The sequence below is a fragment of the Macaca fascicularis genome, chromosome 5, assembly GCF_037993035.2.
Source record: "Macaca fascicularis isolate 582-1 chromosome 5, T2T-MFA8v1.1".
Classification (NCBI taxonomy): domain Eukaryota; kingdom Metazoa; phylum Chordata; class Mammalia; order Primates; family Cercopithecidae; genus Macaca; species Macaca fascicularis.
In genome coordinates this window covers 104,395,619-104,539,797 of record NC_088379.1, presented here as the reverse complement: position 1 = coordinate 104,539,797, position 144,179 = coordinate 104,395,619, and the positions used below count along the sequence as shown (strand labels likewise).

Here is a 144,179-nt window from a genome sequence, read left to right as displayed (position 1 = left end):
GAACATGGTGAGCATATTCAGGGAGGTAATGAAAGACAAGAGTTGTTAAAAAATGAAAAGATTACATAAGTGTCTGTAAACAATTATTCTTCATTATAAGAATCAATAACAAGGATGGCATCAGTGCAAGGCTGGACAGGCAGTTGCTAGGCAGATGTACTCACAGAAATATTTTTTGTGTACTGTTGTGATGGTTTTGTGCAAGGTTGTGGTTTTTGCAGTCTTTTTTGATAGTTTTAATCAGGTATACAAGCGTGACAACCCTCCCTTTGTGGCCTTCTCTGGCTCCATATTTCAGGATTTGACACAAGTGACTCCTTTTTGATCCTGACAACTTTCATATGTCCCCCTTTTGATCAAAATCTTTTTCTACAAGCATTGCTGATCAGTTATCCCATAGTTAGGGTTTTTTTGTTTTGTTTTGTTTTTTGTTTTTTCCTACTTTTAAAAAAAGTAGGCCAGGTGTGGTGGCTCACGCCTGTAATCCCAGCACTTTGAAAGGCCAAGGCAGGCAGATCACTTGAGCTCAGAAGTCCGAGACTAGCCTGGCCAACATGGTGAAATCCTGTCTCTACTAAAAATACAAAAATTAGCCGGACATGGTGGTGCATGCCTGTAGTCTCAGCTACTCGGGTGGCTGAGGCAAAAGAATCGCTTGAACCCGGGAGGCAGAGGTTGCCATGAGCCAAGATTGCACCATTGCACTCCGGCCTGGGTGACAGAGTGAGACTGTCTTTAAAAAAAAAAAAGTATAAACAGTGTCTTGATATGTTTCCCAGGCTGGAGTGTCTGTTCATAGGCTCAGTCACTGTGCACTATAGCCTTGAACTGGGCTGAAGTGATCCTCTTGCTTCAGCCTCCTGAGTAACTGGGACTGGAGGCAAATGCCATCACACCCAGCTATGGAGTTAGGTTTTGATTGTCCCTCATTACCAAGACTTATGTGTCCCAGGTTCTTGTCTAGTCCTACATTGGAGGGAGTGACTCATGACTAAGAGTGGCAAAACGTTTTTAGCAAGGGAGGTTTGGAGGAAGTGACTCTCGGGCTAAATCCGTCGGGAGTCCATTGTTAAGTTTTTGTGTGTTCCATAAGTGTTGTCTATCCTCTCAAATTGTTGGACCGGCATTATTCTGCAAAGAGTTGTATATCTGCAGAAATGTGACAGGCAACAGGTACAAAGTTAAAAAGGAAAACACTAAGTAAAATTAATAGTAATATGATAATCCCAGTTTGCATAATGTTTTTAAGCCATGAGCCTATGCTTAAAGGCTACCAATTGAATAAATCAAATGGCCATGGGAAATTGGATGAGACCCTGGTTTGTTTTTTGTTGCTGCTGTTGTTGTTTGTTTGTTTTTTGAGACTGAGTCTCATTCTGTTGCCCAGGCTGGAGTGCAGTGGCACAATCTTGGCTCACTGCAACCTCCGCCTCCTGGGATAAAGTGACTCTCCTGACTCAGCCTCCTGAGTAGCTGGGATTACAGGTGCATGCCATCACGCCCAGTGAATTTTTGTATTTTTAGTAGACATGGTGTTTCACCATGTTGGCTAGGCTGGTCTTGAACTCCTGAGCTCAAGTGATCCATCCGCCTCAGTCTCCCAAAGTGCTGAGATTACAGGTGTGAGCCACCGCACCCGGCCATATGAGATCTGCTGTAACCATGGCTTCGCTTCTTATTTTGTGTATTTGGGTCTCAATGTCCCCAGAAGAATTTGTCCTGGTACAGCATGTAGTGTTAGTGTTGATACAGATATCTCTGTTTAGCTAGTAGGTAGCAATCCTGTTAGTTTGCATTCCATGGCTTGGTTAAATTAAAGCAGAGAGAGCTAGTTCAAAATTATTAGCATAATATGAACAGAAAGTTGTATTAGGGATGTTGCCAAAGTTATCCATTAACTAAAGGATTTCTTAGATCAGGTTCTGTCAAGTTACATGCAATAGCTACTAATTGTGAAATTTCCATTACACCTGTCAAAGACAGAAGGTAGGCATAAGCAAAGCAAAAATTAATAGGGATAAGAGTCATTATGATGGAGAATCTTATTCCATTGTCTTGGGAAATCCCATCCACAGTATGAAACTGTCAAATTCATATCCTGGTTTCAGTGTGAATGTTTCTGGTCATGGCACTGGGTGGTCCAGTGAACTTTTGGGGAAGCCCTTACATTAGGCATGAGATTTGTCCCTTAAAAGTTATTCGGTGTTATCTTATAAGGCCTGAAAAACAGAGCAGTTCCTTTTTTTTTTTTTTTTTTTTTGATACAGAGTCTTGCTCTGTCACCAGGCTGGAATACAGTGGCTCAATCTCGGTTCACTACAATCTCCGCCTCCTGGGTTCAAGTGATTCTCCTGCCTCAGCCTCCCAAGTAGCTAGGACTACAGGCACATGCCACCACGCCTGGCTATTTTTTGTATTTTTAGTAGAGACGGGGTTTCACCATGTTGGCCAGGAAGGTCTCGATCTCTTGACCTCATGATCCACCCGCCTCGGCCTCCCAAAGTGCTGGGATTACAGGTATGAGCCATCGCACCTGGCTAAAACAGGACAGTTCTTAAACTTAGTTGAATAGTTGTAGCCAGATATTGGTGGGAATGAGGTGAATTCAGGATCTAATCTAGTCTATAAGCAGATATCAAAAACTCAAAACACTGCACAGGGCTACAATTTTGTTTTTCAATTTAAACAGAGGTCAACCATGACACAGGGCTACAATCTAGTCACAGGTGTATTATAGCTTTTTTAAAAAACAAACAAACAACAACAAAGAAAAACACATAACTTTCTTTCCAGCCATCCCAATTTCTACTAAAAACAATCACAAAAAGACAAAATTATTTATAAAATAATTTAGTGTCATCAATATTGGTATGATCTTTTACAGAAGTGCAGCAAGAATAGTTATTTTTCACACAGAAATTTCATTTCTTTTCTTTTTTAGTTTTGTTTTGTTTTGTTTTGTTTGGAGTCAAGGTCTCACTCTATCACCCAGGCTAGAGTGCAGTGGCATGATCTCAGCTCACTGCAGTCTCGGCCTCCCAGGCTTAAGCAATCCTACCAGCTCAGTGTCCCAAGTAGCTGGACCTACAGGCATGTGCCACCATGGCCGGCTAATTTTAGCATTTTTGTAGAGATAGGTTTCACCATGTTGTCCAGGCTGGTCCCAGACTCATGGCCTCCAGTGATACGCCAACCTCAGCCTCCCAAAGTTCTAGGATTACAGGCACGAGCCACTGCGCCTGGCAGAAATATCATATTTAAAAACTATTTGAGGCTGGGAAGCCAAACCGAAAGGGACTTCAGATTTACTTCAGTGTAAATTTTTTTTAATTTTTTTATCAATCAGATTTGTTTCCTTAAATCTCTGTCGCCCAGGCTGGGGTGCAGTGGTGCCATCTTGGCTCACTACAAGGTTCAAGCGATTCTCCTGCCTCAGCCTCCCAAGCAGCTGGGATTAGAAACACGGGCCACCATGCCCGGATAATTTTTGTATTTTTAGTAGAGATGGGGTTTCACTATGTTGGCGAGGCTGGTTTTGATCTTCTGACCTCGTGATCCGCCTGCCCCCAAAGTGCTGAGATTACAGGCGTGAGCCACCACACCTAGCCTAAATTATTTAAATATGACATCCCAGTCAAAATCTTGCTAGTAAAGCCAACATTTTCAATTGTATCCTGTTACAAAGAGAGCAGATCTTATTGAACTTATGCAAACTATTTTATTTAATTTATCATTTATTTGTTTATTTATTTATTTTTTGAGACAGAGTTTCACTTTGTTGCCCAGGCTGGAGTGCAATGGTGCTATCTCAGCTCACTGCAACCTCCGCCTCCCAGTTCAAGCGATTCTCCTGCCTCAGCCTCCGGAGTAGCTGGGATTGCAGAGGCCCACCACCACACCCAGCTAATTTTTGTATTTTTAGTAGAGACAGGGTTTTACCACATTGGCCAGGCTGGTCTGGAACGCCTGATGCCAGGTGATCCACTTGCTTCGGCCTCCCAAAGTGCTGGGATTACAGGCGTGAGCCACCATGGCTGGCCAAAACTATTGATTTTTAAAAATTTAAACTAAAATACAAATAGTTTCCGAATTTTTAAGGACTCAAGTAGGAAGAAAAAGTAAATTCTTCCAGTTTTATTTACAAATGTATGCATTATCAAATTTCGATAAACTATAACTAGTTATGAGAAAAAGTTTCCTTAAATCTAGAAAACAAAACATTTAAGTAAAAAGCCAACAATGTTTCAAATAAAAGTTATAAAAACGTTATCCTTTTCAGCTACACAATCTCATGTAATTAATTTTTGTTTTACTTGGTCTTGATGAGCAGTTTCATGAACTCATCAGTTTCTTCATTAGAATTCTGTAAATTTTTACTAGAACCATTGATTTTAAAATTATCAGAAACCTGTATTCAAGAGCATTTGCTAGAGTCTTTCCATGAATCTGATTGCAGATGCTTTTATTTTTTGTTTATTTTATTTTATTTTAAATAGAGACAGGGTCTTGTCATATCGCTCAGGTTGATCTTGAACCTGTAGCCACAAGTGATCCTCCTGTCTCAGCCTCCCAAAGTGCTGGCATTACAGGCATAAGCCACCATACCCAGGCTGAATGCAGATGCTTTTAGTGAAAAATCAAAACTGTGGATGACAGAGACTTTCAATAACCATGGTGAAAAATCTAATGAAAGTTTAGCAATTGACAAGGAAATTCAGTTATTTCTATTTCATATATCATTTTAAGATAACCAGAATCATGGCTGACAGCAACACATCAGGATCATCAGACTTTCAGAAATTTTACATAATCTTTGGAACAGTCACAGTGTTAATATATAGAATATCAATATCATATTCATATAAATATAACTTTAACAAAGATTTAACATCGTTTATTTGACAATGCTTCCCATATAATTTAATACATCTAACAAGCCTAATTATTAACATTTCTACCAGAGAGAAATACATTCTTGGAGGCTCTCCAGAGGTCCAAGTGGAAAAATCTCAAAGTTAATTGTAGGTCAAGAAAACTTAATTTAGAAGTTTGATACTGAGGAAGCCTGCCAAAGATGTCAAAAGGTTTAAAACATCTGATCAAAATGGGATTATGTGTCATTGTGAAATAATAGTCATTCACTTAACCAGAGTGGTAATTAAAATATTTCAAAAGCAAATACAGAATATTACATAGATGCAAAATAAAAACAAAAACAAAATAAAACAAAGGAACTTTAACTCTTTTAAAGCTCAGTTTTCCTACATAATAAAAAAACCTAATAAAAACAATATGATACACAGGAAATTATCTTGATAAAACACCAAATCTTTGTTTCCTAGGCCAATTACCAAAGCATAAAGAAAAACCTCCTGCGTTGTGATTGCTTTTCTTTATGGGAAGCACATTCAGATAACCTGGAAGTCAGATTTGATATAAAGGTACTTGAATTCAGTCAGACACTGGAAGAGTGTATGTCCAAGGTTATGAGTGTACACTGCCTCATAGAAGTAGACAAGAAAACCAGTCCCTTGAGCACAGAGAATATATGGCTCTTAGAAAAAGCAAAAGCATGTGAATTTCCTGATTACATGGAACATTCCAGATACATCAAGAAAAGTCAAGAGCACAGAATCTAGTTATATTGGAGGAAAGCATTGCTCTCCTAGGCCTTCAAGACAAACATATTCAGTGTCAGGTCACAACAGCAGAGTTAGGACTGGAGAAAAAAAGTTACAATAGCTGACAAAAAAGGCAAGAGTCATCACCCCAGCCAAACAAAAAGAGTACTTTCTCAAGGAGAAAAAGAGAAGAAACAGAAGGTAATGATGCCTGACCCGCAAATCACATGCAGTGAGATGTAGCAAAATTTGAACTTCTGAGATATGAATCTGAAAAGCTTCCAAAGAAAAATTCTATTTTGAGAAATTAAATTACTATTCTAAATGAAGAAGATAGCATTTTTAACCTGGAATTACGGAAATTAAATGGAGACTATAAAACAGAAAAAAGCTTAGTTTAAAAGATGGTTAAAAACTTGAAACAGATTTCAGAATTAGAAATCAAAACCTCTTACAAATTGTATGAAGAGCAGATCAATACTCCAAAAAAAGTTGTTCTAACATAGGGAACTAAAATTTCAGTTTTGTATCCATAACATATTTGTATATATGTATACATATGTAGCCATTTTTATTTAATAATACATATAATTAAATCTAAATATTTAGAAATATTTATAAATAATTACCTTCTAATTTTAGCCAACTTCATCACTTCTCAGCCTTTTTGCTGAAACCAAGTGTAATTTTAGCCAACTTGATCACACACAAAATTTCTTTCATAAGAGTCATCTTTCAAAAAAATCTGTGACCTACTCAGACCTTTGGTTTTGTCCTATTTATAGTTGCTCTTTCTTTAACAACCAGTCATTTTACTTTAGGACAAAATTTACTTTTTTTCTTTTGATTTTGACCACTTGAGATTCTCTCTCATACCAAAAAAAAAAAAAAAAAACCTCTTCTCTTTTTAACCTCCCTTTCCAAAAATACATCTTTATACCTATAACTTTCTATGCAAGCCTGTCTTCTACCTATTGGTTGCTTTCTGTCTTGCTGCTATCTTCTTTCTAAATTTACTTTTAAAATAACCTTAAATAACCTCTGAATTTAGACAAAACTACTCTTTTCTTTTAAAAAATTCTCATCTTCAAAATTTTTCTCATCAAAAAAACACCTTAATTTCTTGCACATCTTGCATGCAGAATCACATATGGTAATTAGAATTATTAACTCTCAGTAACCCTAATTTCTAGTGAAAGCCCAGGAAGCAAGCAAACTCGGAACTATCTGACATACATCAACCTCCTATGAATATGTATTTCATAATCTGTAGAAACACGTGCTTTCTCATAAAACAATTTTCCAATGTGAAACAGAACGTATTTATTAATAAGCCCAAATACCTTTTCTCTTTCTTTGAAACTTAAGAAGCCAAAAGTAGGCCAGGTGTGGTGCTTCATGCCTATAATCCTAGCACTTGGGGAGGCTGAGGTGAGAGGACCTCTTGAGCCCAGGAGTTCACGACAAGCCTGGGCAACATACAGAGACCCCATCTCTACAAAAAAAAAAAAAAAAAATCAAAGGCCAGGCGTTGGTGGCTCACGCCTATAATCCCAGCACTTTGGGAGGCCAAGACAGGCAGATCACGTGAGGTCAAGAGTCTGAGAGCAGCCTGACCAGCATGGAGAAACCCCATCTCTACTAAAAACACAAATTTATCTGGGTGTGGTGGCACATGCCTGTAATTCCAGCTACTCGGGAGGCTAGGCAGGAGAATCGCTTGAACCTGGGAGGCAAAGGTTGCAGTGAGCCGAGATTGCACCATTGCACTCCAGCCTGGGCAACAAAAGTGCAACTCCAGCTCAAAAAAAAAATCAAAAAATTAGCTGGGCATGGTGGTTCACACCTGTAGTCCTAGCTACTGAGAGGCTAGGCTGGGAGGATCTGCTCGAGCCTGGGAGGTAGAGGTTGCAGTGAGCTGTAATCATGCATTCCAGCCTGGGTGAGAGTGAGATCCTGTCTCAAAAAAAAAAAAAAAAAAAAAAAAGCCAGGCACAGTGGCTCATGCCTGTAATCCCAGCATTTTGGGATGCCAAGGCAGGTGGATCACCTGAGGTCAGGAGTTCGAGACAAGCCTAGCCAACATGGTGAAACGCTGTCTCCACTAAAAATACAAAAATCAGCCGGGCGTGGTGGCAGGCACCTGTAATCTCAGCTTCTTGGAAGGCTGAGGCAGGAGAATCGCTTGAACCTGGGAGGCGGAGGTTTCAGTGAGCTGAGATTTTGCCATTGCACTCTAGCCTGGGGGACAAGAGCAAAACTTTGTCTCAAAAAAGAAAATAAAAAGTCAAAAGTAAATTAATTTGAATCTATGTTCAGTAATTAATGTTTTTATATTTTATCTTATTTGGCTATGACCTAGACATTTAATGAATAACTATTACTTATTTAACATAACTTTAAGATCTCAAATTATATGAAAAGTTCATTTATAAATGCTTATTCCCTTTTCATTTACCTAATTTATTTTTTTTAAATTATGCCTAGATTACTTATGAAAACAGATATTACACAGAGCTAATCATTATTTCAAGTTACCTTTCTGTTAGCCATTTTTACAGCATGTGAATGCTAGATGTTCACCTAAAGTAAGAACCTTAAAGTTAAGTATATGGATATTTTATCGATAACTTAGAAGATACAGCTGTTTTCACTAAAGTAATAATATTAAACTAGTCTTATTCATCAAAAAGTTGCACAAAAATAGGCTAGGCATGATGGTTCATGTCTGTAATCCTGACACTTTGGGAGGCTAAGGTGGAAGGATCACTTGAGCCTAGGAGTTTGAGACTAGCCTGGGCAACATAGTGAAACCCTGTCTCTATAAAAAAATTGAAAAGAAAAAAAAGTCCGATCTATTTGCGAGGCTGAGGTGAGAAGATTGCTTGAGTCTGAGAGGTTGAGGCTGCAATGACTCATGATCATGTCACTGCACTCCAGAGTGGGAAACAGAGCAAGATCCTGTCTTTAAAAAAAAAAAAGGAAGGCCGGGTGTGGTGGCTCATGCCTGTAATCCCAGCACTTTTGGAGGCTGAGGCGGGAGGATCACCTGAGGTCGGGAGTTCGAGACCAGTCTGACCAACATGGTGAAACCCCATCTCTACTAAAAATACAAAATTAGCTGGGCGTGATGGCGCTTGCCTGTAATCCCAGTTACTCAGAAGGCTGAGGCAGGAAAATCACTTGAACCTGGGAGACAGAGGTTGCAGTGAGCAGAGATTGCACTATTGCACTCCAGCCTGGACAATAAGAGCAAAACTCTGTCTCAAAAAAAAAAAAAAGGTGTCATAAACTGTATTAGTCAGGGTTCCCTAGAGGGATAGACTAATAGGATACATATATATACATATATATGTTTATAGATATATAGGGGGGTTTATTAAGTATTAACTTACATGATCACAAGGTCCAACAATAAGCTGTCTGCAAGCTTGAGGAGCAAGGAAACCCAGTCCAAGTCTCAAAACTGAAGAACTTGGAGTCCAATGTTCAAGGACAAGAAGCATCCAGCATGGGAGAAAGATGTAGGCTGGGAGGCTAGACCAGTCTCTCCTTTTCATGTTTTTCTGCCTGCTTTATATTAGCTGGCAGCTGATTAGATGGTGCCCACCAGATTAAGGATGGATCTGCCTTCCCCAGGCCACTGACTCAAATGTTTATCTCTTTTGGTAACACCCTCACAGACACACCCAGGATCAATACATTGTATCCTTCAATCCAATCAAGTTGGCACTCGGTATTAACCATCACACAAAGATCATTTTGCTTTTAAGGCTGGAATTATAGTTTTATGACCTTTGTGTTGAGTCCCGACACTTTAAAACAGCTAGAACAAATATAAAATTGTCTGAACAATAAATGCAGGCAAAAATATATGCTCACAATTCTAAAAACATTTGTATTTTACTGACAAATTTAAAACCAGCTTATCTATCAAAGATTCACTTAAGTCACATAAACGAAAAGGCATTTGGGTTAATTACTCCATATTTCAACAGTTTTAGATATAATTTTACATGAGTACCCATTTATCTCTAGCCAATCTAAATGGGATTCTTTTAGGGATTTCTGGTCAATTATGCCAGATTTTACCATGTAGACACAACATGTAACATGCATAAACACATATGTTAACAAAGATCTTAATAGCTTTCACTTTGAAATGTGTTCATAAGACTGTACAATATAGTAACATAAATTCATTGGTTGGATCTAAGTTACATCCCCATAGCAGTCGGTAAAAAGAAAAAATTCTCTTACCTTTTTTTTTTAAAGCCTCAAATTTAGTGGTTAGTTTCTCAAGTGTTTTTACATTTCAGCTAGGACTCACTGAATTGTATAATGGCTGCTGAGGCATGCAAAAAAAAAAAAAAAAAAAAAAAGAACTCACCAGAAAATACACGAGGTAAATTTTATAGAAATCAGAAGAGTATACTCTCCAGAAAGATAAAATGTCTTTGTACCAGAAAGGATTTGTCAGAAAAATATGTATTTTCTAGTCTGAAGAGCGATACAAGGTCCTTTATTAAGGCAGCCATTATCCAAAACAAATCCCAAATAAAGTCAAAAGAACTCACCAAAATGAGGGAGTTCAAGAACCTGAGAGGAGATTCACCATGACAGAAAAGGTGAGCTGTAGGATTGGAGAGCTCAAAGGGGTCAATGTGGGAACTTCACGTGATTCCAGGGTCACCGATCCATCAAGGCGAGCTCACTTTGGTCCCACTTCTCAACACCAGATTATGTCAACCTAAATAACAGGCAGAGAGAGACTCTATAAAAGAAAATAATGGTTTTGGGGATTGAGCATTGCAATGAGAATACAGGGAGCATGTTCTGGGAGGTAAAAAGGTTTTTCAAGGAAAAACGAGGGGGATTACATAACTATTTTGAAACAATTATCTTTGACTACAGAGACCAATAACAAGGATGGTGTCGGTCCAAGGCTGGACATGCAGTTGCTCAGCACATGTGCTCACAGAAGTATTTTTATTTTTCACAGAAGTATTTTTTGTGTGTGAGCTTGAAGTAGCCTCTGTGTAAGGTCGTGGTTTTTGCTGTCTTTCGTGACAGTTCTTGTTATCAGGCATACATGTGTGAGAACCCTCCTTTCAAGGCCTTCCATTTGCCAGGGTTTCACACAAATGATTCCATTTTCATTCTGACAAGTTTTATCATATAAACTGAGATTACATTGCGTGTAATATTTCATGAAATCACCAAAGCACAAAAACTTTGATAACTGGTTTGGTACAGTGGCTCAAGCCTGTAATCTCAGCACTTTGGGAGGCTGAGGCGGACAGATTACCTGAGGTCAGTTCAAAACCAGCCTGGCCAACAAGGTGAAACCTCGTCTCTACTAAAAATACAAAAATTAGTCAGGCATGGCGGCCCATGCCTATAATCCCAGCTACTTGGGAGGCTGAGGCAGAAGAATGTCTTGAACCCGGGAGGCGAAGGTTGCAGTGAGCCAAAATCGCGCCACTGCACTCCAGCCTGGGCGGCAGAGCGAGAGTCCGTCTCAAAGGTTGATAATATATTAATCAGAGTATGAGGCACTAGGCACTATCATATGCTGATAATGAGAATGTTAATTCAATCTCTGCCCAGGATGTTTTATAATATCTATGAAAATCACATATGCACACCTAATAATTTGTCTTTTTTTTTTTTTTTTGAGACAGCGTCTCACTCTGTCACCCAGGCTGGAATGCAGTGGCATGATCTCGGCTCACTGCAATCTCCTCCTCCCAGGTTCAAGTGATTCTCCTGCCTCAGCCTCCTGAGTAGCTGGGATTACAGGTGTAAGCCATCACGTCCAGCTAACTTTCTTATGTTTTTAGTAGAGACGGGGTTTCACCATGTAAGCCAGGCTGGTCTGGAACTCCTGAGCTCAAGAGATCCACCTGCCTCGGGCTTCTAAAGTGTCAGGATTACAGGCATGAGCCATGGCGCCCATCCTAATAATTCCTCTTCTCAAGTCTATTCCAATGAGTTGTGTATAATGGAAAGTTATGGAACCATTCTTTGCATTAGAAAAAATGTTTTTGTTTTTGTTTTTTTAAAAAGAAAACACACACAGAAAAGACTCCAAGATACTGGTTAGATGAATTATTCCTCATCTATGAAATGAAATAATTTGCAGTCAATGAAAAGAATTAGGCAACTTTCTATATACTTATATGAAAGTATCACCTACAAATATGTAAAAATAAGTAACACAAAGCATATACAGTATACTCCCATTTGAGCATGTGTATTTTTTTTTTTATAGTACATACATATATACTCAAAAATAAGTGGCAGTACGGAGATAAGATTGTTTTAGGTGCATGCAGGGAAATCATCAGCTCAATAATTAAGGAGTAAAATTTATTCTATCTCCTACTTTACATTCCTTATTTCTCCATTTCCCCCTCCATGTTGACTGCAGCCAGTTTAAGTATTCACATAAAAACAACTTCTCTCAAGAAAACGCTCTTACTTCCAGTCTACTTTCTCAGGATTGTAGAAACCTTCCCAGAAGCCCTCTAGTGGACAAAACTTTAACACCATACCTTGGCCTGTTTTTGGAGACCAATGAAAAAGCAACAGGATTGCCACAAATAGTTCAGACCAGTAGTTCTCCACCTGAGATGATTTCACTGTCTAGGAGTCACTTGGCAATATCTGGAGATATTTTTAGTTGTCACACCTTAGAGAAAGGGTGCACTAGCATTTAAAGGATAGAAGCCAGGGATACTGCTAAACATCTCACAATACATAAAACAACCTCCACAACTAAGAATTACCTGACCCTAAATGTCAACAGTATGGTGACTTCTGACTTAGACTAATCATTGTGAGAGATTCTTGTTGCGAAGTCATCCACCATGACCACTACGATAACCTTGACTTGCATAAAGTCAAGTGTCTGCATTCACCCTTTCAGTTATGACTCCTTCTAATTTTCCACCCACGTCACGTGCCTCCAATAATGGTGTAAGGGGAACCATGAGGCAAGTCCCAGTAGAACCACATGGTTAGAGTGAGAAGGAATAGGTCCCCAAAAGATAAGAATTGCAATTATTACAAAAAGAAAGCTGAATTATAGATCTATAGATGTCCACTATACTAAGACAGTGAGAATGAAGAGGAGAGAGAATATTTGAGAACATAAAAATATGGCCAGGTGTGGTGGCTCACATCTGTAATCCCAGCACTTTGGGAGACTGAAGCAGGTGGATCATTTGAGGTCAGGAGTTCAAGACCATCCTGGGCAACATGGTGAAACCCTGTCTCTAATAAAAATACAAAAATTAGCTGGCATGGTGGGGTGTGCCTGTAGTCCTAGCTATTCAGGAGGCTGAGGCACAATAACCGCTTTAACTCAAGAGGCAGAGGTTGCAGTGAGCCAAGATTGAGCCACTGCACTCCAGCCTGGGCAAGAGAGGGAGACTCAGTCTTAAAAAGAAAAAATAATAATAATTGCTAAACATTGCTGATTTACTGGATGTGGAGGATGAAAGAGTGACCATCATTGGAGAGATGATGACAAGATTTTAGGAAAAGAGTGACTGGAAGATGATTTTATCATTAACAAGGATAAAGAATTCAGGAAAAGAAACATATTTGGTGAGGTAGAAGAGAGATTAGTACTATTTTTAGACTTCACTTACCTTCATCAGCATTCATCTGGGAGCAATTATCAGGATTAATTTTATAAGGTTGTCCTTGAGATTGTTTGTTTATTTATTTATTTATTTATTTGTTTCAAAAAATTGAGACACGGTCTCATCATGTTGCCCAGGCTGGTATCAAACTCCTGGGCTCAAGTCGTCTTCCTCCCTCGACATGCCAGAGTGCTGAGACTACAGGCGTGAGTCACCACACCTGTCCTGTTCTTGAGTTTTATAACCTGTTCAATAATGACAAGTGTCACTAACTTTCTTAGTCTGATATAGGGAGATACTTAGCCCATGAGTCAGCTACCATATTTGTATATCTAGGGCCCTGAGTAGTGCAGGCAACACACAGCCAAATCTTTCTGGACTTTCCTTTTCAATGTGACAGGGAGACTACCACCAATTTCCTTTCCTCTGTTAAAGCACTTTTTTAGTTCAGGCAGAGTATATTGCAACCACACAGTTTTACATTCCTTGGTGAAAATCACAATCCAATTGTTCTTCCCTAAAATTACACCTTAGTTATATTTATTTGATTTTGGTACTTTCCACTCATTATTGGGGAAGTAGTTTATGTTGTTGCATTCCTTTGAATTAATTAAAAAGCCTAGAAACTTACCAGTCCAAGAGGACTGTCCTAATTCTAAGCCCCTTAGCTGCTGAAGAGAGAATTAGAGAAGTGGACCAGTCTACCAGCAGCCCTAGTTTGCAATTATGCTTTTGTCCATACATTTACGTAACTAAAAGCAGCCACTACTGTGATTCTTCTCAGAATAAAAACATACTAAGGGGAAATTCTGTCTCCACTTAAAGTAGCAGCTGATAGTTTCTAAATTTGTTAAAACAAATATCAAGTTCTACATACCTAGACAACACATTTCACTTACTCGTTCAGTTCACATCTTGCATCATGCCTTGCTTTTAGCTCTGTGAACCACTTAAGTTTACTCACTGCCTTGCAATTTTTGTTATTGTTATGTAAATTATTGGCTACAGCTCTATCTCAAGAGACTGGGCCTTAGAAATATTTTAACTATCCCCAGCCAACTTTCTCTTGTCTCAGATTCCTCTAATACCTTATTTTTCTTTCTTATTTATTTAGACTAAAATGCACTTTGTAATTTCATATCAGTACCTTACCAATTTTTTTTCTTTCTTTTTCTTTCTTTCTTTCTTCTTCCTTCCTTCCTCTTTCTCTTTCTTCTTTCTTTTTCTTTCTTTCCTCCCTTCCTTCCTCCCTCCCTCCCTCTTCCCTTCCCTTCTTCTCCTTCCTTCCTTCCTTCCTTTCTTTCTTTCTTTCTTTCCTCCCTTCCTTCCTCCCTCCCTCCCTCTTCCCTTCCCTTCTTCTCCTTCCTTCCTTCCTTCCTTCCTCTCTTTCTCTCTTTCTCTCTTTCTTTCTTTCGAAGTAGAGTCTTGCTCTGTCACCAGGCTGGAGTGCAGTGACGCTATCTCAGCCTACTGCAACCTCCGCCTCCTGGGTTCAAGCAATTCTCCTGCCTCAGTCTCCCAAGTAGCTCAGACTACAGGCGCACGCCACCAAGCCCAGCTAATTTTTGTATTTTTAGTAGAGACAGGGTTTCACCATGTTGGCCAGAATGGTCTTGTTGGATATAAAAATGTTCTGGAAATAAATGCTTGGTGCCGCAAAGTGAAGCAAGCACTCAGACAAAAGTTGTCTCAGCAGGGCAATTTACTTCTGAAGAAGGGTGCCACTTGTGTCAATCAAGATCACAAGAGCACAGAGAATAAAGGAGACCAGGGGGTTTTTATATTCTTAATGCAATCCCTACCTCTTTGTCCCTCCCCGATGGGCTGGGGTCAGACTGCACAATTTGAGCTGACCCAATTGGCTACTTGCAAATATTTTTCTAAATATGGAAGGGAAGGGGGATGTGAGGCACAGTGGTGAAGCATGTGAGACTGTTTGAGACGAGCAGTTTCGGGAGAACAATGGGTGCAGGTAGCCAAGGGAAAAGATGTGAGTTATTGATTAGAGCTGATGGGAAGGGGGTAGGCTGTTTTACAGTAACTAGGGGCAAGGAGGAACAGGAAAGTTGAGTTTGAGAAGAAAGGACAAGGATGTTAGCAAGCTAAACCTTTGAGGAGAAGCTCAAAGAAATTCATTGTATCTTACAGTCTGGATCTCCTGACCTTGTGATCCACCCGCCTCGGCCTCCCAAAATCCTGGGATTACAGGTGTGAGCCACCACGCCTGGCCAGTACCTTACCAATTTCATCAGCCTGGATGTTATTTCTCTTACAGATAGTTTTCTCCCAGAGAGTAAAACAGCTATTCCCTCTTCATTTCAAATCTACAAAATCAGTGACCACTACATTCTACAGAGTCTGTGTGGTTTTCATTATAGAAGACACATCCATTGGTTTCCAAGTAGTTGACTCTTAAACGATGTGTGAGTTAGCGGTGCTGAGCCCCCCACACAATTGAAAATTCACATATAACTATTTTTAAATTTTTTTAAAATTTAAAACACTTTTTTTTTGAGACAGTGTCTTGCTCTGTTGCTCAGGCTGGAGTGCACTGGCATGATCTCAGCTCACTGCAACCTCCGCCTCCTGGGTTAAAGCGATTCTCGTGCCTCAGGCTCCCAAGTACCTGGGATTAAGGGTCCATGACACCATGCCCAGCTAATTTTTGTATTTTTAGTAAAGACAGGGTTTTGCCATGTTGGCCAGGCTGGTCTCGAACTCCTGGATGTGATCCACCCACCTTGGTCTCCCAAAGTGCTGGGATTATCGGCATGAGATGCCCTGTTGAAAATTCACATATAACTTTTGACTCCCCCAAAACTTAACTATTCACAGCCTACTGTTGACCAGAAGCCTTACCAATAACATAGTCTATCTATTAACACACATATTTTATGCATTCATGACATACCTTTTTCTTAATTTTTTCAGTATTTCTACGCTATGCAGTTTGTGAGTTTTTTCAAATTGTTCTAAATCTCCAAAAAATTTTGCAATATATTTATATTTAAAAAGTCCATGTGTAAATGTGCCCACATAGTTCAAATACATGTTGTTCAAGGGTAAACTGTATGTAATAGTGTCCTATTAATGTCGCTTAAAACACGTTTAAGGAATTTTGGATCTTCCATTTTTATTTGCTTTTCATGTATTACCTGAACCCCATATATCCTCACTCAAACAGGAAGGCTAGGATAGTACTTCAGGCTCTGGATAGCAATGTCAAGTCAAACCTGAGTCCGACAGTATTAGAACTGCTTGGGTGTTCCCCTTTACAAAGTATACAATTACACAAGTAAACAGCCAGAGATCATTTTGGGGGAAGAACTGGGGAATCATTAACTCCGTTGCTTGCCACAGTTCCTTTCTTCTGGCACCTAACTTCTTTAATCAATGGATTTTGGGTCTAAAAATTGGCTCAGGTCCAGGAACTTGGCAGGAGATTGTGATGTTTTATTGGTACAACTGCGTATGGCCTCCTTATCATCCATCATTTATTTTTATTTTTTTAAGAGGCTGGGGCTCACCATGCTGCCCAGGTTGGGGGGCTCAGGCAATCCTGCCTTGGCTTCCCAAAATGCTGGGATTACAGATGTGAGTCACTTCACCTGGCCCTTATTTTTATTTATTTATATTTTTTCATAGTACAAATTGAATAGTACCCTTCTTGGCTACCCATCTGTATTGCACCTAGAGACTCCATGTTCTATTAACCATTTCCATAACTCTTCCATATGGGACAGGCCCCTTGGCTACTACATACTTTTCAAAATTACATCAGTATTCTTATCAGTCCTTATTTGTTTGTTTTGAGACAGAGTCTCACTCTGTCGCCTAGACTGGAGTGCACTGGCACAATCTCGGCTTACTGCAATCTCTGCCTCCCAGGTTTAAGTGATTCTCCTGCCTCAGTCTCCTGAATAGCTGGGACTACAGGTGCACGCCACCATGCATGGATAATTTTTGCATTTTTAGTAGAGATGGGGTTTCTCCACGTTGGCCGGCTAGTCTCAAAACGCCAGAGCTCAAGTGATACACCCTCCTCAGCCTCACAGTGTTGGGATTACAGGTGTAAGCCACCACACCCAGCCCTTATCAATCCTTATTGATTCAAAGATTAACAACTAGAGAATCTAGGTGAAGGGTTTCTAAGTGTTTGTTGTATTGTTTCACATTTTTTGTAGATTTCAACATTTCCAAAATAACAGGTAATGCAACAAAGGTAAAGGTTGTGAATAAGTAAATATTGAAACTAGCAACAAGAATCATTAACAATACATTCTTAATTCCTTTAACACCCAACACTGATAAGTTGGCTGTGACATCTTATGCTGATACCACACTTTTGGAGAGCAACATGAATTCCATTATGTATAAACAGTCATAACTATATATCCTATAAACTAATTCTATTGATGAAAAATTATCCTGAGGAAATCATCTAAATAGGAAAACACATTTCTCATAAATGTATGCATTAGAACATTATAATAACATAAGACGGAAATTACCTGAATATGTAACCATTTGGAGCTGATTAAGGGAACTGTGATATATCTACTCAGTAGAATATTCTGAAGCCACTAATGTTACCAATGATGATGTGATGCACCAGGAAGAATATTATTTTTGTACTATTTGTCAAAATGACTGAAGAAACTGGCAAAATATGAATATTGATTTTATGATTTTTATTTTAGATAAAACTACTATTATATTTCATGATTTCATTATTTGTATTACGGTGCTGTAAGAAAACGTCTTTATTCATAGGAGTTACATGTTGAAGTATTTAGAGGTAAAGGATCATCTTGCCTGCAACTTCCTCGCAAATGGTTCAGAAGTAATGAGATCAAGAGAGGCAATGCAACAAATTAATAATTGGTGAATTTAGAAGGGCTTAGAAGAAGAGTTACTATTACAAGTATTCTGTAAGTTTAAAATTTTTCCAAAAAAAAAGTTTAAAAACTGTTATCCCATCTATAGGGAATGTCCAAAATATTTGCAATAAGATGTCATGCGGAAAAAATGTAGAATTCAAAATTGTTTGTGCAGGCTGGGGGTGACTCATGCATATAACCTCAGAGTTTTAGGAGGCCGAAGCCAGAGGATCTCTTGAGCCCAGGAGTTTGAGACTAGCCTGGGCAACATAACAAGATCTTTTCTCTACAAAAAATAAAAAAAAAAAATAGCCAGGCATGGTGGCACATGTTTGTAGTCTTAACTACCATTCAGGAGGCTGAGGTGGGAGGATTGCTTGAGCCCCAGAGTTAGAGGCTGCAGTAAGCCAGGATTGTGCCATTGCCCTCCAGCCTAGTAGTAGAGGAAGACCCTGTCTCTAAACAAACAAACAAAAACTCTTTGCACCCCATAATTGTAAAAGCATAAAGTGTTGGCACATGGATATATTAGAATAGAAGAGGTTTCCCTTAAAAATTTTTTTTCTTTACTTTTTCTTTTTATTGATTTTCTTTTAAAAATCAAGGTGCTGGCCGGGCGCGGTGGCTCATGTCTGTAATCCCAGCACTTTGGGAGGCTGAGGCGAGTGGATCATGAGGTAGGGAGATTGAAACCATTCTGGCTAACACAGTGAAACCCCGTCTCTACTAAAAATACAAAAAATTAGCCAGGCGTGGTGGCAGGCGCCTGTAGTCCCAGCTACTCATGAGGCTGAGGCAGGAGAATGGCGTGAACCTGGGAGGCGGAGCTTGCAGTGAGCCTAGATAGTGCCACTGCATTCCAGCCTGGGTGACAGAGCGAGACTCTGTCTCAAAAACAACAACAACAACAACAACAAAAAAAAACCAAGGTGCCTTATTAGGCAGTAGGTAGTGCTTCAGTCTCATAAAAATCACCAAGGAAAGAGTAAACAAAAAACTAACTAGAATAATAAAATAATTTTTTACATTCCAATTTTGCTCCAATCTTTTAATTTTCAAGATTCCTTGGTCATGTTTGAGTACATCCCATGTTTTTAAGCAATGTCCTGAGTAGGTAATGGGAATTGGTATCTCTCAAACTGTAACATTAAAATAAGGGTTCGCAGTGGCTCACGCCTGTAATCCCAGCACTTTGGGAGGCCGAGGAAGGTGGATCACGAAGTCAGGAGTTCGAGACCAGGCTGGCCATTTGTACTAAAAATACAAAAATTAGCCGGGCATGGTGGTGCACGCCTGTAGTCCAAGCTACTCAGTAGGCTGAGGCAGGAGTATTGCTTGAACCCAGGAGGCGGAGTGAGCCGAGATTGCACCACTGCACTCCAGCTTAGGCGACAGAGTGACACTTCGTCTCAAAAAAAAAAAAAAAAGAAAAAAGTGTTTAAATGAAGCATTAATCATTAATGCAGGTCAAATATTTCAGTAAGCAAGTTTCAGTAGTTCATAACAATTAAAAAGAAATCTGTTAAATGCTAGTATCTGAATTTTATAAAAATAAGTAAATTTATTATTGATGGCAACTAAATGATATCTATAGTTTTTATCATTCAATAGATTCTATCCATTCACTATACTTTTCTGGGTTGTCCTACAGCAAGTACATGTTTTTAACGGTGTCTGTCTTTTGTGCAGTTCCTGTAAGTTTGCTATTAAAATACATTAAGGCTGAGCATGGTGGCTCACACCTGTAATACCAGCACTTTTAGGGGCTGAGGAAGGAGAATCACTTGAGGGCAGGAGTTTGACACCAGCCTGGACAATATAGCGAGGCCTCGTCTCTACGAAAACAATTTAAAAATTAGACAGGTGTGGTGGCACATGCCTTGTAGCCCCAGCTACTTGGAAAGCTGAGGTGGGAAGATCTTTTCAACCCATGAGTACAATGCTGCAGTGAGTTATGATCATGCCACTGCACTCCAACCTGGGTGACAGAGCAAGACCCCATTTAAACTATATTTTAAAAGAGTTCCTAATTCACAGGTCTCCAGTGATATAGTTAGAGTACAAAGAGAGGCTCATGGCAATTCCTGGGGAAGGATGGTCAGTTACCCAGACAATACCTATAGGATAGCATTTCCTCAGAGAATCATCACAGTCTCAGGACTCAGAGAAAATCCAGTCCAGAGGGGTATCTTTCCCTTAGCCAAACTCATAGAGGGTAATTATGACAAGCCAACAAAGCAGAAAACCGAATACCATTTTTAAAATGGACTCTGAGCAATGTAACTATTGTGGTCTGGATAGTTATATTTTCTGATCAGCCCTACATGTAAACCAATATGGGAAGATATGTTTATCATATGGTTGCTTGATGAATCTGGAAGTCAAACAAGGTGAATTAGTCGTACGGTTTGTGTCCTCAAGCAACCAACCCCAACAAAGTCCAATGGACCAGAGATTCATATTTTTGTGCCAAGGCACCCTGTCCCTGGGACAATGCTGGAGATGGATTACCAAATATTGTCATTCTAGGTTGTTCTTTTATAGATGTCAAGCAGTCAACTCCCACCTATTAACATATTTCTTTGTTTGAGACACGGTCTTGCTTTCTTACCCAGGGTGGAGTGCAGTGGCACGATCATAGCTCATTGCAGCTTTGATCTCCTGGGATGGCGCAATCCTCCCATCTCAGCCTCCCAGGTAACTAGGACTATAGACATGTGCCACCATGCCTGGCTAATTGCTTTTTTTTTTTTTTGTAGAGACGATGTCTCACCATGTTGCCCAGGCTCATCCTGAACTCCTGGCTTCAAGTTATCTTCCAGCCTCAGCCTCCCAAAGTGCTGGCATTACAGGTATAAGACACCATACCCAGCCTTGAGTTATTTTTAAAGACTGTTGATTTATCCCATATATTTTATTTTTTCAGAATTTCAGTTTTATAAGATAAATTCCTTTTGATAAGTATCTTGTTGTTGGCTCAACATACTACCTACATAAATTTTTCACATACTTTGCAGATTATTTCTTTCTGTTTCAATGATCTTTCTTATTATAGGGTCCAATTACCATCTAGTTAATAATATATAGTGGTTAAGAGCTCCAACGATAGAATTGTGTTTTTGTGAAAGTTATTTAAGTTTTTTAAGCTTCAGTTTCCTTATCTGAAAAATAAGTATATCTACCTCAAAATATTGTTTTGAAGATACAATGAGGTACTATAAGTGCATGTAAATGACTTAACACAGCAACTAGCATATAGTAATTTTCCTACTAGTTCCATTATTAGTTCTGAGACTAATCTTTAAAAAAAATTACATTTGGCCAGGTGCCTGGTAGCTCACGCCTGTAATCCCAGCACTTTGGGAGGCCGAGGCAGGCAGAACACCTGAGGTCAGGAGTTCGAGACCAGCCTGGCCAACATAGTGAAACCCTGTCTCTACTAAAAATACAAAAGTTAGCCAGGTGTGGTGGCACACACCTGTAGTCCCAGCTATTTGGGAGGCTGAGGCAGGAGGATGGCTTGAACTCAGGAGGCAGAGGTTGCAGTGAGCCAAGATCGTGCCACTGCACTCCAGCCTGGGCAACAGAGTGAGACTCCATCTCAGGGGAAAAGAAAAAAATTACGTTTGAGTTTTCCCCAAATATTTTATCGCAATCTATCTACAAATCATCAATGAGCTAATATTTTAGTAGTAGAGGCAATCAACAACTAATTAAATAATGTTTAACAGCAAGTTTAGAGTTAGGGTTATGAACTGGCCTAAAGAAAACCAAAGCAGAGTAAGGGGATAAAGAGTAATGGAAACAGTAATTTAGATAGGGTAATCAAGGAAGTCCTCCTTCAGGAGATCAGATTGGAACAGAGGCCTGGATGAAATGAGGGAAGGAAGTATGTGACTCTCCCATTCATTATGTGAATGTGTGCTGGCTGTGGTGCTTGCTAACTGCATCCTTTTGGTTCTTAGTCACACTTCTTTATATGGGTACTGAACTATTTATAATTCTATGACTTAGTACACCAACCAGATTTTACAGTCAGGGAAGGAAGTGCCTGTACTTCCTGTGTCCTTTGAATATCCTCCACTGGTTACATAGTTCCCATTACTAACTTAGTGCTTATTGGATGGTTTCTGGTCAGTTTTGTAAATGAACTTGGAATTACAAGTCCTTTGAAGAGCAATAAAGAATAATGGAGAATAAATAGAGAAATAAAACATACAATTTCAGCTCTGTATATTTAAGATTGGCAAAAACAAAACAAAACAATCACATACATGCATATATAAAAACCTAATCGTTAAATCTTTGACATGGTAGAATCTCAAATAGGCAAAGACACATTAATGGCCATAAAACACATGCAACAAAGTATATACAAAAATGGAGATTTTCCTGAAACTCTGTGCTTGAAAAAAATAAAGAAAAATTGTTAAAAACTATTTAAAAATGGAAATAAACTAAATCATAAAGAATAGAGCATCCATAAGTATTGTAAAAGTATGAGTCTTGATTGACAAGAGGGAGTTTTTTGGTCAACAGAAAACTTAATAAAAATGGAAACTGTTGTTTAAAAAAAGTTTTAAGAACATCACTAGCTTTCAATCCTATAGATATTTCCTTGCTAATCTCATTGATTTTCTTCTGTTATATAACAGCTTCGTGAAAATAGGACATCTGGCCAGGAATGGTGGCTCATGCCTGCAATCCCAGCACTTTGGGAGGCCCAGGTAGGGGGACCGCTTGAGCCCCGGAGTTTGTGACCAGCCTGGGGAACATAGCTAGACCCCCTGTCTCTGCAAAAAAATAAAAAAATTAGCTAGCCATGGTGGCCCATGCCTAGCTATTTGGGAAGCTAAGGTGGGAGGATCCCTTGAATCAAGAAGGTCAAGGCTGCAGTCCAGCCTGGGTAACAGAGCAACACCAAGAAAGAAAAGAAAGAAAGAAAGAAAGAAAGAAAGAAAGAAAGAAAGAAAGAAAGAAAGAAAGAAAGAAAGAAAGAAAGAAAGAAAGAAAGAAAGAAAGAAAGAAAGAGAGAGAAAAGAAGAAAGAAAGAAAGAAAGAAAGAAAGAAAGAAAGAAAGAAAGAAAGAAAGAGGGAGAGAGAGAAAGAGAGAAAGAAAGAAAGAAAGAGAAAGAAAAGAAGGAAGGAAGGAAGGAAGGAAGGAGGAAAGGAGGGAGGGAGGGCAGGAGGGAGGGGGAGGGGAGGCAAGGGGGAGGGGGAGGAGAGGTGAGGGGAGGGAAAAGGAAGGGAAGAAGAAAATAGGACACCTATGCTGTCTTTTTCTCTTCAAAGAAGGTAACCTGACACCACTTTTAACCAGCAGAAGATAACAATGCGATCAACGGCATTGTTTTGGATAGTCTAAGTAGCAATAGATAGTCTCTGTAAGTAGAAATCCACTTATTTGTTTATTATTATTATATTTCTTTTGGAGATGGAGTCTCGCTGTATCACCTAGGCTGGAGTGCAGTGGCAGGATCTCAGCTCACTGCAACCTCCATCTCCCAGGTTCAAGTGATTCTCCTGCCTCAGCCTGCTGAGTAGCTGAGATTACAGGCGTGTGCCACCATGCTTGACTGATTTTTGTATTTTTAGTAGAGACAGGGTTTCACCATGTTGGTCAGGCTGGTCTCGAACTCCTCAGGTGATCCTCTTGCCTCGGCCCCCCAAAGTGCTGGGATTACAGGCGTGAGCCACTACCCCTGGCCTGTTAATTCTATCTACTTTAAAACCTAGTAGAGCTAAGCCCACTAGACAAAAGCTTTCATTAATTACTTCTGATATTCAGGTAAACCAAAACATATGAACAGGCAATGACTTTGAGTTCTTATACAGCCTCAATTATGTGTTAGTCAACTCAAGTATCCATTATGTACTCAATAATAGGTATGACACAGCTCTGGACCTCAGTAACACTATAAGCAGACAGGCACAGGCAGCCTGCACATACTCCTTTTCCTGGTGTCAACATTATTTAAAAGCATGGGAAATAATGAGACATTGTCTTCTTCATTAGAACCTTGGGAATCTGCTAGATTTCTTCATCTCTATTTGTTGTATTAGTAGCCAAACTGTGCAAAAACATGGTCTTGAGAAATGATAGCACAGTATCTTAGAGGGAAAGGAAATGTAGGATGTCAGTGTGGGGACAAATTTCTGATTGCCAGTGACGGTTGTGAGCATAACAATAATTTCATGAATATTAAATCCTCTGTTGATGGCAGCTGCAGTTGTAAACGAAAAAAAAAAGGTCCTGATCATTTAAAACCACACTGGTGTACATCATAATCAAAGTAAACATAAGAAAAAAATTTAAACTTTGCTAAAAAAAAAAACCAACAAAAAAAAGAAGCAGCAGCTGATCTTTAGGAAGGCACGCGGTTGCTTATTATGAATCATTTCTAGAGTCCAGTGCATTTTCAAAGCCGGTTACAGTCATTACAAAGTACACCCTTGTGAGGTAAGTGTATCATCACCTTTGTTTCATAAATAAAAAAGCTGAGGCACCGAACCACTAAGTCACTCGCCTAAGGAGAATGAGTCAACGTCAAGAGGCATAGCTGACCCGGCCTAACGACTCCAGACTATCAGTCCAGGGCTTAGTCAGCGGGGCCCGGAGTGGCTTCCCTGGCTGGCACCTGGACTTAGGCTATTTCTGTGCACGTTAAAGCAGAATATTGGAACGGTTGCGCAGAACTTCCAAGTAATTTTTACTGCCACCCAAGATTTAGCCCTGAGGTCTTAATCTCAGGATTTGGGACAGTAAAAGCTGTCGTCCCCTCTCCCTCATCCAGCCGGTGGCAAGCGGGTACTGCGAGCGGTTCCGTCCGTCCCCTTTCGCAGAAATGGCAACGAATGACCACCAGCATTAGCGGAGTCAGGGGACGTGGGAGGGTTGATTGCCTAAACGACTCTGCATCGCCGCCTCTTTTTGAAACTAAGAGAAAATGGTGGGAGGTCAAAAGAAAACTAAATAAACACACAGGCAACTTGTCCTGGGACCTCAACTAAGCAAATGAAGCCTTATTGTGTGTGCTGAGCCTGCAGTTCCCAACCTTCCGGGGAAGATGGGAGGACAGGGCGACAAAGGGCACAGTAGGCATGCCTGGCAGTAAGTGTGACCGCAGCTATCCAGGAGGAAGAGCAGAGGACTGAAACCACCCTCCAGCAAGCGAGCGTCCGCCGCGTTGAGAACCGCGCACCCTACCCATCAGCCACGTGACCGGTCCTTTTTAAAAAAAATTTGCCTTAAAAAAAAAAAAAAGGTGGGGGAGAGACTCCACTTCCCAGAAGCCTCTCGTTACCCACGCAGCCGCAGTCTTGCGCAGGCGCCGCCAGGGCCAAACGGACACGTCCGTCACGTGGTCAGTAGCTGGCCAATCCGGTTTGAATCTCATTTTTTTCCTCTTACCCCCCCTTCTGGAGCGGTTGTGCGATCAGATCGATCTAAGATGGCGACTGTCGAACCGGTGAGTATTGCCTTTGGCCCCCACCCCCACGGGTCCCCGCGCTCCGTCCCCCTTCTAACTGGGGGACTCCGCGGGACTGCGTTCCCGGCGCGCACTCTACCCCTTGCCGCCCCCTCCCCCTCATGTTGGACCTGACCTCCCGCGGACAAGTGGGGACGTCCCGGAGGCTGGCCGAGGCGGCGTGTAGCGCACACTTTCTGGTGGGGGCCCGAGAACTGGGGGAGCGGTGTGGGGGAGGGGCGGCGTGGCGCCTCCTGCGGAGCCGCGAGGTGTCTACAGGGTGGAGGGTAGCTGGGGTTCTGGGCTAGTTGTGTGGGGATGGTGTCTTCGTGATGGGAAGGCGCGGGGCCGGCTCCCAGCGAGCACTGGGATCCGCAGGCAGGGTGGGCGGCGAGCCGGCCTGGAGTGAGATGGAGGAGGGAGCCCTGGGGCAGTCTTTCTCTCCCTCCAGAGCCCCAGCCCCGGGGCTCGGGTGCGGGGCGCGCGCACGTCTTCCTTAGACCGGTGGACTGTGGAGCTGGTGGGCGAGTGTTGCCGGAGGGTGGGTTAGGCGGGAGTGGTTCCGCGGCACGCGCGGAGGAGCTTCGACCTCGCTTAGAGGAGTTGAGAGGGGCGAGCGCCTGTTAATCCAACGCGCCGGAGTGTTGCCGGTGTTTGCGCCAGGGGAGGCGAGAAAGGTTGGGGTGGGAAAGAACACTCGAGTGTCACGGTGAAGCTCTCCAAGTAGAATGAGGGATAGTGGTGGTGAGAAGGGGTATCACATTGTCCTCGCCCCTCCATGCTTGGGACTGGGCTGTCATGGAGGAGGGAAGGGGGAGGAGCGAGGCCTACAGATCGCTGTAGCCGGTCGGCTTGCCGGCCGGACCTGCTGCATTTCACACGCGCCGGTCTTCCATTCATTCATCCTTTCCGCGCAGTGCGCACGCCTCTGAGAATGCGAATGGGGCCAGATCCCTCTGTTCTTCCGAGTCTTTATCGCCTGGAAGATTTCTGAGACGCAGTTCATTGGAAATAGAAACTTTTACATTTACTTTTCCATTTGATTTTTTTTTTCTCTATGCTACAGGCTTTCCTTTCGATTTAGGCACCATTTTAAACTTAACTGAAGCAAGCTGGTCCCAGGGTAGGTTTGTAGTTAATCTTTAAGCAGAGGGTATATTTTTTCATAATTTGAGTTTGCCAGGACTGGCTCACTGAAACTTCTGGGCTTTGTTGCCTTTTTAGAAATGACACAGCTAAGTGAAGATATCTTGGGTGCATAATGGAGTTTATTAGCAATCAGTAAACCTTTCACACTCTGGAACCATCTCTAGACTTTGGTTGCCAGATACTTTTGTGTATCTTTTCATGGTAGCTTGTGGTTTCGCTAATGGTTTACCAGTTTGCTTTGACTTTTAAAGATTTTTTTTTTTTTTTTTTTGAGATGGAGTCTTGCTCTGTCGCCCAGACTGGAGTGCAGTGGCGTGATCTCGGCTCACTGCAACCTCCGCCTCCCGGGTTCAAGCTATTCTCCTGCTTCAGCTTCCTGAGTAGCTGAATCCGGATTACAGGCGCGCGCCACCTTGCCCGGCTAATTTTTGTATTTTTAGTAGAGACGGGGTTCCACCATGTTAGCCAGGCTGGTCTCAAACTCCTGACCTCAAGTGATCCTCCCACCTCGGCCTCCCAAAGTGCTGGGATTACAGGCGTGAGCCACCGCGCCCGGCATTTTTAAAGACTTTAGTGAAACAATTTCAAAAACTCTTATAGACTACACAAAGGCTTATTTTTCATTGCGTTGGTGTAAACTATCCTTACCTTTTAGTCAGAATTCAAGGCAGCGTTTCTGCTTGCTTACTTGCTTGCTTTTTTATTGGCACCAGTTTTCATTTATGTTCCTGGGAATTAGATTGAAAAACTCTTAAGTTGTTGCTACAGATAACTGACTTTAGAACATTAATGTTACATAACACTAATGAAGGATAGGTATGTAAAATATAAATTTTAAACCCCTTTGACAGGTTCTGATGTCCACTTTTGTCTAGATCTGTTCCTACCCCACTATACTAGTGTCAGTAAAAAGCATTACATCTGGTAATGGGGCAAGGCTACAAGACTGTAAACTATAAAATAATAAGGAATGCTGTGAAGTTTCTGTCACATTTAGGTCCCTTGAGTTTTGCAGAGTTTATGCAGTTTTGTTTCAGGAGCACAGAACAGAACTGCAAAGTGATGAAGGACTATATTTTGAGTTAGTAAATATTAATAGCTCCTGATATATCCAGGGTGTTGTACCAAGTGTTCTTTAGGATACAAAGTTATACAAGATGTGAGTCTATACCTTGTTGAATGTAAACCCTTAAGGAACTTAATTCCTAGGGATGTGGTCAGTGATACAGTATTTGTTCTGGTGCAGACTTTGGGAGATTTGGATGTTACCTTTAAATTTGGGGAGTAGGGGAACCTAAAAACAAAGTGTGCGAAGGTGGAAACCAAAGTATTTTGAGAATATATAAGAGTATCGAAGTGTTTATTTTTAGTGAGAAATGAATTTTTTTTTTTTTTTTTTTTTTTTTTTTTTTTTTGAGACTGAGTTTTGCTCTTGTTGCCCAGGCTGGAGTGTAATGGCGCTATCTTGGCTCACCGCAGCCTCCGCCTCTTGGGTTCAAGCAATTCTCCGGCCTCAGCCTCCCAAGTAGCTGGGATTACAGGCATGTGCCACCACGCCTGGCTAATTTTGTACTTTTAGTAGAGACGAGGTTTCTCTATGTTGGTAAGGCTAGTCTTCAACTCCCAACCTTGGGTAATCTGCCTGTCTTGGCCTCCCAAAGTGCTGGGATTACAGGCGTGAGCTACTGCGCTCGGCCTGAAAAATTTTAGTACTTTTAATATACCCTTTTCCACAGGTTAGTTATGTAGAATTATTTTCAACAGTCGGATTTGGTGTGTGGAGGGTGGAGGGTCTTGCTCTGTTGCTGGGGCTGGAGTGCAGTGGTGCGATCATAGCTCACTGCAGCCTCACACTCCTGGGCTCAAGAGATGCTCCCATCTCAGCCTCTCGTGTAGCAGGCACTACAGGCGCGGGCCACCACGCCCGGATAATTTTTAAACTTTTTGTAGAGATGGAATCTCGCAATGGTTACCCAGGCTGGTCTCAAACTCCTGGACTCAAGTGATCCTCCCACCTTGGCCTCTCAATGTGTTGAGTTACAGGCGTGAGCCACCAAGCCTGGCCTGGATTTTTTTTTGAAGCAACTGATTAGGATTGGATTGTGCTTGAGATACCCCTCCTGAAGGCTGTGAAAGTCATGTTTTTTCTTACTTCAGCTAGCTTGTGAGCTTCCATAATGCTTTTCTGCTGTGCATAATCATAAACACTTAAAAAGAGCCAAGGGATTTTCCTGCTTATCCCATCATTCGTAGGTATCTGGATGATTTTTTTCTATGGACATTGCATAAAATAGAATTTTCAGTTTGATATTATTGTGTGGTTTTCTCTTTGTATGAGTTCAGTTACATGAAGATGTGGCCCACAAATATTAAATTTGTTGAGAAGCTTGAAAGGGAAAATTAAGGGAAACATTTTACCTCTTAACAGATAATTTGGCAAAAATTTGAACATTAGGACAAACAATACTCTGCTGTTACTCTGTTGGCATTTGAATTGTGGCTGGGTCAAAATTAGGTTTAATATTAGTCTGTGAAAATGGCAAGGCCATCTTACCTCCAGTGGGTCGTGTTTCTTTGTAGCTTTATCTTCATTCTACATCCTTCATTATTAGAATTTAAAAAGTTTTTTTGACTTATTGTTTTTGAGGTAAGAGATTAATTTTGGTTTCTTTAGCTTAATTGAAGGTATATAATTTTACTTGTTTTTACATTGTAGCTCTTGAATTTTTTAAAACCACACTAATTTTGTAAGTGAATCAACTTGGACAATCAGCTGATCTAATGCTTCCTTTTTTATACTTTGGAAACATGCTCTGTGCTACATAGTTTATTAATAAGAGTAAATAAGGCTTAAATACATGTTGACAAATATATGTTGTGCTATATAATTCATATTAATGAACTATTGAATGCCAACCAGACTGTGCAAATTAGCGGGCTTTTTGCTTAATGAAAGAAACCATTATATCAAAGTTTCTCGATAATCCACGTAAATTTGGCGCTGGTGTTCATATTCCAGATTTCTTCAATTAAAAGAAAAAACTGTAATCTCAGCACTTTGGGAGGCCAAGGCAGGCGGGGATCACTTGAGGTCAGGTGTTCAAGACCAGCCTGGCCAACATGGTGAAACCCTGTCTCTACTAAAAATACAAAAATTAGCCAGGCGTGGTGGCAGGCGCCTGTAAACCCAGCTACTGGAGAGGCCGAGGCAGGAGAATCACTTGAACCTGGAGGCGGAGGTTGCAGTGAGCTGAGATGGTGCCACTGTACTCCAGCCTGGGCGACAGAGCAAGACTCCATCAAAAAGAAAAACAAACAAATTTCATACTTCATTTTATAATCTGAGTTAATGAGCATGATTATTAGACTTAGAGAAATTCGGTGTGGACACACGGTTTACACACAGAAGTGGCACAAGGGATAATATGCAAAATGAATTATGTAAGTTTACTCTAATTTGGACAGAAAACTGTAGGGAAAAAACATTTAAGTAAAATACTGTTTAATTTACGTAAGAATATGGGCCGGGTGCGGTGGCTCACACCTGTAATCCCAGCCCTGTGGGAGGCCGAGGCAAAATCACCAGGTCAGTAGTTCGAGACCAGCCTGATCAACATGGTGAAACCCCATCTCTACTAAAAATACAAAACTTAGCTGGGCGTGGTGATGCATGCCTGTAATCCCAGCTACTCAGGATGCTGAGGCAGAAGTGCTTGAACTCGGGAGGCGGAGGTTGTGAGCTGAGATTGCGCCACTGCACTCCAACCTGAGTGACAGAGTAAGACTCTGTCTCAAAAAAAAAAAAAAAGGTTTCGTTAATCTATTAGTACTGTTGAGTTGCACCATCTTAGTCATAGAGACTTTTTGGAGAAGTGGAAATGAGCATGGGTTGTAGTCTTATTTTAATATCTGAGTGATCTTGAAGACTGAAATTTCTAAGTCAGCTGAAAGTTGGAATAAGATATCTTAGTTATTTTGATATTTTTTTTGTTGTTGTTGTTGTTGTTGTTTTTGAGATGGAGTTTGGCTCTTCTTGCCCAGGCTGGAGTGCAATGGCACAATCTCAGCTCACTACAACCTCCGCCTCCTGGGTTCAAGCAAGGAGGTACCTCAGCCTCCCTAGTAGCTGGGATTACAGGCATGTACCACCACGCCCGGCCATTTTGTATTTTTAGTGGAGATGGGGTTTCTCCATGTTGGTCAGGCTGGTCTTGAACTCCCTGCCTCAGGTGATCAGACTTCGTTGGCCTCCCAGAGTGTTGGGATTACAAGCTTGAGCCACCACGCCCGGTTGATTTCAATTTTTTTTTTTTTTTTTTCTTGAGACGGAGCCTTGCTCTGTCACCTAGGCTGGAGTGCAGTGGCGCAATCTTGGCTCACTGCAAGCTCTACCTGCTGGGTTCACGCCATTCTCCTGCCTCGGCCTCCCGAGTAGCTGGGACTACAGGCGCCTGCCACTATGCACGGCTGATTTTTTTGTATTTTTAGTAGAGATGGGGTTTCACCATGTTAGCCAGGATGGTCCCAATCTCCTGATCTCGTGATCCGCCTGTCTCGGCCTCCCACAGTGCTGGAATTACAGGCTTGAGCCACCGCGACCGGCCCGATTTAGATTTTTAAATGCATTATTCAAAGGTGACAGTTTGTCAACTGTAAGGGACTAAAGTTGACATTCCATGAATGTCTTACATTCATGTATATCCATGGATTTACATACTATTTTCCCTCTTTTCTAGGAAATTCACATCGCTGCTTTTAAATTATTAATCCTTAGCCATTAGCAAGAAATGCAAAGTCTGTGACTCACAATCCTCAGATGTTCTTCTGACTCCTGTCCCTACCATAAAATCACTAGTGTTCCTTCAAAAGTCCCTAATCGTGTTTCCAGAAAAAGAAAGAGGCTGGGCTTGGTGGCTCATATCTGAGGCTTTGAGAGATGAAGGCAGGAGGATCACTTGAGCCCGGAGACCAGCCTGACCAACATGGCAAGACCCTGTCTCTCCAAAAAATTAAAAAATTAGCTGGATGTGGTGGTGTGCCCCTGTGTCCTAGCCACTCAGGAGGCTAAAATGGGAGGATCCCTTGAGCTTGGGAGGTCAAAGCTGCAGTGAGCTGTTATCACACCACTGCACTCCAACCTGGGTGACAGAAAGAGACCCTATCTCACCAAAAAGAAAAATGAAAGGATTCTTGTGTATGTGTGTGTGTGTGTCTAAAACACTAATAGTCATTTCTGGGCACTTCGAGAACCTGAGAATGTGGTCAGAAATATAAGTGTTGTTGTTGTTTTTTTTTCCTTTCCCCAGTTGGAATTTTTGATATATTATTCCATAGAAACAATAGGAAAATGGGCCGGGCGTGGTGGCTCACACTTGTAATCCCAGCACTTTGGGAGGCCAAGGTGGGCAGATCACCTGAGGTCGGGAATTCGAGACCAGCCTGACCAGCATGGAGAAACCCTGTCTCTACTTTAAAAAATTACAAAATTAGCCGGGTATGGTGGCACATGCCTGTAATCCCAGCTTCTCGGAAGGCTGAGGCAGAAGAATCGCTTGAACCTGGGAGGTGGAGGTTGCCGTGAGCCAAGATCTGCTATTGCACTCCAGCCTGGGCAAGAAGAGGGAAACTCCGTCTCAAAAAAAAAAAGAAAAAGAAACAATAGGAAAATGAAGTTTAGTCATACTATATTCAGTAAGTTTCTGTGGAATCATTAAAAATCTAGCCAGCATTGGATTTATAGGGATGTGGAATTAAGGGTATGGATTTATAGTTGTAAACAACCAATTAAAAATAAATTCTTATAAACATACCTTGTTTGTAACAGCTATTTTTAATGCAGAAAGATCGTTATTTGTAATTGCTACACATAGCACTTATTCTGTGTTAAGTACCACACTAAATGCTTTACCATATATTAACTCATTTAATTCTTAACAGTACAGATAAAGTCATTATGTGACTAACTTGCTCCAAGTGGTGGGGTGGAGTTTAAACTAACGCAGCCGAAGTGCAGAGTGTATGTTCTTAACCATTGCACTGTCTTTCCAGTAGGCATGTAATGTGCTTTGCTTGAGTGACTTCAGAAGGGGAGATGAGTTTTGATAAGCTTACTATGTGTTTTGCTACAGCTATAAAATAAAATGTGTGGACATTTATTTTTAGGCCCCGTTATATTGCAGTGTTAGATAACAAAAACACATAATCTTGAGGACTAAACCAAGCAATTGCACCAATCGTATTTTAGTAACTGATTGAAAACTTTGTGGATAGATTTCTAAAGAAAGTGGGTGGACACTTACTTTCTCCTCCTTTCTAATTTGATTTCCGGCATTTGCTAGTTTGTATGATTTCCCAGTTAAAATATTTTGCTAGTGAAAAAAGTTTGAGTACATTTTTTTTTTTTTTGAGACGGAGTCTCACTCTGTCGCTCAGGCTGGAGTGCAGTGGCGCGATCTCGGCTCACTGCAAGCTCCGCCCCCCGGCTTCACGCCATTCTCCTGCCTCAGCCTCCCGAGTAGCTGGGACTATAGGCACCCACCACCACGCCCAGCTCATTTTTTTTTGTATTTTTAGTAGAGAAGGGGTTTCACCATGTTAGACAGGATGGTCTCGATCTCCTGACCTCGTGATCCACCCATCTCGGCCTCCCAAAGTGCTGGGATTACAGGCGTGAGCCACGGTGCCCTGCCGTTTTAGTACATTTTTTAAAGTTTGTGGATTTTGGATTTATTCTAGACTCAACTACCTTAGTACTTTTAGTAATTTTGGTGGTAGGTCTGGCAAAGGGTAAAACAGTTGTTTTGAAAAAGTTTAAGCTAAAATGTGCACATACATGTTTCTTTGTGTGTTTTAAGCTTGTTACTACAAAATGTTATACAGAATTAATTGTAATATTTTTTTCTGTGCTCTGCTCATTACTGTCATTGTAATCTCTACCGAAAATATAAAAATTAGCCAAGCGTGGTCGTGGGTGCCTGTAGTCCGAGCAACTCGTGAGGCTGAGGAAAGAGAATGGCTTGAACCTGGGAGGTGGAGGTTGCAGTGAGCCGAGATGGTGCCATTGCACTCCAGCCTGGGCAACAAGAGTGAAACTCCGTCTCAAAAAAAAAAAAAAAAAAAAAGAATGTTTTAGCATGTATTACATAAAATACATAGGTTTACAAAGGAAACCAATTATGCTGAAGTACAAGGATTGAATTAGCATGAATCATATTAAGGACATTATCTGGCACAGGCTAAGTTCTGTTTAATGTGAAAAACCTATCTCCTGTCTGTCTTCCCCAGCTACCTCATTCCCCTTTCCAAATTGCCCAGTTAACAGTTTTTTGAGGATTCTACTAGAAAAAGGCTGTCCAGGAGAATTTTCTGAGATAATGGAAAGGGTCTTTTTTACTGTCCAATACAGTAGCCACTAGATGGTAATTGAGCATTTGGATATTGTGGCTTGTGCCACCAAGGAAATACGTTTTAAACTTTATTTAATATTAATAATTAACCACCTGTAGGTAATAACCACCAAATTGTGCAGTATGGTCTCAGAATCTAGAAATTCTGGCCAGGCATGGTGGCTCACGCCTGTAATCTCAGCACGTTGGGAGGCCGTGGTAATTGGATCACTTGAGGTCAGGAGTTTGAGACCAGCCTGGCCAGCATGGTGAAACCCCATCTCTATTAAAAATACAAAAATTTGCTGGGTGTGGTGGCACGTGCTTTATTCCCAGCTCCTTAGGAGGCTGAGATAGGAGAATTGCTTGAACCTGGGAGGCGGAGGTTGCAGTGAGCCAAGATTGCGCCACTGCATTCCAGCCTGGGTGATAGAGCAAGACTCCATCTCAAAAAAAAAAAGAAAGAATCCAGAAATTCTGGTGTGTGCAAACGTATGTATGCATATTGTATTTAGTTCAACTTTATAAGGTGTAACTGTGTATGTCTAATTTGGTTAGATACATTATTCTATCCTAGAAAAGCTGCTTGTTGCTTTGTATTTTAATCTTTCAAGGACAGTTATTTACTCTTGTATAGAATTAGAATTGTTCTGTGGGTTAATTTTTTTTTTTTTTTGCTAGTCTTTTTTTTGTTTTTGTTTTTGTTTTGAGATGGAGTCTCACTCTGTTGTCAGGCTGGAGTACAGTGGCATGATCTTGGCTCACTGCAACCTCCACCTCCCAGGTTCAGATGACTCCTGCCTCAGCCTCCCAAGTAGCTGGGACTACAGGCGTGTGCCACCACTGCCAACTAATTTTTGTATTTTTAGTAGAGACAGCATTTCACCATGTTGGCCAGGATAGTCTTGATCTCTTGACCTCATGATCTACCTGCCTCAGCCTCCCAAAGTGCTGGGATCACAGGCAAGAGCCACCACATCCGACCTTTTTGCTAGTTTTTTAAATGTGTGTGTAAATAGGCAGTACTTTACGTTGTTCAAAACTCAAGTCTTATGCAATAGTACACAGTCTCCTCAATTTGATTTCTGTCCAGGCAGATGACCTAGAGACAACCAGCATTGTCAGTTGTTTAACTTTATTTAATAGAGATTTGTGCATATACAGCAAATATGTATATTTGTAAAAAGTAAATAGTAGCCAGCTATGTGCACTTTTCTGGCACATTGTGTTTTTTCACTTAATATGTCTTGTAGAGCATTACATATCAACACATAACGTTTTCACTTCTTTTTTCTGATGGTATATATTATACTATATGGTTTTAACATAATTATTTCTATATTAATATTTAGGTCATTTCCAACCATTTACTATTTCAAACATTACTGGGATGAATGAACTTCTCCCTGTATCATTCCATACATGAGATAGTATATCTATAAAGTAGATGTTTTGACAACAAATTGAAAAATTTTAGACTCTGTTGGTCAGATAAAACACTTTTGCAACTATAGTTGGTTTCCCAGCTACAATTTTTTTTTTAGAACTTCTCCCTTGTTCAAAATAATGAAATGTTTATATGTAAAAAACGAAGTATAAAATAGGTATGTAAGTTTTCTTGTATCTTTTTTTTTTCCCCCGAAACGGAGCTTTGCTTTTGCCCAGGCTGGAGTACAATGACGTGATCACAGCTCACTGCAACCTCTGCCTCCTGGGTTCAAGCAATTCTCCTGCTTCAGCTTCCCGAGGAGCTGGATTACAGGTGCCCGCCACCACGTCCAGCTAATTTTTTGTGTTTTTAGTAGAGACAGGGTTTCATCATGTTGGCCAGGCTGGTCTCGAACTCCTGATCTCAGGTAATCCACCCGCTTTGGCCTCCCAAAGTGCTGGGATTACAGGTGTGAGCCACCACGCCTGGCAAAAAAAAATTTTTTTTGAGCCAGGGTCTCACTGTTGCCCAGACTGGAGTGCAGTGGCATGTTCTCTGCTCACTGCAACCTCCACCTCCCAGGTTGAAGCGATCCTCCTGCCTCAACCTCCCAAGTAGCTAGGAATAGAGGTGTGCGCCACCACGCCCAGCTGATTTTTGCATTTTTAGTAATGATGGAGTTTCATCGTGTTGACCAGGCTGGTCTCAAAACTCCTGGGCTCAAGCAGTCCTACTGCCTTGGCGTCTTAAAGTGCTGTGATTACAGGTGTGAGCCATCACACCTGCCAGGTTTTAGAATAGTAAACTGAAGACCTGTGTACCATGACCTAGGACATCATAGCAGCATTTCAACTTTTTTTAATACTCCGTGATCACATTATTGTATCTTTGGCCCCTCCTCCATCTTCTTTTCCGATTTTTGAGTCAAGCATTCCCTTGTTTTTTGTTTTTTTCTACACTAATCTCCCATATATGTATCTTTCACCTATGTGTTTAGTTTTGAAAAAACTAAAAAGCTAGATGTCTAAGGGAAAGATAGTATTGCCACTGTTGATGAAGGCTCATAAAAAATGATAATCTGAACACAGTTTCTGGTTTATAGTTTGGCTTCAGCTTCCTAGAATTTCTACTAGAGCCCTTTTTGGGGAAACCAGTGGGCATGATCATGAACATGTCCTGGGAAACATACGATTTATAGTTGTTATCTGGTGAGGCTGTTTTGCGGGCCAGGCAAAGAATCTTCAGTAAGAGAGTAGTCTTTGGGAATATGCTGCTCTGTATCTTGTTTTAAGATTGAATTAAAGCTGAACTCTTCTGATGTAAAGAAAGTTATCTAATATGGTTAGCAGGACATAAAAGAGAGAAGTGGAACTTCATGAACACATGGTCAAACAGAGATAATAGTCTGGGCTGGACACTTGAGCATTTGGGTTTTGTGTGTGTGTGTGTGTGTGTGTGTGTGTGTGTGTGTGTGTGTGTGTGTGTGTGTTTAGAAAAGGTAGAATAATAGGCATTTTAATCGTAACAGCCATTAAATCACATTGCTCCAATCACATTCACCTGAATCACACTGCTCCAGTCTGGACTGTTGCCCTTTATATATGGTAAACATTTGTCTTCTCTGGATCTCCTTTTACTATGTTCCTGATTCTTTCATTTGACTTTTGTGTTCCACCCTTCCATTTGCTGTGCCCTTTATCTTCCTGTTATTTGGTTTCTTGTCTCACTTGGGTGGGCCACATCCCCAGCAGTTTTTTGAGAAAAAGTACATAGTAAAAAAATGTTTGAAACCTTGAATATTAAGTGTCATACCTGTAGTTTGGCTGGACATAGAATTCTTCAGGATTCTGAAGTCATGTTTCATGGACTTCTGTTGTAGCTACTGATGAGTCTGAAATTATTCTGGTAGCTAAAAATTACTTTTTAGTGTGATCTGTTCATCTCTCACCCTTCCTAGAATTTGTAGACTCTTTCTTGTCCCTATTTCACAATGATATACCTTAGATAAGTTTGTTTTCATCATTGTACTGTGTACTTATTGGGCGTGTTTTTTTTTTTTGGAGACGGAGTCTCGCTCAGTCGCCCAGGCTGGAGTGCAGTGGCGCGATGATCTCAGCTCACTGCAAGCTCCGCCTCTGGGTTCACGCCATTCTCCTGCCTCAGCCTCCCAAGTAGCTGGGACTACAGGCGCCCGCCGCCACGCCCGGCTGATTTTTTGCATTTTTAGTAGAGACGGGGTTTCACCGTGTTAGCCAGGATGGTCTCGATCTCCTGACCTCGTGATCTGCCCGCCTTGGCCTCCCAAAGTGCTGGGATTACAGGCGTGAGCCACCGCGCCTGGCCTTATTGGGTGTTTTAAAATGGCAACTCATGTCCATCATTTCTCATAGGTTTATTAGTGATTCTCCTCTCTTTTCTCTTTGAAACAGTTGCTCATATATTAGATCTCTTGGATTAGTTCTCTGGAAAATTTCATTTATTTTTCAACCTTCATTTTAAATTTCCATTCATTTTGAAATTCCAGTTATTTATTTTCTCCCTCCTGTCCTCCTTCCTTTTTTTTTTTTTTTTTTGTCCTCTGAATGTTCATTTTTATAGCTTCCTATAATTGTTATATACATGCAAAATCTTAACTTATTCCTTTGAGTATGTAGACATGTGTTTTTGAGACAGAGCCTTACTCTGTTGCCCAGGCTGGAGTGCAGTGGCACCATCTTGGCTCACTGCAACCTCTGCCTCCTAGGTTCAAGTGATTATCCCACCTCAGCCTAGCTGGGATTACAGGCGCCAACCACTATACCCAGCTAATTTTTATGTTTTTAGTAGAGACGAGTTTTCACTGTGTTGGCCAGGCTGGTCTCAAACTCCTGACCTCAGGGAATCTGCCCGCCTTGGCCTCCCAAAGTGCTGGGATTACAGGCCTGAGCAGAAGCAAAGTTTTAAAAAGGAAGAGCAAAGGCGAATGGGGAACTTACCATATCATGAAGAAAAACATTGTTAAAAGTAATGGCTGGGCGCAGTGACTCTATAATAGTAGCACTTTGGGAGGCTGAGGCAGGTGGATCACCTGAGGTCAGGAGTTCGAGATCAGCCTGACCAACATGGCGAAAACCCATCTCTACTAAAAATACAAAAAAATTAGCTGGACGTGGTGGTGGGTGCCTGTAATCCCAGCTACTTGGGAGGCTGAGGCAGGAGAATTGCTTGAACCCGGAAAGTGGAGGTTGCAGTGAGCCAAGATTGCGCCATTGCACTTCAGCCTGGGTGACAGAGCAAGATGCTGTCTAAAAAAAGAAAAAAGAAATTTACAAAAATATGATATTCACGTAGGAAGGGATGGGCAGATTATTGGAATACACTGAGCCATCCAGGAGTAGTTTCAGATGTTTATTTGGGCTTTAATATAACTTTGTTATAATACATTTGGAATATTTAGATCAGTGTGAAAAAAATAATCTGTAATCTCAACAACTAAGTGTTCTCTGAAAGTGAACTTTTTTTTTTTTTTTTTAAACCATATCCCTCTTCGTACCTTTTCGTTTTTCCCTTTAAATACTTAATTTTCAGCTGGGTGCAGTAGCTCATGCCTGAAACCTCAATACTTTGGGAGGCTGAGGTGGGTGAATTGCGTAAGCCCGGGAATTCAAGACTAACTTAGGCAACATGGTGAAACCCTGTCTCTACTAAAAATATTAATACAAAAAACTAGCCAGGTGTGGTGGCATGCACCTGTAGTCCCAGCTACTCAGGAGGCTTGGGCGGGAGGATTGATTGAGCCCTGGAGGTCGAGACTGCAGTGAGCTGTGATTGTGCCACAGCACTGCAGCCTGGGTATCAGAGCGAGACCCTGTCTCAAAAACTAACTACTTAATTTTCTTAGAGCAGTTTTAGGTTCAGAGCAAAATTGAGCAGAAATTACAGTTCCTGTAACTTACTCCTTGCCCCTGTGCAGGAACAGCTTTCCCACTGTCAACATCCTGCAACAGAATGGCACATTTGTTAGAATTGATGAACCTAAATTGACATTATTGTCACCCAAAGTTCATACTTTACATTAGGGTTCACTCTTCATGTTGTACATTCTGTGGGTTTTGTCAAATGTATAATGACATATATCTATGATTATAATATCGTACAGAATAATTTACTGCCCTAAAAATCCTCTCTGTTCTGCTTGTTTATACCCTTCCCACCAACCACTGATCTTTTTGTCTTTTCCAGAATATCACAGAGTTACAATCATACAGTACGTAGCCTTTTCAGCTTAGCTTCTTTCACTTAGTAATATGCATTTAAGTTCCTTCTATGTCTTTTTATGGCTTGATAACTCATTTTATTTTAGCACTCAGTAATGTTTCATTTTCTGGATGTACTACAGTTTATTTAGGACTTCTTAATATAGGTCAAAAGCACAAAAATAGTGCTTCTTTTTTCTTTTCTTTTCTTTTTTTTTTTTTTTTGAGACAGAGTCTTGCTCTGTTGCCAGGCTGGAGTGTAGTGGCGTGGTCTCGGCTCACTGCAGCCTCCTCCTCCTGGGTTCCAGCGATTGTCCCGCCTCAGCCTCCAGATACCTGGGATTACAGGCACATGCCACCACGCCTGGCTAATTTTTGTATTTTTAGTAGAGATGGGTTTCACCATGTTGGCCAGGCTGGTCTTAAACTCCTGACCTCATGATCCGCCCACCTGGGCCTCTCAAAGTGCTGGGATTACAGGCATGAACCACCACGCCTGGCCTTTTTTTTTTTTTTTTTTTTTTTTTTTTTTTTTTTTTAAGTGCTCATTTTTATATGGTTCTGTAATCTGCTTTTCTCCACATTTGTATTACTTTTAAAGTAATTCTTACAAACATGTTTAGTGCTTACATTATAAATGCCATGGTTTATCTATTACCTTTTGGGTATATCTGTTGATAGATGTATTGTCTCTTAGAAGTCTAATTACTAGGTTAAATAATATAGATCTTTTTATTTTAATTTTACTGTTTTTCTATTTTCCCATTTAGCTTTGACTTGGAACTCAGTAGATCCTTTTAGGTTTGGAAGCTTGATAGTTTATTAACTTAAACTAAGTAAATAGAAGGTTGTATTCCACTCTGTAATCCTGGGGACATAAGAAACTGACTATACCTGGTTTTGTAAATTTTTTTAAGGCATATATTTCTTCAAAATATTTTCTTTTGAAAGGTGATTTTAAAACCTTAGTACATAAAAAGGCAGACGTGGTGGCTCACGCCTGTAATCCTAGCAATTTCGAAGGCTGAGGCAGGAGGATCACTTGAGGCCAAGAGTTTGAGACCAGGCTGAGCAATATAGTGAGACCTGTCTCTAAAAATTTTCTGGGCATGCCTGTAGTCCCAGCTATTCAGGAGCATCTCTTGAGCCTAGGAGTTTGAGACTGCAGTGAGCTATGATTGCATCCCTGCACTCCAGCCTAAGTTAACAGTGATACCCTCCTCTGAAGGCAAAAAAAAAAGAAAAAGAAAAAGAAAAAAAATCTGTTGGATAAGAAGTTGTTACAGAAAACAAAATGACCTTATTAAAGCTACAGTTTAAATTGAAATTATAACCTTTAACTTTTAAAAATGAACACATGTAATTTATTTATTTTTTTTTTTTGATACGGAGTTTTGCTCTGTTGCCCAGGCTGGAATGCAGTGACACTACCTTGGCTCACTGCAACCTCTGCCTCCCAGGTTCAAGCAATTCTCCTGAGTCAGCCTCCCGAGTAGCTGGGATTATGGGCACGTGCCACTATACCTGGCTAATTTTTGTATTTTTAGTAGAGACAGGGTTTCACCATGTTGGACCAGGCTGGTCTCGACCACCTGACCTCAGGCGATCCACCCATCTCAGCTTCCCAAAGTGCTGGGATTACAGGTGTGAGCCACTGCGCCCGGCCAAACACATAGAATTTTAACAGTAACTGCTCATTTGTTTGAACTGTGACATGTAAAGATAGATTTAAAAAAAAAAAAAACTAGAATTTAATTAGTATCATGAAATTTTAGTTATGTTTTCTAAGTTTTAAAATGTATAAACATTTAAATAGCAGTTAAATTCTTTAAAAGATTTGCGTTTCAAATACTTCCTATAAAGCTTTAAGGAATAATTGAAATGGAAAATACCGTGTTACTGCAGTCAACAGTTTTGTGCACTGGTCCTAATGCCATTTTAATGTTGATATATTTTGAATCATTTTTTACTTTTGTATAATGTTCAACGTATGTAAATTTTTCTTTGTTTTCTTTCTTTTTTTTTTGTTTTTGAGATGGAGTCTCGCTCTTTCACCATTCTGGAGTGCAATGGTGCGATCTCGGCTCACTGAAACCTCTGACTCCCTGGTTCAAGCGATTCTCCTGCCTCAGCCTCCTGAGTAGCTGGGATTACAGGCATGCACCACCAGGCCCAGCTAATTTTTGTATTTTTTAGTAGAGGCTGGGTTTCACCATGTTGTCCAGGATGGTCTCGATCTCCTGATCTCATGATCTGCCTGCGTCAGCCTCCCAAAGTGTTGGGATTACAGGCATGAGCCACCGTGCCTGGCCGTACGTAAATTTTTCTTTTTCTTTTTTCTTTCTTTTTTTTTTTGAGACGGAGTTTTGCTCTTGTTGCCCAGGCTGGAGTGCAGTGGCGCGATCTCAGCTCACTGCAACTTCCCTCTCCCGGGTTCAAGTGCTTCTCCTGCTTCAGCCTCCTGAGTAACTGGTGTTACAGGCATGCGCCACCACGCCTGGCTAATTTTGTATTTTGGGTAGAGATGTGATTTCACCAAGTTGGTCAGGTGGGTCTTGAACTCCTGACCTCGTGATCCACCTGCCTCTGCCTCCCAAAGTGCTGGAATTATATGCATGAGCCACCGCACCCAGCCTGTAAATTTTTCTAGTTATTTTAAATTATGAATCTTCTGGTAGCCTTTGGTTTAAATAGTACTGACATTTAAATTTTATCATTAGCCTTATCATCCTAGTTCACACATCTGTTATTTCTTGTGTCTGTGTTATCACCTCCCCAAACCCAAACTGAATTTGTGATGTTGGCTTAAGCTGCATAATATGTGCAAAGTAATATGATCAGTAGGTACATATTAGTGCTCCCTTAAGAATGTTCATTTAAAAAATTTATTTTAAAATGTTAAAAGGTGCCCACAAGTCTTTCTTTTTTCTTTTCTTTTTCTTTTTTTTTTGAGACAATGTTTCACTCTCGTTGCCCAGGCTGGAGTGCAATGGCTTGATCTCAGCTCACCGCAACCTCTGCCTCCCAGGTTGTAGTGATTCTCCTGCCTCCACCTCCCGAGTAGCTGGGATTACAGGCATACGCGCCACCACGCCCGGCTAATTTTGTATTTTTAGTAGAGACAGGGTTTCTCCATGTTGGTCAGGCTGGTCTGGAACTCCCAACCTCAGGTGCTCCACCCGCCTCGGCCTCCCAAAGTGCTGGGATTACAGGCGTGAGCCACCACGCCTGGCCTCCTTCAACTCTTTCTAGTAGTTAAGAATGTGCTGGGCACGGTGGCTCACACCTGTAATCCCAACACTTGGAGAGGCTAAGGTGGGTGGATCACGAGGTCAGGAGTTCAAGACCAGTCTGACGGAGATGGTAAAACCCCATCTCTACTAAAAATACAAAAATTAGCCAGGCGTTGTGGCGGGCGCCTGTAATCCCAGCTACTCGGGAGGCTGAGGCAGGAGAATCACTACAACCAGGAGACGGAAGTTGCAGTGAGCCGAGATCGTGCCACTGCACTCCAGCCTGGGCAACAGGGCAAGACTCCATCTCAAAGGGTTAAAAAAAAAAAAAAAAAAAGGATGCATCCAAGTTTTAGGCTGGGCGCGGTGGTTTATTCCTGTAATCCCAGCACTTTAGGAGGCCGAGGCGGGTGGATCACTTGAGGTCAGGAGGAGTTCAAGACCAGCCTGGCCAACGTGGTTGAAACCACATCTCTACTAAAAATACAAAAAAATGAGCCAGGTGTGGTGGTGCATGCCTGTAGTCCCAGCTACTCGTGAGGCTGAGGCAAGAGAACTGCTTGAACACAGGAGGCGGAGGTTACAGTGAGCCGAGATCATGCCACTGCACTCCAGCCTGTGTGACAGAGTGAGAATCTGTCTCAAAAAAAAAGAATCTATCCAAGTTTAAAAATTGTTTATTTGAAGATCAGAAATGCAAGTGTGAACTGTTGGGATTTTTTTTTAATTAATATGTTTAAGTATAGTTTGCTGAATATCCAGAAATATATAGCTCAGCAAACTTAATCATCTCGATTCACTCATGAGTTTAGTGCTACTTATTAATTTTGATCAAGTAATTAGGTTATTATTTAAATAAACAGCTATTGAATTTTTATAGTATTTTTGGACACTGCACAATTTGTACACATCATCACAACTCTTTTCTTTAGTAATCCAGCTACCAGTGATTTTTTGTTATTGTTTAGATGCCATTTTATATTAATTGAAAAGCACTTTAAGAAGTACTGTCTTTTGAATCATAATTGATACATGATGTCTCAGGGTCTTTTACAAGAAAAAATTTTTTCCATGTGAGCAGTGTTTTAATGTTGAAAGATTTGTATTTTGCTAAATCTCCATGTGTTGTTTTTTTACTTCAACTTTCTAGGTTAAGGGAGGAGTACAAAAGTCATAGTTTTGATCCTTTATTACAGGTAAGGAAGACCTGCAAAATCCACAGCCACATTTTCATGAGTGATGCCATATTAGCTGGTATTCCTTTACTATAAATATATGTTTCAAAGCTAAAACCAAAACAGTTTAATAGAGGCAACTTTTCAGTGTTTTACCAAATTTTTTATTCCTTACAAGACAGGTGGTAAGACTATAGTTGTTCTTGTGTACTAGTTAATTAATTACACTAATTTACATATGGGAGGGTGCTGTGAGGAAATGCATGGTTTCTTGAAAAGAACTGGGGACTGACAGCCACCTCCTCCATGGTTACCCTGGCTCTTTGTCCCACCCTTCTCATGGTGCTTGAGGGACCATGGCTAATCCTGGCCTGAGACAAATTAAGACTACTGTGGTGAAGCAGTTGGTCAAAAAAAAAGTGATGCATGAAAAAGAAGCAAAACAACAAGAAGAAAAGAAAAAAAATGAAAGCTAAAGATGGTGAAAATTATGCCATTAAAAAGCAGGCAGAAATTCTGCAAGAATCCCAGGTGATAAGCTCTGATTGCCAGCACAGGTTGGAAGCTGCATAGTTCTTTGGCGGATGTTAGAAAGTGAAAAAGACTTGAAAAAGGCTGAGGAATATAAAGAACATTTAGTACTGGATTCAGTAAAGTTAGAAGCCTGAAACTTTTCTGTACGGAATGTTTTTTGCATTAAATCATGGGGTCCAGTTTACATTTCATTATTTTTGACCACTGCTGTGTGTTCAAGTGTGAAAACGTGATTCTTTTTATGTGATTGTATACATTTCTTTGCCTGATTTAATATGTCAAATGAAGGACAAAACTGAGAACTGAGTGGATACTACAAAGGAACAGAAAAGTATGAAGTCTGTTTACATATTTCTATTAAATAATGTTCTCATTAAAGTTATTTGTACACATAAAAGAGGTTTTTACTTACACTTACCTGTATATGTGAGATATTTGACCAATGGGTATTTAGGGTCCTGTTGTGCATAATAATACAAACTCACTATATAGTTGCTTTTTTTTCCTGGTGGTGGATTTTTTTGTGTGTCTGGGAGGAGGGTGAGTTGTACCATTCATGCCTCTTTTACTAGTGTACTGGCAGTGACGTGCATTGGCAAGATGAGCAAAGGTGTTGAGCCTGAGGCTGTAGAGCAGAGCACGGTGTATATTATAGACTTATGTTGCCTAGAAAGAGAATCTTTGTAACCATATAATTTATTATTCAGTCCTGGCCACCTTTGGGAGTGAATGAGAGTTCTATTAACAATTATACTGAAACAACAAACAGGTAGAACCTAGGACATGTGGTGTTCTTAGCCGTAAACCCTGGTAGTCCTGGATTTAAATGACATGTTTACTTTTCCAGGACTTCAGATTTGTCTGAAGAGTGGAGAGAATAATGGTTGTTTCACAGGATCATGAATATTGACTAGATTGAGATGATTTATAGTATGTTGAGGTAGTATGTATGCAAATAATGTAGCACATGGCCTGGTAGTCGCTGCTTAGTAAATGTTACCTATCAAGTAAAAACTCATAGTTTGGATGAGGTGTGAGCTTTTCAAAATCATAAAGCACCACCCTTTTCTGTTCTTACTGTGTCTATCTATCCTTCTGCTCATTATTTCATACCTTTATTTAATATAGTGCCTTCAGTTTACTAGAATGTTGTATTAGTACCTTGTAGAAATAATTGCAGCTGTCTTTGAAATATGTAGCATTTACATTTCTAGTATGGACACAGCTGGTCTTTCCAGTTTAGCTACAGAAAGTGAAGGAAGGGGGAATATAAGGAAGCGCTACTGAATATGGGTCACCAGTCATGTTGTTACCCATTATTTGATGCTATAGCATTGACTGAACACATTTATTTTGTGTCATCAGGAAGGGGGAGAGTGTTGGTATCACAATTATTTAGGTGTGGTAATAGTCATCTGGGTAGTTATTTCTAAGTTAATCACGAGTTCTTTCTCTTTCCATATCCCCACTTACTGTGTATATGATTGGGGGTGTGGGGGAAGGTCTGGTGTAAGGATTTGAGGATAGATAGAAATTATTGAGCCAGGACAAAAATTTAGAGAGCATACCCTAGGTAGTTTAGGTTTCTACTACCTCTTCAGTATATTACTGGGATATGAATGTTAGTGATTTATCTTCTATTGTTCTTGAAATTTCCTCATCTTAAAATTTAAAGGACTAGCCGAACTTCTTCTAGAGTTTGAAGTCTAGTTCAGCATGCCACATTTACTCAGCTCTTACCTTTCTGAACTCTTATGTTAATGTCATCTCAAGTACTGATTGCTAATGGTAACTGACAGTTATTGATCACTTAAGTGCCAGACTCTTGGATTGTTGATTAAAACCTACACAGCACTTTTTACAAGGGAAGAAACTGATCCTTACAGGGGTTTTAAGGGCTTGCCCTGCATCACTTAAATAATCCCTGTTGTTCTCTGAAAATTTTCTCCTATCATACTCATCTTAAGACTTAAAGGACTCATCAAATTGGGGTTAGAGGTGGATCCAGACTGTGTTGTTGAGATACCCATTTTACAATATGGCTCCTAGTGCACCAGGGATTGGTAAACCTGGGATTTCTTTTTCTGTTATCAGAGGAAAACTGTGGTAGTGAAGTCAGAGCCTGGTATACAGATACCTGGTATATATATAGATGGTATGTGAATAAATGTGCCTGATACATAATTTCTTTCTTCCTCTAGCCCCTTTTTTTGTGCTTTATTTTGATGCTTGATTTCAATGTCCTTTATGCTATTCCTTGGTAATAAATAGTTCAGCTCAATGCTACATTTTAGCCATTCATGAGGCCAAAGATATGATGCCTTCAGTACAGAAAAGCGGAAATATGGTATCTGGGAGTACCTTTAAAAGTAGGAAAAGTAGGTTTCTTCACTTGAATGTTACTTTAAAATGACTTTATATTGCATTAATCGTTATTGTTCTGGGAGGAATACCTATATCTACATATATCAGAAAAAATTTAGGAAGGAGGAAAGTGATAAATATAATGTAAAAAATTTTTTTTCTTTCTAAAACAAATCATATAAAACAATTCAGCATAGTGTCTGGCCATACAGTTTGCTCTGAATAAAAATTTGCAGAATGGCAAGCCAGGTAACCGCTTAAAATTTTTAGCTACTTTATAAAAAGCAATCCTTATTTTGCATTTCCCATGTACCAGACAGTTTAAATGCTTTTGTTTTTTAATTCATTTAATCCCCATGGTGATCCTAGGAGATAAATGTCACAATGCCCATTTTAAGATGAGGAAATTGAGGCCACAAAAGTTACTTGCTCTGAATTTACAGCTGTGAATGGCAGAGCTGGGATTCCAACATGGGGAACGTGGCTCTAGAGGGTGTGATCTGAAGCAGTGCATCTCATATTCTGACGACAAACTGGTTTGTGTTTGTTTTTAAATTTTCATTTAATTTAATTTTTTAGAGACAGAGTCTTACTCTGTCAGCCAGGCTGGAGTGCAGTGGTGCTGTCTTAGCTCACTGCAGTCTTTGAACTCCTGGGCTCAAGTGGTGCTCCTCTTTTGGCCTCCTGGGCTCAAGAGATCCTCCTGCTTTGGCCTCCCGAGGTGTTGGGATTACAGGGGTGAGCCACCATGCCTGGCCTTTTCTTTTTTTTAAATTTCTAATATAATACTTTTGTAAAATTATAAAGATGAAGACATGCATACAAAATGTAAGCCTGAATTTGATTAGTTTCAGCAGATAAAAAATTGTCAAATTGCTACAAATTTCCGAAGTGTTTACTTTGCATTTCTATACTTAACCTCACTGTCAACCATAACCAGTTTGTGGACCAGTAGTAGTAGTCTGTGGACTATACCTTGAGTTATTGGTTCAAACCATTAACGAGTGCCTAGGGGGACTACTGATTATTACATACTTCAAATAAGGTGTTGGGTGATTTGTCTTAACCCGGAAAAAAATTTTTTGGAAGTTCCTGTGAGTAAATATTTGTTGAATGAAGGTAATGGAGTACACAAATGGGGTGTTCTGAGGGGGAAGGCTCATCATTATTTTTAGAAGAAATGGTTTATATGTGTATTTGGGTTGAGAATTGCTGAGAAATCTTGAATGTTCCAAACCGTGGAAAAGCGCATCATGGTTTTGAAATTTAAGCAATGTAGACTTGAACATGATGAGGAGAATCTAAAGTTTAGTTAGATTTATTGAAAACATCACAGAATGATGCTAGATCTGGGAAATATTTACCTCTATAATATTAGGATTGTCCCATAAGATTAATATTATACCTGTGCTAGTTTTTGCAGAATGTAGTAAAAAGCTACCTGACATTCTTTGCAGCCAATTGTTAGACTTTTCTTGCCCTTGCTTGCTTTTTTTCTTCACTTTCAACTTTCTCTTGTTGCTATGACAGTTTATTCAGCCCTGGGTTTGCTAAATTACAATACTGAACATTTTTATTTGAAGCTGATAAACTGAGCAAATCTTAAACCAGGTTTAATACTTTGCTGTCAAATTGGTTATCTTTTTCTGTTCCCTTACTTGCCATTTGTATTTAATCTCTTTGACCTTCTAGTTAATGGCTTTCATTGCCCCCAAGATGAAAGCTTCACTTTTAGCCTGACCTCTGAGGCCTTTAACAATCTCACTCCAACCTACCATTCTAGCTCTGGTTTCACGAACCCTCTCTTTCAGCCACATTGGTTACTACCTGGATGAACACAGCACCATCCCATGGCCTCGCTCTTACTCCCTATTCTGCCCACCTAAAATGTGTTACACAATGCTTTTTCAAGGGAAGATTGCCTATTTTAGGTTAAAAATGTGTTTGATTACTTTGAGATTAGCCATAATCTGCTAAATTAGTCTTTACTTTTTTGTCCAGATAGTTTATAAACCTAGAAATGTTAGTCATTTAATTTTTTTCCTTTTAATTCCTCAGTAGAACCTGAGATTGGTCATTTAGAATGTAATTTCCAGTGAAATTTGCTCATTGAGAAAACACCAGCCTAAGAGAGTAGAGAGAGGAATATGGTAGGATTTTGCAGTAGAGTTTTGTTTTTAAACTGAATGCAAACTTAAAACTATTTAATGTCTATAGGAAGCAACCTTAAAAATAAGGTTATATATCTTAAAATAGAACTTGTTTCTTGAACTGTTTTTTAGTTCCCATATAGATCATACGAAAAGAAGACTGTCTATGCCCAATAAAAATTTTTATGGTATTTCACATCATTTGTTTGAAAATCTAATATGTTTATATAATTAAAAGTGAAGACTAAAGATTTTAAATTAGTATACTTACTGATTCATACATACACGCACATTTCAAAATGTGTAGCTCCTTTTTTAAGTTGTTGGAAAAGTACAAAATTATGTGTCCTTTTTTGTTTTGTTTTGTTTTGTTTTGAAACGGAGTTTTGCTCTTGTTGCCCAGGCAGGAGTGCAGTGGCACGATCTCTGATCACTGCAATTTCTGCCTCCTGGGTTCAAGCAATTCTCTTGCTTCAGCCTCCCGAGTAGCTGGAATTACAGGCACATGCCACTGTGCCCAGCTAATTTTTGCATTTTTAGTAGAGATAGGGTTTCACCATGTTGGCCAGGCTGGTCTTGAACTCCTGACCTTAGGTGATCCACCTGCCTCGGCCTCCCAAAGTGCTGGGTTTACAACACTGAGCCACCGTGCCTGGCCAATTATGTGTTCTTAATATGAAGACTAGTATCAGTTACTTACAGTGCGACTTTTATTTTAATTCAAAATAACACTTTTAAAATTCTAGAAACTGGATATGTTTTTCCTGAGTGATAACTTGCTTTTAATTCCTATATGTCCAAAGATTTGATGCCATCTTAGTCTTTCATCATTTTCCCAATAATGAAAAGAATGGAATAACATAAAAGAAGGGAAAGTACTACATTATTTTGGACACCTTAAACTTGTAATTAGTCATATTGTAACTCACTGTTTATGTGCTGCTGAGGTGAAAGGTTTAAATAAGTGTTGTGAATGGTTTATAGTGAGGATTTTGAGCTTGTGAATAAATATAAGAGAATTTACAGTGCTATTTAACTTTGAGAGGAAGAATATCTTTTACTGGCATATTCAACATTGAAAACCCCTGTATGCCTAACCTTGTGGTAGGACCATCATTATGTGAAACCCCAAAACATATTATAATCATTACTCCTTTAAACTGTTAATGGTCGTTTATATAAGATATTTACCTTTTCAAGTGCTTGTCATTCTTTTTGCATCTCCATCTGGGATCTTTTTTCTGCAGGCTGAAGACTTTTCTTTGGTATTCCTTTTTGGATCTGAGAGAGAGAGAGGGTTGTTTCTTTTTCTTTCTTCCACTTTCTTCACTGGGTCTCACTGTATTGCTGAAGCTGTTTTCAAACTCCTGGACTCAAGCAGTCCTCTCGCCTTGGCCTCTCAAAGTGCTGGAGTCAGACATAAGTCCCTGTACCCATTCTACTTATGTTTCACAAATACTGTGCAGTCTCTAGTTTTGGCTCAGCTGTTCTTGTTCTCTGTTAGGCCAACCAGAGTTACACTCTGAAAGTGCCAGTTTAGAAGTTAGCCAAAAACCTGTGAGGGATTTTTACATATATTGAGGAGCCCACTTCTCATCTACAGCAGTTTTTCTCTGGTACCCTGTCCCCTAAAGCCTACCTGCCTGCCAGTCTCTCATTGTTTTCATTGAGACTCCCACTGTCTGCCTGGAAACCCATCATTAATTTTAAGCTAGTGGGATAGGAAATGGCATTCAGTAATTATCATCTGTTTGAACACTTAAATTTACTGGTAAGTAAATGTTGATAAAAATGTTTGGTTTTAAGGCATTAATTACTGTATGTCAATTTTCAGGCCTTAACCATTCTATGTAAACATTTAAATTTATTCAGTTAAGTAATGAAGTCAATAAGTTCCTATTGGGTTAAGTACTGTGATTACTGAGTGAGATCAAGACAGGGTCTCTGTTCTGGGTGACTTTATAGGCTAATAGAAATTCTTATACATGTCATATGTTGATAAGAAAAAACATATCCGTTAGGAGGCTGAGGTGGGAGGATCGCTTGAGCTCAAGAGTTTGAGACCAGCCTGGCCAACATGGTAAGACTTTGTCTATACTAAAAATAAAAAAGAATTAGCCAGGTATCGTGGTGCCTATCTGTAGTCCCAGTTACCCTTGAGACTGAGGCAAGGTGGTGCCTATCTGTAGTCCCAGTTACCCTTGAGACTGAGGCAAGAAGATTGCTTGAGCCAGGGAAATTGAGGCTGCAGTGAACTATGATTACCCACTGCACTCCAGTCTGGATAACAGAGTGAGACCCCATCTCTAAGAAACATAAAATACAGGAAAACCCATATTCTTTCAAATAAATATTTACCACCTTTCTGCTCTCTGAGGTCTTTTAGATAATAAATATTCGAGTTACATATCTTATTATGTTAACATAGATCTCTATTGTTTGCTGCTTCAGTCTGATTTCTAAACACTTGTTGCATTGCCCTTTTTTTGGTATCAGTCTTTGTCCTAGTGCCTTTCTTTGGCTTTTTTCTTTTGTTGACAATTTATGATAGTATGAAGAGGTACATGGAAGAATGTGGTGAACACCTATTTTAAATTACTGTCCCCAGCCTTGTTTTCTTTCTGATATTTTTAGATGACAGTGTTAATTATGCCTAGCCTAAGAGAAGATTTAAGTTCAAGCCAATGTCCATCTTGTTAGGGCCCACTGAAAATATTAAGCTGCCAAACTTTTAGGTTACCATGGGGTAAACAGTATGCCATGAAGGTAAGACCTGCATATCATTGACTTGATCACTTTACAAAGCTTTTTTGTCATCATAATATAGTTTTGTTTTGTTTGTTTGTTTTTGAGACAGGGTCTTGCCGTGTTGCCCAGGCTGGTCTCAAACTCCTGGTCTCAAGCAATCCTCCTGTTAATCTCCCGAGTAGCTGGGATTATAGGGATGCACCACTGTGCCCAGTGATATAGTTGTTATACTCTTGAAACTTTAGTTTTAATCCTCTATCCTTCCTGATACCCCCTTCAATACCATATGCAGTATCTCAATATGATGGTATGTTAAGAAAAATAGCAGATTTTCCCAACTTTGTTGCATAGTCTGTGACTGTCTTCCTGCTATTTAAAAAAAAAGTGCAAGTGGAAGGGTAACTATAAATATCATTACATTTTCAGATTTGAGAAATCCCTTTCTTTTTGCTCTTAATGAAGAGATATGAGAATAGAGAATGGTTCTTTAGAGGTTGGTCTGGGTGGTCTGTTTTATGAAGCAATCTGCTTTAATTCCTTCTTAAAAAATATCAGTGCCGGGCGTGGTGGCTCATGCCTGTAATCCCAGCACTTTGGGAGGCCAGGGTGGGCGGATCACGAGGTCAGGAGTTCAAGACCAGCCTGACGAACATGGTGAAACCCCGTCTCTACTAAAAATAGAAAAATTAGCCAGGCATGGTGGCACACAGCTGTAATCCCAGTTACTCAGGAGGCTGAGGCAGGAGAACTGCTTGAACCTGGGAAGAGGAGGTTGCAGTGAGCCAAGATCGCACGATTGCACTCCAGCCTGGGCAACAGAGAGACTCTTGTCTCAAAAAAAAAAATTATCAGCATGTCAGTTCAGGTTTGGTTAGAATATTGCTGTCATAGATGTCTTAAGAAATTTAATGTTTTATATTATTTTCCACTAGGAAACCACCCCTACTCCTAATCCCCCGACTACGGAAGAGGAGAAAACGGAATCTAATCAGGAGGTTGCTAACCCAGAACACTATATTAAACATCCTCTACAGAACAGGTAAGCTTTCTGACACTTAGGTTTTCTGAGTTAGGCCACAAGGTAAATGGTGAATAGGGCAAGTTTGAAGGCAAAGTTAGATTATGAGACTAGTTTTAGATATGCTAAGGTTGAGGGTTCTGTTTTCATTTGGATGATCCATGACCAGCAGACAGTTTCATGTGTGAGTCTTGAGTTCAAAAGGAACTATGTGAGAGATTAGTTTGAAAAGTATTGGTCATAATGGAAGCCACATTAGTAAATGAGTTCCCTTAAGGAGAAGTGCACTTGACTCGTGACAAAGACCTGGGATACTAGCATCACATAGAGGGCTTTTGTTGAAGAAGAATACCTATGAAGGATGGACATACAAAGACAGTGGTGGTTGCCCAGCATGGTGGTTCTCACCTATAAACCCAGCACTTTAGGAGGTGGAGGCGGGCAGATCACCTGAGGTCAGGAGTTTGAGACCAACCTGGCCAACATGGTGAAACCCCGTCTCTACTAAAAATACAAAAATTAGCTGGGCGTGGTGGCAGGCGCCTGTAATCCCAGCTGCTTGGGAGGCTGAGGTGAGATAATTGCTTGAACCCAGGAGGTGCAGGTTGCAGTGAACCAAGATCGCGCTCCATCTCACACACACAAAAAAGACAGTAGTGGTCATGGAAACCAAGAAGGTGGTTTGTTCTAAGATAGGGTGTAAGTTCATAGCACATGCTAAAAAGGTCAAATGAAGCAAGGTGTCAAAATATCCATTGATTTGAACACTTTTGTAAAAGTCCCTACTGACTTAGGACAAAGTGTTTTAGTGTAGTTCCATAAAACATGGAAAAAAAGATTAGGGCAGTTTGAAGAGTGAATAGGAGATATACAGATGTATAGAGGAAGAACGGGTGACTTGAAGCTGGACTGAGAATGAGAAAGGAGAGCCAGGGAATGTGGAGTTTGAAGATTGGTTGGTTTGTAACTGAGAGACGAGAGGAAAAGGGTACAGATTAAAATTAGTTAAGTTTTCATAGTTAACAGTGTAGCAGGCAATTGAGTATTAGTTTATTATATGGCTTTTCCCAACTCTTCCCACTCCTTTCCAGTAGATTTGTTTTTATTTATTTTCTGGGGTATGTGAGAATTAACTTGAGTTCACTGAATGCTGATGGTGGGAAGAAAATGGCAGTTTAGAAACATTGTAACAATGTAGAGGAAAGTAAATTGGACTTAACTTCTAAGGTTCTTTCAATTCATTTCCTTGTCTTTTTTTCTTTTTATTTACTTTTTTTAGGGCAGACCATTCACTCTCTACTTAAAAGAGTCCATAAATCTATTTATAATTTAGTTTCATTTATTAAAATTTTTTTTATGATCTTAATTTTTTAAAAATGTTTCCTTTATTCGTCATGGAAGACCTAGTGAAATAAATAGTTCAAATATGCTGTATGCAGTTTTCTCATAGGAGACCCTTTGGTTCAGTATTTCCTCTAATGAGGAACAAATCAGTTTTTTAGACAATGGAGATTGTCAGCTAGTGGGATATCAAAGGTCAAACAGTCTATAAAGGATAAAATCCTTCCTCAAGAAAGCGATGTACCACATGTATTAGGTTGAACAATTCATTAGTGGCAGTTTTATATAGTTTAACCTAATAGTAGCACCAAAAGCCACATTTTTTTTTTTTTTCACTTTTTTCAGTGATATAAAACAAACTCTGTATATCTTCTAGCTGTCTGTGAACCCAGTTCTTGGTGTCGCTCTTATTGTGGGGAGAAGTAAAACAAGGCGTATATCCCTCACAGCTTGAATGGAGTCTAAGAAGGGATTCTTAAGTGTCCTCATCAGTTTGGAAAACAAACAAAAAAAAGTTTAAAGCTTAAAATGAAATCCCTGGGGACTTCAGTTTCTCTATAAATTCTACTTTTTGTGTAAAATAGCAAGTATCATTTGGAAAAGTACTATGTTTTATGGCTCCAATGTTGGCAGTTTTCTTATTATTCACTTCTTGCGTTTTACTTTTCTTTACTCCCCAGAGTAGTCAATGTTAAATTTGATTTGTATTCCAGAAGTATTAAATGCACATATGTATACTTTTTAATACAAATGTCTATACGGTTGACTTTTCTGTTTGTATGTGCAGATTATACCTCATAGTTTTAAACTGCCGTCTTTTATTATATTCATATACAGCCATGTATTTTATTAGGCTTACATTAATGGCTGTATAGATTTTTCTTTTTACACACAGTGCTGTAATTTACATACTTATATACTTGTGCACTTGTGTGAATATATTTATAGGGTAAAATTTTAGATCTCCTAGAACAAAGATTACCCTTTAACAACTTTTGCGCAGATACTGTTGCATTATTCTGCTTTATTGACTTAGACTTAATAGTTTGAGAGTTCCTGGTTTCTACGTCTTTGCCAACTTGTGTGATTAGTCTTTTAAGTTGTTGCCAATCAGGTCAGTCCCAGTCTGATTTGGGAAAACAATTTCAGTATTTTCAATTTTGCATTTTAAAATTTAAGTTTCAAAATATTTTCATATTGATGATTTGTGGTTTTTATCTAAGGACAGATTATTCAGTTCTTCTATTTTTTTTTTTTAATTTGGATTATCTCTTTTTCCCCTACTTTCAAGCTAACAAGTTATGGAATATCTTTTCCAAGTTTATTTCCAAGCATTTTGTATTACCGTGCTAACTCACCCAAGGCAGGGAAGTTGGAGGAGTATTAAGTCGGAAACTGTCCAAATCATTTGTCTTCTAACATTGACTGTGGAATTACAGGGGTTTTTTTTTTAGAGGTCTTTAGTTTTCATGTAGGCAAATACTGCTTTTCCTCAGTGGCTTCTGGGTTTCATATCAATTTTAGGAAAACTACCACACAATTAAGCTTTTTTTTTTTTTTTTTTTTTTTAACTTTTTAATAGTTGCATAGTAGTCACTTGCATGGATGTACGATATTTTATTTAAATCAGCAGTACTCAAATATTTGGTCTCACAATCCCTTTACACTCTTAAATTATTGAGGACTCTACAGAACTTTATGTGAGGTTTTTATCTATTGTTATTTACTACATTTTTACAGTAAATAATGCTAAGGTGTTTTTTCACATTTAAAAATGAATATATAATTTCACCTGAAAAACTTGAGAAATGTAAAATTATTCGTTTAGAAAATTTATCCCATGTTAACATAAATGACATTTTATAATGAAAATAATTATTTGAACTAAAAAATATATAATAGAAAGAAGGGCATTTTTGCCATCTTTTTTTTGTTTTGTTTTGGTTTTGGTTTTGGTTTTTTGAGACAGAGTCTTGCCCTGTTGCCCAGGCTGGAGTGCAGTGACACCATTGCGGCTCACTGCCACCTCCACCTCCCGGGTTCAAGTGATTCTTCTGCCTCAACCTCCCGAGTAGCCAGAACCACAGGCGCGTGCTACCACGCCCGGCTAATTTTTATAGTTTTTAGTAGACATGGGGTTTCACCATGTTGGCCAGGCTGATCTTGAACTCCTGACCTTGTGATCCACCTGCCTCGGCCTCCCAAAGTGCCGGGATTACAGGCGTGAGCCACCGCGCCCAGCCACATTTTTGCCATCTTAGAAGTCAACTGGATTTTCATAGCTGTTTCTGCCTTCAGTCTGTGGAGTTAAGGTGTTTCATTGGAAGTATAAGAAGACAGTACAGCCTCACACAGGTATTTGGTTGGAAAAGGGAGAATAGTTTTTAAAAGCCTTTAAAAATAATTGTTGATATTATCCTTTGATACACTACTAGGTGTCTTCCCCCTCCCCTTTTTTCCTAGGACACATGCTCAAGAGATACTGGGTTTCTTAGAGATTAGTTGAAACGTGGAATCTGAAACCATATCCAAGAATTTGTTTCTACTTTGTTACATTAAAATCCATTGGTCTGTCTCACATCTGGAATGGATCTCTTACCTGTGTAAGATTTTTAACATCATACATTGCTTATTTGGAAAATAATTTTTCAGTGAGTTACGCAGATCTTCCAAATGTTGACACATTTTCTTATATAGTATCAAACAATAATAATTCATTAACATTACCTCTAAACTCATTAAGCATCTTTGGCACCTGCCACCATGCCCATCTAATTTTTGTATTTTTAGTAGAGACAGGGTTTCACCCTGGTGGTGAGGCTGGTCTTGAACTCCTGACCTCAGGTGATCCGCCCACCTCAGCCTTCCAAAGTGCTAGGATTGTAGGTGTTGAGCCACCGTGCCCAGCCCAAAGGCATTCTTATATGAAACTCACATTATTAGTACTGTGAGAGTTGGTAGTAATAAATGTACAGTGACTACTCGTATAGTTTTGTGTCACTGTCTTGGTCCTTGCTAAAGCACCAGCAGATTTAACTACTGTTGCTTTTGCACCATTAGTGCAAATGTGAATACTGAAAAGCAAAGTGACTTCTTAGCATTATTATGAAAATGGATCTTAGGGCCTCCTGCCTGTCTGCAAACCACATTTTGAGAAGTGCTGATTTAAATAATTCGTTGTTGATAAGCACTTAGGATGTTTTCACATTTTCCAAAACTAAAAATGTCATTTGTTTGTTTTTGGAGACAGGGTCTCACTCTGTCACCCAGGCTGGGGTGGTGTAATCTCAGCTCACTGCAGCCTTGACCTTCTGTGCTCAAGCCATCTTTCCACCCCAGGAATGCATCACCACCCATTTTAGTATATTTTGTAGAGTTGGAGTTTTGCTATTTCCCAGCTGGCCTTGAACTCCTAGACTCAAACAATTCATCCACCTTGGCCTCACAGAATGCTGGGATTATAGGCATGAGCCAACATGCCTGGACTTTTTTTTTTTTCTTTTTTTCTTTGAAGAGACATGGTCCCTTTCTGTTGCCCAGACTGGGGAGCAGTGGCATGGTAATAGCTCACTGTAGCCTCGAATTTCTGGGCTCAAATGACCTTCCTGCATCAGCCTTCTAAGTAGCTAGGTCCATAAGTGTGCACCACCATGCCTGGCTAAGATTTTTTTTTTTTTTTTCTTTTTTGGAGAGATGCGGGGTCTTGCTATGTTGCTCAGGCTGTTCTCAAACTCCTCACCTCAAGCAGTCCTCTCCCCTTCCCCTTCCTTGACAGGGTCTTGCTCTGTCACTCACGTTGAAGTCCAGTGGCATGATCATAGCTCACTGCAACCTCAAACTCTTGGGCTCAAGCAATCCTCCCGCCTTGGCCTCCTGGGTAGCTGGGACTATAGACACTTGCCATCATGCCTAGCTAATTTTTGTTTTTTTGAGACGGAGCCTTTCTCTGTCACCAGGCTGGAGTGCAGTGGTACGATCTCGGCTCACTGCAACCTCCGTCTCCCAGATTCAAGCGATTCTCCTGCCTCAGCCTCCCGGGTAGCTGGGACTACAGGTGCGTGCCACCACGCCCAGCTGATTTTTATATTTGTAGTAGAGATGGGGTTTCACCATGTTGGCCAAGATGGTCTCCATCTCTTGACCTCATGATCCACCCACCTTGGCCTCCCAAAGTGCTGGGATTACAGGCGTGAGCTGCCGCACCTGGCCTATGCCTGGCTAATTTTTTAAATGTCTAGTAGAGGCGATCTCTCATTATGTTGCCCAGGCTGGTCTTGAGCTCCTGGGCTCAAGTGTTCTTCCTGCCTCAGCCTTCTAGAGTGCTGTTATTGCAGGTGTGAGCCACCTCGCCTGGCCTCGTAGATCTTTATGTGTTTAAATGGCTGAGTGCAGAGTTTTTTTGTTTTGGAATTTATTTTTAAAAATCCAGAGTGTAGTACTTGACCTCGTTGGGGGTTTTCTTGCATTTTCTTTTTCTTTTTTATTGATAATGGGGTGGCAGTTGCTGACAAATTATCAAGTACATGTTGAAATGCATCTCATTTTTCTGTCTAGGTGAGGTTACCGAGTATTAATTATGGGATTATGAAATATATATTCAATTTGGAAGGCTCTTCAGACAACATTTGTGTTGATGAGAAAATGAAATTTCCCTTTGACTTTCCTTTGGTATTGTAATCAGAATATTCAGTTTAATTCTTCTAAAGGAGAATGATCTTGGCAATCATCTTGGGATAAAGTGTAACTTTAATGTTCCACGAGTTTATCTTCAAGGCATTAGAGAAAATATTATACAGGCATACCTCATTTTACTGTGCTTCACAAATCATGCCTTTTCTATAAATTGAGGGTTTGTGGAAATCCTGTGTCAAGCAGTTCTGTTAATGTCATGTTTCCAATGGCATGTGCTCACTTGGTGTCTCTGTCACATTTTGGTAATTCTCACGGTATTTCAAACTTTATTGTATCTGTTATAATCTGTGATCGGTGATCTTTGATATTGCTATTGTAACTGTTTTGGGGTGCCATGAATATTGGCCATATAAGACGGCCAACTTAATTGATAAATGTTGTATGTGTTCTGAATGCTCCACTGACTGGCCATTCCCATCTCCTTGTCCTTGGGTCTACCTATTCCCTGAGACACAACAATATTGAAATTAAGCCAATTAATAGCCCTACAATGGCCCCTACATGTTACAGTGAAAGGAAGAGTTGCATGTCTCTCACTTTAAATCAAAAGCTAGAAATGATTACGCTTACGAGGAAGACATGTCAAAAGCCAACACAGGCCAAAAGCTAGGCCTCATGCACCAAATAAGTTAGCCAGGTTGTAAAAGCAAAGGAAAAATTCTTGAAGGAAATCAAAAGTTCTGCTCCAGCAAACATATGAATGATAAGAAAACAAAACAGCCTCATTGCTGATGCGGAGAAAGTTCAAGTGGTCTGGGTAGTAAATAAAACCAGCTACAACATTCCCTTAATCCATAGCAAGGCCCTAACTCTGTTCAACGTTATGAAGGCTGAGAGAGGTGGGGATGCTGCAGAATAAAAGTTGAAAGCTAACAGAGGTCAGTATAAGATTTAAGGAAAGAAGTCACCCCCATAAAAGTACAAGGTGAAGCAGCGAGGGCTGATGTAGAGATTGCAGCAAATTATCCAGATCTAGCTAAGGTAATTGATGAAGGAAGTTTACACTAAAAACAGATTTTCAGTGTAAACAAAACAACCTTCTACTGGAAGAAGATGCCATCTAGGACTTTGCTAGCTAGAGAGAAGTCAGTGCCTAGCTTCAAACTACAAAGGACAGGCTGATTCTTGTTAGGGGATCTTGCAGCTGATGACTTTTAAGTTGAAGCCAGTGCTCATTTGCTATTCCCAAAATCCTAAGAATCCTTAAGAATGATGCTAAATCCATTCTGCCCATGCTCTGGAAATGGAGCAGCAAAGCCTGGATGACAGTGCATCGATTTATAGCATGGTTTACTGAATACTTTAAGCCTACTGTTGAAACCTACTGCCCAGAAAAAAGTTTCCTTTCAAAATATCACTGCTCATTGATGATGCACCTAGTCACCCAAGAGCTCTGACGGAGATGAATTGTTTTCATGCCTCTTAACACAGCGTACTTTCTGCAGCCTGTGGAGCAGCAAAGAGGAATTTTGACTTTCAAGCCTTATTATTTATTAATAAGAACTATATTTCATAAGGCTATAAATGCTGTAGATAGTGATGACTTTGATGGATTTGAACAAAGTAAATTGAAAAACTTCCAAAAGGATTCAGCATTCTGAATGTCATTAAGAACATTCATGATTCATGGAAGGTCAGAACATCAGCATGAACAAGACTTATTCCAGCCTCTATTGATGACTTTGAAGGGTTCGAAGAAGTCACTGTGGATGTGGTGCAGAGAGCGAGAGATGTACAGTAAGAAATGGAGCCTGAAGATGTTACTGAATTGCTGCAGTCTCATGAGAAAACTTGAATGGATAAGGAGTTGCTTCTTATGGGTGAGCAGAAAAAAAGGTTTTTTGAGATGGAATCTATTCCTGGTGAAGATGCTGTGAACATTGTTGAAATGACAACAAAGGATTTAGAATATTACGTAAACCGAATTGATAAAGCAACTGCGGGGTTTGGGAGGATTGACTCCAATTTTGAAAGAAATTCTACTGTGTAAAATGCTTACAAACAACATTGCATGCTACAGAGAAATCTTTTGTGAAATGAAGTCAATCAGTGTGACAAACTTCATTGTTGTCTTAAGAAATTGCCACAGCCACCCCAATCTTCAGCAATCACTACTCTGATCAGTCAGCAGCAATCAACAAGGGAAGACCCTCCATCAGCAAGAAGATTACCACTCTCTGTAGGCTCAGATGATCATTAGCATTTTTAGCAATAGAATTTTTAATTAAGGTATGTACTTTTTGTTTTTTAGACATAATGCTATTTCAGACATAATGTAGACTATAGTGTTAACATAACTTTTATATGCACTGGGAAACCAAAAAATTTGTGTGACTCTCCATAAAGATAGTTCCTTTATTGTGATACTCACTTTATTATGATGATCTAGAACTGAACTCACAATATATCCAAGGTATGCCTCTATATATAATGTTAGGTATATATAAGCTATTATATATTATGTAGGAATAAAACTATTTTAAGAGAAGTATCTACAGATATATTAAAACTAGTATACATTGTTTCAGTACATATCTATGCAGCATTACTCAGTCTTTACTATTTTCCCAGTTAGGTGTTTGATTAAATATAGAGTCACATTTAATAGTTTCCCCACTCCTGGCACTCTCGTTTCTTCTTGGCTAATTTGTTCCTCTGAGAAATATCAGCCATCCTGTTTCTTGCCTTCTTTTTTTTTTTTTTTTTTTTTTTTTTTTTTTTTTTTTGGAGACAGTTTCCCTCTGTTGCCCTGGCTGGAGTGCTGTGGCACAACCTCGACTCATGGCAATCTCTGCTTCTTGAATTCAAGTGATTCTTGTGCCTCAGCTTCATGAGTAGCTGGAATTACAGGCATATACCACAATGCCTGGCTAAATTTTTTTTGTATTTTTAGTGGAGACCAGGTTTCACCATGTTGGCTAGGCTGGTCTCGAACTTCTGACCTCACGTGATCCGCCCACCTCAGCCTCCCAAAGTGTTGGGATTACCTGTTTGAGCCACCGTGCCTGGCCCCTTGCCTTCTTTTATAGTTTAAGTGTTTCTGCTGTGTGTTTTTTTTTTTTTGAAATGGAGTTTCACTCTTGTTTCCCAGGCTGGAGTGCAGTGGCGCGATCTCAGCTCACCACAGCCTCCTGCCTGAGCCTCCCAGGTAGCTGAGGTTACAGGCATGTACCACCATGCCTGGCTAGTTTTGTATTTTTCGTCGAGACAGGGTTTCTCCATGTTGGTCAGGCTGGTCTTGAACTCCCAACCTTAGGTGATTCACCCACCTCAGCCTCCCAAAGTGCTGGGATTACAGGTGTGAGCCACCCGCGCCCAGCTCTGCCGTGTTTTTCTTAAATAATTGTGCTTGCTTATCTCTGTCATAGCACTTAGCACACTGTAGTTGTCTCTCTGCCTCATCTCTATGAATTCCATTGAGTGATGAGTTTCAGTGTGTCTTGGGTCCCTAGGTATAGCAGAGAATCTGTTATGTAGTAGACATAAAATACATATTTTTTAAATGAAAGAAATGGAGAACTCTCATTATTTGCCACTGTAATAACAACCAGCATTTTACTTTTTTTTTCCTAAATTTTTGTGGTAAACATAAAATTTACTGTGTTAACTATTTGTAAGTGTACAGTTCAATTAATGTTAAGTACTTTCTGCAACCAATTATTGTACAACTAATCTCCAGAACTCTTGTTCATCTTCCAAAAATCTGTAAACTCTGTAACCCTAAACTCCCTTCTCCTTGGTTAGTGGCAATCACCATTCTTTTTGTTTCTGTGAATTTGACTTCTTATCCCTCATAAAAGTGGAATCATATAGTATTTATCTTTTTTTCTGGAGAGAGGCTGGCTTATTCACTTAATGTCCTTAGCTTCCCCTCGTGTTTTATCAAGTGTTAGAATTTCCTTCATCAGGGCTTTTTAGTATTCCATGGTGTATATATATACATTTTTCATTCATCTGTTGATGAACAGTTGGGTTGCTTCTACCTTCTGACTGTTGTGAATAATGTTGCTTTTAACATGGGGATGCAGCTACCATTTTTTGACACTGACTTTTTATTTTTAGATGGGCACTCTGGTTTTTTAAAAATGATAAAAGCAAAACTTGGCAAGCAAACCTGCGGCTGATCTCTAAGTTTGATACTGTTGAAGACTTTTGGGCGTAAGTAACCATTTGTTTTAGTATGTTGGTTTTTTTATTAGTTGTGTAGTTTATTTTTAAGTCGAATTCACAAAATGAAGTGTGAGGTAAACAGTTAATGAATGTTCGTCTATTTTTTTATCTCCTCACAAAAGTTTGAACTGGTGATTATGTTTTGTTAGTTTTACAAAGCTTCAATCTTGTCATCCCTTAGCCCTGATTATTCTGTTTCTTGTCCTGAGATATCCTTAGCTCAAGAATCCTTTGTTGCCCTTAGAACTTTTGACAACTAGTTGCAACTTGTTCCTCTCTTGGTTGCCAAGGTAAATTTGCCTCATAACTGGGTATTCCAGTGCATTGTTGGGTTCTCATTTCTGCAAACTGTTTTCAGTGCAACATCTGGAATTTCCTGTACCAGAGATTTTACGATATCAAAGGTTGCAGTGTTCAGAATTCAGAGTTTGTCAAGGGAATGCCAGTATCTATCATGATACTTTATTCATTTCATTATACTTTGATCAACCTCAAGAAGAATAGTTGAAATATTTTTGAAATTTTGTTTCTGTATAAGCAGAAAGTTAAGAATTGGGATCATCAACTTTTGCATGACCTCAAAACAAAATTTAAGGCTGGGCTCAGTGACTCATGCCTGTAATACTAATACTTTGTGATGCTGAGGCAGGAAGATCACTTGCGGCCAGGAGTTCAAGACCAGCCTGGTCAACATGAGTCCCTGTTTCTCTATAAAATAAATAAAATTAAAAATTGTAAAGTCTGTTTCAAGAAGTTTTGATTATTGATTCTCTTAAAAACAAAGTTAATCCAGTGTGTCAAATTTACTTGGAGAATGAGTAGGGAGGTACTATGTGAGACCCTGAAAGGCAAAACTTTTTAATAAGTGCTTTAAATTACCTAGCAGTTATTTAAATATTCTAACTTGTACATCTTTTTTTAGGATCATATACATGCCGAATTAGTGATGCTACTCTTATGTTTTAATGTAACTCCCTCAAGATATTCTGCTCATACAAAGGAATAGATTGTGGTATAAAATTTATACATATATACATACATCTTCAACAGCAGAAACATTTTTGTCTGTATTTCCAGTGCTTGACTTCTAATAGGTATTTTGTATTCATTTGTGTTGCTGAAAAAAGCAAAGCATACAGTTAAAACTATAAACTTTGAGAGTATTTGAGAACATTCATTTGAGAGTAAACTTTGAGAGTATTTATTTTTTATTAAAAGCATTACACTTAATAGTAACTACATTTAAGGCCTAATAATTTATAAGTGTCTAGTTGTCTAGTTAAACTAGGGTTATTCTTTGCCCATCATCAAAACATCAAGTAGTTTTTCTTCTCTAATTGTGTTTATTCAGAACTCTTAAATAACTCTTCTGCACCAAAAAAAGCTCATCATTCTCCTACAGAGGAAAAGGAAGCCTTGAGCCACGTTCCCCAGTCAGATTTGCATTTATCTAGTTTGTTTGGCTTTTACCAGTTTACGTAATTGTACCAATTAGAACAGTGCCTCCACGCTTCAGTTATGTGTAGTCAGTGTCATTGCATAGTAGATTTTTATACCATAATTTAGAGATATGAAGGATTTTTCAATGTTCTGTGAATGTGTGGGCCACTTCCTAATTTCTGGCTTTTCTAGCAAATTTATTACAAATAACCATTGAGTCCCTCTGTATTTATCCAGACTGCATAGTCTTAGGATTCTGTTTAGGTGTGCCATTATAAATTCTCATTATGGACTGACTTGAGAGACCTTTGAGCACCACGAAAGAGAAAGGAGGCGGCAAAAAGAAAAATATTTTATTGAAGTTCGTTCCCACAATATCCATTTATTTTATGAAATTAGTAGTGCTAATTTTATAGTCACTTAGTATGCAGGCTTTTTTTGTTGCCTAGGGGAGGCTGTCATAGATGATGTAGTTGGGAGTTACAATGAGGTGTAGTGACTCACAAACCTTATGTGATCTTAGGTTGTCTCACCTAAACTATTATTTGTGTGTTATACTATGGAATTTCATTTAGAGAATGCCAACTTCTGTCTTAAATCTTTTTTTTTTTTTTTTTTTTTGAGATGGAGTCTAGCTCTGTCACCAGGCTGGAGTGCAATGGGGCAATCTCGGCTCACTGCAACCTCCACCTCCCAGGTTCAAGCGATTTTTCTGCCTCAGCCTCCCGAGTAGCTGGGATTACAGGCGCATGCCATCACGCCCGGTTAATTTTTGTATTTTTGGTAGAGATGGGGTTTCATCATGTTGGTCAGGCTGGTCTGGAACTCCTGACCCCGTGATCCGCCTGCCCCAGCCTCCCAAAGTGCTGGGATTACAGGTGTGAGCCACTGCGCCCGGCCCTTAAATCTTTTCCTGAAATATTCCTAGATGGGGTTAATATAGCACCAGGAGAACCAGACTAAGGATAATAGAATTATCCATGGTCTGTAGACACAGCTAAGTTCATTATTTCTGCCATCTAATATTGGAGACAGGCAAAAGATTCTTAAGAGTTGCCAATTTTTTAATCAATTTTGCTGTAAAAGACTACAGGAGATCAAATGGGCTAAGCCTCCTGCCTTCAGGCAAGCAACTAAGTCACTGCAAATGTTATTCTGCTATTTTGATATTTGGGAAATAGTTTAGAAATACAGACTGCAGGGTTCTATCTCATATTTAGGTGATTATAATCCCAAGAGGTAGGGCTTGGAACTATATTTATTTATTTATTTATTTTTCTAAAATCATTTTTAAAATGATTATTATGTTGACTAACCAGTGACAATTTGTGGTGTTTGGGAACCATTGATCTATTTTACTCTTGGATACCCTCGAGGATAATAATCAACTGTTTCAGTCATGCAATCCTGATGGTCAGGAAGTTCATCTTTTCTGTTATTATTTTTTTTATGTTTGTGAAAAAACTGTTGATTAACTTCAGAAATTACTTCATCTACTTAAAGCCACCTTATACCTCTCTTCTCAGTTTCTTATATATATACATATGTATGCACTGAGTTAACTAACATATAAAATATATTTTTGTCAGAGCAGTCACTAGAAATTTTTTGAAAATTATACCTTTCATCTAAAGTTGATTATTTAACTGCTTTTAAGATCTGTTTTGTCCATTTTAGAAATTGACTCCTTAGAAACAAGTAAACATGAACTTTTATCTGTTTATTTTCATCATATGTTCTAAATGTATATATATGTAAGCACCTGAACTCTATATTACATGTTCTGTGTTTTTAATTGTTACTTTCTTTTACCTAGTCTGTACAACCATATCCAGTTGTCTAGTAATTTAATGCCTGGCTGTGACTACTCACTTTTTAAGGTATGCTTAATTGGTGATTTTATATATTTATTATAGGACTGGGCCATTTGGTATTCATTAAGAAATCTTGCCATAAACTTAGGAGTACTTGATAGTGTGAAGAACAGGCTGATAATTTAATTGGCTGTAGTATGCTTTAGTATCAATATATCTTACTCTATTTGTTTATAAAAATTGAGAGAGAGTTATTCTGTGGGCACATACTGAGATTGATTTTGATGAGAGCTTTGATTTTCCAGTCTACTCCTTTATATATTTGAGCAGACTAAGTTTATCAAGCATTCTTAACCTTAGGAGCCATGGGTCTTTGGAATACTTATTATTGGGCTTTGTCAGGTGGTAGGGGGACGGGACATTCATTAACTGAAACTGCATAGTTTTTGCATGTATTTTCTAGGTATAGAAATGTACAGAGCTTCTAAAACATGTTTGCTACTCAGAAAGTTTAAGAACCTTCAAATTAAGTGAAACTCAAGATTTGATAGCTAATAAGTGACAAAGTCAGGACTCTAATTCTGCAATGTCATGCTTCTGGCTTTAAGTCTTATGCACTTTTTAAAAACTGCATCAATGGCAGTTTTATGGGCAATAAAGTAAGAAGTTGACAGTGTTGTTGCTTACTGTTTTTAATGATTATCTCTCAAAGTCAAGGTAACAATATTGTGTAATACTGTTGTCTTCTAACCCTGTAGGATGGTATTGAGCCTATGTGGGAAGATGAGAAAAACAAACGGGGAGGACGATGGCTAATTACATTGAACAAACAGCAGAGACGAAGTGACCTTGATCGCTTTTGGCTAGAGACAGTAAGGTTTTAAAAGTATAAAGCAGTTTTAGAGGTAGTTTGGGAATACTGAAACTTAAGATATGTTATGTTTTACATTTGTTACTTAATTTAAGAGAAGGATGCCCAACACTAGAAAATCAGGGTCAGTAATTGTTTTCATTCTGTCATGTGACTCCTGTTTATAGTACAGTGAAACATCCTACCACATTATAAGTCAGATATTTTAAGTGATTGGCAGTGTGACTCTCATCACAATAAGCTCACTGTGGTCATTTCATTAACTTCGAAATTATAGAACCTTACATTTTATATGATTGAAGTTTTTGCAACCCTCTTACAGCATTGCTATATGTATACTAAACTTTTAAATATTTATGTTTTTAGAGTAAGGGTCTTGCTCTGTTGCCCAGGCTGGAGTGCGGATATTTATTTATATGACTCACTTCAGCCTCACCCTCTGGGTTCAAGTGATGCTCCCACTTCAGCCTCTTAAGTAGCTGGAACTACAGGTGCATGCCACAATGGCTAGCTAATTTTCTAAATTTTTTCCTAGAGGTGGGATCTTGCCGTGTTGCCTAGGTTGGTCTCAAACTCCTGGCCTCAAGTGATCCTCCCATTCAGCCTCCCAGAGTGCTGGAATTACAGGTGTGAGTCACTGTGCCTGTCCCACTAAACTTTTTAGATCAGTGAAGCAAACAATAAAATTGTTGTGTACTACCATTCAACCTACATGTTGTGATATTAACTGGAACTTTTGGCTTTACAAGACAAATTAAATATGAGATAATAGGCATTTTCTGTCAACAGAGGTTCCAAACCCCAAGCTTATAGGAGCGGGGTTTGTAGTCTCTTTTGTGTCCCTAGCACTTGAAACCGTGCCTGGTTTATAGTTAGCACTTGTTGAGTTAATCACTTTAAATATTTGAATAAGTGACTATTGTTTTTTTAGAGACAGGGTCTTGCTCTGTTGCCCAGGCTAGAGCGTAGTGGGGCCATCATAGCTCACTGTAGCCTCCTGGGTTCAAGCAATCATCCTGCCTTAGCCTCTCAAGTAGCTGTGACTACAGGTGCATGCCAGCACACACAGCTAATGAATGAATGACTTTTTAAGAAGAAAATTCTGTTTTTGAGGGTGAAGATCATCAGCAAATATCATTTTGGAATTTCACATTAAAAAGTCAGTATATTTCCATTTTTCAGTTAAAAAAAATGTTCTGGAGATGGATGGTAGTAGTGATGGTTGTACAACAATGTTGAATGTATTAACGCCACTGAACTGTACACTTAAAAGTGGTTAAAATGGTAAATTTTATGTTATTTGTGTTTTACCACAATTAAGAAACCCGTTAGGGCTGGGCTCACACCTGAAATCTCAACACTTCAGGAGGCCAAGGCAGGCATTTCACTTAAACTCAGGAGTTCAAGACCAACTTGGGCAACGTGGCAAAACCCTGTCTCTACAAAAAATACAAAAATTTACTGGGTATGGTGACATGTCCCTGTGTGTATGCCCAGCTACTCAAGAGGCTGAGGTGGGAGGATCATTTGAGCCCAGGAGGTTGAGGCTGCAGTGAGCTGTGATGGTCCCATTGCACTCCAGCCAGGGTAACAGAGCAAGACGCTGTCTCAAAAAACAACAACAAAAAACCAAACCATTAACAAATATTCAGAAAAAATAAGAACAAGAAGAAATTAACCATGAATAGCTATTTTTGTTATTCTATTAATATTTGTTTGCTCGTAAATATAAGCAGCAGCAGAGCAAATGAATATTAATAAAATCAGCTTTTATGTCTGCCACGATATTAACTGCCAAATTTGCTGAAAAAGGTGAAGACAACTGTTAATGATTTGATAGTAAATAAATGAATGGGTATTTAAGAGTCAGGATAGATCTATATATGCAAATAAAATTTACACATTTAAAAAATTAATTAGATTTAAAAATTGTCTTTAGTTATCTACGCGAATATAGAAGAGAAATTTGCAGTGTAATAAGCTTGTTTATAATCTATTAAACGTAATTTGGGATTTTCTTTTAAGCTGCTGTGCCTTATTGGAGAATCTTTTGATGACTACAGTGATGATGTATGTGGCGCTGTTGTTAATGTTAGAGCTAAAGGTGATAAGATAGCAATATGGACTACTGAATGTGAAAACAGAGAAGCTGTTACACATATAGGGTAAGTTTTGCTCTTTGCATACTTATTTTACAATATTAGGATGGCTAAAACCAGAAGTTACTTTATTTGTAGCTTTAGAAATACTTTGTTTGTAGATCCTGTTTTCCTTGTATTGTTTTCGGAACACTTTTATAATTTTGAACGGCTCAATTGGTGCACAACGTCTTGTTCATATATATCTATATCTATATAGATATCGATATAGATGTTTTGGAGGGTTTTTTCACAGCTATTTATATATTTAGAGACACAGTCTCACTCTGTTGTCCAGGGTGTAGTACAGTGGCATGATCTAGGCTCACTGCAACCGCTGACTCCCGGGTTCAAGTGATTCTTATGTCTCAGCCTCCCAAGTAGCTGAGAATACAGGCGTGTGCCACCATGCTCAGGTAATTTTTGTATTTTTAGTAGAGACCAGGTTTTGCCATGTTGGCCAGGCTGGTCTTTTAACTCTTGGCCTCAAGTGATCCATCCACCTCGGCCTCCCAAAGTGCTGGCATTACAGGCATGGGCCATTGCGCCTGACCTTGTTCATGTTTTTTATTTCTGTAAAATTGCTTTTTCTTAGCAGTGAAGTATATAACCACTAGAACACTCTGCTTTGGCATGTAGCATTTTTTATTCATTCACAAATGAGAATGTATTATTTCCTACTTTGAAAGTGCTGTTTGAAAAAAAGTACTACTTTGAAAAGAGCTAATGTATGCTCATAATAAATAATTCAGTGATTATTGGCAAATAGTGTATGTGTATTTAAAGCATGTGTGTTTACTACATATAATTTTCATTAAAATTTAACATACTTTGGCTTTTGTTCGATGTTTAAAACCCACATGTAGGGTTTTATTAAACCTTTTTTTGTAAATTTTATTCTTTGCAAAAATGGCTTTTTTTTTTTTTTTTTTTTTTGAAGCAGGGTCTCACTGTGTTATTTAGGCAAGAGTGCAGTGGTGCAGTCACGGCTCACTGCAGCCTCAACCTCCTGGGCTCAGGTGATCCTCCCACCTCAGCCACCCAATTAGCTGGAACTCAGGTGTGTACAACCACACCTGGCTATTCTCTTGTATTTTTTGTAGAGAAGAGGTTTTGCCATGTTGCCGAGACTGGTTGTGAACTCCTGGACTTGATCAAACCACCTCAGCCTTTCAAAGTGCTGAGATTACAGGCATGAGCCACCATGCTAAACCAGCTGGCATTTCTAACTAGGATTTCTTTTTACCTCAATTATATTAGTAATATTTGACGCTGGGCGCGGTGGCTCATACCTGTAATCCCAGCACTTTGGGAGGCCAAGGCAGGCAGATCACGAGATCGGGAGATCGAGACCATCCTGGCTAATACGGTGAAACCCCGTCTCTACTGAAAATACAAAAAAAAAAACATTAGCTGGGCATGGTGGCGGGTGCCTGTAGTCCCAGCTACTCGGGAGGCTGAGGCAGGAGAATGGCGTGAACCTGGGAGGCGGAGCTTGCAGTGAGCCAAGATTGGGCCACTGCATTCCAGCCTGGGAGACAGAGTGAGACACCGTCTCACCAAAAAAAAAAAAAAAAAAAATATGTTAAAATTAAGTGCTGGTCAGTCAGTGGTCACAAAATGTTTGGTTTGTCCCTTTGTGATTTTTCAAATATTATTAATTTTTCTTTTTAAAATTAATTTTTGAGACAGAGTCACACTCCGTTGCCCAGGCCAGGGTGCAGTATCGTGATCTCGGCTCACTGCAACCTCCACCTCTTGGGTTCAAGTGATTCTCTTGCCTCAGCCTCCTGAATAGCTGGGACCAGAAGCCTGAGCCACTACAGTAGTTTTTGTGGAGACAGGGTTTCGCCATGTTGGCCAGACTGGTGTCAAACTCTTGTGCTCAAGTGATCCACCTGCCTCAGCCTTCCAAAGTGCTGGGATTTCAGGTGTGATCCACTGCTCTCAGCCATGTAAATTTCTCTGTGAACATAATTTATTTCTGGGTCAAAAGGTATAGGGATTTTCTACATTTCATGCTATATGGGGTTCCATAAGAGAAAGGAGTTGATTTGTCATCTTATTTTAATGTTTCTGCCAGCATCAAAACCTAATTTTGGAGGACTTACTTTTTTTTTTTTAAAAAACAAGAGTTAGATTAATTAAGAATTTTTTTCCTATGGAAGTTTTTTATTTTTGTCACTATTAAATGTTTTTGAGTCTATATTAAGACTTCAGATTTTCAAACAAAGATTTTCTTTTTTTAACCGTTCCAATTTGCATGACTCAATGGTCATGGCTTTTGGTATTTTTAATAATTAAGTATAATTGAAAGGAATGCATGTATTATAATGCAAATTTGATAATTATCACTTTAGTTACCATAAAATTACTTTTTAATGCCTTATTTTAGGGGGAAGGTAGTAAATCTCCTGGAAGGTATTAAAAAAAACTATCCTAGTATCGTGTTGGAGGATTTAACTCCATTAATATGTTTATTCCTTTATTTTTATTTGATTTTGCTTATTTTTCAATTTTTACTATTTTTTCTTAAAGATTCAGATTTTTAAGGTGACTTATGAAGTTTTCTGTGATCTTTCTTTGAAACCTTGTCAGCTTTATCTCATATTCACTTTACTTACAAGCCATAGTCACACAGCCTGATTTTTATTTCTCAGCTTTCAGATGTGCTCATTATCTTAACATTATCCTTTTGACCTTGTGATATTTAAAGGGGAAGACTTCTCTAATTTTGTAGATGAGATTAGAATCTCCTTGTTATTACAGCCCTTGTATTTACTCTTTGGCACTCATGACAAGTGCCATTTTATTCTTGCTGTAGAGTCATGTCTTACTTGAAAATTAGGTTGTAAAGTTAGTATGTAAAGCAGAAATTACTTTCTCCCTTGAAGTGTTTCATTTTAATCTCCCTCAAAGTGTTTAGTTTTTGTTTGTGCAATCTTATAACAGGTATGGTAAATATAATTTGTGTAGTAATATACAATATTTGCTAGGGTTCAGACGTGAAATGTAGCATTTTAGATCAAAGAATGAAAATAAACATGTTTGTTATACAGATTTCTGTTTTAAGTATGCATGTAATACAGGTCCATCATATGTATTTGTGATTTTGTGTTTACTAGACTATAAATACAGTGAGCTCAGGGACTGTCCTTGCTTTGTTCACTATTGATTTAGTAATAATTATAGTATCATAATAAATAACAGTATAATAATATAGTAATGCTCCTGTAATTTAGTAATAATAAACCCGACTGGCTCTCAATATTTTAAAAGTAATTATCCAAGAATATCGCAAAAATGAAAAGTAAATTATGCTAAAAGGAAAAGGGTGTATAATTTCCTATTGTACTCTCATCTATATTTTTTAATACAAAGACTAGTAACCCTAAAATTTTGAATTTATTTACTTCTTATGAGTAAAAATTAATGGCTACTTTTTTCTTCTTTTTTTTCTTCTAGGAGGGTATACAAGGAAAGGTTAGGACTTCCTCCAAAGATAGTGATTGGTTATCAGTCCCACGCAGACACAGCTACTAAGAGCGGCTCCACCACTAAAAATAGGTTTGTTGTTTAAGAAGACACCTTCTGAGTATTCTCATAGGAGACTGCGTCAAGCAATCGAGATTTGGGAGCTGAACCAAAGCCTCTTCAAAAAGCAGAGTGGACTGCATTTAAATTTGATTTCCATCTAAACGTTACTAAGATATAAGAGAAGTCTCATTCGCCTTTGTCTTGTACTTCTGTGTTCACTTTTTTTTTTTTTTTTTTTTTTTTGGCTAAAGTTTCCACTATCCCAATCAAAGAATTACAGTACACATCCCCAGAATCCATAAATATGTTCCTGGCCCACTCTGTAATACTTCAGTAGAATTACCATTAATTACATACAGATTTTACCTATCCACAATAGTCAAAAAACAACTTGGCATTACTATACTTTACAGGAAAGAAAATTCTGTTGTTCCATTGTATGCAGGAGCATATTTGCTGGTTTGAAAGATTATGATGCATACAGTTTTCTGGCAATTTTCTTTGTTTTTACAGCATTGTCTTTGCTGTACTACCTATCCACAATAGTCAAAAGACATCTTGGCATTACTGTACTTTACAGGAAAGAAAATTCTGTTGTTCCATTGTATGCAGGAGCATATTTTGCTGGTTTGAAAGATTATGATGCATACAGTTTTCTAGCAATTTTCTTTGTTTCTTTTTACAGCATTGTCTTTGCTGTACTCTTGCTGATGGCTGCTAGATTTTAATTTATTTGTTTCCCTACTTGATAATATTAGTGATTCTGATTTCAGTTTTTCATTTGTTTTGCTTTTGTTTTTTTCCTCATGTAACATTGGTGAAGGATTCAGGAATATGACACAAAGGTGGAATAAACATTAATTTTGTGCATTCTTTGGTAATTTTTTTTGTTTTTTGTAACTACAAAGCTTTGCTACAAATTTATGCATTTCATTCAAATCAGTGATCTATGTTTGTGTGATTTCCTAAACATAATTGTGGATTATAAAAAATGTAACATCATAATTACATTCCTAACTAGAATTAGTATGTCTGTTTTTGTATCTTTATGCTGTATTTTAACACTTTGTATTACTTAGGTTATTTTGCTTTGGTTAAAAATGGCTCAAGTAGAAAAGCAGTCCCATTCATATTAAGACAGTGTACAAAACTGTAAATAAAATGTGTACAGTGAATTGTCTTTTAGACAACTAGATTTGTCCTTTTATTTCTCCATCTTTATAGAAGGAATTTGTACTTCTTATTGCAAGGCAGTCTCTATATTATGTCTTCTTTTGTGGTGTCTTCCATGTGAACAGCATAAGTTTGGAGCACTAGTTTGATTATTATGTTTATTACAATTTTTAATAAATTGAATAGGTAGTATATATATGGAATTAAATTGATGTGGCTATCTTTGTTTTTTATAAAGTAAGGCACAGTCCTTCAGTCTTAGGTAAATAATGTACTCTCTTAATATGTTAATACTCATGAGAATTGGGATCTGATGCATCACCATTTGATTGGTAGCAACAGTGGTTGTAAAACTTGGTTGCTGAATTGAGTTGTTTTTATGTAAGTGTCAAAATGATAGTGTAGGGAAAGTACAGGTGGTGGGAACATAATGCATTAAGAATTTTGTTAGTGTTGCAATCTAAATAGAATGGAATAAACAGGTATTAAGACATATTTATAGTGGTAAATTGTTGTAGTATGGTATTCTGTAAACTTGAAAACTTGATCTACTCTTTGTAGGTATCATTTGAAAGCAAACTTGAAAATGTTTTGTACATAGTACATACTTGTATAGTCCTGTGAAATGAAGTATGGCTATCAGACCAAAGGATAAGCCAAACTGTAGGTAGCAGAATGGAAATTATTAGTTTGAGAGGAAAATTTTGTCTTTTAATGGTGATTATGACTTAATCATTTTAAAACTGATAAACTTGACAAAAACCCTGTATGAAATAAACATGAAATTAATAGCACTGATTTCATTGTAAAATTTTAAAGCAGTTTAAAGGGTACCACAGGTTGTCACAGTACTCTCAATGCCATAAACACCTCTTGTTCAGTATTCTAGAAATACTGAATCTTCTGTGTTTATTATTATTATAATCTCAGCATACTGTATGTAATATCTGCTAGTTAAACTTGGGGAATTGGTTAAGCTGACTTACTGTCTACATTAATATGTATAGTTTTGAGTACTTCAAGAGTTTGCTTAAAAGTGATGCTGTTAGTGGTATGTTGGCAATGGGTGGGACCGAAGTGGTGTAGCTATTATAAGTTAATGATCTATTTTCTTAATTCTAAAATGAAGTCCAATTTTAAGAAACATCAGCTTTTAGGTGCAAAGGAGGAATAACACATTAAATGTATACAGTTCTAAATTTTTGAAATAACTGATTTGTAGCATTTGATTATTGTTATTAGCATTTTAGAATCATGATTTTAAACCTTTTTCCTAGGGACAAGAAAGGATAATAAATTACTCTGAATCACTTTTGGCAGTTGCCACTTAAATAGTACAGTGATTTGCAACTTTTATAACTTTATTAGCACCTTCTCTACATATAAAATTAGGCTATATGTTATTTTCCAACTTACTCTTTTCTCTCTGTGTAACAGGATATTATAAATAGATTAAATAGATAATTTTTCTTTTCTTTTATTTTCTTTTCTTTTTTTTTTGGACCGAGTCTTGCTCTCTCGCCCAGGCAGGAGTGCAGTGGCGCTATCTCAGCTTACTGCAATCTCCTCCTGGGTTCACACCATTCTCCTGCCTCAGCCTCCCGAGTGGCTGGGACTACAGGCGCCCGCACCACGCCTGGCCAAATTTTTTTGTATTTTTAGTAGAGACAGGGTTTCACTGTGTTAGCCAGGTCTTGATCTCCTGACCTGGTGATTCGCCCGCTTTGGCCTCCCGAAGTGCTGGGATTACAGGCGTGAGCCACCGCACCCGGCCCAAATAGATGTATTTTCATAATAGAGAACTGAAATAAGCTTTAACGGGCAAATAGCAGTTTATTGTAGGAATGTGACGTTTCATTTAATGAATTTAATGTTTATTATCCCAATTCTACAGAAGGATTTAATACATACTATGCAATTAAATAATTATAACACTTACATAGTAATAATTTATGTGCCAGACAGTAGTTTAGTCACTTTACATGCACATTAACCTGCAGAATAATCTTTTGAGATGTAAGTGCTGTTACTGAGAATTTAAGTAACTTTTGCTTGTAAATTGCAAAGGGTGAATTTGAATTCTGGAAATTTGGTTCCAGAGACAATAATTACATAACATTTTCTCCATAGGGTACAGCTTAACAGGCTATAGTAAAATCACCTCAGCTTGTTATAGGTCGGGCAGACAAACATTTCTCCATTTTACTTCCTTTGGTAATGAGTCTAGTAATAGATGGAAATTTTCCCTAGATTCACTGTGTTAGTCAGTTGGGGAAGTTTGGAGGCAAAGGTACAGGAGTTTACAGTAGATAGTGTTAGTAAATATAGTCACATGCTATGTAAGGAAGTTTTGGTCAGCAGCAGACCACATATAGGATTGTGGGCCAGTAACATTGTAACACTATTTTTACTGTACCTTTTCTATGTTATGTTTAGATACACAAATAGCATTATGGAGTATTCAGTATGGTAACATGCTATACAGGTTTGTAGCCTAGGAGCAATATTTGACTGTTCCACGAAGCCTATATTTGTGGTAGGTTATACCATTCAGGTTTGTGTATGTACACAATGATATCACCTAATGACCCATTTCTCAAAACCTATTCCCATCATTAATCAATGCATGGTCATGTTTTCATATACATTTTAAGCTTCTGTATTTTAATCTAATATAAATGGGAAAATAAGGCAAAATGTTCAAACTAATAGGCATTGAGATTCTTAAATGCTAAAGTTGCATTCAAAAGGATAATTTTAGGCGTTGTGACAAAGCAGTGTTGTATTTTAAAGTTAATGACAAGGCTATGCACCTTTTATCTCTAATTGTTTCTTACAGAATGTTTTTATTGTTGAGTAGTAAAACAATATCAGATCCTTTTTACACAAATTCAAGAGTTTAGGCCAGATTGACGTTGATAAAACTTCAGCATATCTCTCGAGGTCAAATTGTATGTGTCTGGAAACTTCTATAGTAATTTTATATTACTGTGACAATATGTGATCACTTTTCTAGTAATGTTTTAAAAAATATCTTACAGGCCAGGCATAGTGGTTTATACCTATAATCCCAGCACTTTGGGATGCCAAGGTGGCAGGATTGCATGAGTCCAGGAGTTCAACACCACTCTGGGCAATAAAGTGACACCCCATCATTACAAAAATATTAAAAAATATTTAAGTATGTGTGTGTGTGTAATATATATATATATATAATATATATATATACATAATATATATATATAACAAAACGTGTATGTGTATATATAGTATGTCTGGCAGAGTACAATTTAGGGGTTAAGGCTGGTCCCTCACATATGGTGTGAGAAACTCTGTTCTCAGGTTGCTTTGCCCATTAGCCCAGGGCAGCTCATTTGCCCATCATTCCCTAAAACAACCAGGTCTGTTAGGTCTACAATTTTCATCTTCATACATTTATTTGGTGTCAAAAACTTTGGTCCTGTTCTTCTTTTACTATCTTAAACTCTTGTGTCCTGCTTTACTATGAATTCCAAAGTAGACATTAGGTAGCCTTCCTACTACCATGGTTTAGAGTTCAATATTCTTATGACCATTCCACTGGTAGAAGCAAAAAATGAAATTGTAGGCATGTGGTCACATGTGCCTATGGTGCTGCCTTTTCCAATTCAGGGGAACTAATTTTCATATTTTAATCTTGCAGCTTTTTTTTAACGTCATACATTGTGATTTCTCATAGTTGTGCACAGAACTCACTTCCCTACCTTTTCTAAAGAAAGTTATGTATACACACATATACATGTATTGAGCACTTCTATTTACTATGTTCCACGTGCTGGGCATGTAGCAAGAACAGAATGGTCTGGGACCCTGCTCTAAAGTTTTAAAAGCAGAGACATATATTAAAAGTGCATTAGTCTGGCCAGGAGCAGTGGCTCATGCCTGTAATCCCAAGCACTTTGGAGTCTGAAGCAGGTGGATCACCTGAGGTCAGGAGTTCCAGACCAGCCAGGCCAACATGGTGAAACCCCGTCTCTACTAAAAATATAAAAATTATCCGGGTGTGGTGGCGTGTGCCTGTAATCCCAGCTACTTGGGAGACTGAGACAGGAGAATCACTTGAGCCTAGGAGGTGGAGGTTGCAGTGAGCTGAGATAGTGTCACTGTACTCCAGCCTGGGTGACAGAGCAAGACTCCATCTCAAAAGAAAAAAAAAACCCAGCACGTGTCTGTTCTACAAATAGCTTTTGTTGCTGAAAATAGGACTAGGGTGTTATTACTGGGGATTATGTAGTCTAGAGGTAAATATAAAGTGAGGTTTTTTGTTCTTTTTTTTTTTTTGAGACTGAGTCTCGTTTGCCAGGCTGGAGTGCAGTGGCGCACTCTCAGCTCACTGCAACCTCCGCCTCCTGGAAGAAGGCTCTTGGGTTCAAGCGATTCTCTTGCCTCAGCCTCCCGAGTAGCTGGGACTACAGGCGCGTGCTACCATGCCCAGCTGATTTTTGTATTTTTAGTAGAGATGGGGTTTCACTATGATGGCCAGGATGGTCTCAATCTTTTGACCTCCTGATCTGCACACCTCGGCCTCCCAAAGTGCTGGGATTACAGGCGTGAGCCACTGCACCCGGCCCTGGTTAGTTGTTCTAAATACTCTTCTAAGCTCTAAAATACTCTTCCAGCTCTAAAACGTTGATTCTAAACAGATCACATTCCAGGAGGACTCCAGCAAACCAGCATATGCAAATTATAGCTTTTGCAAGACCGTTTCTACTTTTATATTCCTGAACTCTATATGATTTTCCAAGTAAAGTTTTGTGGCTCTTTTTTGAGTATGTGATTGTACTTTAAAATTTTTTCACCATTCATTTAACATTTTTTAGCATACTGTAGTATTTTTGATGCAATTGTGTTTGCATTGGTGTGGCTTTAGAGGTTTTTCCAGCCACCTTCCCAAAATACTGATCTGTGATTTTTTTCTTTAATGTTTGGCCAAACATAATACATGTTTAGTTTATTTTTCATCCCTACAGGAAGGTAGAAGGTGAGAATTCCGTCTCCTATGCTACTGTTGTTTTTAAAGGTGCCACTCAAGTTTCTTGTACGTGTCTAGAAACTTGTGTATACAATAGATGTACAGTGTGGCTGGTCATGGTGGCTCATGCCTGTAATCCCAGTACTTTGTGAAGCCGAGGTGGGTGGATCACCTGAGGTCAGAAGTTTGAGACCAGCCTGGCCAACATGATGAAACCCCGTCTTTACTAAAATTAGAAAAATTAACCAGGCATGGTGGTGCATGCCTGTAATCCCAGCTACTTGGGAGGCTGAGGCATGAGAATCACTTGAACTCGGGTGGCAGAGGCTGCAGTGAGCCGAGATCATGCCACTGCATTCCAGCCTGGGCAACAGAGCCAGACTCCATCTCCAAAAAAAAAAAAAAAAAAAAAACCCACAATATATGTAACTTTTTTCGCTGGAGACAAAAATTCTATTAGTTTTGTTTTCTCATTTTTACTTGTCATGATGTATGTAGAATGCATTATTTTTAGTGTCTGCTGTTCCATTATACAGATGTATCTCTTACTGGTTGAATTTTTGCCTTCACAGACCCTCAAGTTGTATTCGTATCATTTTACACTAAGCAAAAAGAAGACAGATTGGGGCCGGGCATGGTGGCTCACGCCTGTAATCTGGGCACTTTGGGAGGCTGAGGCAGGTGGATCACAAAGTCAGGAGTTCGAGACCAGCCTGACCAACATAGTGAAATCTCATCTCTAAAAATACGAAAGAAAATTAGCCGGGCATGGTGGTGCACACCTGTAGCCCCAGCTACTCGAGAGGCTGAGGCAGGAGAATCGCTTGAACCCAGGAGGCGGAGGTTGCAGTGAGCAGATTGCACCACTGCACTCCAGCCTGGGCGACAGAGCAAAACTCCGTCTCAAAAAAAAAAAGATGGATTGATTTTCTTCAGCAGTATCAACTGGCACTTACCATCTACCCATTCAATACCCAAACCATTCTAATCCATGTATACAGACCATCATCTGTTTTGTTATTGTGTTCTACAAGGCAGCTTTGTGAGTTATACAGTTTTGGTCCTCATGATATTTTTCTGATTGGTTTTTAATGTATTTTCCTCTTAACAAGCCAACATTGTTATACACATACTTTGTTTATTTGCTAGATTGTACTCTTTCCCAAAGATGTATGAACTATATCTTTGGGAACTATAGTATCCCAAAGATACTATGAATTAGTGTCTACTTTCATTTTACCTGTTTACCTGTAAACATTGAAAAAACTGAATCAAATGCAGTGATATTTGACCTAGTTTTATTGTCATGCCTTATAATGAGAGCATTTCCCAAACACATCTTTATGGTCATAACCAGTTTCCCTTGGCATTTCATTTATTTTTAGTTTTTGAGATAGAGTTTCGCTTTTGTTGCCCAGGCTGGAGTTCAATGGCATGATCTCGGTTCACTGCAACCTCCGCCTCCTGAGTTCAAGCGATTCCGCCTCAGCCTCCAAGTAGCTGGGATTAGAGGCATGCACCACCATGCCCGACTAATTTTGTATTTTTAGTAGAGATGGGGGTTTCTCCATGTTGGTAAGCCTGGTCTTGACCTCCCAACCTCAGGTGATCTGCTCGCCTTGGCCTCCCAAAATGTTGGGATTACAGGCGTAAGCCACCGCGTCTGGACTGATTTGTTTTTAAGGCCATTATTTTTCTGGTTTATTTTGTGACTTCAACATTTGACTCAATTTTGGGTGAATGGTTTGTGTGTGATGCCTGACATCGTGTTTTGATGTGTAGGATATGCCATAGGATATGTGAGACATACGATCTGTCCCAACTTGACCTTGTTTCGTATTGCTTATGTCAAGGTGCTGAGTATATTAGATACGCTGTTGGGGCTCTGTGTTCTAGCTCTGCCTTTTAGATAATAACTATGGTTAAATATTGCAATGTCCTGCATGTCTCCACACATGGGTTTTGTAACTGAGTCAGAATGATAAGTGATTATTAAGCACATTTTTTCTCCTTTCAGGAAACCACTATTTTCCTCTTCTACATGCTGTTTTGTAAGTAGCACTTTTATGAAGGTTGTCTTCAAATGTTTGCATCTTCCATTTCTACTGCCCTTGGGTTATCCATCCTGTCATTTTGTGCCAATCACTTTTTTTTTTTTAACTTTAAAGTTCAGGGGTGCAAGTGTAGGTTTGTTACATAGGTAAATTTGTGTCATGGGGTTTGTTGTACAGATTATTTCATTACCCAGGTGTTAAGCCTGGTATGCACTAGTTGTTTTTCCTGATCCTCTCCCTCCTCCCACCCTCCACCCTCTGAAAGGCCCCAGTGTGTGTTGTTCCCCTCTATATGTCCATGTGTTCTCATCATTTAGCTCCCACTTATAAGTGAGAATGTGGTGTTTGGTTTTCTATTCCTGCATTAGTTTGCTAAGGATAATGGCCTCGAGCTCCATCCATGTCCCTGTAAAGGACATGATCTTGTACTTTCTTATGGCTGCATAGTATTCTGTGGTGTATTTGTACCACATTTTCTTTATCCAGTCTATCATTAGGCATTTAGGTTGATTCCGTGTTTTTGCTATTGTGAATAGTGCTGCAATGAACATATATGTGCATGTCTTTTTATAATAAAATGATTTATATTCTGTTGTGTATATACCCAGTAATAGGATTACTGAGTTGAATGCTATTTCTATCTTTAGGCCTTTGATGAATTGCCACACTGAACTAATTTATACTCCCACCAACAGTGAATAAGTGTTCACTTTTCTCCACAACCTTGCCAGCCATCTGTTATTTTTTGACTTTTTGACCGCTCACATCAAAACTTTTTGTAAATAAAGTTTTATTGAAACATGGCCTTACCCATTTGTTTACATATATCCATGGCTGTTTTTGTGCCACAATGTCAGAGTTGTCTTAAAGTAGACAGAGACTATTTGGCTGCAAAGCCTGAGATTTTTTTTTTTTTTTTTTGAGACGGAGTCTTGCTCTGTCGCCCAGGCTGGAGTGCAGTGGCCGGATCTCAGCTCACTGCAAGCTCTGCCTCCCGGGTTCACGCCATTCTCCGGCCTCAGCCTCCCGAGTAGCTGGCACTACAGGCGCCCACCACCTCACCCGGCTAGTTTTTGCATTTTTTAGTAGAGACAGGGTTTCACCGTGTTAGCCAGGATGGTCTCGATCTCCTGACCTCGTGATCCACCCGTCTCGGCCTCCTAAAGTGCTGGGGTTACAGGCTTGAGCCACCGCGCCCTGCCCAGCCTGAGATATTTACTAACTGGTTCTTTGTGGAAAAAGTTTGTTGACCACCTACTCTAAACGTTTTGTAGTGATGGTGGTGTTGGCAAAAAACCAAATAGCTTACTCTTTTTAAATTTCCCTTTTACTTCCTACAAACTCCTAACACCATTTACAACTTTGTCATCAGTATGGTCAACTAAGCTTGGTTTGCATGGCTGTACTTCCTTTCACCTTCCACTTAGGCAGTGTCTCCAAGTCCATTGCAGTTTCTATTTGTCTCCTGACTGTCCCTGTCCCAGTTCTTATCCTAAATGACATAACAACTGATCTCCCTACTTTTTGCCTATGCCCTCAAATGTGCTCATTGTTGATCTCCCTGTTAGGTGTTCTTTTTCTACTCTTTAGAAAGCAGCCAAGGAAACCAGGGTTCTCTCAAAGTGAAAAATACTGGAACTTACGTACTGTTATCATAAGGATAGTTGGTGTTTTGAATTATAAGAATGATTCCAGGTGGTTTCTGAATCATCCAATAAAGCTGTATTCACTCTGTAGGACTGTCTTAGTATTTCCTGCATTACCTAAAGCAGCATGTAGTGTGGATTTATTTGTTTATTGCCTTATTGCAGGAAGTAAATTTTAAAATGAAGACAAGACAGAATGTGAAAAAAGATTAAACCAAAAGTAAGTTTAGCATGCCATATGCATTCCATAAAGCCCATTCTAAGTGACTGCTCTAAGTGAAGCAGTTTACTCAAAGATGCTGATGTCATGCTTGGGCAACTGTCATTTGTGGGATACAATTTTTGCCCCAAGAAATCTAGCAGGCTATGCCAATGGAAGACAAGATCCAATAGATATATATTTTATGGTAACATTAAAGAAAAGGTAGCCACCCTCTCCAGAAAAGTGTGTGCATGTTTGGGAAGCAGACAACCTTGAGTTCGCATTCTAGTTCTGCTATTAGCTATATAAACTTAGTCAAAGTTAATTGAGCTTTCTAAGCTAGTTTCCTCATTTGTGAAACAAAGAGTAATACCTGTAGCAGAAAGTGGTTGTGAGATTTTATAAATGAATTCCTGGGTGTACAGAATGTAATGTATTGCTTGGTGTGTAGTGAATGTTTAATGGTTGTTAGCCTTCCCTATGTCTCCATGAAGGAACACCTATAGTGTGAGTAATGCAGTGACTCTGTAACTCTTTTATGTTTTTTTTTCTTTTTGTAGAGGTCATCATTGTAGGTTGATTAAGTGATACAAATTGCAATTCTGTAAATGTAACTGGGTGGCGATCCACATTTTGAGGCCCAAGTTTATAGTCCAGCCTAATTTATACAGTCTCAGGGTGTAATGTATGGTTCTTAATCTAATACTTCCTGATAAAGTTATGTGTTCTTCACCCCATGGTGGCAACACCTTGATGATTGATTATCATTTAATACATATACATCAAATTGTGTACTACTGAGGACTTTATAGATCTGAAGCTGCACTCAATAGAATTCTTAGCTGAGGATCCTTGTACGGTATTCCCAGATTAAGGACCCCGATCTAGAGGGATGGTAATAGGTGCATAAATCTTTAAATCAGTGGTTAAGTCTGTTAGACCCAGCACCTCATATATAAAATCAATGCACACTATTATCCTGAAGTGAAATTCATGTGTATATAACTTGCTTACCTACTTTTTTTTTTTTTTTAAAGAAAAAAGTCTTAACTGGAGAATAATAGAGAAAACAAAAGAAATAAGAGGGAAGTTGTTTTAAATAAGATATTTGTTTTAGTTCTAACATAACTACATAATGAAGTAGTCTGGTAACTGAACCTCTACCTACATGTGCACATGACAACTTTTAAGTGTAGGCTATTAAATAAGTTTTTCTGAAATGAGGCACAAGACTTAGTAAAAGTTCTGGACAAAAATACATCTTTTCCTCAATTTACATATGGTATTCCTGAAACATTCAGAATATATTAAAGTTGCACAAAAAATACTTGGTGCTAGATAATGTTAGAAAATTGAGTTCAATTCAAACGTTCACTATTATGAATAGATTATTTTAAAATTACATACATATTTGGCAAGGTATTTAAATGCCATTTGAGATGCCAGCTCTTAGATGTGTAGTAGTGCCAGAAGCACTTCACCAGTAATTGTTCCAACCAAAGTGTCCCATAAATTTCCACTGGTACAGCAGTGCTCACTGGTTCTGTGCCCATGGAAAATCAGTCCTATAGATCAGTTCTTTTCAAATTCGTTGTGCCCATGAACCAGCTGGTCACTCTAATGATGCTTGCAGTCACGTCTGTGATTCAGCATTTCTAAGAGGCTCCCAAGTGATTCAGATGACCCTTATAGTTCATGTACCACATTTTAAAAACTGATTTTTTGTTGATAACTGTACATATTTATGGGGTATGTGTGATATTTTGATACATGCATACAATGTGTAATGATCAAATCAATGTATTTAGGATATTCATCATCTCAAACATGTAGCATTTATTTCTTTGTGTACCTACATTTTGAAAGTATTAAGGCATAATGCCCTGTATCTGTGCCATCCAAAACAGTAGCCACTAACCTCATGTGGCTATTTAATGTTAATTAAATAAAATTCACCAGTTCCTCATACTAGCTACATTTCAGGTACTCAATACATGTGGCTAGTGGTTATTATGTTGGACAGTGCAGGTATTTCTGTCTCCAAAAGTTCTATTGGACACCTGTGCTGTATGCATTTTTTTCTCAGGTGAGCTTTTAATGTTTCAAATGGCAGTGCATTTTACTTTTGGACAAGTATCTGAAGAGCAATCACATGCTTTGAGAGCTAAGCTTAAATAAGATTGTCATTCTTTTTGTTCAGTCTGATAATGAAATGTACCTGATTGGAATGCCACCAAATCATCCTAGCAGTGGGTCAAAGTTCTGCTGCAAAGACTTCTAAAGCATAAAGTGTTTTTCAAAAAGTTTCTTACTGCAACCTACAGTAAGAAATACGTTCTATTTTGTGGCTCAGTTTATGTAGATATATGTATACACCAAAACAAAAGTTTCATTAAGTGGTTCTCAGTGTTACCATATGCAATGCATTTTGAGATTTTCTATGCTAGTCTATTTCATTTAAAAAATTTTTAAAATTTTAGAGACAGAATCTCACTGTTTTTCCTAGGCTGGAGTGCAGTTACTATTCACAGGTACCATCATGATGCGCTATACCCTCAAATTCTGGGCTCAAGCCATCTTCCCACCTCAGCCTCTCTAGTAGCTAGGATTATGGGTGTGCGCCACCCAACTTCTTCTTCTTCTTCTTCTTTTTTATTTTAATGCTGGTCTCAATCCTCTTTATCTGGTCAGTCACAGTTTGTAGTTTGAAAAAGTGCCACAAAAAGTATTGTGGTGATGTGGGCCTATGAAAATTACAAAGCAATTTATAACAATTGGCCACCTTGGTCATAAAAAATGCTCTCTGAAGCCTTCATTGTTTGGTTACAACTGGTTAATTTTACTTCAAGTTATACTCTTAACATAAATACAAAATATATCCCTAAATAACTGAATGAATCATTTTGCTACATGGCACTGTTAACTATTAATGAGCTAAATAATCTGTGAAAAGTGTAATGCTGGTTTTAGATAGGTTCTCTGTGGAATATGTTTTGCAGGGAGTAGGTGGTCAACGATGGAACATTTAATAACATTGCCAGACTGGTTGCCTATTTAAGGTCTCACAATTCATGACCCTAAGCCTATGTCATCATCTGCAATAACATGAATACTTCTCTTTGTTGTGTATAGCAGAAGAGCCTATATTCACCTTACCCAAATGTGGTGTCACGTTGTTACAAATTAAAAAGAAGGTGGAGGGAATATGCACATTCCTTTTTTAATACCACTAGAATTCTGACCCATTAAAAGATGTTTTTATTCAATCTCCCACAAGTATCAAAGAGCAGACTCAGCCAATCAACAAATATTTATTGAGCATCTGTTATGTGTTGAATAGATAGTGGATAACAAAATAGGACATGGTTTCACCCTCATGATGATTATCTGTAAATATATGAAATGTGTTCAAATCTCTACTACATTTTGTTAAATGATTATTGTATGCCAGGCACCTCTTAAGTGCTGGTTTACACTAGTAAAACAGCAGGACAAAAACATCTCCCCAAATGAAGCTTTTTTTGGGGGGGTTTTTTGGTTTGCTTGTTTTTTTAAAAAATGCAATATTTCTCTGTTGCCCAGCCTGGCTCAGTGGTCCTTCTGCCTCAGCTTCTCAAGTAGCTGAGAATGCAGCAACATCACAGCCAGCTAATTTTTAAATTTGTTTGTAGAAATGGGGTCTCACTGTGTTGTCCAGTCAGGTCTCGAACTCCTGGGGTCCAGTGATACTCCTGCCTCAGCCTCACAAGTAGGTAGGATTAAAAGCGTGAGCCACCATGCCTGGGTTAAAGCTTTTGTCCTAATGGATTTGTAGATATGCTCATTTCCTCCTTGTATTTCTAAGAGTTTTTGCCTTATACAATTCGATGTAAAGTTATTTGATGCTAAAATATGGCAATTTTTATTGCTGACTGTAGGCTTTATTACACAGAGAAATGTCTAATATTTCTCCAATGCAGTATGTATCCCTGGTATTATCTGTCTGAACTCCTCGCCTCTAGGAACTATTGCTTCTCTCTAACCCCTGAAATCTAACCTTTAGTGTAGGTTAGAATTGTAAATGGACAAGTTTCACTTTCAACCAAGCATTAGAATTATCTATGTGTAAATTCCAGGTACTTTTTTTTTTTTTTTTTTTTTGAAATTGAGACGAAGTCTCGCTCTGTTGTCCAGGCTGGAGTGCAGTGGCGCAATCTCGGCTCACTGCAAGCTCCGCCTCCCGAGTTCACGCCATTCTCCTGCCTCAGCCTTCCCAGTAGCTGGGACTACAGGAGCCCGTCACCACGCCCGGCTAATTTTATATTTTTAGTACAGACGGGGTTTCACCGTGTTAACCAGGATGGTCTCTATCTCCTGACCTCGTGATCTGCCCACCTCGGCCTCCCAAAGTGCTGGAATTACAGACATGAGCCACCTCACCCTGCCTGAGCCACCGCACCTGGCCAATTCCAGGTAAATATTTTTTTAACTTTACATCTTGACATAATTTCAAAGTTACATACAAATTATAACAATAATACAAGAATCCTTTTTTTTTTTTTTTTTGAGACGGAATTTCGCTCTTGTCACCCAGGCTGGAGCGCAATGGCGCCATCTTGGCTCACTGCAACCTCAGCCTCCTGGGTTCAAGCGATTCTCCTGCCTCGGCCTCTTGAGTAGCTGGGATTACAGGTGCCCACCATCACGCCTGGCTAATTTTTGTATTTTTAGTAGAGATGGGGTTTCTCCGTGTTGATCAGGCTGGTCTCGAACTCCTGACCTCAGGTGATCCACCTGCCTCAGCCTCCCAAAGTGCTGGGATTACAGGCGTGAGCCACCTTGCCTAGCCAAGAACACAATTATTTCCAAGACTACCCTTCACCCAGATTCATTAAACGTTAGCATTTTACTACATTTACTTTATTCTTTTTTTTTTTTTTTTTTTTTTTTTTTTTGAGACGGAGTCTCGCTCTGTCGCCCAGGCTGGAGTGCAGTGGCGCGATCTCGGCTCACTGCAAGCTCCGCCTCCCGGGTTCACGCCATTCTCCTGCCTCAGCCTCCCGAGTAGCTGGGACTACAGGCGCCCACAACCGCGCCCGGCTAATTTTTTGTATTTTTAGTAGAGACGGGGTTTCACCGTGGTCTCGATCTCCTGACCTTGTGATCCGCCCGCCTCGGCCTCCCAAAGTGCTGGGATTACAGGCGTGAGCCACCGCGCCCGGCCTTACTTTATTCTTTTTTAAAACTTTTTGTAGAGATGGGATCTCATTATGTTGCTCAGGCTGTTGTCGATCTTCTGTCCTCAAGCAACTCCAACCTTGGTCTCCCAGCGTGCTGGGATTACAGGCACAAACCACTACACTCGGCCTATTCTTTCTACATAAATTTTTTTCCGAACTATTTGAGAATAAGCTGACATGATATTCCTTTAGCCGCAAATATTTCAGTGTGTATTTCCTAAAATCTTTGTTTCCTAAAACTAAGAACATCTTTTTTTTTTTTTTTTTTTTTTTTGAGACGGAGTCTCGCTCTGTCGCCCAGGCTGGAGTGCAGTGGCCGGATCTCAGCTCACTGGGAGATCTAGACCATCCTGGCTAACACATCTTTTATTTTTTATCTTGAGACCAAGTCTCTCTCTGTCGCCAGGCTGGAGTGCAATGGCACGATCTCGGCTCACTGCAATCTCCGCCTCCCAGGTTCAAGCGATTCTCCTGCCTTGGCCTCCTGAGTAGCTGGGACTACAGGCACCGCCACCACGCCCGGCTAATTTGTGTATTTTTAGTAGAGACGGGGTTTCACCGTGTTGGCCAGGATGGTCTTGACTGCCTGACCTCGTGATCCACCCGCCTCGGCCTCCCAAAGTGCTAGGATTACAGGCTTGAGGCACCGCGCCTGACTTTCAAGAACATTTTTTCACATAACCATAGTATAATGATAAAAATCAGGAAATTAGCATTAATACACTCAAGCATTTTATAGGCCTTATTCAGATTTTACCATCTGCCAGTACACCTCCTACTCTTTCTTGTTTTGTTTTGTTTTTTGCTCGTCAGTTGAATGCCTAGCCTGATGAAAATAACCATTTTATTCTTTTTTAACTATGATTTTTTCATATTCTCTGCTGTATTTTCTATCTGCTGGTCAGTTTTGCTGCTTTTTCGTTTTATTTCTATTATTATTATTTTTCATAGAGACAGGGTCTATGTTGCCCAGACTGGTCTTGAACTCTTGGACTCAAGTGACCCTTCTGCCACAGCCTCCTGAAGCGCTGGAATTACAAGTGTGAGCCACTGTGCGTGGCTCATTTTATTTCTGATATCTTTGATGTGCCATTTTAAAAAAGTTATTTAGTGAGGTGGTCACAGTGGCTCATGCCTGTAATCCCAGCACTTTGGGAGTCCAAGACCTGCAAATTACCTGAGGCTGGGAGTTCAAGACCAGGCTGACCAACACGGAGAAACCCTGTCTCTACTAAAAATACAAAATTAACTGGGCAGGGTGGCACATACCTGTAATCCCAGCTACTTGGGAGGCTGAGGCAGGAGAATCACTTGAACCCGGGAGGTGGAGGTTGCGGTGAGCCATTGCACTCCAGCCTGGGCAACAAGAGTGAAACTCTGTCTCAAAAAAAAAAAAAAAAAAAAAATTAGTGAATTGCAGTTTGAGTGTACTTCTCTGGTATTCTCACATTTTCTGTTGCCAGGCCCCCTTGGTACCATCTAGTTTTGTATGCCTGGCTGCCTGTATCAGTCCTGCTCACTTCTGTTTTTGCACTGCTTATAGCAAAGAAGGATATACATTTTAGGGTGCATGTGTGTTTTGCTGGTGCTCTCTGAGATTTGCCACCAGTGGGCTGTCTCTATTCTGTCTGTACAATCTCAGGTGCTTTCACACTACTTACCTATGTTTTGGCGTCCATATTATACTTTTCCTGCGTTTCATTGAGAAAGGTCATAGGTTCTCCCCTACCCCATATTCTTGTTGTTTTCATCCAGGTTCTGTTATATATAAAGTTTCGGTGCAGCAAAATAAATAACACTCGAATATAAAATTTTCTTTTTAATTCTCAGCAAGGCAAGGTACTTCTATAGAAGGGGGCGCCCTTACAGATGGAGCAATGGTGAGCGCACACTTGGACAAGGGAGGGGAAGGGGTTCTTATCCCTGAGGCACATGGCCCCTGCTGCTGTGTCTTTCCGCTATTGGCTAGGGTTAGACCGCACATGGTGAACTAATTCCAAATGGCTAATTTAAAGAGAGTGACCGGGTGAGTGGTTGGCGGGAAAAATGGTTATGACAGAGCAGGTAATCGGAATGAGTCAGGGTGGAGCACGTAATGGAAAAGGTTGCTTTATGAGGAAGTTAAGTTTAAAAGTAGAAGGTAAAGAATTGAACATACTGACATACTGATTCTTTGAAAAGAAATTTAGAACTTATATCTAACAGTTCTAAGAGGAGAAAGTAAAAGATGCTGATTTGCACAGCTATTTCACATCAGAAGTCCTTATTCCTATTCACTGTTATTTCCTTATGATTTTTGGCAAGGAAGGGAGACAAATTTATCCTCTGCCTATTATTTTCAATTGGAGGCCAGAGTTTGGTCATTTTTAACTTTTCAGATCATCCTTATTTACTGTACGAGATTAGTCTTTATTGTTATAACATATATTTGATTATAGTCATCTTTTTGGTTTTTAATTTGTATTTATTTTTGATTTTTTCACTTTTAATTTCTTTTTTAAATAAAATAGAGACAGTTTCGTTATGTTGCCCAGGCTGGTCTTGACCTGCTGGTCTCAAGCGATCCTCTCACCTCAGCCTCTCATAGTGATGGGATTACACGTATGAGCAACCCCAACCTGCATTTTTAGTCTTTTAAATGCTTGATTGCTACTTCTTTTTCAGTGTTTTGCTTTAAACTCTTTCTTTACTTTTGCATTTCTAAAATATGCAAATTTTGTATTTGATTCATATAGTGGATATTTTAAGTCTCCAAAATCATTCTTTAATCTGTGTTCTTTAATTGCCAGTGTCAACCATGGCATGACATGTAATATTTTTATTTAGCTCCTCTTATTAAAAAAAATTCAACTTTTGTACTTCTCAGTCTTTTTTAAATGCCCAATTATTTTAAATACTTTTAAAAACATCATCTCTTTTCTCATTGAATAGTAACTTTTGACAGTTTGTACCATGTTTTTTTTTGTTTGTTTTTTGTTTTTTGTTTTTGAGGCAGAGTTTCACTCTTGTTGCCCAGTCTGGAGTGCAATGGTGCAATCTTGGCTTACTGCAACCTCCACCTCCTGGGTTCAAGCAATTCTCCTGCCTCAGCTCCCAAGTAGCTGGGATTACAGGCATGTGCCACCACACCTGGCTAATTTTTGTATTTTTTTAGTAGAGACGGGGTTTCCCCATGTTGGTCAGGCTGGTCTAGAACTCCTGACCTCAGGTGATCCACCCATCTTCGCCTCCCAAAGTGCTGGGATTACAGGCATGAGCCACTGCACCTGGCCTTGTACCATGTTTTATAATCACATTTACAGCATTTAAGTTTTTCTCTAATTTATCTTATTTATTGCCTGACTCTAATGTCATTTTTTAAAATAATGAAATCAGCTGTATTATTTTGATTTCATTATTTTAAAATAATGAAATTATGTGTAATAATAAAATAAAATTATTGTTTTGAGCTGACTCTATAAAGGATATTTGCTCATTAAAGATCCAATTTATAAAAGTATGAGGATTAAATGAAAGTTACCTGCAATTTCCTTCCATCTCCCTCATCCAAGGTAAGTACTGTTAATATTTTGGTGGTAATTTTTTTTTTTTTTATGTTTTTATTGAGACAGGGTCTTGCTCTGTCAGTCACCCAGGCTGGAGTGCAGTGGTGCAATCTTGGCTCACTGCAGCCTCAACCTCCAGGGCTCACGTGATCCTCCCACCTCAGCCTCCCAGGTAGCTGGGGCTATAGGCCCACGTCACCAGTCCCAGATAATCTTTGTATGTATATATATTTTTCTAGAGATAGAGTTTTACCATGTTGCCCAGGCTGGTCTTGAACTCATAGGCTCAAGTTATCCACTGGTCTTGGCCTTTCAAAGTACTGGGATTATAGGCATGAACCACTGCGCCTGGCCTGGTGGTCAAATTTTTATGGATTCGTAACATTCACATAGATACAGGGTTAGTTAAGATATTGGGTTGCAATTGACCCAAATACTTGACTGAAAGTAATGTCAACAATAGAAATGTATTCATTAAATATATAGCATGTAATAAGAAGGCTGGAGATGATAGTTCTAGGATTGATAGCAGTTTAGCAGAGTCAGGGCTTTGGATTGACTCCTGTTGATCTTGCCTCCCTGGCATAGTCACAGGATGGCTCTACCAGCTCCAGTCATAACTTCCTCAGATAACTATGTTCAAAAGCTAGAAGCAAGGAAATGAGCTGCTGCTTCTCTTCATGCCTCTCTTTTCAAAGAGAAACAATATGCTTCCTAGGAGACTCTAGCAGATTTTTAGTTCCCTTTGGTCAGGTAACATGGTCATCCTTCGACTACAAGGGAGACTGGGAACAAGTGTTTCTGACATTTTCTGCTACTATATTGAGAGCTAAGCTTTGATAGCAAGGAAGAATGATCAGGAGTGGCTGTTGGATAGACAACCTATGGTATCTGCCGCACATGTATAATTGTACATAATGGGGACTGTATCATTTGTGTTGATTTTGGTGTGGACATTTGTCTTTTTTTTTTTTTGAGACGGAGTCTCGCTCTGTCCCCCAGACTGGAGTGCAGTGTCGCCATCTCGGCTCACTGCAAGCTCCGCCTCCCGGGTTCACGTCATTCTCCTGCCTCAGCCTCCTGAGTAGCTGGGACTACAGGCGCCCGCCACCACGCCCGGCTAATTTTCTGTACTTTTAGTAGAGATGGGGTTTCACTGTGGTCTCGATCTCCTGACCTTATGATCCACCCGCCTCGGCCTCCCAAAGTGCTGGAATTACAGGCATGAGCCACTGCGCCCAGCCAAGTGTGGACATTTTTCAAAAGAGCATTATTTTTTTCCTTACCTTGCCCAAGCTCCATGTGACCATTATCAACGCGGGTACCTCACTTTCACTAGGCTAATATATGTATATGTATAGAGTGGAGGTTTAGTCATTGTTTCATAAAATGGGCTCACAGTATAAACACCTGAATCTTGCTTTTCTTGCTTAATATGTAGTACAGATCCTTCTAAGAAAACAGGCATAGATCTAATTTCAATTCTTTTAAAGCCTGCATAATCTGCCCTGTGTATGTACCACATTTTCTTAATTATATCCTTATTTCTGAGGATTCATTCTTGTTTCTAGTTTTTTCCACTGTAAGTAGTGTCGTTATAGGCATTCTTCTTTTACATTTAGATTATGCAGATGGTCACCTGCTCAGTTAAGGGGAATATTATCATACATATGTATCATTTTACAGAAACTCAGAAATGCTATTATAAATCTACATATTCTCCATGAATATAGAAGAGTTCCATTTTATTAGTATCTGTTCTAGTGGTCAGTGTTTGTTCATTGCATGTTTGTTCATTCCGTCAGTGTCTACTGAGTGTCTGCCATGTTCCTGGCACTGTTCTAGGTGCTAGAGTGAAAAAGTTCCTGTCTCCTATTAAGGGAGACCTACAATAACAAATGCAATAGAGTAAAATAAGTATTGTACAAATACAATAAGCAAGTCAGTTATGCTAGGTAACTGATAAGTGTTGTGAGGCAAATAAAGTAGGGTCAGCACACAGAGCAGTATGGAAGGAGCATTATATATGAGATTGTTGAGTGATCAAGGCAAATTTCTGAGCAGTTGACTTTTGGCCAAAGACCTGAAGTAAGGAGCAAGCCAGAGTCGTATCTAAGGAATGAGTGTTTCAGGAAGAGTGAGCCGTGCTTTGTGTGAAGGTCACTAGCTGGATAGTGTGACTGGGGTGGAGTGATGAGGGAGGAGTAGAAAGAAATGAGGTCAGAAGGGATGGTCTGGGTTTGGATTACCTTAGGCTCTGTAAGCTATAGTAACAACTTTGGTAACATGTTAACTAGAGCTCTTACTTCTTGATAATCTAATGGATGTAAGGTGATTTGTCATTGTTACTTTATATTTCTCTGTATAGTAGTATTTTGAACATCTTTTCATGTATGTATTTGTATTTACTCTTCTGCATATTTACTTCCTTAGGACTTTTTTCTGTCAGATTGCTTTTTTACTGTTGTTTTCTATGAGCTATTTAACTATTTGTTTTGCATTATAAATACTTTTGCAAGCATATCGTTTATTGACTTTAGTTATGGTACTTTTTCTCATCCAAAAACTGTGATACAAATCTATCTATGTTGTTAGTTCATACAAGTTAATGACCATTATATCTGCACGAATTGCTACTTTATTTGATACCTCTCTTTATTCAGTGTATGGCTTTTAATATTAGATGCACATGGACTGATAGTAACAAAGAGAAATGGTTTTGCCACTTACTAGCTTGTGACCTTGGGTAAGTTTCTTAACCTCTGTACTTCCATTCTGTTAAAATGGGGATTATAACAATCTCATGGGATTGTTATGAGAATTAAGAGGGTTAACATTTCTAAAGTGCTGAGAAGAGTGCCTGGCACATTGTAAGTATTATATAAATGTCTGTTACACAGCCAAGATATCCTTTACTTGCTGAATGAAAAATAATTTCCAGATACGGAAATATTCAGAGACCATACCAACCACCTACAGCATTTTAGCCAAATGTTCAAGAAAGGACTCAAACTTGATTAAGAAAGAAATCTTTTTTTTTTTTTTTTTTTGGAGGGGTAAGAAGATGACTTTTTCTCTCTCTTATACTCTTTTTCTTTCAATTTGGAAGCTTGTATTATTTTATCCTTGGAGTACAGAATTTTATGAAGCCATGTGTAGGTGTGTATGTTTTTTCTGACAATCTTAACTGGGACTTAGTGGACCCCTTTAATTTGCAGACTTCAGTTTTCTTTTATTCGTTTGTTTAATTATTGCCTTTCCTTCATCTATATTTCCTTAACTTCTCTTGGCACTCCTGTCATTTTTGTGAGAGATGCTCTGGATCTGTCCTGGCAGTTTTTATTTTTTCTCTAATGAGTCCCAATTTTTTGCCTGCTTGCTGAATGCTCTGAGCTAGGCCTTCAACCTGACCTTTACATTTCACCATTTGAAATGTGAATAGTGACCTTTCTCTGCTTCAATTCATCTACTTATTTTCTAAGTTTAAAACCCATGGTTTGTGATTTGTAATCAGGTTTTCTTAAGCACTTTTTTTGGTTTGTTCAAGATGACTTCTTTGTCCTCCAGTAGTTCTGTTTCGGGAGGTAATAGCCGTTCTGCCTGTTCCTCCTCACTCTGGCTGCTAGGTTAGGGGTCTTGTTATTTTCCTTTTACTCTGCATAGCTACACCCTTGCTCAGAGCTAAAGTTCTGATGCTGGTGTCCCTCTAGCGCAACTCCACTAGTTCTGAGAGGCACTGTCGTCTTCTGTCTTGCAGCCCACTGGTACCCAAGCCTGAAGATGTTTATTCACTGCTGACAACGCTCTATTCCCTTGACTTCTCAGATTCTGGGCAGCAAGGATCCAATCTACCTGTCAGTTTTCCACAGGTCCCCAAGGGCCAGAGATTCAAAAAGAAATGTTCATGAGATCTGGTATGATCTTGTATCAGTAACATTTTTTTCTTTTTCTTTTTCTTTTCTTTTCTTTCTTTCTTTTTTTTTTTTTTTTTTTCTTTTTTGAGATGGAGTCTCCCTCTGTTGCCCAGGCAGGAGTGCAGTGGTGCAATTTTGACTCATTGCAACCTCTGCCTCCCAGGTTCAGGTGATTCTCATGCCTCAACATCCTGAGTAGCTGGGATTACAGGCACCCACCACCACAACTGGCTAATTTTTGTATTTTTGGTAGAGACAGGGGTTTCACTATGTTGGCCAGGCTGGTCTCAAACTCCTGACCTCAGGTGATCCACCCTCCTCAGCCTCCCAAAGTAGTGGGATTATAGGCATGAGCCAGCCACTATATGGGTGACTTTTCAATCCTTATCCTAAGGCTCTTATTCTTTTTACATGTCCCCACGTCTTCATCTGGCCTGCAGGAGAAAGTCCTAAGTTCCCTCTCTCTGAAAGGATCTCAGCAGACCTGAGGGTTAGCTCACATACTCCATATCTGCCTACTTGGGGAAGCAGTTGTTACTGGGCTGGAGTAGAGAGAGTAGAATGGCAGGAACACATTCATATGGCCATCTTCCTATGAGTCTGGAATCTCCTAATCTTGAGCTCTGTATTTTGGGATGTTTGGTCTTTATATAATTTTTCCAAGAAGGATTCATGGATGGTATATTTTTCAGCCTTTGAATATCTGAAATGTTCTTTCATTTTTCTTACATGTTCAAGGAAACTTGAATGGGTACAAAGAATTTAAAATCCTTCGATTGCAATGTTTTTCTTTGAAAACTTTATAGATATTGCTTAATTGTTCTTGGCATTTAAAAATTGCAGTCAGGCCCACCCCCTAATGTTTGCAGCTGTAGAGTCCAAGGCAAGAGTTTACATGAAGATCCACATATAATATGTCTAACTATTTAAAATATTTGAATTGGCTGAGCACAGTGGCTCATGCCTATAATCCTAGCACTTTAGGAGGCTGAGGCTGGAGGATCGCTTGAGCCCAGGAGTTTGAGACCAGCTTGGGCAACAAAGTGAGGCCCTGTCTCTACAAAAAGTCAGTTGGGTGTGGTGGCATGGTCCTCTAGTCCCAGCTACGAAGGAAGCTGACGTGGGAGGATCACATGAGCCCTGGCAGGTTGAGTCTGCAGTGAGCTGTGATTGTGCCACTGCACTCTAGCCTGGGTGACACAGAGACACTGTCTCGAAGAAAAAGAGAAAATAAAAAATAAAATAAAATATTTGAATCAAGCTAGCAAACTTCAAATATATTCCATCTTCTTACCTTGGCAAATAACTTTTCATTATAATGATATTAAGAAAGATATGTAACATTGTGGTTTGTATATGACACAGTGCAAAATATCAAAGATGACAATTATTGCACTTATCCAGATGTTTAGCAGCAATGTTTGAGTGAGTGATGAAAACATATCTTTGGTTAATATCCATTTTGTTCAGATTTCTTTTTCAGGAGCTCTGCTTATTTTGATTCTGTTATCTATATATTTGGCTTTTCTTCCATTGTTTTTATCTCTTCTTATCTTTTCAAATCTTCATTCCAAGAAACTTTCTCAGTTTTGTCTTGCTTTTATCCTAGCAAAATCATTAATTTAATTCTGTGTGTGTGTGTGTGTGTGTGTGTGTGTGTATTTTTAGAGACAGGGTCTTGCTCTGTCACCAGGCTGGAGTGCCGTGGTGCAATCATAGCTCACTACAGCCTCTAATTCCTGGGCTCAAGCAATCTTCCTGCCTCTGCCTCTAAATGAATTTTCTTATTATTTGTATTCTGTTGGCAGTAATATAAAAGATGTATTTCAAATGTATAATATTTACATACATTTCATTGAAAATGAAAAGTTAAGTAAATATTAAAAATTATTTTCATGTTTTCAAAAAAGTCTTTTAAAATATTCAAAATTATTTTTTAAAAGACAAAATATAAATATAATTCTCAATTTTAAATAAAAATTTAAATAAAACTTTAAATTTAATTTTTGAAACTTTAATAAAATGTTGTTAAATGGTTTATATAAATAAAACTCTGTAATTCTAATGTTTAATGTCCTCCTTGTTGCCAGTGTAAAATATCAGTAGCACATTTCACATATTACTTCTACAACTATTTATACATACATTTAAGAGTAGTAATGAGTTGGTTAATATTTGGGTACCCGGTATGAATATTTTGTTACTTGTATCATTCTGTCTTTTAAAAATCTAGTCTTATTTAGTCTCTTATAAGTAGAACAGCTTTGTAATTTTTTTCGCCATGACATTTCCTATTTGAAGAAACAAGATCAGTTGTTTTGTGGGATGATCCGCACCACAGATTTTTTAAATTATTCATCTACCTTCAGCCAGTTCTAAACTGGAAGTTCAGCCTAATGGCTTGGCTAGAATCATGTTAAATATTTTTGAAGAGAGCTTCATGGCTGCTGCTGTGTATGGCATATTGCTTCCCATCAGTAAGCACATAATGTCAAGCTTGATCACCTGGCTAGGATGATAATATGAGATCTCTACATTGTAGTGATATGTTTTTCCTTTGCAACAAGCAAGTTATCTGCGGGTGATACTTTGTTTTTGTTTGTTTTGAACTCAGCTTCAGAATGGGGTGATACTTTGGTTCTGTGCCAATATTTTCTTCTCCAACAACGTTATATCTAATGGTCTTACATCCTTGTCTGAATTACTTTACTGAGATTTGCAGAAAGATTTTCCAAGTAAATTCCTCTTCATTTATTAACTGACATTTTCTTCTCAGTCAGAAAGAATGATTTTCACTCATCAGCTGCAGATAAATTTTGGTTTGTCCTCAGAGTTTCGTTCTTTCCTTTAAACTACCAGCTTTCAGAGTAAGAAACAGTCACCTATAAGGAATGAAGAGGGGATGAGGAGAGGACAAGGAGAGAAGCAAGACTTCTCTGAGTATAACCTTTTCTATAGTTTTGATTTTCTTCTTGCCAATGTGTTTTAAATGTTTTAAAAATTAATTTAGAAGTGTAAAAAGCAAACATCCAAATTTAGTTCAAACAATTAAAGGACCTGTTTTTATTTCATATTGTTAGGATCTATACAGAGAAAGTAATGATTCCAAGTGACTGTTGAATATAGTACTCTACTTGTACATCCTTAATAGGATACATTCTAAGAAAAAAAGGAACTCAAACTGTGCTAGGTAGTTTTATTGCTGATAGTAATATTAGTATTGTAATTAACAACCAAGATTTTCACTGCCAGAGAAAAGAGATGCAAATATCACATCAGAAGTTCAGAAAGATCACTGTAGTCTTAAACATGAATTATAAATATCAACATGAACTTCTTCAAATATATTTAAATAATGTCCTCATTTTGTGCACTGAAAGAACCTAGATCTGATGATGCCCCAGTTGGTAAAAATAAGGTTCCTAGGTATATATGATCTTACGCACAAAATTCATGTTTACCCTACAGTAAAACTGCAAGGCTGGTTAAATCCAAGTCTCCTCTGAAAGAAGTGCCTGTGCTCTGTGCAGCAGAATGGAGCTGGAGAGAAGCCCACCCACGTGAACTTCCCTGCCCTGAACCTGCCTCGCGAGTGTAGTCTATATCCCTAGTCCATTCACTGTGCTCCTGTTCTAATTATCTCCCACTGCTCTTTCTCCATACTTCCAAGTCAGTTCCTCTGTCCTCCCTCTGAGGATTTTTGCTTCCTAATTCTCTGAGAAAATGGAGGCAATCAGAAGAAAACTTCCTAGGCTCCCATTTCATCTGCTTACATAGACAATGACTCACAGGTATTCTGGTCTCACCTCTGCTCCTATAGAACCCATTGTTGTTGTTTGCTTGTTTTTTGTTTGTTTTGTTTTTTGTTTTGTTTTTCTGAGATAGAGTCTCTGTCACTCAGGCTGGAATGCAATGGCATGATCTTGGCTCACTGCAGCCTCAACTTCCTGGGCTCAGGTGATTCTTCCACCTCAGCCTCCCGACTAGCTGGGACTACAGGCATGCACCCCCATGCCCAGTTAATTTTTGTATATTTTGTAGAAGCAGGGTTTTGCCAGGTTGCTCAGGCTGGTATGTAACTCCTGGGCTCAAGTGATCCTCCCACCTTAGCCTCCCAAAGTGCTGGGATGACAGGTGAGAGCCCCTGTGCCTGGCCTTAAAACCTCTTTCAACTCCAAGTAAGCACACTGTCTCATCACCTCCCACCCTGCTCTGACTCCGTCATTTTCTCTCTCTATCATCATCAGTTGTCCTTTGCTATTTAATTATTTTTACCAGCATATAAATACGTGATTTCTTCATCCTCTAGGAAACTTCTCCTAACCTCACTTCCTCTGCCAGCCACTGCCTTCATTCTCTGCTTTACAGCAAAATGCCTGAGAAGAGTGATCTGTACTTTCTAGAGGATCCATGAAACTATCATCCATATATATCTATAGAACATTTCTGTCTCCTCAAGTTTCCTCATGTTCATCCTAGTCGATATCACTCTTAACAATCACTATTCTGATTTCTGTCATTATTCATTAGTTTTGCCTGATCTCAAACTTCATATAAATGCATCATCCAGTATGTACTGTTGTGACCTCTTTCACTTAATACAGTGTCTGTAGTATTAATCTATTTTGTTGCAAGTGTCAAGGTTTTTGATTTTTTTAAATTACTCTGTACTATTCCATGGTAAGAGCATACCATAACCGATTTAGTCTATGGAGGCACATTTGAGTGGCTTCCATTTTTTTTTTTTTTTTTTTTGAGACAGAGTCTTGCTCTGTCACCCAGGCTGGAGTGCAGTGGCACGATCTTGGCTCACCTCAAGCTCCGCCTCCCAGGTTCACGCCATTCTCCTGCCTCAGCCTCCCGAGCAGCTGGGACTACAGGCGCCCGCTACCTCACATGGTTAATTTTTTGTATTTTTAGTAGAGACAGGGTTTCACTGTCTTAGCCAGGATGGTCTCGATCTCCTGACCTCGTGATCCGCCCGCCTCGGCCTCCCAAAGTGCTGGGATTACAGGCGTGAGCCACCGCGCTTGGCTGAGTGGCTTCCAGTTTTTTACTATTATGAATTATGCTGCTGTGAACATTCTTAAAGCTATATTTTGGTGGACATGTGCATTTATCTCTTGGGTATGCGTCTAGAAATAGAACTGTTTTGTTTTAGTACATAGTGCCATCAATTTTTCTATTGCCAAACCATTTTCCAAAGCGGTTGAACAAAGTTATCTTTTTTTTTTTGAGATAGTTTTGCTCTTGTTGCCCAGGCTGGAGTACAATGACACAATCTTGTCTCACTGCAGCCTCTGCCTCCCAGGTTCAAGCGATTCTCCTGCCTCAGCCTCCTGAGTAGCTGGGATTACAGGCATGCGCCACCATGCCTGGCTAATTTTGTATTTTATCAGCAATATATGAAGCTTCCAATTGTTGCTTCGTAGCCACATTTATATCTTATATTGACAGTCTTTTAAATTTTAACCATTATGGTAGGTGAGTTATCTCATTGTAGCTTTTCTTTTTTTTTTTTTTTTTCCCCAGCAGAGTATTGCTCTGTCACCCAGGCTGGAGTGCAGTGGCACCATCTCAGCTCATTGCAACCTCTGCCTCCTGGGTTCAGGTGATTCTCCTGCCTCAGCCTCCTGAGTAGCTGGGACTACAGGTGCCCACCACCACACCCAGCTAATTTTTTGTACTTTTAGTAGAGATAGGGTTTTGCCATGTCGCCCAGACTGGTCTCAAAATCCTGGCCTTAAGTGATCCACCTGCCTCAGCCTCCCCAAGTGCTGGGATTACAGGCATGAGCCACTGCACCCGGCCTCATTGTAGTTTTAATTATTATTTCTATGAAAATTAATTATATTCAACACCTTTGCATATTCTTGTTGGCTACCTGAATAGCCCCTTTTGTGACGGACCTGTTCAGGTCTTTTTACCATTTAAAAAAATTTGGATTATTTGTCATTTTCTTGCTGTTTTGGATATGAGCCTTTGTTGGATATACATGCCATGGAAATCTCTCAGTTTGTGGTTTGCTTTTTTAATTCTAATTTTAAATATAGTTTAGATGTAGAGATGGAGTCTCACTTTGTTGCCCAGTCTGGTCTCAAACTCCTGACCTCAAGTGATCCTCCCACCTTGACCTCCCAAAGTGCTGGGATTACAGGTGTGAGCCACCATGTCCAGCCTGTTGACATATTTAGTTCTGTCTTTTGATGAATTTTAATTTTAATTTTGGTGAAGCTAGTCTTTTATGGTTAGTGTTCTATTTAGGACTGTCTTGAAGATGTTGTCTTGTTTTAAATGCTTTATTGTTTTATACACTTGAAACTGTGATACATCTCAAATTAATTTTGGCAAAGTATGATTGGGAGGGGTCAAGTTTCATTTTGTCCTATAAATTCAATTGTTCCAACACCAATTATTGAAAAGCTATTCATTCCCTTACAGAGTTGCACTGATATCTGTCACAAATCAGATCTTTTTCTGACTGTTCTCTTCCACTGGTCTATTTGTACATTCTTTTTTTTTTTTTTTTTTTTTTTGAGACGGAGTCTCGCTCTGTCGCCCAGGCTGGAGTGCAGTGGCGCGATCTAGGCTCACTGCAAGCTCCGCCTCCTGGGTTTATGCCATTCTCCTGCCTCAGCCTCCTGAGTAGCTGGGACTACAGGCGCCCGCCACCGGGCCCGGCTAATTTTTTTTTGTATTTTTAGTAGAGACGGGGTTTCACCGTGGTCTTGATCTCCTGACCTTGTGATCCGCCGGCCTCGGCCTCCCAAAGTGCTGGGATTACAGGCGTGAGCCACCGCGCCTGGCCTATTTGTACATTCTTGTGGCAATCCCACACTATCTTAACTACTCTGTGCTAAGTCTTGAATTCTGGTAGCATAAATTCTTCAAATTTATCTTTTTCAAGCTTGATTGAGCTTTTCTGATGCTGTCTTTTTTTTTTTTTTCTTTTTTTCTTTTTGATACCTCACGAAGTAATACATATTTATGGGTCCAATGCAGATAACATCAATTTTAGGTTATCAGCAATCAGTTGGTAGAAAAAAAAGTCTCTTCTATGATGCTTAAGGCAAATATTTTGAAGAGCCTCTGATGGTAAAATCTCACCACTGGCGTTTTAAGTTTCCATAGTCCGACTTCACTCATTCCTTTATTCTCCCAGGCCAATCATGTGCAGAAAGGTACCAGTTGCTAAAATGAGGGTCCATAATATTCATTTTGGAATAGTGGTAAGAAGTGGAAGGTCAACACTGATATCCATGACATAAATAAATCTGAGAATAAAGATATAGTTAATAAATCCTCAGCTTCTTTCCATATATTATTGACACCACCAGGATCTATTGATAATGAATTGAGAAATTTTATTTATTTACTTATTGAGACCAAGTCTTGCTCTGTTGCCCAGGCTGGAGTGCAGTGGCGTGATGTTGGCTCACTGCAACCTCCACCTCCTTCAAGTGATTCTCCTGCCTCAGGCTCCCGAGTAGCTGGGACTACAGGCGCCCATTACCGTGCCCAGCTAATTTTTGTATTTTTAGTAGAAGTGGGGTTTCACTATTTTGGCCAGGCTGGTCTCGAATTCCTAACCTCATGTGATCCACCCGCCTCAGCCTCCCAAAGTGTTGGAATTACAGGCATGAGCCACTGCTCCTGGCCAATGAATTGAGAAATTTTACATTTAAATCAGTGGTTCTCAACTGGGAGCAATTTTTGAACCCTAGGGGACGTTTGACAATGTCTGGAGTACTTCTGTTTTGTTGTTGTTTTTGTTGTTTGTTTTTGTTTTGTTTTGTTTTGTTTGGTCACAATTGGGATGAGAGGAAAGTGGGGAGGAAGGTGTGACTAGCATCTTGTAGGGAGAGGCCAAGAATACTGCTAACCATCCCACAATGCACTAGACAGCACCCCTCACCACCAAGAATTATCCAGCCTCAAATGTCATAGTGCTGAGGTTAAGAAACCCCGATCTAGATGATTACATCTTTCTTTAAAAGAATAATCTGCTGGCAAATAACCCACCGACTTAATTCTGCTATGGGATTTGCAAAATAAAGAGAACAGACAGCACGTGTCTTGATGAGGGAATATGGTGCAGGAGTGGGGAGGTAGGATTTAAATATTAAGATAAACCACATGCAGTTTACCAGAAAATAAAATCAAGAATGCAAAAAAGAAATGGTGGTAATGTGAACTCTGGGGTCAATAGCAGCTCTCCCATGGAGGCTGGAGAAAAGGCTGACAAGCCCACTCTCACTTCTATGTGAAACCATTCTTTCCTGATTGTAATTGTAGCATTGGTTATATGGAAGGGGAGGAGATATGCCACCCTACTCTGAAACTTTCCAGGGGGAATGGTATTTCTGGTAGCTATAATTTGAAACTAGTATCTACATAAAAGTCTTCTCAGTGACCACTCTATCAGGCCCTAGTATCTTTCTTGCTCTTCTCCCTTCACCCTCTTGTACTGATTCTTTTCCTCTCCCAGAGTTTAGAATCCTAGGTTTTGGGAATCACTCATACTTTACTCTCTATTGTGTCATTTCTATTAGTATACAAATATCTGTTTATCTCTACCATCTTAAAAAATAAAACCTTTGCTTAAATCATTTCTGTTTCCTTTTTCTGCAAAACTCAAAAAGGTTGTGTTTCCTTGTTGTATCCAATTTAATTCTTCCAATTTTTGCCTGAAGTCACTTTAATAAGTCTTAGCTTACCTTCTAACTAGTCTTCCTACTTCTATCCTTCCTTCTCTGTTATATTCTCAGCACAGCCAGAATGATTCTTTAAAATAATCCTTTAAAAATGCAATGTGCATGCTCAAAACGCTGTAATACCTCCTTATTTTGTGTAATAAAAGCCAAAGTCTTTCATATCCCATAGACTATGTGCTCTGGCCCTCTTTACCTCTTTTTTTTCCTATCACCTAGTAATCTCCTCCTTGTTCATTCCACACCAGCCGCTCTGTTTTCCTTGATGTTTCTAGAATATTCCAGTCTCAAGACTTCCATTTTTCCCTCTGCTTAGAGCCTCTTCCCTCCAGATATCCATATGGCATATTTCCACTCCTCCTCAAGTCATTGCTCATTGAGCTCTACCTTGACTCTGACTCCTCAAATTGTAAAAACTCTGTGTTGTCTCCCAATCTTCCTCACCCAGTTCTATTTTCTTCACAACAATTATCCACTTCTTCTCTTCTCTTCTCTCTCCTCTTTCTGTCTTTCTCTTTCTGTCTTTCTCTTTCTGTCTTTCTCTTTCTTTCTCTCTCTCTCTTTCCTCCCTCCCTCCCTCCTTCCCTCCCTCCCTCCCTCTCTCTCTCTCTCTCTTTCTTTCTTTCTTTCTTTCTTTCCTCCCATCCTCTCCCTTCCCTCCCTCCCTTCCTTCCTCCGTCCCTCCCTCCCTCCCTCCCTCTCTCTCTCTCTCTCTCTTTCTTTCTTTCTTTCTTTCTTTCTTTCTTTCTTTCTTTCTTTCTTTCTTTCTTTCTTTCTTTCTTTCTTTCTTTCCTCCCATCCTCTCCCTTCCCTCCCTCCCTTCCTTCCTCCGTCCCTCCCTCCCTCCCTCCCTCTATTTTTTTTGAGACAGGGTCCCACTCTGTCACCCAGGTTGCAGTGCAATAGCATGATCATAGCTCACTGCAGTCTGGAACCCCTGGGCTCAAGCAATCCTCTGACCTCAGTCTCCCAAGTAGCTAGAACTACAGGTGCCCTCAACTTCTAAGTTTTTCATTCCTTCAATATTTTTTGATTACCTACTGTGTGCCAGGAACCGTACTAGTTTCTGGGAATAAGTCAGTGAACAAAATAGACAAAAATAGCTGCCTTCATTGAGTTTATATTCCAGAGGAGGGAGACAAATCAACATAATTAGGAAATCATATTTTTTTAATTAGAAAAATAATATTGTCAGTGGCTCCTCAACTTGTGAGATGCAATTAAAACACTATTTAGAGGAAACTTTACATTAGAAAAGAAAACGGCTGAAAGCTAATATGCTAAGCATTTGTTTTAATGCTTAAAGTTAGAAAAGAAGTAAAAAGAAAGAAGTGTTAAAGATAAGAGAATGAAAACAAATTTACAGCTCAGGAAAAGCATGGAAAAAAGATAGGAGAATGAATGAAACAGAAAACAAATCTACAAAAGCAAGGACCAGCAAGGACCATCCAAACTAAAAGTGGGTTCCTTATAAAATTAATACATTTGATTAAATTGTTCAGTTTGATCACGAAAGAAAGCAAAACGAAATACCCAAGATCAGGAATTTATTTTTTATTTTATTTTATTGTTTTTTAAGATCAGGAATTTAAAGAAAAAGGTCACTTCAGATTCTACAAACACTCAAAAGATAACAAACTTTTTTTTTTTAAATACTTTATGCCAATACATTTGAAAGTTTGATTTAAAGGGACAGATTTCAACAAAAATGCAACTCACTAAACCTATGAAAGAAAGAGGAATAAAATCATATTACTATTAAAGCAACTGAGTTAATAATTGAAAACCTATCACACACGTACAAAAATATCCAGGCCCAGATGGCATCAACTATAAGTTTTTCCAAACATTTAGGCAGAAATTATCTCAATCTTGTAAACTCTTCCAGAGAATAGATATGAGGAAAACTTCCCACATCATTTTATACATCTAGCAAAATCCTGATACAAAAATCCAACAAAGACAAAATGAGAAAAGAAAAGTAAGGCCAATTTTATTTATGAACATGGATGCAAACATGCTAAATAAAATAATTTCAAAACAAATTCAACAATATATTAAAAAATAATATATCATGACTGACTGCTCTGCCTGTGGAGAAGCCATTTTAAAATTTACTTTCTTAATAAACTTGCTTTCAATTTACTTTACTGATTTGCCTCAAATTCTTTCTTGCACGAGATCCAAGAACCCTCTCTCGGGGTCTGGATTGGGACCCCTTTCCAATAACATCTTCCTGGCAAACCCCAAAGGGACTATACTGAGAAGACCCCCGACCCAAACGAAATAGACTACCACACTGATTAGCCAACTTTGGGTAAGTGGTAGGGTACTTGGGTAAAGGATGGGATTGGGTTAGAGGCCCAACTTAAGAGAGTTAAAGTCTCTCCTAAGACAGAAGAGGTTAAAGGTGCCTCTTAAAAGGCAGGGACGCTCGACTGCACTTGCCTTCAAGGCCTGTCTTAGGAAGGTTAGAGTCCTTCCTAAGATTTAGGGAGTTAGAGATCCCTCTCAGTTTTACACGCTAGGTGTATAAGGAAAGTGAAATGTGTTTTTGGCAAAAGATTATAAGAAATCATGGGAATGTGGATCTTTCTTGCATAAAGTGTTAAAGGATTGTTTCAAGTTAGATAGGAAAAAGCTGAAGGTTTGAACAAGTTGTGAAAGGTTTATGAAAAATTAATCTTGTAAAAAAATTGTGTGTGAACATATTAGCTAAAGTTAAAGGGGCATTATTCATTTTTTCCATAAATTGAGCATTGGAATGAAAGCACAACAGGGTTTCCTGAGAGCAATGATCTGCTCTTTAACAAAACAAATTGTAAGGGGTTATAAAAGTTTTATGAGAATCTTACCTTATGATCAAACTGATTAAAATTTGATAGATTTGTCCATAAGGTTTTATTAAAAATCGGGTTTGACATCAATAATGCATTAATGCAAAGGTAAAATTTAGGCTTTCTCTTGAACAAGATTTTCATGGTATATTAAAAAAAGGAAAACTTTTTTTACCTTTTGAATAAACTACAGGAAAAAGAAGGGAAAGAAAAGAGACAGATTGTTTGGAAAGCTAAGTCTTCTCTCTATTAATAAGTAAAGGTTTTCCTTTTAGAAAATTTTGAGTTATCATTTTGGCTAAATGAATGGCCTATAGTAACCTCATATTCTATTTTAAAATATCAAGTACTTAAACCTTTAATATTTGACAAACTTTCCAAAATCAAATTATAAATTATGTCTTTTTCTTACCTAGTTAATCTTTTATTTTTTTATTTTATTTATTTTATTATTATTTTTTTGAGACGGAGTCTCGCTCTGTCGCCCAGGCTGGAGTGCAGTGGCTGGATCTCAGCTCACTGCAAGCTCCGCCTCCCAGGTTTACGCCATTCTCCTGCCTCAGCCTCCCGAGTAGCTGGGACTACAGGCGCCCGCCACCACGCCCGGCTAGTTTTTTTGTATTTTTTTTAGTAGAGACAGGGTTTCACCGTGTTAGCCAGGATGGTCTCGATCTCCTGACCTCGTGATCCACCCGTCTCGGCCTCCCAAAGTGCTGGGATTACAGGCTTGAGCCACCGTGCCCGGCCCCCTAGTTAATCTTTTATATATTAAGTCTCCTAAAGTCAAAAAATGATGTATTTGGCTTATGTGGAATATTAAAATCATACAGGAAGTGTTATCAAATATGAAATGGTGTTTGGCTTTCTTTGGGCTGTATTTGTATAAATATGTTGTTGGTATGTGTTCTAAAATTATGGGAAACTCTTATAATTCTGATATAACTTAGTGTATAACAGTTACAATTGTTATGTACAATTATTGTATGCCACAGACATAACCAAAATTCCTATTTAATTGTGGCTTTAATAGTGGCTGCCCTAAGACTTTTTGTCATCCACAGATAATTGTTGTCTTGTTTTTATCCTCTTCAAAAGGTGGTTTTATAATCAACTATAGAATTCTAATAAACAAGTGCTCTTGAATGTAGGTTTCTAATAATTTTGGAGATTGTGACATTAGAATAAAGGAGAAAACTTTCAGGGCTCTCCTGGAGAGCTGGAACGTTCATGAATATCAAGCAGAACAGGAGTTACCTGCATGAACTGAACTGATAGAAGACTGAAGTAGTCTTTTTGACTTTTTGCTTAAAATGTTGCTGATCCTTTGTTTTGTTTATCTGAGCCAAGAAAACTTTTCTGTTGAACTATTTACAGCTTTTAACAATTGAGCAAAGTATACTCCTGTGAACAAACTTTGGAGCATATTTGTTTCTCTCTAACTGATTTCTCCAGAATTTGGAAACTATTTGTGAGTATTCTTAACTTATGGCAATACAGTTATTTGCATAAATGCAATAAGAATGTTTTCTTTTGCAACAGTTCACAATTAGAGAAGTTAGTTATTTTACCAAGGCTTTGGCTGGAATAGTGTGCTTTCCTTTAAGGAATCAAATTTGACTTGTAGAACCAATAAAAGCTGAAAACTGGCCTCATACCTTGTCTACACAGTACCTGTACACGGTTCCTAACTGTGGTAAGTAAATAATGTTACTTTCTGACAGGCCCAGGAGCCCCAAGTTATCTTAGGACATCAAGGGGAAAGGAATTTACCCAATTCACAGATATTTGAGGGTACAAACCCTTGGCTGGGCTCGACTTCAGAAAAAGTCTTATCTGAGCTTCCTTTTATGGAATAAAGTTCCATCAAAGCCAATTTTAAAAGCCTATGTAAAAAATAATTATTCTTGGCCGGGCGCGGTGGCTCAAGCCTGTAATCCCAGCACTTTGGGAGGCCGAGGCGGGTGGATCACGAGGTCAGGAGATCGAGACCATCCTGGCTGACACAGTGAAACCCCGTCTCTACTAAAAAATACAAAAAAACTAGCCGGGCGAGGTGGCGGGCGCCTGTAGTCCCAGCTACTCGGGAGGCTGAGGCAGGAGAATGGCGTGAACCCGGGAGGCGGAGCTTGCAGTGAGCCAAGATCACGCCACTGCACTCCAGCCTGGGCGGCAGAGCGAGACTCTGTCTCAAAAAAAAAAAAAAAAAAAATTACTCTTGCTGCAAATAATTATTTTATACAAATTTACATATATAATATATAAATTATATTATACAAATAACCAGGCCAAGTATAATAAAACAAATCAGTCTTGCCATAATTTGTCTTTAGTAAAAATGGGAAACTGGAAAAAGGAAAAAAAATATTTCAAGAACAATGATACATCTGTTACTAGATTCTAGTGTCATCAGCTGTTTTTGAGGTTTTTTTCCAGCAATAGACTGACTACATATTCCTGTGAACCAACAAGTGATCTCTGGCTACAGCTCAGAAGAAACAAGGATGGGTAATGTAAAAATCTGGATCAATATTCTAATTCTGGCCACATATTGGAATCAGCTAGCAAACCCGTATCAGCTTGGTTTCAATAATTGCCCAGTTCATGGAAAGCCTTCTTATTTAGTTTACTTGGGATAATTTTACTGATTTTGTTTTACTGTTGTGGAAAATATTGCTGTTGTACTCTTTGTTTAGGAATGCAGGATAAGTTTACTGAATGTTTTCTTAAATTGAACACTTATTAATCTTCCATATACCACTTTTTGTCAGAATTCAGAGTTATGAATGACTCTCAGCATACAGATATCTTGTGACCGAGCTCCTTTCTATCCTGAATACGAGAGACCCTAATAGGCAGGTATATCATTGCCCCTATTCAGCCTGAAGAAGTTACAGAAAAATGGGTATTCATTTCTGTACAACCCTTAGGATTACAGGTTCTCTTATAAAAGGAAGGGGGAAATATGTCACAGGTGTTTGAACAGAGCAACTCCATCTTGAATAGGGGCTGGGTAAAATTAGGCTGAGACCTGCTGGGCTGCATTCCCAGAAGTAAGGCATTCTTAGTCACAGGATGAGACAGGAGGTTGGTACAAGATACAGGTCATAAAGAACTTGCTGATAAAACAGGCTGTGGTAAAGAAGGCAGCCAAAACCCATCATATCCAAGATGGTGATGAGAGTGACCTCTGACCCCTCTCACTGCTTATTATACACTAATTGTAATGCATTTGCATGCTAAAAGACACTCCCAGCAGCACCATGATTGTTTACAAATGCCATGGCAACATCAGGAAGTTACCCTATATTGTCCAAAAAGGGGAGGAACCCCCAGTTCCCAGAATTGCCTACCTCTTTCTTGGAAAATTCATGAATAATCCACCACTTGTTTAGCCTGTAATCAAGAAGTAACAATAAGTACAAGCAGTTGAGCAGCCTAAGCCACTGCTCTGCCTATGGAGTAGATTTTTTTTTATTCCTTTACTTTCTTAATAAACTTGCTTTCACTTAAAAAAAAAAAAAAAAAAGATGTTATATCATGACCAAATTGGATTTATGTAAGGATTTCAAGTTGGCTTAACATTTACCAACATAACTCACCAATTAATAGATTAATGGAGAAAAATTATAAGATTTCTCAATATATGCAGAAAAAGAATTACACTAAATCCAATATCCACAATTTAAAAAATACTGTTAGTAAATTAAGAATAGCAGGGAACTTCCTTAATCTTACAGGGAGCATCTACCAAAATTTACAGCAGATGTTATATTTAACCAGAGAAAGTAAAAAGGTTTCCCTTTAAGAATGGAAGAAAGATAAATTTGCCCACTTCTATTCAACATTCTATGGGAGGTCCTAGAGACATCACGAAATCTGAAAATAGCAATGCACAGGAGTAAGAGATAAAAAATAAAATTGTCATTATTTGCAGATAATAGGATTGTGAACTTAAAATTTAGCAGGGTTTCTGGGTTCATAAGCAGTATGTAAATCATATTTTTATATATCATTAACAAGCAGTTAGAAAATAAGATTCAAAATAGGCAATATTAGCATTAGCATAAAAAATGTCTAATGAAAAAAAATTTTAAAGACCTTTATGCAGGAAGCTAAATAGATTACTGAAAGAAATTTTAACAGATTTAAATAAGGGGAGATACATGTCATGTTCATGGAATGAAAAATCCAATACTGTAAAGCTGTCAATTCACTCAAATTGCCCATAGAGCTATAGTTTTAATGCAATATTAATCAGAATGGCAATGGAAATTTTGTGTATAAATTAACAGTGATTTAAACTTACATGGAAATAAAAGGCTAAGAATAGATAAGACACTCAATAAAAAAGAATTGTTTTCCGGGAACTTGCCCTACCAAGTGTCAAGACTTATTTTTAAGTATTGGGAATTTTAAAAACACAGTCTTTTGGTGCAAAGATCAGAAAATAAGACAATGGAATAAAATAGAAAACCCAGAAATAGACTCATGCATATATGAACACCTGATTCATGCCAAAGATGACACTGCATATCACTGAGGAGAAAAGATGGCCTTTCCAACAAATGATGCAGGAAAAATTAGATATTGCTGTGAAAAAAAAGAAGCTTCAGCCCAAACTCATATCTCACACACACACAAAGTAACTCCAGATTAGATAAAGACTATTAGTCTGTTTTCACACTGCTGATAAAGATATACCCTAGACTGGGAAGAAAAAGAGGTTTAATTGGACTCACAGTTCCACATGGCTGGGGAGGCCTCAGAATTATGGCAAGAGGTATAAGGTACTTCTTACATGGTAGTGGCAAGAGAAAATGAGGAAGAAGCAACAGCGAAAACCCCTGATAAACTCATCAGATCTTGTGAGACTTATTCACTGTCACAAGAATAGTACAGGAAAGACCATCTCACATGATTCAATTACTTCCCCCTAGGTCCCTCCCATAACACATGGGAATTCTGGGAGATACAATTCAAGTTGAGATTTGGGTGGGGACACAGCCCAACCATATCACTCCGCCCCTCCAAATCTCATGTCCGCACATTTCAAAACCAATCATGCCTTCCTAAACAGTCCCCCAAAGTCTTAACTCATTTCAGCATTAACTCAAAAGTCCCCAGTCCAAAGTCTCATCTGAGACAAGGCAAATCCCTTCTGCCTATGAGCCTGTAAAATCAAAAGCAAGCTAGTTACTTTCTAGGTACAATGACGATGCAGGTATTGGGTAAATACAGCCTTTCCAAATGGGAGAAATTGGTCAAAACAAAGGGGTTACAAGACCCATGCAAGCCTGAAATCCAGTGGGGTAGTCAAATCTTAAAGCTTAAAAATGATCTCTTTGACTGCAGGTCTCACATCCAGGTCACGCTGATGCAAGATGTGGGTTTCCTTGGTCTTGGTCAGTTCCACCCCTGTGGCTTGGCAGGGTACAGCCTCCCTCCCAGCTGCTTTCACAGGCTGACATTGAGTGTCTGTGGCTTTTCCAGGTGCACAGTGCAAGCTGTTGTTGGATCTACCATACTGGGGTCTGGAGGATGATGGCCCGCTTCTCACAGCTCCACTAGGTAGTGCCCCAGAAGGGACTCTGTGTGGGGGTTCTGACCCCACATTTCCCTTCCACACTGCATTAGCAGAGGTTCTTTATGAGGGCCATGCCCTGCAGCAAGCTTTGCTTGGGCATCCAGGCATTTCCACACATCTTCTGAAATCTAGGCAGAGGTTACCAAACCTCAATTATTGGCTTCTGTGCACCTGCAGGCTCAACACCACATGGAAGCTGCCAAGGCCTGGAACTTCCACCCTCTGAAGCCACAGCCTGAGCTGTATGTTGGCCCCTATCAGTCACAGCTGGAGTGGCTGGGACACAGGACACCAAGTCCCTAGGCTGCACACAGCATGGGGACCCTGGGTCTGTCCCACAAAACCACTTTTTCCTCCTGAGCCTCCAGGCCTGTGATGGGAGGGGCTGCTCTGAAGGTCTCTGACATGGCCTGGAGACATTTTCCCTATGATCTTGGGGATTAACATTAGGCTTCTTGCTATTTATGCAAATTTCTGTAGCTGGCTTGAATTTTTCCCCCAAAAATGGATTTTTATTTTCTACTGCATCATCAGGCTGCAATTTTTCCAAACTTTTATACTCTGTTTTCCTTTTAAAATGGAATGCTTTTAACAGCATCCAAGTCATCTCTTGAATGCTGTGGTGCTCAGAAATTTCTTCTGCTGGATACTCTAAATCATCTCTCTCGAGTTCAAAGTTCCACAAATCTCTAGGGTAGGGGCAAAATGCTGCCAGTCTCTTTGCTAAAACATAACAAGAGTCACCTTTACTCCATTTCCCAACAAGTTCCTCATCTCCATCAGAAACCACCTCAGCCTGGTCCTATTGTCCATATCACTAGCAGCATTTTTGTCAAAGCCATTCAACAAGTCTCTAGGAGGTTCTAAACTTTCCCACATTTTCCTGTCTTCTTCTGAGTCCTCCAAACTGTTCCAACCTCTGCCTGTTACCCAGTTCCAAAGTCACTTCCACGTTTTCAGGTATCTTTTCAGCAACACCGCACTCTACTGGTACCAGTTTACTGTATTAGTCTATTTTTACACTGCTGATAAAGACATACCTGAGACTGGGAAGAAAAAGAGGTTTAATTGGACTTACAGAGTTCCACATGGCTGGGGAGGCCTCAGAATCATGGCGGGAGGCAAAAGATACTTCTTACATGGCGGTGGCAAGAGAAAATGAGAAAGAAGCAAAAGTAAAAACCCCTCATAAATCCATCAGATCTCGTGAGACTTATTAACTATCACGAGAATAGCACAGGAAAGACCAGCCCCCATGATTTAATTACCTCCCCCTGGGTTCCTCCTACAACTTGTAGGAATTCTGGGAGATACAATTCAAATTGAGATTTGGGTGGGGACACAGCCAAACCATATCAAAGACCTAAATAAAAGGCCAAACAATGAAGTATTTAGAAGATAATATCTTCATGGCCTCTGGCCATGGCACAAAATGCACTAATGTTAAGAAAAGAATTAATTTGATTACATTAAAATTACGAGTCTGTATTTCTCAAAAAAAGACCATTAAGAGAGTAAAAAGGCAAGCAATAGAGTGGGAGAAGGAAATTGCAACATATATAGTCAACCAGAATATATAAAACACTTCTACAGCATCAAGAAGGAAAAAGATAAGAAAACTCAATAGAAAAATTGCCAAAAAACCTAATCAACATTACAAGGAGGATACCCATATAGTTCACAAACCTATCGAAAGGTGCTAAATCTTATTAGTATTTAGGAAAATATAAAGTAAAACCATGAGATAGTACCCCACACCAACCAGATAGGCAAAAAAGTCCTGCAAAAATTGAAAAGCCCAACAAAAAGTGGAAGAGTCAAATATTTTAAAAATTACCTTGGTAGATCAAAATCCTACCATATTAATAACTGCATAAATATAAATGGACTGAACTATTAAAAAGCAGAGATTATCAGAATGGATTAAAAAAGCAAGGCTGACTCAAATGTATACTATCCACAAGAAATGAACTTTAAATATGAAAGATATATTAAAAACAAATGGACTGAAAGAGATATACCATGCAAATGATAAGCATCAGCATGTTGAGATGGACATATAAATGTCCGTTAATTTACCTGACAAAACTAGTATCACAAAGCAAGGCTACAGGGTAATTGTACACATATCAGTGCACAAACTTTAAAACACTAACAATTAGAATCTAGTAATACAGTTGGGCATGGTGGTTCACGCCTGTAACCCCAGCACTTTGGGAGGCCGAGGCAGGTGTCAGGAGTTCAAGACCAGCCTGACCAACATGGAGAAACCCCATCACTACTAAAAATACAAAATTAGCCAGGTGTGGTGGTGCATGCCTGTAATCCCAGCCATTTGGGAGGCCGAGGCAGGAGAATCACTTGAACCTGGGAGGCCGAGGTTGCGGTGAGCCAAGATTGCGTCACTGCACTCCTGCCTGGGCAACAAGAGCAAAACTCTGTCTAAAAAAAAAGAATTTAGTAGTACATTAATGCAGTAATAGTCTAGTTGGATTCGTATCAGAAATACAAGAACAGTCACAAAGAAAACAATAATAGCTAACCAGGTTAAGAGATAAGAAATGAGAATGACAGGATTATTTCTGTTGATGCATACAAGCATTTTAAAAATTTCAATTTTTGATTTTTTAAAAATCATAAGAATTAGTAGAAATTTTCTTAACGTATTTTTAAAGTCACGTATTGGCTGGACTGGGGATTTTACCTAGGGGGAGTGGGGGACAATCCTTTTCCAGCTCCTTTAGGTTGCTGGCAGTGCTTAGCTCTTTGTGGATGTAGGACCGCAGCTCCTGTTTCCTTGCTTGCTGTCCAGCAGGGACTGCTCTCAGCTCCTGGAAGCTGTTAATATTTCTCACCATGTGGTTTCCTGCACTTCCAAAGCCAGCAATGAAATGTCAAATGTTTCTGACACTTGGAATCTCTCTGACTTCTAGCTCTACTACCAGGTGGAGAAAAATCTGTTTTTATAGGGCTCATATGATTAAATTACACTAACCAAGGTACTCGATCTCTCTATTTAAAGATCAAATGATTAGTAACCTTAATTACATCTGCAAAATATTTTTGCCATGTAACTAATATAATCATGGGAGAAACACCAGGGGGCAGAGACCATGGTGATCATCTTAGAATTATGCCTACAACAGAAGCTTAGAGAAACAAGGACAGGATTATGAAGGTGTGGTGTACACCATGAATAGAGAGAAATAGCCTTAGGCTGTAAAGAAAATTTAACATGTGATTCTTTTTCTCTGTAATTTAAAAATAATCTTAAATTGAGAAAAAATGATTTCATAAAAAGGTAAAAGACAAAGGGACATATATTAAATTGCAAATTTTTTGAATAAACTAGGTTGGTGCAAAAGTAATTGTGGTTTCAGACTGAATTTTAAATCATTATAACTGGGCTCAAACATCTTTATTAATGAAAATGGGAACCATTACAATCAACACATTTTTGTCAATGAGAAATAAGTTCATTTATACCTGTAGCATAAATATCCTTGCTTCAAGATTTGACGAATGCTTGGTTGGCAAGACGTCAGGTGAATATGGCAGATGAGGCCAAATTTCGTAGCCTAATTCGTCCAACTTTTGAAGCGTTGTTGTGCAATGCGCAGTCAGTCATTGTTGTGGAGAAGAATTGGACCCTTTCTGTTGACCAATGCCAGCTGCAGGCGTTGCAGTTTTCGGTGCATCTCGTCGATTTTGCTGAGCATACTTCTCAGATGCGATGGTTTCACCGGGATTCAGAAAGCTGTAGTGGATCAGACTGGCAGCAGACCACCAAACAGTGACCATGACCTTTTTTTTGTGCAAGTTTGGCTTTGGGAAGTGCTTTGGAGCTTTTTCTTGGTCCAACCACCGAGCTGGTCATTGCTGGTTGTTATATAAAATCCACTTTTTGTCACATGTCACAATCCAATCGAGAAATGGTTCATTGTTGTTGCATAGAATAAGAGAAGATGACACTTCACAGTGATGATTTTTTACTTTCACTCAGCTCATGAAGCATCCACTTATCGAGATTTTTCACCTTCCCAATTTGCTTTAAATGTCAAATGACCACAGCATGATCGACGTTGAGTTCTTTGGCAACTTTTCGTGTATTTGTAAGGATCAGCTTCAATGATTGCTCTTAGTTGGCCGTTGTCAACTTCCAATGACTGGCCACTACACTCCTCATCTTCAAGGCCCTCATCTTTTTTTTTTTTTTTTTTTTTTTTTTTTTTTGAGACAGAGTCTTGCTCTGTTGCCCAGGCTGGAGTGCGGTGGTATGATCTCGGGTCACTACAACCTCCGCCTCCCAGATTTAAGTGATTCTCCTGACTCAGCCTCCTAAGTAGCTGGGATTATAGGTGCATGCCACCATGCCTGGCTAGTTTTTGTATTTTTTGTAGAGTGCTGGGATTACAGAAATGAGCCACCGTGCCCAGTCACCTTTGTAAAACTTCTCAAACCACCACTGCACTGTATGTTCATTAGCAGTTCTGGGCCAAATGCACTGTTGATGTTGCAAGTTGTCTCCTCTCCTTTACGACTCATTTTGAACTCTAATAAGAAAATTGCTTTTTGTCTAACATCATTTCCGTAGTCTAAAATAAATATAAACAGAAAGTAATAAGTTATTAGCCAAAAAAGTGAGAAATACCCATTAAAATAATGTATAACATAAACACATTTATTTAAGGATATATTTCAATATCAAATAGCAAATTTTAACAATGCAAAAACCACAATTACTTTTGCGGTCACCTAGTATTATTTTAATTTCAGCACAGTGCTGAGCACACAGCTACTGTCCCCAGCCACTTCTGTCATTATTTAAATGAAGACCACTCGAACATTCTGTTCTCTAATCATCACAAGATTTTTATGTGGGATAATTTGGAGATGGATTTCTTTAATTTTTTTTCAAGATAAAGAACTATTAAATTGGAAGTATGTGTGTGTTTTTTTAACTAATTGTATGGCAGGGATCACTAAGGCCTGTTTTAAAGGATTAATGGAAGTCATCCAGGAACACTAAAATTAACCACCGCACAATATTCCAAACTAATGGGAAATGCATGACTAATTCTATTCTGATATGCGACACCAATGCTACATAAAAATTATTTCAAAATTTTTAAAAGGAGCATTTTTTAAAGTTAATGTTTGTTAAATTACCTTTAAGCAACTTCCAGATTTAAAAAATCCATTTAAAGGTGTTAGAGATTACTAAATAAGCACGAACATATTTTGTGGAGAACTTATGTTGTATAGTGTATTAGTTTGTACTCCAAACATCAGTTGTCAGAAGCATGCCCAAAATAATCTCTGGCACAAGGTATCCAAGTTCATACTGTCTAATTTGTATAGCTTGATTCTCAGAGAGGGCTTCGGTGTGTTATTTAGAAGCTTACATCTTTGTCTCAACTTTTCATACATGCAAACATATAATTTGAATAGCAGCCTGTGGAAAAAGCAACTTCCTCACATCATTCACCAATCACAAGCCTCCCTTCTTCCTTATATTTGCACACACTTAACCTTCAAGTTTTATTTATTTATTTATTTTGAGATGGAGTCTTGCTCTGCTGCCCAGGCTAGAGTGCAGTGGCACAATCTCGGCTCACTGCAACCTCCACCTCCCGGGTTCAAGCGATTCTCATGCCTGGCCTCCTGATTAGCTGGGATTATAGGCGCCCACCACCACCCCCGGCTAATTTTTGTATTTTAGTAGAGATGGGGGTTTCACCATGTTGGTTAGGCTGGTCTCAAACTCCTGACCTCAGGTGATCCACCTGCCTCGGCCTCCCAAAGTGCTGGGATTACAGGCATGAGCCATCTCACCCGGCCATCTTTTAAGTTTTTTAAAATGTTATTTTAACAACATCAACTGGAAAAGCATGGAAATGGATAAGAATGCACTTTGTATCCATTTGGATTTACTTTCTTTTATTTTGATAGCAGGCTTTTCATCATCACTTCTAAATTGTTTATGAGGTAAAAGAAAGTTGGCATGTCATAGTGCCCTGGGTTAGGATCCAGGGGGCCTGGGTTCTGGTCCTGACTCTACTCTGCTACTACCTACTGGACAAGTCTCTTAACCTTTTACTGATCCCCCTTTTTCAACCAGTAAGACAGGTTGTATTCAATCATTGTTTCCCAAAGTGTGCTTCGTTCATGAGTATTAAATGCTAAAGAAAGTTTGGAAATATTGAATTAAGCCAAGTTAAAGATTTTCTTTAACGTAGGATTTCTCGGAAGTTTTAACATGCCAATGTGTATTGTGGATTTTCAAAGTAGAAATGCATTATGCAGGATCTCCTAAATTTGCCTGACAAAAGAACTGTTACTGAAAAGCAGTTTTTAGAAGCACTGTGAAGAATTGCTGAATCCAGAGATCACCGTTCCAGGCCATTGTTCTAATCCTTTAGGGACTACACTCACATCTTGGTATGAGACGTTAGGTCTCCTGTCCTAAAGATTTGTCCAGGAAGCCAGAGATGCAAGTAAATGGGTCTAAAATATCTTCAGTAATGCAAACTTGTATCCTAAAATATTTCAGAAGGGAAATACAGATATGCCATTACATGATTATCATTTGTTAGTGAGATACAATTTTTTGGATCACAGGAGTGAAAAGCTGTAGATTTTACATTAATATTTTGCTCTGACTTTACTAAAGATATTAAAATAAGAGTACATTTCTATTTTCTTAAAGGATAATTGTTAAAGCTATTACAGTGAGAAAGCAATTTATAAAGAAAGCAATGTCTTTAAAGACAAATGGAGTTTTAAATTAACTCTTCCTTCTAATTTTTGAAGAGTGATATGTTTACCCATTATTTGCAATTCAAAAAATTATATGTGTACTTGCTAACCTGCCACATTGTGATTTTTGATATTCATTTGAAGTAAATTCACCAAATTCACTATAATGATATCTGTTTTTTGGGTTTGTTTGTTTGTTTTAACAGGGTCTCTCTCTGTTGCTCAGGCTGGAGTGCACTAATGTTGATCATGGCTTACAGCAGCCTCAGCCTCCCACCTCAGCCTCCCAAGTAGCTGGGACTACAGGTACATGCCACCATGCCCAGCTAATTTTTAAGTTTTTTGTAGACAGAGTCTTGCTATGTTGCCAAGGCTGATATCAAACTTCTGAGCTCAAGCAATCCTCCCACCTCAGCCTCCCAAAGCACTGGGATTACAGGCATGAGCCACCATGCCCAGCCATAAGCATAAGATATTATATTTCATGGATCAGTAAGATATATATTTCTTTTCTTCCTTTTTTTTTTTTTTTTTTTGTTTTTTTGAGACAGTCTTGCTCTGTCACCCAGGCTGGAGTGCAGTGGACCGATCTCAGCTCACTGCAACCTCCGCCTTCCAGGTTCAATCAATTCTCCTGCCTCAGCCTCCTGAGTAGCAGGGACTACAGGCATGTGCTACCACAGCTGACTAATTTTGTGTTTTTAGTAGAGATGGAGTTTCACCATGTTGGTCAGGCTAGTCTTGGACTCTGGACCTCAAGTGATCCGCCTGCCTTGGCCTCCCCAAATGCTGGGATTACAGGCCTGAGCCACTGTGCCTCTCCATTAAGATATATATTCTAAAAATATTGGAGAAGGTGGGAGTTCCCAATCTTTTTTTTTTTTTTTTTTTTTTTTTCAGGTAGGGTATATTTAAAAGCAACTAGGAAAAAAAAAAAAAAGCAAAAGCAACTAGCATCTATGTTTCCATAAGATAAAAACATAACATTTTAGCATCAAAAATTAGGAAAGACAACATCAGCATAAAAAAGGAGAGTTATTTAGGCCAGGCACGGTGGCTCATGCCTGTAATCCCAGCACTTGGGGAGGCTGAGGCAGGCGGGTCACTTTAGGTCAGGAGTTTGAGACTAGCCTGGCCAACATAATGACACCCTCTCTCTACTAAAAATTCAACACTTAGCTGGCTGTGGTGGTAAAATTAAAAAATTAGCTGCTCCTGTAATCCCAGCTATTTGGGAGGCTGAGGCAGGAGAATGTTGAGCACAGGAGGTGGAGGTCGCAGTGAGTCGAGATCTCCCCATGGCACTCCAGCCTGGGCAACAGAATGAGACTCCAAAGAGTTATTTGAATGTTAGCTTCATAAAAGGTCAGCTGCGTTGCTCCCTTTTTCATCAGTTTCATGTAGCTTAGGGAAAGCTTCACCACACAACTCCTCTGGTCCAGGGACCAGCCACTGTTTCAATCAGGTGTGAAGAGCCTCCTTGCTTGGAAGGCCAAGGTCCTGGGAGTCAAATGTCCCGCCCTAGGCAATAGATCTCCTGAGGCCACCTCTAAGCTGCAGTGTTTGGGAGAAAAGTTGGGTTATGTTTGTTGATTGGTTGGTTCTGTTTTCAATATTGCTTGCTATTTCTTTTATGTTATCTCTTTCTCTTAATACCCGTTTCTTTCTCATTTTTTTCCTTCATTGTTACACAATCTATTCTCCTGAATCCGTTACCCTAATCGGAAAACTCAGAACCAAAATTACACAACACTTTTTTTAAATCGAGCAGAGCCAGTCAGGGAGAAGCTGATTTCTCCATGGGAGGAAGTCAGGGGATGAGGGAATAGAACAAGGTAGAATGGTTGTCCTAAATGCCCTTTTTGAATTTGGCACATTAAATTCTTTCACCATTGCCTCAGCCTTTGCATGCTCAGCAAGGAAGCACTTTGAGTCAATTATTCTTTGAAATGTTTCTTTCAGTGCCACTGTGAGTTGGTGACATTTTCCTTGGCTGCCTCTCATGACCTATTTATAGTACCTGTTTTAAAAATATACCTGGTTTGACACTTCAGAGTCTATCAGAAGTATGGGAACATGATTAAAAAAGGGTATGAAAATTAGCAAAAAATAAACAAACCGATATATATATATATATATACACACACACAACACATATACACATGAGTTTTATGACTACTCCTAGATTATTTGTGTGTGTATATATATATAAAATAGATTTGTGTGTGTGTATATATATGTGTGTGTGTGTGTATATATATATATATAAAATCTAGGAGTAGTTATAAAAATCTAGATTTCTCTGGTCTTAAATAGCAGAGTCAAGGTGAGAGCTACTGAGCTATATCTCAGTTTCTCCATTTGTCAATGTCCAAGAGGCAAAGAAGAAGTCAGTCTGAAGAGGCACAAAATGGGGACCCACACAAGTTCATTTTGCCCCTTCTGCATGAGCAAACACACCTATGTGACCAACTCCAGCCCTAAGGAGAAGCGACTCTCAGAGTATGGAGAAGACATTCTTTAACATTATCAATGTTGGTCAACATGAGCTCTCAACCCAGAACGCCCTTGCCCACATGTCATGAGCCCCCGGTGCTGAGAAGACATTTTACTGATCATATTGCCTTCTCCTCTAGATTCTGGATTTTTCACAGATCCAACCTGTAGCTACTTTCTTCAACCTCATTTATAATCTTTTTCTTTTTGCTGAGACAGAGTCTCACTTTGTCACCCAGGCTAGAGTGCAGAGGCGTTATCATACCTCATTGCAGCCTCAAACTCCTCAGCCCAAGCAATCCTCCTGCCTCTGCCTCCTGAGTCGTTGGGACTACAGGTACATGCCACCATGCCCAGCTGATTTTAAAATATTTTGTGGAGACAAGATCTCCTATGTTGTCTAGGCTGGTCTCTAACTCCTGGCTTCAAGTGATCCTCCCACCTTGACTTCCCAGAGTGTTGGGATTACAGGTATGAGCCACTGCACCTGTCTCCCCTATCTGTGGTCTCTTGATGGGCAGACAATACATTTCATGCAGAAGGAGCAAAAACATGGCCGGATCAACTATACTTTCTGGGTAGGTTACCTGTATTTTGGAAACATTTTCCAATTATATCAAGTTAGGTAAAATTCCATTCATTTCATCATGAAGCAAATGATACATGAATTCAATATTTTTTCCTTTATTCTTTCCTTACAGCTCTTAATTATCTGCACAGAATCACTTGGAAATATTTTTATTTATATTTCAATAGGGAATAGAGTCCCCCGGTTCAAAAATGTCAAAAATAGAAAAGGCAACCCAGTGAATGACCTCCTTCTCTGTCCACGCCCCCAATCATCTAGTGCCTATTCCCAGAGGCCTTCAGTTTCCAGTTTCTTGCCTATTCTTTTGGGGAAGGGGCTGGGAAAGGACTTCTTTTGTTCATCCACAAGGTTTACCTGAAAAGGGTTTTTCCCTAACTTTCCTGGCCTCAGCCCCCATCCCTTTCTCTTTTCCTCAGAAAATAATGAGTTATATGATTGATGAGGTTGGCAGAAAAATTGGTGCATGGAGCTTAGTTATTTCCTTCCTGCCCTTCCTTTTTGGAGCCAAGGTGACTCCAGCAAACAGCCTTTTTGCTCTCCAGTCACGTTTAAACAGGGACAGGAGTGGCCCTCACATGGGGAGGGTTGTGGGGGCCCAGCCCAAGTGAATGAGACTGCCTACTTCTTGGGTTTAGTATTGGGAAATCTACTGTTGGCACATACCTGAGTTGTGTTCTCCAACATGAGCTTTCTCAATAGTAAACGTAATATTTTGAATTCCCATTGCCATTCTTTGTTTTTTATCAACCACAATGTATCATTCCAGAGATATAGACACATGTAATTTTTCCCCTCCTTTCCTTTAAAAAATTAAGTGATGGTGTACTAAATATCTTGCTCTCCATCTAGGAGATCATTTGTTATCAGTACATAGAGAATATTCTCATTTTCCTTTATGAATGCATAGAATTCCCTTGTGTGGAAAGATCATAATTTATTTAGTCAGTCCCATATTAATGAACAGTTAGGCTATTTTCAATGTTTTGCTAATACTAACCTGCTGTAATGAATGACTTTGTACATATGTCATTTTCCATACATGCAAATATTACCTACTTGACAAAATACAATCATTAGAATTGCTGGGTCAGGCTGGGCATGGTGGCTCATGCCTGTAATCCCAGCACTTTGGGAGGCCGAGGTGGGTGGATCACTTGAGCCCAGGAGTTCAAGGCTGCAATGAGCCATGATTGCATCACTGCACTCCAGCCTTGGTGACAGAGCAAGACCCTGTCTCTAAAACTGAATGAATGAATTAAATAAAAAGAAAAAAAAGAATTGCTGGGTCAAAAATGTACATGTGTATTTGGATGCATTTCTGCCTTTGTAATTAGTCCACTGAGCAGTCTACCTTATCATATAACATCACTCAACTGGCTTTATAGTACATTTTAATATCTACTGTAGTATTTTTTAAATGATTTTGTGCTATTTTTTGCTGTTTAAGTCCTAATCAAAATTACATAAAATTTATGTAACTAGTTAAGGAGAATTGACATCTTAATGAAGCTATTTCTTCATTATGATGCCTTTTTAGTTACTCAAGGCTCCTTTTGTGTCTCTTAGTAGAGTTGTAAAGTTTTCTTCATAGAGATCTTGAATAATTCTTCTTAATACTTTACCCCCAAGTATTTATTTTAAATTTTTTATTTTTCCTTCTTATTAAAAAATTCAAGCTTATCAGAAAGTTGCAAAAATAGTACAAAGAGCTCCCATACTCCTCTTACTCAGATTAACCAAGTTTCAACATATTGCCATATTTATTTTATTATCTCTTTCTCAGTAGAGATACATTTTTTTTCCTGGCCCATTGGAGAGTATGTTAGTTTTATCATGCCCCTTTACCCGTTAATTCTTCCATGTGTATTTCCTACAGACAAAAATATTTCTTATGTTGTAATAATACAGTAATCAAACTCAGGAAATCTAAAATTGCTATATGCTGTTATTTAATCTGCAGCCCATATTCCAATCTCATTAATTGTAACAATAATGTCATCTGTAGCAATTTTGTTTTTTCTTGGGACAGGATCTGTTGCGCATCATTGGTTATCATGACTCTTCACTCTCCTTTAGAGGACATTCCTCAGTCTCTCTTCGTCTTTCATAAGAATGTCTTTGTCTTTCACAAGACATTTTGGAGAAGGTAGGTCAGCTGTTTTATAGAATGTTTTTCAGTTTGGCTTTGTCTGATGGTTTCTCACAGTCAGACTCAGGTATGAACTTTTGGCTGGAAAACAGTATGAATGCTATTGTATTCTTGGGGTATCATATTTACAGACTCATTTATTTCTTATTTTAGCAATATTAATTTTAATAATTAACTTATTTTTTTCTTTTTGTTTGTTTGTTTGTTTGAGATAGCATCTCACTTTGTTGCCCAGGCTGGAGTGCAGTGGCATGATTGTGGCTCACTGCAACCCCCGCCTCCCAGGTTCAAGTGATTCTCTGGTCTCAGCCTCCCGAGTAGCTGGGATTACAGGTGTGCACCACCACACCCAGCTAATTTCTGTATTTTTAGTAGAGACGAGGTTTCACCACATTGGCCAGGCTGGTCTTGAACTCCTGACCTCAAGTGATCCACCCGCCTTGGCTTCCCAAAGTGCTGAGATTACAGGCGTGAGCCACCACACCCAGCCCTATTTTGTGTTGTAATTTGTTGTGATATATATATGCATGTGAGTATGTATGTGTGCATATGTTTGTACATGTACATACAAATATGTAAATATATATCTTTTTGTCATTCTTTCTGATATTAATTCTGTATCCAACTATTTGTTTAAAGAAATGGGTCTCTCATGTTTCTGTACATCTGGCAAGCAGAGACTCGGCCTGCCTGTGTCCAGACACTTTTTTCACATTGTTGTAGTGAATAGTCATGGAAGATAGAGATAGTCCCTTCCTCTCAAGCAGGGGAAATGTCCATTTACTATCTGGAATTGTGGTCCTTGAAAGTCATCTGTGTTAGGTACTTGGCCTTCTGAATCACTTGTAGTCTGATATTAGTATACTTTTTTTTATCATAAAAGTGACTATCACAAAATTAGCCACTCAACAATGGGCTAATTGTGAAGAAATTCAAAGGACCTTCCATATTCTCTACCATTCACAGGCATCTGGTATCACTGAGTGTTAGAATGGCCTACTAAAAAACCTACTCAAAAAGATTTCTAATTCTCCCTCCTTCGCCTCCTACCAGTCAACACACTTTAGTGAGGCAATCTGATCAATTAAAGCAGCTATTTCCCAGAAGGACTCATTTCCTCTCAGTCACTCCCTGGGTGATGACCAGAGGTGAGGGGCTATGTAGACTTAGTGGGATTCTGTCCTGACCATTCTTGGGCATGCTTCTTTCTTTCTTCTAAGAACAACCCGTGACCAGCCTGGTTGGCACACTTCCAAGTGACAACTAGCCCAAAGTGAGCACAGAAGAGTCAAACTTAATTCTGACTCAGGCACTGGGATTCTCTTTTTTTATTGACATGATCCTAGATCATAAAGATAATGACCACTAAGTTGAGCACACTGCTTGCCAAGTCCCCATATAGTGGCCCACGCTGGCCAGAGTGCGTGACATAATAGGCCTCTGTAAGTTTTGTCCATCTTGCATATGACCTTTTCAAAGAAATGATGAGTGAAAGCAGGGATATGACTGGAAAAGAAGGCGAAGACATAGCTACTGGACAGGATTTTGTAGCAATGGAAGAGAGAGCAAAAACCTTAGCACCTGAAGAGGGAACACCCTAGATCCCAGTGGTATGGGGGAGGGAGGGACATTAATATTTCTTTGTTTCTTTTCTTTCTCTCTCTCTCTTTCTTTCTCTTTCTTTTCTTTCTTTCTTTTGTTCCTTTCGTTCTTTTCTTTCTTTCTTGTCTTCTTTCTTTCTCCTCCTTCCTTCCTTCCCTTCTTTCCTTCTTTCTTTCTTTCCTTCTTTCTTTTCTTTCTTTCTTTTCTTCTTTCTTTCTTTCCCTTCCTTCCTTCCCTTCTTTCCTTCTTTCTTTCTTTTCTTTCTTTCTTTCTTTGTTTCTTTCTTTCTTTCTTGTCTTCTTTCTTTCTTTCTTTTCTTCTTTCTTTCTTTCCCTTCCTTCCTTCCTTCCTTCCCTCCCTCCCTCCCTCTCTCTCTCTTCTTTCCTTCTTTCCTTCCTTCCTTTCCTTCTTTCCTTCTTTCCTCCTTCCTTCCTTCCTTCCTTTCTCTTTCTTTCTCCTTCCTTCCTTCCTTCCTTCCTTTCTCTTTCTTTCTCCTTCCTTCCTTCCTTCCTTCCTTCCTTCCTTCCTTCCTTCCTTCCTTCCTTCCTTCCTTCCTTCCCACCCTGGAGCCTTCCTCAGGAAGGAAAATGCTCAAACATGCTCTGATGTGGCTCTCCTACGAGCAGTGAGAAAGGGATGACAGAATAGAGATAATTGCTTTCTTAAGTTCTCATTTATCAGAGAGGCTGTGGGGAAGGAAAGAAAGCTAAATTTTCATCTTCCATGGTGGGAAATTAATAGATGATATCTAACCCCATAATTTTTGTTAGGCCCATATTCAGGTTTATTTTATTATGACTATATAAACCTTATCCATATATAAGCCAGGTAGTAAACTAGGATTTTTTTTTTTTTTTTTTGCTTTGCAATTTTTTGCAGAATGCCAGAGGGGTTGGGATCCAGTAGACAAGTGGAGAATTTGGCCCTAAAATTAGTTTTCTGTACACTTTACACTAATTTAACTCCAAAATCTCCATGATTATCTAAATCTTTTTTCAGAACTTTCATCAGTGGTTATGTATACTCTCACTCTGACAAACTTGGTTCATCCATTGTAATTGGAAAGATTCTGGCAGAGTATATGCATATAGATGAAGGTAGATTTGTTGGAGGAATGTCAAAAAAGTTATTTTCTGATTGCAGCTGTTTTCTGAGTAAAATAAAAAGCGACTTCATCAGTGAGAGTAAGAAAGGGCAAGAGGTTCGAAATTTAAGAAGAGGGAAGAAAGTGTGAAACAGCTGTAGAGGAAACTGAGAGTAAACAAACACAGGAAATGAAATTGGATTTTTCAGGCATACTGGAAGCTCTCTTGAGATTTGTGATCACTCATTTAAAGTTATAATCCTCAGCATATTGGGTGGTTTTTTCCAGTCATGTTCAGTTTCTCAAATTTGGGCACAGAGTAGGCAGGGCATTAGACCAGGGCTGTAACTTTGCTGGGCAACGACAACAGAGGGCAGAGGGACTAGGAGTGGAGTTTTCCTGCAGGAGAATGATGATGATAGTGATGATGATGACGGATCATTGCTTCTAAGCTGGGTAAGGAAGCAAATGAGAACATGAAGTTTCCTGCCTGGACCTTGGTGTGTCGGAAAAAAAAGAGGGGAGGGGGAACATGAAGGGATGGCTGGACAGTGAACAGGTTGTAGGGTGGATGGACTGGATATTCTGGTGAGGGCAAAGAGTTGCTGGAGTGACAGTAGTTGAGGAAGTCAACTGAAAACATAGAAAGTACCAGAGCAGAACCATTGAAATCAAGGATTAGATGGTGATGCATTTGTTGGTAGTGGCGGTGTCTATATATAGCCGTAAATGAGGTCAAGATGGCAAATATGGCAGGATCCTACAACTGCTTGATTTATAGAGCAAAGGACAATGATGGCATTTTAAGAACATTTGCTTGGTGTTGGCTAACTACCTATTTTAATGAGGAATTTCATTTATAAATTGGTTGTAGATAAGGTAACTAAAGGGAAAAAAGCAACCTACCTAAGTTAATATTGAAGCCATTTAAAAAAATCTTTAAAGATCTATCAACAGATAAATGGATAAATAGAACATTGTACACCCATAAAATAGAGTATATTTTATCAGTAAAATGGAATGTTGATATATGCTACAACATAGATGAACCTTGACAAAAATATGCTAAGTGAAAGAAACCTGTTACAAAAGACCATATATTGTATAACTCCATTTATATGCAATGTCCAGAATAGGTAAATCTATAGATACAATACAGACTGGTGATTTCCTAGGGCTGAGGGAGGGAGGATGGAGAGAAATGTGGAGTGATTGCTAATAGGTATAGGGTTAATGAAAACAGTCTAAAATTGTGGTGGCAGTTGCATAATTCTATGACTACACTAGAAACCATTTAATTGTACACTTTCAATAGGCAAACTTTGTGATATGTGAGTTATATCTCAAACCTATTATTTTTTTAAAAATCTTTAAATAATCAGTAGCTGAGTAAGACATCTGAGAAAATTGAGATTCAAAGAGAATCAATGATTTGCTTAAAGTCCTCTGCTAGAGCCAATACTTAAACTGGGTTTGTGAGGTCTGGGACCAAACTCCTAACTTTACAATATGTGTTATATTGACACTGCTGATTTAATGTTTGACCTACTTTCTCTGTCTATTGGCTTTTCCTATGTTATGAATAAGTTATTTCAAGGGTAGTGAGAGGACACATTTATGAGGTAAAATGACCATCCTCAGCAGAAATATGCTGGAAAAATGTAGAGGGGAGCTGAAAGTGAGGCAAGGAGGGTAATTCTCTAAACTTGGAACTGTCTCTTCTAATGTGTGATTGCAATGAATTATTATGTGGGTTTGGAGCCTTTATATTCACGATATTGTATTCTTTCCTTTATTAATCCAGCAAAAAAAAAGTTTTGGGTATTTGCAATGTGTGAGATAATTTTTTGTATAATTTAAGAGAAATTACCAGTGTCTACCTACTTTTTCCTCTTAAAAATTCCAAGCTTGAACGTATTGATAACTGTGCTTAACCAGCAAATTTGTTCTGTACATTATGTCTAATTCTCTAAACCTATATGGAATAAATTTTCCCTAAGCTTTTGTTAAAAACAATTCCTAGTAAAGAGAACATTTGAAATTGCCAGACAGAACTTTTGATTTTTTTTTTTTCCACTTTTAAATATTTTTGGTAAGAGTATGTTGGTTATTTTAGTATTTGTGTTGCTTTTTCTGGAAATGCTGTGGATTTTAGCATACATTAGCATTGTTAAATATAGTAAAATCTACTTATACATCTGTACAAAAGAGATTCAATATACAGAAATATCTATCTGTCCTATCTCTCTCTATCTATTCTACCATCTATGATCTTTTTTTTTTTTTTTTTGAGACGGAGTCTGGCTCTGTCGCCCAGGCTGGAGTGCAGTGGCCGGATCTCAGCTCACTGCAAGCTCTGCCTCCCGGGTTCACGCCATTCTCCTGCCTCAGCCTCCCGAGTAGCTGGGACTACAGGCGCCTGCCACCTCGCCTGGCTAATTTTTTGTATTTTTAGTAGAGACGGGGTTTCACTGTGTTACCCAGGATGGTCTCGATCTCCTGACCTCGTGATCCGCCCGTCTCGGCCTCCCAAAGTGCTGGGATTACAGGCTTGAGCCACCGCGCCCGGCCCCATCTATGATCTTTTAAGCTTATAAACTCTTACACCATTATATGATTAATAGGGTGATAAGATCATAAGAACTGATAGAGTACCTTAGAAATGCTCCAGTCTAATTTATTCTGTATCATAGTTGGGGAAACTGAAGCTCAGAGATACTCAACTGTGCTATGAAAATCTGCCCTTTGGGGGTCTATCGTCTCCACCTAGCTTTATTTTACAACATAGTGTTGTAAAGGCATTTGTGACGAGTGCTTCCAGATTTTCTACCAAGAGAATCTTAAGTGAGGAAACTAGATGGAAACAGGGGATTGAAGTTGCCTTTTTTTTCCTCACCTTACAAGATTTTGAGAAAATATCAGTTACGAACATCAAAGAAAATGAGTGAGGCTAAAGACCCCCAAACACCCTTCTTCTAATGGCTCCATTAGAATTTGTTTACTTATTTATTTTATTTTATTTTTCTGAGATAGAGTCTCGTTCTGTTACCCAGGCTGGAGCGCAATGGTGCCATCTTGGCTCACTGCAACCTCCGCCTCCCGGGTTCAAACGATTCTCTGCTTCAGCGTCCTGAGTAGCTGGGACTACAAGCGTGTGTCACCACGCCCGGCTAATGTTTTGTATTTTTTTGTGGAGATGGGGTTTCGCCATGTTGGCCAGGCTGATCTTGAACTCGTGACCTCAGGTGTTTTGCCCTCCTCAGCCTCCCAAAGTGCTGAGATTATAGACGTGAGCCACCATGCCTGGTCAACCATTAGAATTTATTATTGTTGTTTGTTTATTAAAGGTTTTGTTAGTCAATCGTACATCCAATCTCCAAATTTATTTTGTGTTTTCTCATTACAAAAGCAATATACATGCTCATTACAGGAAAATTAGGTAAGGAAAAAGAAAAAACTGTTAGTCCCACACCATTAGAAGCATCCATTTTTAACCTCTTATGTTTACATATTTATAAGTATACTTTTTTTTTTTTTAACAAAAATTGGATTGTTGTAAATTGCTTCTAAATCTTTCTATGCCAATAGGTATATTTTTGTGCTTTTTGTTGTTGTTGTTGTTGTTGTTGATTTGCTTTTATTCAGAAAAATGCTTCCAAGACAGCCAAGATCTTCACTGAACAATGAATGAGCTGTATTCTTCTATTCAGCAGATGATGGTTACATACTTGGTATGTGCTGTCTGCTATGCCTGGTTCAAGGAAGGTACAATAGTGAACAGGACAGATGTAGTCTTTATATTCTAATAAGGGACACAAGCAATACACAAGTAAACATATCAAATAAATATTGATCAGGTTAAAATATATGAAGCTGATAAAAAGGGAGCTGCAATAGAGTGTCACAGGGCACCAACTTTATTTGTATTTTTATTATTTTAGATTCAAGGGGTACGTGTGCATGTTTGATACATGGGTATACTGTGTAATGTTGGGGATTGGGCTTCTAGTGTACCTGTCTCCCAAATATTTAACATTATATCAAACTGGTAATTGTTCAACCCTCATCCCACTCCCTCCTTCCCCCAGTTTGGAGTCCCCAGTGTCTATTGTTTCCACCTTTCTGTCTGTATGTACCCATTGTTTAGTCTACTCTATATCCATGTGTACCCATGGTGCTCCTACTTATAAGTGAAAACATGCAATATTTGATTTTCTGTTTCTGAGCTAGTTCACTTAGGATAATGGCCTCCAGCTTTACCCATGTTGCTGCAAAGGACATAATTTCATTCCTTTTTATGGAAAATTGGATTAAATAAAAGACCCAACCATCTGCTACCAATAAGAGATTCACTTACTGGCTAAAGATACCTTCAGATAGGCACCAAATTTACTAAGAATGACTGGAAGAAGCATCTGAAGAGGTGACACTACACAGACACATGGAGGATGAGAAGTTTCCTGTTGTGTGATGAGTCTTCCAGGCAAAGGCATTTCATTGTTAAGGCCTTAAGTGGTGGAAAGAGCTTAATGCACCAAAGTTCAATCAGGGAAAAATCATATGGACTGAAAAAATTATTTGAGATGACATCTCATGCATTAATTTCATAAATTTTGGCAAAATCATTTTCATAATGTCGACCTTGACAATACAAGGTGAATGGCAGACAAGTGTCCTCTTACAGCTAAGATGGGACAGAACCAAAGCCATAACTCAGAACTCAGTTCAGGACTTTCTACTACATTAGTTGAATCATTGATTACAAACACAACTTTGGTCAGGTGGATTCACCTTTTTTTAATCCCTCATCAATGAAATAGTAGAGAGTGGGTATGATGGAGTCTGGCTTAGGTTTGAATCTCAGCTCCATGCCAGTGTAATCTTGGACAAATTATTTAATCATTTTGCATCTCAATTCTCATTTACAAGGTGGCCATAATGTTCCTTGCCTTGTGGAGTCATTATGAAGATTAAAGATGATGTGGACCAGTGCTTAGCACAGCGCCCGGCACATAGCAAACCCTCCAGAACTCTTACCAAACTCATCAGAGAATTTTGCTTTAGATTACACCTATTTATAATCTGTTAAATAAACTCTATTTGCATGCTACTCCCAAGGGTATTGAGGTTATTAAAAAGAAAGTTAACATTGTTACGTGACTATGCTTGGAGATACAGGGTATTTTAGAATTTCCTAGTATTTTAAAGCCAAACAGTTACAATGTTTTAGAAGCTGACTCCCTCATAGCAGTTCACAGAGAGCTCCTGGTCCATGTTTCTGCTTTGCTTAAAAGCATTTCTGTCCTGATTGTGCATCAGTAACTGTCCTTTCTGAATCTATTCTCTCTTTTTTCTAAATAGCATACTTTTGAATTAAGAAAAAATATAGTAGAGAGTAGAATAATGGTTACCAGAAGCTGGAAAGGGTAGCTGGGGGTGGGTTGGGGGAAATGGGGATGGTTAGTGCTTACAAAAAAAATACTTAGAAAGAGTGAATAAGATCTAGTATTTGTTAGTGCAGAAGGGGGACTATAATCAATAATAATTTAATTGTACATTTAAAAATAACTAAAAGAGTATATAATTGGATTGTTCATAACAGAAAGGATAAATGCTTGAGATGATGGATACCCCATTTACCCTGATATAATTGTTATGCATTGTATGCCTGCATCAAAATATCTCATGTACCTCTTAAATATATATACCTACTCTGTACCCACAAAAATTAAAAATTAAAAGAAAAAATTAAAAGAAAAGAAAGAAAAAAATCTTGCAATACCAAAAATCTTGAAAGGGCAGGAGTGCTTATTAAACTTGGTGCAGTGTTCTCTGTGGTCTAGGACACTCTTGCCTTTGAGGGCCTTGCCCTGTTGGGGATGCTGAGAGAAGACATGAAGCAGTAGAGCTGCATGCACATGTAATGTTGCTGCATCCAAGTGTGTGCTGTTTACTTTTTGAAAAGCATACACACTTTTCTTTTCCAAAGTGAGCAGACACCTATAGTACATTAATTTGTTGGTCCTTCTTGTCTGTTCTTGAAATATTTTAATCAGAGATTCAATCTATAATTTTCCCCGTTCTTAAACAATTAATTTAGTTATAGGGGATATAAGATAACTAACCCCCATTCACAGAGAATAACTCTGTCCTGAACTAATAATATGGACAAAGGAGATTTTCCTTTTCTGTTACAGAATACTGTAGTAACTCCTTATAGTTTTTCCCTAATTTATCCAAATCACCTCTGCTTTATTTTGGGATAGAGAAGAGACTAATATTTAAGTAACACCTATAGCTTCTCTTGCCCCCAGCCAACCAGAGAGTCATGTAGAAATAGAATATACTTTCACCTTTCTTCATACACACACACACACACACACACACAGGTACACACACGCACAGGGAGAAGATGGGACACAAATCAACATTTTGAGAGATGAGCAGGGGAAGAGAGCTTAAAGAAAAAGGGATTGAAATGGAAGTGCAGAGGAGAGACAGTGAGGGCTCAGTGTTTATGACAGTGAAAGAGAGGCTGAGACAGCAAATGGAAGAGTCATAGCAAAAGAGGAGAAAATACAGAGATGGGAATACTGCAAAACAGAAAAAAAAAAAAAAAGGAACACAGGGAAAGAAAATTAGACAAGCACTTGATTTTCTCTGGAGTCACTGATACGCTTACACCACTCTTTCCTTTTTTGGGTAGCCTCCTGTCTTCAACAGAAGTTCTTTATGGTCCTGAAATGCTGCTTATGTGGTTAGTCCTTATACATATTTCAACAACTGCTATAATCCTTAACTCTTTAAGGTTCAATCCTGAACAGCCCTGTACAGTGAAAATTATCTTCAAGATGTCTCATTAACACAGTAATATCTTGACCTGCTCCCTTAAAGCTCAAAGTGTCTTGCTCCTTCGATACAAGATAGAGTTGAATTCAAATTTCTTAACTTGGAATCTAAGGGCTTGCCTAATTGATCTCTGCTTATCGCCCACGTTATCCTAGCAAAAAACTCAGCTACTTCAACAAAGCCAGGCTGTTCTTTCTCCTCCCACTTTGGTGCCTTCCCCTCCTTCCTGGAATCGGCTTCCTTTCCATCTTCCATCTTCTCCTTTGGAGTCTTGACCAAAACTTGCCTCTTCAACGGTTTTCTCTGATCATTTCAGCCTGAGGCAATCTTTTTCTCCATTGAAATCCTATAACATTTATAGTTTATACAATTAATTTGACATTTAATCACATATGGCATTGCCTTTTATTTCTAGTTCAACTGGATTATAGCTTCCTGACAGCCGAGTTGGGTCTTATCGTTTGTTTTATAAGACAGCACCTTGCAGAGTATTCTGGCAGGGGATGAGACTGTGCCAGCCCCAATTCTTTCATGTGTAAAGTGGAAATAGTAATAGTTCCTCTACTAAGGTGAGATTTAACTGAGATTATGAATACAAAGGAAATCTATGCAATACCAGAACATAATAACTGGTTCTAAAATGCTAACTTTTAAAATAATAAAAATAAAAAAGGTTAATAATTTAACAATTAATTAACCTTTTATTTGCTATCATTACTATTATAATCCCTGTTATTTGATAAATTCAGAAAAGACAAGTAAGAGTTTCTTCTTCTTTATGGGGGGACTTCTAGAGCTTGTTTGTCATTTCCTTGGGTTTCATTGCCTTCTCTAGCTGGTCAGTTAGAGGTCATTCAACAGGCTTTGACAAGGTCAATTTTCTATGCTGGAGGTGTCTATACCAAATCATCTGTCAGGCTCCTCTTGTCTGTGACAGTTTCTTAGACCTTTCTTGTTTTTGGTGACCTCCGTGGTTTTGGGGAGTACAGGTCAGGTATTTCCTAGAATGTTCTTCTTTTGGGATTTTCTGTTGTTTTTCTCATTATTAGATTGAGGTTGTGTGTTTTGGGGAGGAAGGCCATATAAAGTGCCATTTTCATCATATACTCTTGACATGGCCTATCATTGATATTGACCTGGATCATCTAGCTGAGGCAGTATTTGTCCAGTTTCTTCCCCCAGTCCTTTCCATATTGTACTCTTTGCAAGGAAGTTACTATGCACAGCTCGCCTCTAAGGTCTAAGGAGTTATGAGCGGCCTCTTGAGGGCAGAATCTCTACATAAATTATTTGAAATTTGTCTTAGTCTGTTTTCTGCTGTTATAACAGAGTACAATAGACTGAATATTTTATAAAGAACAGAGATTTATTTCTTACAGTTCTCGAGACTGGGAAATCCAAGATCAAGAGGCACATCTGGTCAGGGTCTTCTTAATGTGTCATTCCATGGTGAAAGATAAAAAAACAAGAGAGCAAGAGGAAGCAGGCTAGACTAACCCTTTTATTAGGAACCCACTCCTGTGATAACTAACCCACTTCCACAATAACTATCTCACTCGCATGTAATGGCACTCATCCATTCATGAGAGCAGAGCCTTCATGACCTAATCACGTCTTAAAGGCTCCACCTCTCAACACTGTTGCATTGGGGATTAAGTGTCCAACACATAAACTTTGGGATGCATTCAAACCATGGCAGAATTCTTCTGCATGTGAGATTTGTCTCTTCTCCCTCTTTTCTTTATTTGTATCCATATGGACTATTGAATATTTATTTTATATTTTGGTTTATAATTCAGTACTACTTTGTCTTGCTGTTCAAATTATTCCAGCTTTTGTCACTGGGAGTTCTTTCAGTTGGCTCCTGTGTTCTTGATATCTCCATCATTAAGTGTGTGTGGTTGTCAGGGAGGTGTTTGAGTACTTTCTTACTTTGTGGAGCTACAAAATGTTCTATGCTTATCTTGTATATTCTTGCATTAGTCCTACAATCAGCCATTTCTCCAGGAACCCTGTTCCTTTAACTGATATCATTGCAGAATGGTATTAGAAACCAAGATTGGGGTTCTAGGGTTATTTTTATTTTATTGCTGAACTGTAAGACTTCTTTATTCAAGTCACAAGTCCTTAATCATAGATATAATTTACAAGCATTTTCTTCCATTCTTTGTGTGGCCTTTTCACTTTATAGTGTACCTTGAAGCACAAAAGTTTCATATTTTGATGAAGTCCAACTATCTATTTTTTTCTTTTGTCACTTGTGGTTTTGTTATCATAGCTAAAAGATCATTGCCTAATTAAAGGTGACAAAGATTTATGTCTATGATTTCTTCTAAGTGTTTTATAGATTTAGCTTTTACATTTAGGTCTCTGATCCATTTTGTGTTAGTTTTTGCATGATGCGAGGTAATGGCCCAACTTCGTTCCTTTGCATATTGATGTCTAGTTGTCCCAGCACCATTTATTGAAGACTATTCTGGGCCGGGCGCGGTGGCTCAAGCCTGTAATCCCAGCACTTTGGGAGGCCGAGACGGGCGGATCACGAGGTCAGGAGATCGAGACCATCCTGGCTAACACCGTGAAACCCCGTCTCTACTAAAAATACAAAAAACTAGCCGGGCGAGGTGGCGGGCGCCTGTAGTCCCAGCTACTCCGGAGGCTGAGGCAGGAGAATGGCCTAAACCCGGGAGGCGGAGCTTGCAGTGAGCTGAGATCGGCCACTGCACTCCAGCCCGGGCTACAGAGCAAGACTCCGTCTCAAAAAAAAAAAAAAAAAAAAAAAAAGAAGACTATTCTTTCCCCCATTGAATTGTCTGTATAAGTTTGTCAAAAATGTAAGGCTTTATTTCTGGATTCTCAATTCTATTCCATTGATCTATATGTCTATCTCTAAGCCAGCACCTCACTGACTTGATTACCATGGTTTTGTTGTGGCTTGAATCTTGCAATAATAAAATTAACGTGCTGGGTTTTTTTTTCTTGAAAGTGAAAGCAAATTTATTAAGAAAGTAAAGGAATAAAAGGATGGCTATTCCATAGGCAGAGCAGCCCTGGAGGGTGCTGGTTGCCCATTTTATGGTTACTTCTTGATGGTATGCTAAAAAAAAAGGGGGTGGGTTATTCATGCCTCCCCTTTTTAGACTATATAGGGTGACTTCCTGATGTTGCCATGGCATTTGTAGACTATCATGGTACTGGTGGGAGTGTAGCAGGGAGGACGACCAGAGGTCACTCTCTTGGTTTTGGTGGGTTTTAGCCAGATTCTTCACTGCAACCTGTTTTATCAGCAAGGTCTTTATGACCTGATGAGCTGTATCTTATGCTGACCTCCTATCTCATCCGGTGACTTAAAATGCCTAACCATCTGGGAATGCAGCCCAGCAGGTCGCAGCCTTATTTTACCCAGCCCCTATTCAAAATGGGGTTGTTCTGGTTCAAACACCTCTGACATTTCCCTCTTCCCTTTTATAAGCGAACCCCTAATCTTAAGGGTTGTAGAGGGATGAAGATCCATCTTCTGTAACTTCTTCAAACTGAATAGGGGCAATGATATTCCTGCCTGTTGTATTCAGGGTAGAGTGGAATTTAGTCAGAAAGCATCGGTGTGGTGAGGGCAATTCATAACTCTGAGTTCTGATAACAGGTGATATCTGGAAGATTAATAAGTGTTCAATTTAAGAAAACATTCAGTAAGCTTATCCTGCATTCCTACACAAAGAATACAACAACAATATATTCCACAACAGTAAAGGAAAATCATCCCAAGTAAACTAAATAAGTAGGCTTTCCATGAACTGGGAAACTGCTGGAACCAAGCTAACATGAGGTTGCTAGCTGATTCCAGTACCTTCCCAGAATTAGAACACTGATCTGGATTTTTACGTTACCCATTCCTCTTGTTTTTTCTGAGCTGCAGTTAGAAATCACTGGTTGGTTTGCAGGAGTAAGCAGAGTTAGTCTAAATTATAGACAAAAATGTAAAAACAACTGATGAGACCAGAATTTAATAACAAGTGTACCATAGTTTTTGAAATATAATTTTTCTATCTCCAGTCTCCCATTTTTACTAATGACAAATCATGCTAAGACCGATTTGCATTATTATACTTGGCCTGATTATTTGCATAAAGTTCAGCAAGAACAATTATTTTTCATAAAAGCTCTTTTTATTTGATTTTATTAATTAATTAATTTATTTATTTGAGACAGAGTCTCACTCTGTCAGCCAGGCTGGAGTGCAGTGGCATGATCTTGGCTTACTGCAACCTCCACCTCCCAGGTTTAAGCAATTCTCCTGCCTCAGCCTCCTGAATGGCTGGGACTACAGGCATGAGCTAATTTTTGTATTTTTAGCAGAGAGAGGGTTTCACCATATTGGCCAGGCTGGTCTCAAATTCCTGACTGCAAGTGATCCACCTGCCTCGGCCTCCCAAAGTGCTGGGATTACAGGCGTGAGCCACTGGGCCTGGCCACATAAGCTGTTTTTAAATTGGCTTTGATGGAACTCTGTTCCATAAGGAATCTCAGAGTTTTAAAAAAATCTGAGCCCAGCCATGGCTTTGTACACTCAAATACCTATGAGTTGGGTAAATTTCTCTCCTCTTGATGTCCCAAGATAACTTAAGCCTCCTGGGTTTGTCAGAAAGTGACATTCTTCACTTACCACAGGTCAGGAACCCTGTATAGGAACTGTGTAGACAAGGTATGAGGCCAGTTTTCCGAAGGGGCTTTTCTTGGCTCTCTAAGTTAAGTTTGATTCCTTAAAGGAAAGTGCACGATTCCAGTCAAATCCTTGGTAAAATAACCCATTTCTCCAATTGTGTCCTGTTACAAATGAAAACAGATTCTTATTGCACTTATACAAATAACTATATTGCCATAAGTTAAGAAAACAAATAGTTTCCAAATTCTGGAGAAATCAAGTAGAGAAAAACAAGTATGCACCAAAGTTTGTTCACAGGCATATATGTTACTCAATTGGTAAAAGCTGTCAACATCTCAAAAGAAAAGTTTTCTTGACTCTGAAAAACAAAAACAAAGGATTAGCAATGTTTTAAGCAAAAAGTAAAAAAGATTACTTCAGACTTCTATTAATTTAGTCCATGCAGTTAACTCCTGTTCTGCTTGATATTCATGAACATTTCAGCTCTCCATGAGGGTCCTGAAAGTTTTTTCCTCTATTCTAATGTAATAATCTCCAAAGTTATCAGAAACCTACATTTAAGAATGCCTGTTAGAGTTCTATAGTTGATCATAAAACCACCTTCTAAAGAGGACCAAAACAAGAGGATTGTGGATGATAAAATGCCTTAGGGCAGCCTCTATTAAAGCACCATTAACTAGGAATTTTGTTACTTCTGTGGCATGCAACAATGTAATGTAATAATTATAACTATTAATAACATGCACTAAGTCATATCAGAATTATAAGAGTTTCCCATCATTTTGGAACACATACTAATAACATATTTATACACATACAGCCCAAAGAAAGCCAAGCACCATTTCATATTTGATAATACTTTCTGTATGATTTTTATACCAAATAAGCCAAATTTCATCATTGCGTTAGTGCATTATTGATTTTAAACCCAATTCTTAATAAAACCTTATAGACAAATGTATTATATCTTAATCAGTTTGACCATAAGGTAAGACTCTCATAAACCTTTTGTAACCCTTTACAATTTTTATAAAAGAGCAGATCAGTAGTCTAAGAAAAACCTGTTGTGCTTTTATTCTAATGTTCAATTTATGGAAAATTTGAATAACACCCATTTAACTTTAGCCGATATGTTTGCACACAGAATCTCTTTTACAAGATTAATTTTTCACAAACACTTAAACTTTTAGCTTTATCCTATTTATTTTATTATTTATTTATTTGAGACGGAGTTTCGCTCTGTCACCCAGGCTGGAGTGCAGAGGTGTGATCTCAGCTCACTGCAACCTCTGCCTCCTGGGTTCAAGTGATTCTCCTGCCTCAGCCTCCTGAGTAGCTGGGATTACAGGCCTGCACCACCACTCTTAACTAATTTTTGTATTTTTAGTAGAGACAAGGTTTCACCATGTTGGTCTGGCTGGTCTTGAACTCCTGACCTCATGATCTGCCTGCTTCAGCCTCCCAAAGTGCTAGGATTACAGGCATGAGCCACCGTGCCTGGCCCCACTTTATCCTATTTAAGTTGAAATAATCCTTTAACTCTTTAGGCACACAAACACACAAACACATTCCCGTGACTTCTTACAATCTTTTACCAAAAACACACTTTACTTTTCTTACATGCCTTGCATGTAGAGCTGTTTCTATTTCCCAAAGATTACTTAAGTCACACGAACTAAAAGGCATTACAGTTTTTACTTTCCTGAGAAAATATTTGATTTAAGCACTTATTATTTTTAAACCAACTAAAGCTTTTTCATATATAAACATCACACACAACACATAGAAATACACAGACAGAAGAAGATCTAGTACTTGTAAAATTTTTCATTTGCCAGTTTCTTAATTGAATTACTGGCTTCAGGGTGGAGCCCTTGGAGGAACAGGAAGGTATGCCCTTTTTACCCTTGAATAAGTAGGCTCAGCTGGAAGGTAAAAATAGGTCCCCAAAATTAAGGGTCCTATTTTTATACCAGATCCTGGATCCCCAAAACAGGGGATCAGTCCATCCCCATAGGAGTCTTAACTTTCAGTTGGGGGTGGGGACACCATACTTTCTAGGTAGCCAAGAGCATGCTTCTCTGATCTAAATGTGCAAAAAGCCGAGTATCCCCCCATAACTGCCATTAGCCATCCATAAAAGTATATTTCCTACTTTGTTATTATACACCAATGCTCTCTCATAACGTGAAGTACTTTCTGATACCCCTAAAAGTTAAATACGTCAGATAATGCAATACAAAACAGAAAAGAGCCTTAGATTTTGAGAGCAATCTATCCACTTTCAGTTCCTGGGGTTTCATGAGGAAAACAGATTTTTCCCAAAGCGGAGTCTGTGGCACCTCCTCTGTTTTCCCAAGGAGTCCTAGGCTGTTAAAGCTTGAATATCCACTTTTAATTAAGCTGACTTTTAGCCACAGTGCTCTTTAAAAAAAAAAAGTCCTTTTAAATTTTTTATTACCCAACATTAGCCAGGCCAAAAAGTCAATATTTCTGTGCTCAGAGAAAGGAAAATTTAAGAAGGGAAGCCAGGAGTTGTTCATGGAAGCACCAAGAATTAACAAGTGGCCAAAGCTACATAGATATCAAACCAGAAAAGACTTATTCCCTAAGCCAGGAATTGAACCTGAACCTCAATTGTAAAATGGCAAAACCTTAGCTACTGTGCTACAACACTGGGCAGTTTCTATTACTCTTCCAAGAAGGAGTCTAGAGCAGCGTATTTTGAACTTGAAAGGCTTTTAGTGGCTCAAGATAATTTTTAGGGCAAACTATGACATGAGCCTCCTCCAAGGCAGAGACCAACAGAAAGTACTGCCACATAGTTATAAGGTCAAGCTCCCAAGAACATTTTTCAACACATGGTTTCTGGGCAGGATGAAAGAGTGAACAGTTCCCCTGAGTAACAGAAAAGTTAGAAAAGAGAAAGGAGAGGAAGAGAAAGAAAAGGATTGCCTGCAGCAGGGTGGGAAAAGGTGAAATGCTCAGGAAGGCCAGAGAAAGACCCAACCATTGCAGCGTTGCTGAATCAAAAGTTCAGGCAGCTGCTTGTCGGTCTCGAAGGGACCTGTTCCAGCAGTCCCATCAGCTCTTAAGTGTTCCCCTTTAGGAAGGAAAAAGCTCCCCATTTCCCATGATCCTGTACATGCCTAATCCTGTCACCTACAGCCGTCAGCAAAGAGTGCGAAGCAGATTAATCCAAAGAGAATAGCAGTTAACACCCTGTAGTGCCAAACCCATTCTTAGCTGAGAGGGTCTTTAGTGAGAAGGGTCTCCAACCATCTAAATCTTAGGAAGGACTCTAACCTTCCTAAGTTGGGACTCAAATCTGGGTTAGGTCAAGCATCCTTGCCATTTATTAAGAGGGGCCTTTACCCTCTCTGTCTTAGGAGAGACTCATTCTCCTAAGTTGGGCCTCTAGCCCAATCCCATCCTTTACCTGGGTAAATACATATCACTTACCCAAAGTTGGCCAGTCGGTGCTGCAATCTATTTCCTTTGGATCAGGGGTCTCCTCAGTATAGCTCCTTTGTGGTTAGCCAGAAAGATGTTACTGGAAAGGGGTCCTGATCCAGACCCCAAGAGAGGGTTACTGGATCTCATGCAAAGAAGAATTCGAAACGAATCCATAGAGTAAAGTGAAGGCAAGTTTATTAAGAAAGTAAAGGAATAAAAGTACAGCTACTCACTCCATAGGCAGAAAAGCCTCAACATGCTGTTTTTATTAAGTCCTTTTGGTGAGCTGCAAGAGGTGCCCAGGTGACTTCACCCAACTCTGTCCAGATTTTTATTTTGCTCTAAAGGTAGACTGGAACCTTTATTCTCTCACCACAGTAGGAAGGTAGGAGGTATATAGGGGCTCTGAAATTATTTTAGGGCATGGCAACATGGTGTGACATTGGCCAGATGTGTAAACTGAGTAGCTCTGGATAGATACAAAGTCAACCAGCAGGATAAAGGGAGGTGCTTTGGGTACGACATAAAATCCCGGCTTGGTATGTTGTTTCTGAGAAGCTCTTAGAACTGCATCCTCCAGAAGCATAGCCCAAGGGGCTCCCAGGAAAGGTCACCCTTTCAGCCAGTCTGACTCCCATGTCACTCCTCCTTGGCTCTCTGCTACCAAGACTTGGCTGAGATCTTCTGTAAGTGTAAAGTGGCCACATGCTTTTCATGTCCCTAGAAACGAATTCATTTTAAAGGGATGCTTCACAGAAACTTTCTAGACAGAATGCGTAGCCATGGTTGTATATCTGAAAACAAATAGTCTTCTAGATGTGTTGATCATTACCTCCTTGGCATAGATTTCCACTGACATTAGTCAATTAAGAGTTGTACGATAAATGGTAATTTTGAATTAAATTTTGGAGGCTGAGTGTGGACTAGTGTAAGAGTAGAAACTCCCGAGGGCCGCAGTCTTGAGGGAGTCACTGCATTTTTGTGGTCTTTAACTCCAAGAGCCCTACCCAGTTTTCACGGTAAAGATCTGAATGTAAATGGTCCAAATACACCAATAAAAGACAGAGATTGTCAGCACAGATTAAAAATAATACCTAACTATATGTTGCCTGCAAAGACCCATTTTTTATATAAAGACTCAGATAGATTATAAGTAAAGGATAGAGAGAGATATTCTATGCTAACATTAATCAAGAGTATCTATATTAATTTCAGACAAAGCCACTTCTGAAGAGAAAGATTATCAGGAATAAATTGGAGCATTACATAATGATAAAGGGGCTCATTCGCCAAGAAAAGATAACAACCCTAAACATATATGCACTCAACAAAATACATAAGTCAAAAACTGATGGAACAGGAGGGAGCGATGGGCAAATCCATTATTATGTTGGAGAGTTCAACATCCCTCTGTCAGTAATTGATAGATCAAGCAGGCAGTAAGTCAGTAAGGATATAGATCATGTAAATAGCACCATCCACCAACCAGATCTTGGATCGTTAGTCAACGATAGCAGAATACACATTTCTCTCAAGCTTATGTGGATTATTCACTGAGATAGACCACATTCTAGGCCATTAAACACACCTT

General features: G+C 39.1%; 1 protein-coding gene and 1 pseudogene across 2 annotated transcripts; both read left to right on the top strand.

Moving 5' to 3' along the window:
* Nucleotides 1-25,591: 25,591 nt before the first annotated feature.
* On the top strand, nucleotides 25,592-74,426 carry EIF4E (eukaryotic translation initiation factor 4E). 2 transcript variants are annotated; one of them, XM_065545261.2, is made up of 8 exons: nucleotides 39,689-39,831; nucleotides 44,204-44,249; nucleotides 52,957-53,063; nucleotides 63,138-63,233; nucleotides 66,502-66,565; nucleotides 67,258-67,371; nucleotides 69,396-69,535; nucleotides 72,974-74,426. In XM_065545261.2, exons 1-8 carry the CDS (start codon nucleotides 39,704-39,706, stop codon nucleotides 73,086-73,088), a joined length of 810 nt encoding a protein of 269 aa, XP_065401333.1. In that variant the 5' UTR covers nucleotides 39,689-39,703; the 3' UTR covers nucleotides 73,089-74,426. The 2 variants fall into 2 exon arrangements, with proteins under 2 accessions (XP_005555562.1, XP_065401333.1); XM_005555505.5 differs by lacking the exons at nucleotides 39,689-39,831; nucleotides 44,204-44,249 and adding an exon at nucleotides 25,592-25,622.
* Nucleotides 44,445-45,020, top strand: LOC135970964 (tubulin-specific chaperone A pseudogene; annotated as a pseudogene).
* Nucleotides 74,427-144,179: the final 69,753 nt, after the last annotated feature.

What these genes read in the sequence shown, in the direction of transcription:
- EIF4E (XM_065545261.2), top strand. Translation starts at nt 39,704, where the DNA reads ATGATTATAATATCGTACAGAATAATTTACTGCCCTAAAAATCCTCTC. An exon ending in CACAGAGTTACAATCATACA is followed by an intron (nt 39,832 to 44,203) that starts GTACGTAGCCTT and finishes TCAACTTTCTAG; the next exon opens with GTTAAGGGAGGAGTACAAAA. An exon ending in GAAGCTGTTACACATATAGG is followed by an intron (nt 69,536 to 72,973) that starts GTAAGTTTTGCT and finishes TTTTTCTTCTAG; the next exon opens with GAGGGTATACAAGGAAAGGT.